A 144179-nucleotide genomic window follows, 5' to 3' on the forward strand; every position below is an offset into this window, starting at 1 on the left:
CATCAAATGATTCCAATAGTATAAGTAATTGATTAAGAACTCCCAAACTTGAGAAGCATGGCTTGATCATTCGTCTCTTTGAAGCATTAGCTTGTTTAATGGCACCATTAGTGTACCTAATGATAATTAGACAAGGATAATGGCAAGTTGCACCATCCATGATCAAGAAGAAGGGCAAGATTGCCATAAAATCTTGTTAGCTTGTAGTTTAGATTAGTATAAGTTAATTATGATTAGCAATTTACATTGGCCTATAGACACGAGTATGGACATGAAAAACAGAATCTTCAATCCTCAAAAATATTATTGCTGAACTATATGCACAAGATTTTGATAATATGCATGATTTTTTGATGCATTTATATATAAATAAATCTCTAGAAAGCATATTTGCAAGGAAAAATATGCTAAGGAAAGAGAAAAGAAATAGGTATAAATCGAGTAATGTGGTGAAAGGGATGGATACATGCAAAGGCTTAGTAGGTATATCAAGTAATGCCATGAAAAACAATCCAAAAAAGGACAATGATTCAATCCCCACATCTTTTCATCAAAGTGAAGCTTTTTTTTAAAATCTTGAACCTCCATGAAAAGCAATCCAAAGGTGAATGATTAAGTAATGCCACGAAAAGCAACATATCACAATAAATCTATACATGTAATCTCAAAAAGACATGAATCTATACATGTAATCTTAATCGATCAATCACCAATAACAAACAACCAAAAGGAAGACCATAGCCATAATAAAAGTACAATGAAAGAACTAGAGTTCAACCTCATCTTCAATGAGGTCAACCCTTGCTAAAGTATCTATCTCAATGTCCATGCCTATATCCAAATCTAAAAAGAGATCCATCTCACTACTAGAATCATTACTATGAGAGGCAATATCATCATCTCCAATAGCACGATCATCATCTCCAATGGCACTATCATCATCAATGTTTCCAAGCTATCTCCCTCCATAGTTGAGTTTACATGCTCCTCCATATGCTCAATGTGGGTGAATGTACTATAAATGGCTCTTGGACGTGGTGAGATTGGGATTATATGCCACCATCTCTTATGGTCAATTATTGGTTGATACACAATCTATTCAAGCACAAAGGTACATCATACAAAAAAATTGCATCTCTACTATCTGTAAATGCATATATTGTAATTACCAATAATTATATGTACCTATTCACAATGTTGTGGTAGCACTAGGGTCCCATCCTTTCCTTGCCAAAACTTTGTAGAGTCAATGGTCACAAAGCCACTTGCATGATGCTTGATTGTTGCATTAGGACCTCTTTCCACCACATCCTTAAACCACTTGACATCCAAAATATATATAAAGAAGCTTCGAAAGTCAAGCTTAATGATATTTTGGATCAATCCACAATAATCATCCATGGCTCCATTGGCTCCCTTTAAAGCTTGCAATTACCCCACATTCTTGGGTGTTCCTCTTCTCATCAATCCTTTGTGTGTGAAAATTTTTACCCTCTGACCACAAAAGCATTAAACATTGTGCACTATACCAAGACAAAAAAATTTATAAATACCTCAAAATAAATTTTCGCAAGTTTAACATACTAAAATGTGATTGAGAACAGGCACTTATGGAATGCTGACCTTTCACTTTGTCTTCTTGCCTTTTCATCCTCATACTTCACTATTAAGCACACAAAAGGTATTAAGCTTACTATGCATCTTTGTATCCATGACTTTGGTCTTTCCCTTTCCTTGAGGAACATGAGAGGTCATCCTCAAAGTCTTCTTCATTGCTCCATAGGCGAGGGAGAGAGGGATGCACTTCGATAAGGTATTCTGAGATATAAACAAGTGATTCTTGTACCAACCAACCCTTAGCCATACTACCTTCTAGCTTTGCATTTTTCCTTACAAAATCCTTCAAGGTCTTCATGAAACGCTTAAGAAAGAACATCCATCGAGCATGCACAATGCCACATATGGCAATCTAATCAATTAAATGAACCATAAGATGTAGTTGGCTTGTGAGAATTGACCGTGGGAATGTCTCCTCCACCAAACAAACCATCTTCACTGCCGCCATGACCCTTGCATAGTCATGGATCGATTTCCTTTGAGCTCACATATCTACAATGCAAAACAATAAACAAATCATTTTGAGGAAAACCCGTGTAGAAAATTGTGGCTATGAGGGTTTGGGGTACAAACCTCACAAGCTCCCCCATCTTATAAATCGTCTCTCGCACTTCATGGGATGCACAATTGGAAATGCTTGTAGGAAGAATAAACTATAAACATTTATACACCATGATTAGGTACATCATGATTGAACAAGGAAAATATGTACAACTTCAATGTTTCACTTACTGAAGCATCTTGTGTGCCAATCGTGGAACTTCAAGCCATATAATTGCTCAACACCTCTCTTCTTTATCTTTGTGAAGGCACCTTTTAAACACCTCATGCACCCCGTTGGAGTACATAATGTAGTAATGGCATCTTTCACCAACTTCTCCTCCTTCTTTGTCAATATCCAAGGTGCTCGAGGTAGAATTGTCTTCCCATTTGGTCCCTCTAGTGGCCAAGCTCTTTGCATCCTCTCTCTGCTTCGTAGATCCTCTCTTATAAGCAAGGAGTCCCGTGTTCCTCTCAAGTGCTCCCAAATGTTAGAGGCAACATTCTTGAAGATGTGCATTGGATCAAGAAGATGCTTGATTTTGAGGCTCGTCCAATATGGTAGGTGAAAGAAGATAGAGTACCTTATCAAATAACAACAAATATTAAGAGGATTATCTTTTCAAATCAAAGCTTGTATTGAAATTCTATGTTGTCAAAGATGTATTACCTATTCATGCCCGGGGGGAGGAGGACTTTCCACTCCATTCCATAATGCCTTCCAATCTCCCATGCTTAGTGAATGTGGAGGCACTCCCATCCAAGAACGAATAAATTTGGGATGATAATGAGGGAGAAATCGTCGATGATGATTCTCATATATCACTTTCTTCTAGGTCTTTGGCCTAGATGCCACCAATGATGGACCACAAATAGGACATGCATGGTATCCAAATGTGGAGAGACCTAAACAACATACACATTCAAGCATGTCAAAAAATAATACAATGACAATAAAGAATCATCATGAATAGAAACCCATTTGACTCACCTGAATGCTCGCATAACCAGGAAAGTCGTGCATCGTCCACATCAAGATGTCCTTCAAGAGAAAGTCTCGTGAAGATGGAGACCGACATATGTCATGCACATGGATACCTCTCCAAAGTATCTCAAGCTCATCAATCAAGGGCTCAATATATATATCCATATTCTTTACCTTATGTTTCCCAGGAATGAGAAGGGATAACATGACATGTCCTTTCTTTATTGCCATGGATGGAGGAATGTTGTAATTCACCCACTACCACTGGCCATACACTATATGAGGTGCTCTTGATTCCAAAAAGGATTAACACCATCCATACCCAATCCAAGTCTCAAATGTCTAGGCTCTTCCTTGAAGCTTGGCCATATTTACTTGATGTGCTTCCATGCAGGAGTGTCTGTGGGAATTCTCATCTTTCCATCATTGGATCGATGAGAGGAGGAATGCCATGACATGAGCTCTGCAATAGATTTGCACTTAAACATGTGTTAGATGCAAGGAATGATGGAAAAATGTTGCAACATCCTATTGGCTCACCACAAATAGGACACTCTTGAGCCGCTGCATGTATCCCACGGAAAAGAACACAATCATTGATACATGCATGGATGCGAGTATAATCCAAGCCTCCAAGAGATTTCACAAAGCGCCTTGCTTGGTCTCTTGAGGTTGGCAATTTATTCTCTTTGGAAGCATCTTCGACAAAAGCCTATCGACAAAACAATCAAATACATTAATATAAAAAATAATTTCTTCTTATATATCTATAATGGAAGTAGACAATTTATGAAAGTAGAAAACTCACTTGAGAAGTGCATTCAAACTTGCATTGCTCCATCCATAGATTGTTTGCAAGTTGAGCAACTCGAGAGCAGTGCATCGAATGGAATATGTGCATCCCTCAAAAAGTGGGGTCGAAGCCGCATTATAAAGGTGATCATTTTCCATGGCTTTTTCATTTTCACTATGCTCATTGGCAAATAGAGCACATACCATAACCTCTTCCTCCACCATCTCATGAGGAAAGGGTGGTGGGCTTGTATCTCCATCATTCCAATCCTCCACCACTTCTACATTTTGTGAAGCCTCTGCCATTTTTCTATGACGCTTGGCCTCTTGACGCCGCCTATGAGTTAACATAGAAGGGTGCGGCGCATTATCCTACACATGAGTATTTCAATGTGAGTCTCCATTGAATACTAATTCTTAATTAAATTCTTACAATATAAGCAAAGTATACTTACCATTGACCCCGTCGGTTCCCATTTTTCATACATTGAAATGTGATTCATCGTAATGCTACGTTGTCTTGCTCTTGCTCTTGCTCTTGCTCTTGAACCCTATTTTTCTTTTGTAAAATACAATCAAGTGTTTATATAGCTCACTTTTTTTTTTGCTATTTTACACATTTTTACCTCAAAAATCACAAATAACCAAGGTAGGCCTCTTGGTTTGTTTATTATATTTTCTTAATATTTGATTACTAATCTTTTGTATATATGCATTACTAATCTTCTTAATATTTTCTTGGTTTGTATGTATACATTACTAATCTTTTGCTCACCCTTTTGTTGGTTTTATAGGTCCTCTAATCCTCTCTTTCAATATCACAAAAAAGAGGTAAGTGCTTTCATATCTTTCCTCTCTTTCCTCTATTATTATTACACCCTTGGGTGCTGGGGATTTGTTTTGTAAGTTTGGCACACATAAGCCTTATATATGCATAAGGCCTCATGCATAAGCTTTATGCTTAAGGCCTCATGCATAGCTTTATGTATAAGCTTTAAACATAAGCTTTATGCTTTATGCTTTATGCTTTATGCTTAAGGCCTTATGCTTTATGCATAAGCCTTATGCTTTAAGCTTTATGCATAAGCTTTATGCTTTATGCTTAAGGCCTTATGCTTAAGCTTTATGCTTTATGCTTAAGGCCTCATGCTTAAGCTTTATGCTTTATGCATAAGCCTTATGCATAAGCTTTACTAATCTTTTATTCACCCTTTTGTTGGTTTTGTAGGTCCTCTAATCTTCTCTTTCAACATCAAGAAAAAGAGGTAAGTGCTTTCATATCTTTCCTCTCTTTCCTCTATTATTATTGCACCCTTGGGTGCTGGGGATTTGTTTTATAGGTTTGCGCATAAGCTTTATGCATAAGACTTATATATGCATAAGGTCTCATGCATAAGCTTTATACATAAGCTGTCATGCATAAGGCCTCATGCATAGTTTTATGCTTAAGGCCTCATGCATAGCTTTATGCATAAGGCCTCATACATAGCTTTAAACATAAGCTTTATGCAATATGCATAAGCTTTATGTTTTATGCTTAAGGCCTTATGCTTAAGCTTTATGCCAAGCTTTACTAATCTTTTGCTCACCCTTTTGTTGGCTTTTTAGGTCCTTTAATCCTCTCTTTCAACATCACGAAAAAGAGGTAAGTGCTTTCATATCTTTTCTCTCTTTTCTCTACTATTATTGCACCCTTGGGTGTTGGGGATTTGTTTTGTAGGTTTGCACATAAGCTTTATGCATAATGCTTATGCATACTTAAGGTCTTATGCATAGTGCTTTATGCATAAGGCCTCATGCATACTTAAGGTCTTATGCATAGTGCTTTATGCATAAGGCCTCATGCATAAAACTATGCATAGGGCCTCATGCTTAAGGCCTTATACATAGTGCTTTATGGTTGGATAAGCCTCATGCATAGTTTTATGCTTAAAGCCTCATGCTTAAGGCCTCATGCATAAGCTTTATGCATAAGTTCTCATGCATAGTTTTATGCTTAAGGCCTCATGCTTTAGGCCTTATGCATAGTGCTTTATGCATAAGCCTCCTACATGCATAAGCTTTATGCATAAGGCCTCGTGCATAGTTTTATGCATAAGCCTCATGCTTAAGGCCTCATGCATAGCTTTATGCATTGTAGTTTTTCTTCATGTATAGTTTTGGTTTATACAACTATGTTTCTTTTTCAAGCCTCATGTGGCTACCATCATATATGGATAATTTGTTGGATATAAGATGAAATTTTTCATCTTCTTTATGTAATAATGTTTTTATTCAAGCCTTATGTGGCTAAGATCGTGTATGGAGAAATTTTTGGATATAAAATGAATATTCGAAGTGTGTTCACAAATCTTTTTGTGCATATCTATCTTTAATTTAAGTGTTTATATTGATATCTTTGCTGATCTTGATTTGTCTATGTACAAGTAAGCAAAACCTTAAACCAGAGAGCTGCCTATGCAGAAAATGTAGCTGCATGTGTAGAAAATGTAGCTATACATTTGTACAAGCAGCTCTCTAGAAATTTTTTTAATTCTAGAGCGCGTCTATAACAAAGGATATAAAGGCGTCTATTTACGTGTCTATAAGCGCATTTATATCAGTATAGACGCGTGTCTGTAGATGTAATTCTAGAGCGCGTCTATAACAAAGGCTATAAAGGCGTCTATTTACGCGTCTATAAGCGCATTTATATCAGTATAGATGCGTGTCTGTAGATGTAATTTTAGACGCGATTGTAAACGTGCCCGTAACATTTTAAAGCACATTGTCAAAACACGTCTATAGACGCACCTATGGTTGCTTTTCCTTATAGTTTCTCAAACTCTTGCAAAGCTATGACTATGTGCTAAATAGCAACAATGATGTTGGTTTTGTTACAGTCATCCATCTGAAAGGCCCTTGTTGCACTCTCACACAGTGGGCCAATTGCCTTAGTGTGCGACACCTTTAAAGATGTAGAGACTTAGATTCCCTAAGCTTGATGATAGGCTTCTTTGCTCTTTACAAATAGTATTGTTTTATGCTTAAAGGCTCAAATTAATCCCTAATCAAAGCATCAAGATCTAAGCCAAGAGCTAATCCATAAAATGGTCGAAACTCCTAAAGTTGGCAAGGAAATACAAGAAAACATAGAATTTAGGGTTTTTAAAATTTTAGGGTTTCACTAATTTGAGATTAGGAAAACCCAAACTAAGATCAAAGATCAGGCTCTGATACCAATGCAATGAAGAGGGCCTAGGGGTTGCACTCATTAGCATGGAGTACGCACATGTCCCACTCATCATAGGGAATAGCACCTAAACATGGAAGTACTGCCATTAATCAGCCATGAAAGCTTTCTCTAAGCAAGAAGATAACCAAAATGGTAATATGTTAAAAATGCACACAATATCCTAAAGCTAGTGCCTTAAATATAAGTATGGTTTCTTATAGCCCATGTCACTCCCATACTATGAAGTCTCTAATGGCCACAACCTACTATAGATGTGATTACAATTTGCAAGGTAAAACTTGCAAATGATATGCAAGCTTCAATGAAAAAAAACAGAGGCTCAAAACTTAGTTGTTTTATTCCCTTTGGTTGTTTTGTTCAATTATTTATAGCTTGTAAAGAATTGAAGAGAACAAAGATTACATATAGTTTCAAGCGTCTAACTGAAGACTGGCTCTTGGGTGAGTAATGGAATACAAAGACAACCTATCATGAGGACACAGTTTATTGCCGAGTTTCAAAATCTTATGTTACATTCTGGTAATAACTTGGTTAGTGTGGTTGTAACCTCTATTTTTTTGTAAGTATAGGAGAAATATAGTAAGTACAATTTTTAAACTTTTTTATTCTGTGATGAATAGGTACTTTATCACTCGACAAAAATTATGTATGCATTTTACCTACACAAGGTGAAGATTTGTGAAAGGAGAATGGCTCAGCATGGACCAAGATATACGTGGTGATTTTGTAATAGTGGAACTGAACATTCTTTGGTGGGGAGAGCATGAAATATTTACACTAACTATGGAAGACCACTAGCCATTAGCCTTCTTTAGACAAGATATTTTCTGCATGTTAAGTGACCCTCTTACTAATTTTTATTTTAACTTGGATGGTAAGAAGTTGAGGAGCAGATTTGAGAACTCCACCTACACAAAGTGTATTATCTCTCACATCTTAGAGATTGTGCATTGATCTAATTGATAATTTACTAATGCTATTTATTTTTTTCTTTCTCAAAATTTTTATTTTCTTTACTTTGTAATAAAAAAAGTCATTAAACCATGTGATCTATAATAAACTGTCATATATTACAATATTGGAGAATTTGAAAAATCCAAAGACTTTTCTTTTCAATCTACTTTTTGGTTTGTCTTAAGCATACAAACTCGAAAGTTTTCGGGAAATGTGCATTTAGAACCTACTCTTTAAGCTCTTTCCAATGATATGTCACATGAGGGGGTTTTAACAAAAACTTAAAAAGGTTCACTATGGTCTCTTTTTAACAATCTTGCAAAATAGGAATTAGGATTTTTCCAAATTCTCTAATATGGTGTTAAATGCAATAAAGCTTTGTAATACAACTATTACATCTAATTTTCAAATGCCCTAAGAAAAATTTTAAAAATGCATAGGTCATGAAATCTAAAACATTAAAATACAAAGTCAAAAAAGAATATTTTTTATTGGGAAAGCAAAAAAATTTATGGATAGAATGAATGTTTGTATTAGCAATGCAAAAAGTAGCTCTGGTGCTAGCAAAAAGAAAAGTATATAAAAGATATAGCACAAAAAATTTACATGGGGAAAGTAAAAAGTTAGCATGGGAAAAGTGAGAACTCTCATTGCTTGAGCTATAAATAGTGTATAATTGGTTTAATCAGACTACTTTCTTCCTACACCACTTGCATTGTGTAACATGGCAAGTAACATTACTGATCATGAGCTTTTAGTAGACACCTCTTAGATCTACAACTCCCTGAATTGACTATAGAAGAGGTGCATAGATTAATAGCTATAGAGGAGCAATCAAGCGAAAGATTGGAGTAACAATATGAGATGATGAAGTCTATCAGGGGGTGGATTCTAACATGTAAACCCTTATCTTAGTTAGATATGCAAACCCTTTTCTTGGTTAGTACTCTAATGAATTAAGATGATAGCGTGCTAATTGTTGGAAAACTCTTATACAATTTTGAGGAACGAATAGAGAGAACTTTTGACACTCCTTAGGAGAACTAGTTGATCCAGAGGAAAGGAGAAGAGAAAAGTGTTATGCAAAAAACATCAGAACTTAGATATGTGCATGAAGTGTTATGTAATAACATACTCTCACTAGAAATAAAAGCATATGTCTCAATTATTCCAACCATAATATGCTTTGTGGATATGTATTGTATAAATTAAAAAATGAGAAAACATTAGTCATATATAGAGAGACATCAAGATGCCCATGGTGCAATAGAAGGGGGTGCACTTGTTGTAGGGTTTCCATTATCGCACGGTGAGGTATCTTGAAATAAATACTTATAGTTTTACATCTCCATGAATATTAAGAATGGAGTTCATGAAATATGCTGCTTTTGATTCAATATTAATTACGATTAAGCTCTAGTGGCTCCTAAAAGAAAAGATATTGAAGGGGCGTTTTCATTGGTAAATACTTTCTCTTTTAGAGAAATAGAGAGAGGGAGCATCTCTCTTATCATGATAAGATATTGAAGCGGCATTTTCATTCGTAAATACATTCTCTTAGAGAAATAGAGAGAGGGAGCATCTCTCATGATAAGGAAACAAAAAAACTTTGACAGTATCAAAGGAGACAACCAATGAACCAATGTCTCAATTGATCTTTTATTTTGTTTGAATATTTGATATAAGCTGAGAACATAGGATCCACTATCTAAACTTGTCTTTAGATGTCATCTTTAATGCTACCATCAAGACACTACAATAGAAAAAAAAGTTAGTTTTCATAGAGCATTCATTTTGAATACTATCCTGGACTATCATGAAGGCCCTAGTGTATATGTTAAAGACATAAGAATGATTACATCATTGATATCCCTTCTCCTCTCTCTTAGAATTGGCATGTCTTTAGTTGTGGTGGAAATCAAAATTGTGTCTCCATAGGTAGAAATGACATGTACATTGAACCCTTGAGACATGCTCGAGACTAATTGTTCATTGTGTGCATCCAATGTGTGCATCCAATGTGATAACTCTCTATTGCTTTTCTTGAGCTCTCAGTTTTGTAAGTTTTTTGAACTCTTCCAATTTAAAATTAGCTAACTTTTTCGTATTTATATCATGAGTTACTTCTTCAATCTTTATCTTGCCACCACATGGTATCTTGATTGGAGTGATATTTAGTATTTGAAAGGTTTTTTAATCTATCCATGGGTCGGGCTATATTTATTTATCAAATCTATATCGTGCTCTCCTTAAAGAGTGCATATCTTTATCCATGAGCATAACCCTATGAGTATGTGCTACTAATATGTAACTGTCTTACAGCAACTTGATCCAAAACTCTTCTAAAACCTCTTGTAAACAATCAAGGGCTTGACTTTGCCACTTGAAAGCTTGTAAGATCTAATGTTTTTCACATATGCTCTTACATAATCTCTAGAAAGGAAGCTTTAACATAATATTCATAGTGCCTTTTGTACTTTTTTGTGATATCTCTAAGCACTGACATTTTTTGTGAGAACCATTTTGGCCCTTCCATGCTTCCTCAAAAGACCTATTAATTTCCCCTTCATAGCTACATGCTCTTCCGTTATAGTTGCTTCCTTAATAAAGAAATACCTATCGATTTTCCCTTTGTAGCTACATGCTCTTCCTTTACAATTGTTGCCTTAACAACAAGACCTATTCCTACACCCACCTTCCTTTATGTCTTCTTTGTTCTTACCATCTGAGAAACAAAACAAAGAATATAAGTAAAGAGCAATGTGGGTACCCTACCATGTGATGAGGATACATTCGGGGCCCTTGTAGCCCCTCCTATCGCACCTTAAGCGATTTGTGGAAATTTAAGGCTTGCAATGCACTAAAACCCAAAGAAATGCAAGATTTATGATGTAGATGTGGAAAAATGAAAAAAATACTTGATGGAACATTGTTTCTCTTAGATGTTACTGATGATGGCAGAGATGATGTGTTTGTTGCCGATGTTTCCTATGGAGCCCCTCTATTATCGATGGTGCCATTGTTGGGAATGTAGAGAATGAAAAAAAATATATAAAGCCAAATTAAGTGGGGTTTAAATAGGTTGGATAATCCAACAGTAAGAGATAAGAGATAAGTAGCCTTGATGTTCAAAAAAATAGCCTCGTTGTCCAAAAAATGAGCCATTTGTAAATGGAAATTGGGAAAGTTTAATGCTAATGAATGTCCTTTTGGGAAGTGAGCCCTCATGCTTTCTGGGAACACGATAGTTACTTTGAAAAAAGACACTTACTTTGCAAAAAGAGCCCACGTGTTTTTAAGAAAGAGCTCCAATTCTTGAAAAATAAAAATCTATTTGGAAAAAGAAAATTAATCACAGAAAAGAAAGAGAGCTTCGTTGCTATTTTAATTAAAATATGAATTTTTAGAAAATGAGCCACGAAACCATTTTATAATAATGTCACTTTAAAAAAATCATTGTTTTTTGAGTCGAGGTTAGCACAAAATGTGTAATGTTTTTTGTTCGTGTGAGTTTTTTAAACATTACAAAAGTGTAAATATATATAACACGATTGTGAGAATAATGATTTTATTTATAGTACATGCTTTAGTGTTTCAAGAGTCATGGTCTTTGACTAAATTTCGCTTCACAAAAAGCTTAGACTACGAACATATGGACTCTCTACTATGGGAGGTAAAATTTTCTCCACAAAAGCTTAGACTATGAACATATAGACTCTCTATGGGAGGTAAAACCACAAATATTCATTCCTCCTTGTTGGATAAGGTTTTTCCTTTTTTAATTCTAAAGTATTTAATGCTTGCAGTTGATTCACTTACCTCGTGGGTACGTTATCCTGCGAAGAGAATACCAAAGAGAACTCGGGTACCCTATTATATGAAGAGAATGCCAAAAAGAGAACCTTGGAGACATTCTCTTCTTCGCACTGTGGGTCATCTAGTCTTAAGGATATCATGGGTACTCTATTGTGTGTGATGAAGAGAAGCCTACAAAGTGAGGTTAATGGGTTCTTTGGAATTCTTCTTTTCAGAGGATGAGAAACCTCCTTCAAAAATAGAGAGATATTAAAAATATATAACATTTGTTTAAACATAGGTTTACAGTGTTGCTTCACACATGATGTAGTCAAAGAATATTAAAGAGTTAATTGAGAAGAGAGTCATGGGGAGAAGAAATACTGATAGAGTTATACTTGTGGAGAGATTTGAAGCTATTAGGATTTTAGGGTTTGGGCTATGAGATCGTCTTATTTTTTAAATTACACCACACATGCTTTAGTAGCTAATAAGATGAATCCAAATCTCTTATAGTAGGATATACAAAATAAAAGGTTTTGAGATTTAGACGTGAGATTGATTCTATAAAGTTTACATCTATTGAAGATCCGTCAACATCCTCAAGCAAGCTCAAAGGAAAAAGAAGCTACCAAAAAAGGAAATCATCTTCTTACCAATTTTTATGATGCTACTTGAGCTCCAAATTTTCCACTTGATTTATAAATGGTGATATTAACAACATAACTTGGATTTGCATGTGATTCATTTAGGAGTAGAGTTTAATACCTTTTGCTCATACCTAATTTCTATTCTTATGTAACACCACTGAACAAGTTGCCTCATTGGATTAACATCATGTTTTCGACCTCCATCTAATATTCCCTTCTAAAAACCATATTGAGGTTGCTAATGAGATTGTTCCATGCCTTGAGTAGACCATATGGTTAAGCTTCCCTCTTTGGTAAAGTAAGGTCCATATCATGGGTACTTTAAAACTTTAAAAAAAACACTTTTAGATATAGCTTTATACAAATTTGGAAAAACTCTTACCATGTAGTGGGTGATACTACTATAACCCCAAGCTTGTACCATTGATTTGTAACAATATTCTTCAAATTTAGTGCATCACCCCATTGTAAATGTCATCTTTTGTAACTGGTTAAGTGCAACCCATATGTTTGCCTTTGCCAATCGAGTCTTTCCTCCATTTCTCCTATTAGGAATAACCATATCGAAACTTTTTCCATGCATTTTGTATTTTTCTGGTTGCTTCACCCTATTAAATATCCCTTTGGATAAAGAAATTTTCTCACCTTTTTCCCACCAAAGCATGGCTTGCAAGGTAAGTTTCCCCTTGCCTCTAACACCTTTTTATCTGATTGACCTCTGTGTAACCCAATGTTTGACAAAACCTCTGCTACTTTTTTGCACATCTCTTAAGCATCACTTTATGGTTGTATCCTATAGGCGAAACACATGTACTTGTATATACCAATAGCATCCTTACCATGGCATGTAAAGTGCAAAAGTGAACCCTTATTAAGGGTATCTTTAGACTAGGATCCCACTTTGGATCCAAGTAGGCCATTTTTCCCTCGCGTATTATAAGTTAGTCATGAGTTGGGGCACCCTCCTTTCGTCTTTGTAATCTAATTTTTCTTTCCATCCTTTGACCTTTTTCAAGATTTCATGCAATACATGCATGGAAATTCTGCATTGGATCTACATGACACACCATGCACTTTAGAGTTTTCAAATCTCTTGTTGTTGTTGTGAGATGCCATTGTACACTGTATTCACCAAAATCATCTATTTTTAGGACTTCTCCACTTGTCTGATGATGTTTGAAACCACATTTGGTATACTTGTTAAGTTAAAGAAAACCTTCAATATTTCATGGTCTTCATTTGGAACTTCAAAAGCAACAAGCCACCATAATTTGAATGTTCTTTTGTGATGTCCGGACTAAAGGCTCTATTCATTAGGGTCAATCTTACCCTCTCTAACTTTTATCCTTTGACAATCTCACATTTGTCAAGTTTTAATAAAAACTTTAGTGTATCACCACATTCCATCTGATGTAAAGACTAATCCTTTGTTGTGCAGCCATAGTAATGACAACTCTCACGAGTGCCATTCTTGCAACCATGCTTAATGTCTCCTCATAGTCAATGCCATAGGTCTACACATAGCCCTTGGTAACCAATCTCACATTTTACCTACTCATTGAACCATCTGCATTATGCTTAACCTTATACACCCACTTATATCTAATTGCCTTCTTTGCCCCTTAGGTAAAGGCACTATCTCCCATGTTGCATTTGCATCCAATATATCCTCATATCTTATCTTGTCAATAGGGTACCTAACCCTCGTAGACCTCCATACACCTGGATCACTGCCAGGTGTCCTCAAAGCTGTCCTAGTTCTCCTTACACCAAGAGTAACCCACAGACGGAATTCCAAGCTCCTCATCAAGGCTGTGCTCAGAGCCACTAGAGTTACCATCCACATATAAGTGACCTACTGACAATTCAGGCACAAAAGGTTGATCTACCTTTTCCTTCCCTTTGTGTGATACATGTGTACCTACATCTGTCCTCAACCTACTTAACCATGGACTAAAATTGGATTCACTACTAGAGGAATCTCTAGGTCCATTAAGCACCTATAATTGCTGATCTACATGTGGTGCAACATCAGTACTTCTTATATATGCACCTTCTGTTGCGTTCAATATGCTGGTGCATACGAGCTACTCATCTCATCAAAGATAGAATCGCTGCTTACTCGCATGTCACAAGTGGTAGGGTCATAACATCTATAACCTTTCTACTCCAAAGCATAACCAATGAAGATGCATTTCTCTACCATTGGATCCAACTTTGTTCTCACTTCATCGAGAACATACACATATGCAATACACCTAAACACTTTCAAGTGGGACATATCCGATTTTATGCCTGTAAACTTCTGCTCAAGTGTCATACCATGAACAATTGTAGTGGGGATCCTGTTCATAACGTATATAACAATTGCTACTGCTTCTGCCCAAAAATAATGTATATAATAGTTGCTACTGCTTCTTCCGAAAAATAATGTGGTATATTATTTTCAAACATCAAGGTACGTGCCACTTCTGCAATGTGTCTGATTTTTCTTTTTGCAACACCATTCTATTGACGGAGCGTACCTGCATGTAAACTATACTCTTGATTCTGTGCTTTCTCAAGAAATCATTAAACTCATTTGAGAAATACTCTCCCCCACCATCTAATCTCAGGCATTTTATTTATATGCCTTTTTCCTTCTCGACCAAGACTTTAAATCTCTGAAAGTGAGTAAATACCTCACTTTTCTCCTTCATGAAATAAACCTAGGTCCCACACTTTCCTAGTGTGATTATCAATAAATGTAACATAATACTTGCAACCTACAATTGTTGGAGTATTGGTCGGTCCCCATACATCTGAATGTATAACATCTAATGGCCTTGCACTGACATGCTTGTCACGTGGGAAAGCATGTTTAGTCTACTTACCAAGCTAGCATGCTTCACATACTTTATGCATACCATCAACCTTAAACTTTGGCAAACCTAAACACTATTTTGGGCCTATATAGACTTCATCCATTTTGGATTAACATTGTTCATTCAGTAGATTTAATTGAGATAGTTCAGCACCCACGACATTGGTGTGCCGATGTATATTCACATGACCAATGCACATGTGCCATATGTCAATATCTATGATAACACATGTTCCACGTGCCAGGCCACGCGCAAACATGGTTACCTTTACCTCAAGCATGTTCACATCCAAAGTAAACATCCTACCATTTTTGTTACCTTTACAACACCAAGTGACACTGATTTTTTAAGTCTTCTACAAAACATCCTTTGTGGATTAAATCTCACTTGCAGACCCTGCTCAACCATCTATCCAAATTGTGATATTTGAAACATGAAGTACATCTTCCAAGTACTTCATTTTGCCATCTTGCATGGACAATGACACTTTACCAACATGCGCAATGGGATGCACAATATCATCACCTGTTTCTTTACATAACCTGGTTTTTGAAATTTTTGCATGTCTCTAAACCATTCACCATGATTGGTCAATATGGTTAGACACACCAGAATCCACATACCATATATCTTTAGATCCTGACACATCTTCTATTATGGAACTGTGCTGCATGACAAACATCTATTCACTTCTATATCACCACCTTGTTTACTAGATGATGCATACTTGCCTCGCTACAACTTTCCACTTTTAATGTCATTCAGCTTTTTAAAGCAATCCTTTGCCATGTGTCCTAGTTTACCATAATGATAGCACTCTATGCTATTTGCACTCTGATTTCTTTGCCAACCACCATGGTCCCACTTTTAATGTCATTCTGCTTTTTAAAACAGTCCTTTGCCTTATGCCCCGGTTTACCACAATAATAGCACTCTATGCTATTTACATTGTGATTTCTAGCTCCCCCTGACTCTAGAGTGGCCTCTTCCACCTATCTACTATGATTATTGTTGTTACTGAATCATTAAGTCCCAAAAGTTGGGAACATTCTCCCTGACTGATGGAGGTCTTGAATTGCTTGTACTCTTTGCCAAGCCCATTTAGACATGCGCTCCATTAAATCATATCATCTTCCACCGATACATTAATAGAGCCAAGGGATTCAACAATGTCCTTAATCTTTAAAGCATACTCATTAATAGACATGCTTTTCTTCTCCACAATATGGAGCTCTTATTTTAGTCGTAGTTTCCTTGCCTTTGTGTTGGTGTGGAACATTTGTACCACGTTTTGCCATGTAAATCCAGAAGTGTTGGAATCATGTATGTGTCCTATCATTGTGTTTGTGACACTTATTAAAAGCCAATACATGACTTTCTAGGAAACCTCGCACGTGGAAAGATTTCGGATTTTCTCTAGGCAGCCCTCATTGGTGAGAGCTAGGAAAAATCACGGATATCCATTTTCTAGGGTTTGGCGACTCTTAGGTGGAGTTCAACTCAACTTCAATAATGGCAGATTAGGTGTTGCAAAAAATTCCCATCGCAAATAAGCATCACTTTTTGCTTGATGTCACTAGGCGTCAACCCAACATCCAAACCCCTTGCAACTGTTACCAACTTCCTAATTATGGTATGCCTTCCTTGGCTTGATAAAGGAGCATCATTGTCTCCTCCACTCAACTGGACAAATGTTTGGGTAGTTTGGAGTCCCCCAAGATTGTCGCCTCCTTAGTGGAAGTTAGGACATCAAGGTTTCTAGCCATTAGAGTTTACTCATGCCACTACGTTTGTCGGATTCCCCCTGACCCTCCCTTAGGCTCCCCAAGGTTCCCTGAAAACAAGAGCTCAGCATCACCCCTCTCTTGGTCAACTAGACCGACTTCAAGACACAAGGAGAAGTTAGTGACCAACGGTAGCCGGCATGCCGCTGGCCCTGCAGACACCTTTGCTAGCCCTAGCAAGAGTTCTACCAGCTTGAACCTTTGGCAGGTAGGTCCCCGAGGTAAACGATTCCTACTCATAAACCATTTATGAGCATGTATCCCTAGATCAGGAGGTGAGTGATGCCCTTAGAGGATCTTGTTTATAGATTTCTTCCCAAGGTTCCGTTGCATGTGGCCCCCTTTCCCCTTCTCCTCCTCCACCTCTGAGTCCCCCTTCCCCCCATTTCTTTTGTTGTGATTCCTCCTCCCTCGCTTTTTACCCCCTCCCTCGCCCCACCTCTCTCCCTTGCCCTACCCCCCTCCGTGCTTTTTTGCCTTCTCCTCCCCTTGACAACTCATCCTCTCCCCCCTCCCCCCCCACTTGGCCCCTCTATTCCCACCGCCCCTTTGGTCACTCGTGATCCCTTGCGTGACACCAATAGTCGAGCTTAACTCGTCGTTTGATTCACTAGTTCTCTGATTATATGGAGATAATGAGCATCCCATGTGGCCTCCATTCCTCTAAAATCCCATGGCAGGCCCCTTGATCCTGGGAGCCCCAGTGGAGCCTCCTTTAGATGCCTCCTAGTGGAGGTAACTGAGTTCTTTTAGAGACAGTGGCTCCCCTTTGATTCTGTGTGATTTTTCATCACTCTCGAGCAGCCACTTCCAAACACTGGCACAATGATCTTTTTATTCCACCTCTAGCATTACCCTAGGTAGTGTGTGGGGCTATGAGATAGCATCCTCCACCATCCACTCTCTAGAAGTTGCCCTCTCTCAACATTTTGGAGATGAGGATGACAACTAGTTGATATTATCACACATTTTTGGGCCTTAGCCCAAATGGAGCTACGGAGCTCATGCCTTTGGAAGCAAGGATAGAGATATGGACTCTTAAGTAGATCACGGTGTCAACATTGCATGCTATAATGGTGTTACGTAAAGTTCCGTAAGTAATATGTTTGAGCCACATGACTTCTTTGCACTAGACCCACATCCGAGTTAGGTGTGTGGGACCAAGCCAATGATGCCCATTAAGAGAGTCACCAAGTAACCCATGAGTAGGCTCCTCCCACCCTCCACAGATCCGTCACCCACCCCTACACCATTTCAACCTCTAGTACTTCCGCTTCAATCGGCCTTTCACCTTTGGGACCATCCCATACCCATCTCTGCCTAGATTGGTCTTTCATGGACTATCTCATCCCACACGACCAAGACCAGGACTTTTTAGCTCATGGACTTTCATGGACTATCTCATCCCACACGACCAAGACCAAGACTTTTTAGCTCCCCCAAGCACTTTAAAAAATGACACTCACCGGTAGGAAAAGCTTATCGACCATGTGTTTGAGACTTCAAGTGCCACATCCTTTGTTAACAACGTGAGCTCAAGTGCATGGGTGAGTCTATCCATGAAGAGTGTTGAAAGCTTAACCACTCCTAATTGCTTCAAGCCACACATGAGAAGTATGCCAAAACTAGAAGCTAAGCTCAAGAGAGAAAATTGTAAAATCCATAGGCTTTAGAATAAGCTTGTGAGCTACCGAAAGCCACCCAAGAGGAGCTAGCCTAACATTCACAAGCAGGACATGGATAGCCTCCTTTGTCATCAACATTAAGCACTAGAGACCACTAAGATTTCAATAGCATAGGCACAGGAAGCCCAAAGAGACCAACTCTTAGATGAGCTCAAGCAAGCTAAGTCAAAGAAGCCCAAGTTGTTAGTGCAGCTAGCCAATTTGCAAAGACATATGATGTTACCCTCGTTCGCAGAATCCTGTTGAGATATTGAGCTCAACTAGTGCTCCGAACATTGATGGTCTATCTAGGTTATAGCTTTCGCACTTATGCCACTAGCATGGTTAGTGAGATTATGGTTGATATACCGCTAGTGGAGAATGAGAGGCTATGTGACAGTCACTTTGGAGTACTAGAGTTATGGGATAGTTTTAACACCAGATCATATAGTCGAGTTCACACTATGGATCAACCATTGTATGTTATTTGTAAGAGAGTATTTTCCTTTATAGTATGTACTCTTATCTTTTCAGTTATATGGTTATAGAGAAGAGAAGAAGATAGAAGAAAAATCAGCCATCCATCTCTCTCTTGTGTCTTGCTCTCTCTTGTGTGTGTGTTTTCTAGCAAGGTTTGGTTGGGGATGACGAAGCTACTGCCATGGAGTCCTCCTATAATGGTAAGGACCAGAGAAGCCAACTGGTGTCGAAAAAAATACTATTAATTTATTAAAGGATTACGCTTCTTGTGTTAATTGCCGTACCCTATTTCAACAACTAAAAATATTAATTAAAATAAAATTCTATATTGTTTGGAATATATAAATACATTCATTGTTGTCTTGTGTCATCCAAGGAATAATATGGGATTGTTTTGCCAACCGTTATCAACAAGGAATATATTAATATGTTTCTTGTTGTCTTGTGTCATTCAAGGAATAATATTGGATTGTTTCGCCTGATTAAGGTAGTAAGTTTTGTTTCCTGCCTACAATAACTAGGCTGTATGGTATTATTTCTTTGGGAAAGGTGTGTTGTTATGAAAGGTGGTGGGAAGTGAGATTGGAAGATTAAGCTCATGACTCTTAGCTTGGAAAAAGTGCATATTACTATATAGGTATTCAAAAACCTAGGAATTACCTTCATTGAACATAAATATTATTGCCTTGATGAATGATCTCTCCAAAACAATATTTTTGCAAGGCTTTGCGCTACAATGTCAAAGTGAAAATTAATTAAAAGATGACATGAGAAATTTAAACTTCCTCCACCACAACAATGAATTAATTGATTTAGAATAATCATGTACAAAGCTGTGACAACTTGAGTAGAAGGAGGTTGTGTGTAAGGAAGGCATGTTTATAGATGAGGACCTTGTGACAAGTTTACAAATGGCAAGTAAGGTTGGCACACAATGTGCCAACCAACTAATGGGCATGATGGCCATTGGCACACAATTGTAATGGAAAGGACTATGAGGGATTGTTCATAGTTGTTGAGGCAACAAGCTAAAAACCAAATGATAATTTGATTGATGGAAATAGTACTAGATGTTTGACAAACATCTCAAAACTGGCAGGGGTTGTGAGAAGGTTTGGCGTATGTGTGGAGCAATAGAAGATAAAGCCATGAATTAAAGATGCGAGGTGCATATGAAAGTGGATTTTTCATCACACCTTCTTGCAAACACATGATCTCCACCATTTACTGACCATTTACATATGCTAGAAAGGAGTCTTTCCTAGTATAAATGAATCCTAGTGAGTACTAATCCCATCGATTGAAAAGCCTCCTTTTTAGAAGTGGTGCTTACAAGTGTATAATTATCCTCCCTAACCTAAACAAAAAGACAACACAAAACCTATGTGCCTAACCTTTTTATTATGGTGCTTACACTTTCAATGTATAATTGCTTACACTTTCAATGTATAATTATCCTCAAACAAAAAGTCAACACAAAACCCGTGTGCCTAACCTTTTTATTTATATATACAAACGTGCCTAGCCATCAGGAGCTAAATGCCCCCCATTTAGGAGAGTTAATAAAAAGCACATTATACCGTCGTCTTTGGAAGATGGCAAAAAGCAAGTATTGATGTTGCTTCACACTCCATCGCTCTCCTGCAGCCATGGCATTCCTTTTCCGTCGTGCCCAAGCACAGCACCCCCCTCCTCCTCCTCCTCCTTACCCACCTCCAGGCCCATCTCTCCCATTAGATAGCCTCATTCAAACTGCCCTTGCCGCCTACATTTCTGGTAATTTTAATTTAATTTTAGAGTTAATTAATGATAATGCTGAGGATGATAATGATGAGCTGATGGTGTGGACGTGATGATGATGGTGATGGTGATGGTGATGGTGATGGTGATGGTGGTGGATGTGATGATGGTGCATCAGTTTGATTTTGTAATGCTTGTGGGGAGAAGTAATGTTTCAGGATCTTTATGAGTCTTTGATGGGAATACAAAAGAGCAGAAGTCACTGGGTCTTTGTTGTGTATACGATACTTGTTGTGACAGATGTTGTAGCTCTTGCATGTTTCGAAGTCATTAATTAGTGTTTTCAATGATGGGTATTTGTTGTGATTGGCAGGAAACAACACATCAAACGATGCCGCATCACAGAGTGGTCGAGTGGTGCAAAAGGGGACACTTGCTGCAGTAGCAAACAGCATCAGACGTTGCGTGTCTGGAATGAGTCCTTGGGATATCTCTGATTTGACCCTAGGTCTTTACAAAATAGCGACACGACATGCACTTGAAGGCACCTCGGACACAATTGATGGATCTGCTGTGTCAGACAAGTGAGTGCCACATACTTATATTATACACGCATAAGTCATTTGTGATAGAAATTCATATGTATGCATGCACCTTGTGCCAAATAATGTGTCTATATTCTTGACTTGAAGAGGGAGGCGGGGAGAGGGGAGGGTGCGGGGGGGCGGGGGGTGGGGGGGGGACGACGGTGTGTGCTACCCAATGTTATGGAAGAATGATGTCAGCAGAATTGGGCCCTGGTTTCCTTGTCTTCTCTAGCCTCTCATGAGTCTATTGTATTTCATGGAATGCCACACATCTTTGGTCCTTGTATTCTATGACCCCTTGGAGAGGGGATGGAACCCCTCTCTTAAAAGGTTTTGTTAAGAGAGAGAGAGAGAGAGAGAGAGAGAGAGAGAGAGAGATTGAGCGTCTACTAAAGACCCAATGGGCTTATGAGACCAAAGTGATACAATAATGTCGATGGCATATCCAAAACTGTCCATGGAAACTCATCATGGAATATCAGGAACATGGAACACGAGAGGGCTATCCACTCTCCAAAATATCAAGCATGGGAATAATGAGTATGGCCGAGAGGTCTCCCTCAACTACGTCATGTGGAAAGGTAGCTCGATGGCGGTGGAGCATGTCCTCGATCTGGAGTTGATGAGGAGATAGTGGCCGACATCCGAGGGACCGCGGGCGGTGGGCATGGTGGAATGTGCAGGCCCAGTCTAAGGTAACTCCTCTCGGGCGACGTGGGTCTAGAGCAGCCCGAGGTGGGTCCACAAGATCCACTACATGGGTGTCCACCTCCTGGGTCCAGAAGAAACTGGTGATGGTTGGCCGGCGAGGGAGGGGTCGGGATGGTTGGGGCCAAAGCTCTCTCATGAAAGTGTCCTTGTGTCTGTAGAGCTCAAGCAGGAAGAGCCCTAGGCAACGCTGCCTTGGGAAGTCAATGATCCTGGAGAGTGGATCAGATCCCTCACGAAATAGACAATGAAACCTCCCGCGGATCTCATATATACTGGGCAGCGACATATGTAATGCTTCTCTGTCTTAAACCTTTGTGTGGCATAATTGGTAGATCCTCTTCTCTCTGGGTCTCCGTATGAGCTCCATGGCTCTGGAGACGTGCTTAGCTCTACTTGTCACCACTTTGAGGCAGTGGGATGAAACCCAAATCTTGCCAATCGCAATTTGCATGGCATGGGACATGTGAACACTCAGGTAGCTCGGCCGCTGGATGAATCCATCCGTAGTGAGCGTGAGGAAGTGATCTCTGTAGAATTGCATCTTGGTTGGGAGCTCCGAAGGTGTGATCCATGTGCAATGGGTGTAGAGGCTGAGAAGATCTAACTAGACAACCCCGGTTTGTGTCCTCATGAGAGAGCCGGAGAAAAGGGGAATCCAAACTGTATTTTAGGGGTGGTAGGTGGTCCATGTAGAGCCCATATACTGAGAACCAAGTGGAAACTAAGGCATACCATACTCTAGAGTGGCCCTCAAGTGCTAGCTATCTCAAGGACTCTAGGGCAAGACTGATGCGATGGAGGTATGTGACTGTTTGGAAGAGTGCATCCACTACCATCGGGGCTGCAACAAACTTTGCCTGGATAATCTGGTGTGGGACTGATGGTTTGTTGCGGATCATACGGGAGAACATCATGACCTAGGGCCTATCAACTCGTTGCCAATCCTCATCGGGTAAATCTGGCCCTAGAAGGGTGCTCCATACATCAAGGCTGGTGTGATGAGGGTGTCAAAAAGCCAACCCTTTGTCCTAGGCTCCTGGAAATGTGCCTGGAGGCAATGCTGCTCAAGTAAGCTCATGTCATGTGCAAGTGTAAACGGAATGGCAACTTTACATGGAAAATCTAATCAATCATGAAATCTGAAAATACACATAAGCATGCCAGATAAAACAAGATGACAAATTGGCACAGTACACCACACTAGGGGCCAGAAGATGGGCTGGATGACCCCCCCCCCCCCCCTTTGTGGTTAGATTACCAAAAAGGAGTCTGCATCCAATACAACTTTGCGGGTGCCTAGGGTTCACCACTGGCTGCACCTGTTTCTGCCAATACAATATGAAAACAAGAAAACATAACATAAATTGAATTTGCTGACAATTCTCAGCACAAGTGAGCATTCTCGGCATAAAGCTTATGTAGGACAACCATGGACAGCCCATAGCACTCCCACATCAGCCCGGGATAGCTCTGCATCTTCATCTTCCTCCTATCTGGCTCATAGAACTAGTCGACCAGCCTTATAGGGCTGTTAGCAACAGTCGACCAGCTCTTAGAAACCACAGAAGGGGTCGATTGGCTGCAACACACATTCTAGGAAGGCTCCGATTAGTAAAAGATGACTCTCCCTCAAATCGGCCAGCTTTCTCCCCTCTTTTGTACCCTAACCAGTAGCTTTTTTTTAAAAAGAGCTGTAAACAGGCGGCCAGCAGCAAGAAAGGCTCCCAGGAGTAGTCGACCAACTTCTACCATACACCGGGATGGTTTTTGTCGCGATGGATGGTGAGAAAAGGTTGCCCACAGCTGCAGAAATTGGTCGACCAGCTCCCATGCACCTAGAAAAAGCAGGCGCCTCACATAAAACTGGAGTCTTACTCAAGATTAGAGCTCCTCCGCCAATTTTAGCTCCCACGTGTGCTTTTTAGGTCTAGAAGGGGGGCCTACTTGAAGGAGGCCCAAATAATGTCCAGTGCCTAGCTTTTGGCTGCCATGTGTATTAAATAAGTCCTGCTCAATGTGTACTCACTTATAAGTGACCAAACAACTTATAAGTGAGTGTGAACCTGCAGCAATAATTATTAGCATGTGAACTCATAAAGCTGTAAATTGAGTTTTTGGGAATACTTACCACCTGCAAAACACATGTAGACCACCTGTCAGTCCCAAACAGGTGTGCACACACACGTCCATAGGGTGCCCAGGCATCCCCGGCCCCATGGACAACGTAGGCAAAAATCTCAGGCATTGTCCAGGCAAACAAGACAAGACATCCAAAGATAAAATCAAAGTCATGCACACACGAGTGTAGATAGATTGGAAGAAACACCCATCTGCGCAGTTGTATTTGATAAAATGTCCAGGGCTCATGATCCTTCCAGAACCTTCCCAGAACATAAATACAAAAGATCTCCAAGATAGCTAGTCCCAGAGAATTTCATCATGTCAGGCTCCATGGGCCATACATGTACACCATGTTAGGCCCCTTAAGCCACACATGTACTATCATGTCAGGCTACACCAGCCATACATGTATGTCATGTCAGGCGCCACATGCCACACATGAATAGTAGAAAAATAAAAGCTGTAAGGAATTTTGTGACATTTCCCCCGGCTTTTAAGCAGTTGACCGCAACTGAAAAGCTTCCAAGTAGGCCTTCAGAAGTTCCAGATAATCTGCAAAATAATCCTCGTCCATCCATTTTGCATCCATAGCCGAATAGTTTTTAAACTTCACAAGATACCTGCACACTAGCTTGCCACCTGCATGCTTGCGCTCTTTATGAAAAACTATCTGCTCAGGTTGCAATACCTCCTCAAGTTCATCCGGTTCTGGTGGATCTTCCAAAACTGGTTCCATAAGAGGTGGTCCCACATGAGGCCTCAGCAAACTGACATGAAAGGCATTGTGTATTTTCCAGTGATCGGGCAATACCAATCTATATGCCACTTCATTTATTTTTTGCAAAATTTGGAATGGCCTGTAATACTTGTTTGAAAGCTTAGGAAACCGGCCTTCCTTACTTGGCCGCTTCCGAAGACTTGCTTTCTCAAACTTAAGTAATACCCAATCACCTTCCTTGAAAACCACGTCTCGCCTGTGTTTGTCAGCTGCCTTTTTTTGCTTAGCTTGAGATCTTTCTATGGCGGTCTGAACCTGTGCAAACGCAGTATCCAAATCACGGACATACTCATCTGCTGCAAAGATTTCTATGGCGGTCTGAACCTGTAATACTTGTTTGAAAGCTTAGGAAACCGGCCTTCCTTACTTGGCCGCTTCCGAAGACTTGCTTTCTCAAACTTAAGTAATACCCAATCACCTTCCTTGAAAACCACGTCTCGCCTGTGTTTGTCAGCTGCCTTTTTTTTGCTTAGCTTGAGATCTTTCTATGGCGGTCTGAACCTGTGCAAACGCAGTATCCAAATCACGGACATACTCATCTGCTGCAAAGATTTCATCTTTTGTTCGTAAGATGGTGGAAGCACCATCTTGCCATAGACTATCTCAAATGGAGCCTTATTAGTTGAAGAATGCCATGTGTTATTGTTTGCAGATTCAACCAATGGCAAATACTTTTCCCAATCTGACATCTACTCAGATACATAACACTTGAGCAAGTCAAGTATAGCTGAATTTGCAATTTCACTCTGACCATCCGTCTGAGGATGATAGGCTGATGAAAAACTCAACTTTGTGCCCATATTATCAAACAATGCCCGCCAAAATAAATTGGTAGTCCGAGGATCTCTATCCCCCACAATAGACTTGGGCATGCCATGATGTTTGAAAATTTGAGCTAAGAACAACTTTGCCATGTGCTTTGGCTTGATTGTTTTCCTCACAGGAATAAAGTGTGCCTGTTTGCTAAAACGATCTATAATAGTCCATATAGCATCATTTCTATGTGCCAATTTCGGCAAATCCATAATGAAATCCATAGCAATGTTTTCCCATGGTTCTTGTGGAATGGGTAAGGGCTGAAGCAAAAGCAAACGAGGTGTCTTTGTGTCTGTTAAACTTGACTTTCTGACACAATATGCACTCTTGCACATAAGCTTCAATATCCCTGCGTAGAGCTGGCCAAAAGAAATATCTTTCCAAAGCCTGTGTAGTAGCCATAATACCACGATGACTAGCGTATGGTGGAGCATGACACTCTTCCATAACCTTTTGGCGTAACTCACGCACTACACAAATACGATTCTGCATCATCAGAAACCCATCTCTAATCGAATAAGATGGGATAGCAATACCATGACCCAAATAAGCTGAAAATCTGTGGCCAAAGCATACATATCTCGCATCCTTGATAAGTCCTGATGGTAGGCAGTAGTTATGGCATGCACTTGTGGCTTGCGTGACAAGGCATCCGCCACCAAATTCTTCTCGCCCGGGGTATGCAAAATCTGAAAATGGAACATGGACAAGAAGTTTGCTCACCTTAGATGCTTTTTGAGAGTTTAGGTTGTGAAAGAAAGTGCCGCAAACTCTGGTGATTTGTTCTTACCATAAATTCAGTCCCCAAAAGATAATGCTTCCATGTTTAAAGGGCATGAATAACGGCCAACAACTCTTTCTCATAAACCTGCAAATACAATTCCGCATGTTGTAGGCGGCCACTGCATGTCCCTCTTGGTTCAAAACAGTCCCCAAACAATCTCCACATGCATCACACTCGACCACAAAAGGTCTATGCAAATCTGGAATAATAAGAACTGGCCCTGATATGATGGCATCCTTCAACTTCTAAAAAGCCATCTTTTCGGGTTCCGACCAACGGAATGCTACTTTCTCTTTCGTTAGATCATGTAATGATGAAGCTAAGAAAGCAAAGTGTCGAATAAATCGATGATAATAAGAGCATAAACCAATAACGCTCCTAACTTGATGCACATTCTGCAGTTTTGACCAATCCTTGATGGCTTGAATCTTTGTGGGATCCATGCGTACTGCATCCTTGGAAACAATATGCCCTAAATAGTGAATTTCTGACAAGAAGAATTCACTCTTCTTGCCATTGATGAAAAGCTTATGTTTCCTTAGCTCTTCAAAAACAATGGCAAGATGCTCTTTATGTTCAGCCTCACTCTTTGAAAAAAAGATAATATCATCAAAGAAAGTTCCTATGAACTTACGGTGAGGTCTAAAAATTCTGTCCATCATTCTATTGAAAGTGTCGGGAGCATTTGTAAGTCCAAATGGCACAACCAAATACTTACATAATCCAAATGATGTTCGAAAAGCCGTTTTGTGCACATCTTGAGGTACCCATCGAATCTGATGGTAGCCACTCTTAAGATCAATGCGACTGAAGCAAGCAGCTTCCTCAAGTTTATCAAGAATATCATTGATTCGAGGAATCGGGAACCTGTTCTTGATAGTAATCTTGTTAAGGGCCCTATAATCAACACACATTCTGTACGTCCCATCCTTTTTCTGCACAAGTGAAACTGGAGAACAATATGATGGGAGAGAATTAGGGTTTCATGTGGGAGACATACACAGAGAAGAAGAAAGAGAGAGAGAGAGAGAGAGAGAGATATGTGGGGATAAGTCAACTCAATGTATGAGTGTGTGACTCCCCTATCACACATGTATATTTGCTCAAGTACACATAGTGTACTTAGTACATTAAAAGTACTAAGTGTACTATGTACTATAAACTTATGGGCTTGTACACACTACAAGGGTGGGCATAATGCCTTTATCCCAACAACCTCCCACTTAAAGGCAAAGTGCCCTTAAATGAAGGAAAAGAAAAATCAGCATGTACATGATAATATACAAGGCTGAAACTGGCCTCATCCAATGTCCATCAAGTGTCTGCAATGAGCAAATCGCTCTGGAGGCAAACTCTTTGTCAACAGATCAGCCGGGTTGTCATCCGTATGAATCTTGATAAGTTGAATTTGCTTGTTCTCTATCACCTCTCTGATGAAGTGATACTTCACATCCACATGCTTCGTCTTTGCATGAAAGACAGGGTTCTTTGCCAACTGGATGGCACTCTGACTGTCACAATGCAACAATGGAATATCCCTTGTATAACCCAAATCAACCACTAACCGAGATAGCCATAATGCCTCCTTGCAAGCCTCTGTGGCTGCAATATACTCGGCCTCTGTAGTAGATAAGGCAGTGCACTTCTGCATCGTGGATATCCATGACACAGCACCTCCTGTGAATGTAAACACATAACCGGTAGTAGACTTCCGGTTATCTGGATGACCGGCATAATCCGAATCCGTGTAACCATGCACTAATGCATCCTGTTTGCCAAAGCAAATGCACATATCCTGTGTGCTCTTCAGGTATCTCATGACACCTTTCACTGCTTCCCAATGCTTCTTGCCAGGGTTGGCCATGTATCTAGAAACCACTCCCACTGCAAATGCAATGTCCGGCCTGGTAGCAACCATGGCATACATGAGACTGCCACAAGCTGAAGCATACGGAATCTTGGCCATATCAGCCCTGTCACTATCCGACTGTGGGCTGTCCATAGCACTGAGTTTCACATATGGAGGCAAAGGAGTACTAGTCTTCTTCCCCCCGTCCATATTGAACCTCTGCAAAACTTTGCCAATGTATTCCTTCTTAGACAAATACAACACATGCTGATTTCTGTCCCGAAGTATCCGCATACCCAAAATGTGATTTGCATCACCCAAATCCTTCATATCAAAGGTCTGATGCAGCCTCTTCTTCAAGGCATCCATCTCTTTACGAGATTTCCCGGCAATCAACATATCATCAACATACTAGATGAGGATCAATAGACTGCCATCCAAAGCTTTCTTGATGTATAAGCAGTGATCTATGTCACTTCTCCTGAAATCCTGGGATTTCATGAATGTATCAAATTTATGATACCATTCCCTTGGTGCCTGTTTGAGCCCATAAAGACTCTTTTTCAGCTTGCATACAAGCTTCTCCTTTCCATTCACTGCATAACCCTCTGGCTGTTGCATATATATCTCCTCATGGAGATCACCGTGAAGAAAAGCAGTCTTCACATCCATCTGAATCAAATCCAGATCATCATGAGCAACCAAAGCTAATACAGCTCTAAGCGTGGTCATCTTGACTACTGGAGAGAAGATCTCATCAAAGTCCACATCATATTCCTGCTTGAAGCCCTTAGCCACTAACCTGGCTTTGTATCTTGGCTTTGCATCTGGTGCAACTTTGAGCCTGTAAACCCACTTGCATGGCAAAACCTTCTTGCCTGTAGGCAAATGCACCAACTTCCATGTTCCATTTTTGTGCAGAGAATCCATCTCTGACTTCATAGCACGCTCCCAAAGAGCCTTGTTTGCCCTCTGTAAAGCCTCCTTATAACATGAGGGCTCCCCACAGTCAGTGAGCATCAAGTAGTCAACCCCTGGAACAAACCTATCAGGGGCTCTGGAGGGTCTTGTGGACCTCCGTACCCAATGACCATCATTTGCAGGTTGCTGTCCAGCCTGCATATCACCGATTGGTGGCTCCTGTTCCATGCCATAAGGTTGAAAGATCATGCCCGGTATCTCCTCTAACTGTGGGATATCCATAGGGATATCTTTTGCCAGCTCTGGCTGTCCATTTGGACCATTTTTAGCACCATTTAAGGGCTGGTTTTGATGCTGTAATGGCTGATTTACAGCCCTTGGTTGTTGTCCATGATGTCCATCATCATCAAAGATGACTCTGCCAGGCTCCTGTTGCCTTGCAGGCTCCTTATACATGCATGTTTCATAAAAAATGACATCATTGCTGCGTATAATCTTTCTATTCACTGGATCCCAAAGTCTATACCCCATTTCACCTCTGTCACCATATCCTAGGAATATGCATTTGTGAGACTTAGGATCAAGTTTGGTGCGTATTTCCCTGCGTATGTGCACGTACGCAATGCAACCAAACACTCTCAAGTGCTTGTAGGACGGAGGCTTTCCTGTCCATACTTCCTTTGGCACTTTCCCACCAAGCCTCGTGTTAGGTGACCTGTTTATAAGATGAACAGCTGTCATAACAGCTTCAGCCCAAAAAACATGAGGTAACGCAGCATGTGACAACATAGAACGGACCTTCTCCTGAATGGTCCTGTTCATCCTCTCTGCTGTCCCGTTTTGTGGAGGATCATAAGGAGTAGAGAGCTCCCTCTTGATGCCTTTAGCATCACAAAAGTCCTGAAACTGTTTGGACATATACTCTCCACCATTGTCGGAACGCAAAGCCTTCAGTGTTTTGCCAGTTTGATTTTCAACATGAGCAACAAACTTCTGAAACACTGAGAAAGTATCACTCCTCAAATGAAGAGGATAAACCCACACCTTGCGTGTGGCATCATCAATAAAGGACACAAAATATTTTGCCCCTCCCAAAGAAAGCTGAGGCATCTCACATACATCTGTATGCACAAGCTCTAACTGAGCATCTTTCTGTCCAAGAGCTTTCTTGTGGGGGCACTGGAGTTGCCTGCCATATATACATGCTCACAAAACTGAAAACTTGAGAACTTTAGAGAAGGCAAGCAACCAAAACGAGACAATTGCTCCATTCCTTTGACACTCATGTGTCCCAACCGGCTATGCCACATAGAGATTTCCGGCAGCTCGGTTGCATTTACATTAACATGGTGACAAACACCAGCATGCATGAAGTAAAGAGTGTCCACCTTAGAGCCTCTGGCAACAACCAGTGAGCCCTTACTAATCTTCCACTTTCCACGACCAAATGTGGTAACATAATCAGCATCATCAAGCTGTCCAGTAGAAAGCAGGTTCTTGATCTCAGGCACATGCCTGACATCATGGAGCATAAGCTGTGAGCCATCTGAAAACACAAGCCTCACATCACCTCTGCCAAGAATCTTGCATGCATGGTTGTCACCCAAATAAACTACTCCTTCATTGCCAGCAGTATACCTGACAAACAAGTCTCTGCAACCTGTGACATGAAAGGAGGCACCTGAATCAATGATCCATGAGTGCATACCATGACCATCTCCTGCAAGAAGTGAATGGGCATCAAGTGAAGACGTGAATAGGACTTCATCCTCACTGTCACCTGCATGTGACACATTGACTTCTTCAATCTTGACTCCACTTTTGCCCTTTGGCTTTGCATCTTTGGCTTCATCTTTGTCTTTGTCTTTTCCTTTGCCCTTTTCCTTTTGATCATTCTTCCATTTGTAGCATTGCTTTTTGATATGTCCCTTCTTGCCACAATAATGGCATTCCAAGTCCTTTTTGGAGCGGGACTTGCTCCTTCCCCGTTCTTGGCTTTTACCCCTTTGCTGGGATCTCCCACGTGCATTCATTGCATTGGACTTTCCAACAGAGTTGTTCTTCCTGTTCATCTCCTCTTGAAGAAGAGCACCCTCCACATCTGCATATGACAGCATAGCATTTGAATTGCTAGTGGCTGTCCTGAATGTGTCCCAACTCTCTGGCAAAGTGCATAAGAGAAAGGTGGCTTTGAACTCATCGTCCATTGCCAACTTTTGATTGATTACCTGGTTGACAACACCATTAAACTCATTTAGATGGGCTGTCATAGACGCCCCTTCCTTCATTTGAAGACCTATGAGTTTCTTCAACCAATACACTTTGCTTGAGGCACTTTGCTGGGCATACAAGTCCTGCAATCTTTGCCACATTCCCCAAGCTGTCTTCTCTTCACGTATGCTGAAAAGTAAAGTGTGCGACACAGACAACATGATAGTGGATCTTGCTAGCTCATCCATATCTTCCCATTCTTCAGCGGTAAGAGAAGCGGGCATTACACCCCTTTCTTTGATGGGCTTGTGCTGCTTCTTCTGGAGCAACACATTATAGCACTGGGTTTGCCAAATGTCATAATTATGTGAGCCTTCAAGCTTCTTGATGTGAAGCAATGAAGAGCTCTCACCTGTGGTTGCCATACCAATATGCAACCTTTGTCAATGCCTGACTCCCTGCAAGATGTGCAAACACTGCACCACAGCACACAAAGTGCTCACAGTTGTTCTCCCAAAGTTGCAAGTGGATTTCTGAGGGTTCAAGGCATAAAAGTCTTCCCTGCTGCTTTGATAAGCTCAACAAGCATAAAATCTTGAAAAGCCCCTTGATTCAAGATCAATTTCTGATCATACATGGTACATTAACGCACATGAAGGCATCCAGAGTCTTCACAATGCTTCCCCCTGGCCACATATACATCGAATACATAAAAGCCCCTTGATTTACAGGCACATTGAGTGCTTGACAGGCATCAACACATTGCCCAAAGCATCAAATGCCAGTGCCTACATGCAAATCAACCCAATCGGCACAAAAGCGCTTTGATCTGCACTCCAATTTCCTGCAATTTTGTCCCAAATGTGAGATTGCTCACATCATACAGCATGTATGAATGCCCAATGGCACAATTACATCAAAAGCCCCAAATTTTGACATCCAATTTCCTGCAAATTGATCGTGAATGTGACCAATGTCACCCAATGTTGCCAATTTTGCTCAAAAATTGAGCAATTTGGACCTGTACCTGCTCAATTGATGATTGTACCTGCTCAATTACAAATCCCAAAAAAAAATTTGAAGCAAATACCTCTGAAAATCTCTGTTGTTGCAGGAAAGGGGGGAGTCGTGCTGATGCTGCTGCAGAAAAATTGTGTAGATGAAGGACTCCTCAGGCGTGAGTATCCTCAAGCGTGCTGCAGAAGACTGAGCTAATGGAGGGCTCCTTAGGCAGAAGTATGGTTGAAGGTGGTACGTCGACGGAGGGAACTGCAAGCTGGAGGCGTTTCGCTATAGGTGCCTCACCTGCTGCGAGCGCTGCCCCAGCGAGTCGAGAAGAAGGCGACGGGCAAGCGAACTAGTCGACATGCGCCACAAGGGGCTTTTGCTTGTTGACGCCGCCTCGACTAGTGGCCAGCGCTACACGCGACGGGGCCTGTTTGTTGACGCCACCTCTGCCTAGTGGCTAGCGCTACACGCGACGAGGCCTGTTTGTTGACGCCGCCTCCGCCTAGTGGTTTTACGCCTTGTGGCCAGGCGTCTAACGCCCAACGCTTGCTGCAACAGTTCTGCACACGCAGCATTGCTGCCGTGTGTCTGGATGGCGACCAGCTCTGATATCGCTGTTGGTCACACGAGTTGAGTCCAGAAACGGGACGCCATAGCTGCACTGGCTTCTAAATGGTTGTCCGCAACTGAAAAGCATCCAAATATGTCTGAAGCACATGCGGGCAATCTTTGAAGAACTCTTCATCTACCCATTTAGCATCAATGGAAAGGTAGTTCTTAAACTTCAAGGTAACGCCTCACAACTTTGCCTGCAGAAGCAAGCTTGCGTTCCTTGTGATACACAATATGCTCTGGCTGCAAGATCTCCTCAAGCTCATCCACTTTTGGTGGATCCTCAATGACCGTTTCGCTGGGCTCCGGCCCTACATACTTGCGAAGGAGACTCACATGAAAAGCATTGTGTATGTGCCAATGACTAGGTAATGCCAATCTGAATGCTACTTCGTTGATCTTCTCGATCACTCGAAAAGGCCCATAGTATCTGGTTGCAAGCTTAGGATATGCACCTTCTTTGCTAGGCCTCTTTGTAAGTCTTGCTTTCTCAAATTTCAGTAATACCCAATCATTCTCTTTAACATCCAATTGCCTTCTATGCTTGTCTCGGTAGCCTTTTTATGCTTGTTTTGTGACCTTGCAATGGCTGTCCGCACTTGAGCAAAAGCAATATCCAAGTCTCCTACATACTCATCAGCTGCAAATATCTCATCCTTTGTGCGAAGGATGGGTGGCAAAACCACCTTACCATAAACAATCTTTATAAAAAAAACGTTTATAAGAAACATTTTTTTTTTCAAGATTTATAAACAAATTCGTTTATGCAGAAGCGTTGAATAAAAAACTTGTGAAACATTTATGAAGAAATGTTTGATTAAAAACATGCGTATTTTTTTTTAAAAGAACTTTTTGATTACGTGTCTGTTTCTAGCCGTTTCAGCCCGTTCGTAGGACTTGAAAACGCGTTTCCACGTTTCCACCATTTCGTGTGACTATGTACCAATGTGACATGTGTAGCGGAAGCATGTTCTGGATTAATGCTAAGCAAAGAAGATTAACGCCAATCCTGTGTTTAGCAAAGACAAGGGTTGCAAAATCCGCTCTAAATCTGCCCATATAATGCACCTCAAAAGGCATGGAAACTTAGGGATAAAGAGCCTTTGGCATCATAGCCGTGGGTCTCTGTGATAATTTTATTCACCATCTTGGTGATCTCACGACTTCCAAAGAAGCCTATGAAAAGCTGGACAAGCTTTTTGGGACTGTGGCAAGGAACTCAAAGGCGTCCCTGCAAATAGAGTTCTATGATCTAGTAATGCAACCACATGAGAGCTTTGATGTTCATGTGAATAGGATGAAGTCTTTGATGAACCAACTTGCAGATCTTAAAGTGAATGTGGAAGAAGATGTGGCTCTAGCAGTGCTCATAAAGTCAATGCTTGAAGAACTTTACAGAACCTCATCACCACATTGAGAACTTGCCGAATCTTACCTTGGAAGGAGTCATAGCCTCCTTCAAGGAAGAAGAAAGAAGATGAAGAACAAAGAAGCAGGAGATAGCTCCTTCTTCACAAAGAAGAACTTCAACACTAAGAATTGTTCCTTATGTGGCAGGAACAACTGTGTTGAGAAAGGTTGGTATAGAAAGAACCCTTGTAAGCATTGTGGCAAAAATAACCAAAATGAGAAAGGTTGCTTTCATAAGAAAGCACAAGTCAATATCACAAGGTTGCTTTCATAAGAAAACACAAGTCAACATCACACTGGAAGAAGAAGAACCCTTTAAAGAAGATGCAATCTTTGTAGAGTATGAAGACTTATGAGCCTTTTAAAGGTCTACTACAAAGATGGCTTGACTACCATCTCCAAGGATAGAATTGGACACAACTTCCAAGTGAAACTATGTCATAGGCATAGATTTATCCAAATGAAGTGTGTTCTAGGATAACACTTGAGGAGGAGTGTTGGAGAACAAAGCTTATCCAAGTAGAAAAGCATAAAGGCATGTGCACACACTCTTGTAGAAAGAGAAGCAGATAAAACCATAAAGTAACCACAAGGAAAAGCTTATCCAAGTAGAAAAGCATAAAGGCATGTGCACACACTCTTGTAGAAAGAGAAGCAGATAAAACCATAAAGTAACCACAAGGAAAAGTCAAAGGAGCATCTACCTCAACATAAATCAAGGAGCTGATTTAGGGGAAAAGGTGGAGAGATTCATGGAGGAATCTACTCACACCTAATCAACATCACACGAGTTGTATTAGCATCTTGTTCTTGCCTACTTAATGGCACACTTCTCAATGATAATCAAGCAAGCATGTTTTCTCATCTTTTGTCTCACATTGATAGTTGTGTTTTTATTCATCTTCTCTTTCTTTGTTTATTGTTAAACACCAAAGCCATGTTTGCATTCAAGCCTCCATAGCTGAACCATAGTCGTGTTTTTTGTCTCACATTGATAGTCATGTTTTTATTCATCTTCTGTCTCACATTGATAGTCGTGTTTTTATTCATCTTCTGTCTCACATTGATAGTCGTGTTTTTTTGTCTCACATTGATAGTCATCTTCTCTTTGTCTGTTTATTGTTAAACACCAAAGCCATGTTTGCATTCAAGCATCCATGGCTGAACCATAGTTCTAATAGAGGCTATTGATCATTTCCACTAGACTGTCGCTAGGATGACCTCAACCCTCCAGAGTCCATAGAGACAAGTGTTCAGTCTACTCCTCAAAGAGACGAAACATTTTTTGTGACTGTGTGTGCTAGTATGCTACCACCTAACTCTTCAGAATCCAGTGTCACAGCAAGTGGTTAGTCTATCCACGATTGCCCACATATGGATAAGGACCTCATCTCAACAAGCACATAGGTCCACGATACATTTACGGGGATACACTTTGAGACTTTACTCACTTTGCTCTTCAAAGTTGGTAATGGTGTTTACTTTTGTTTTGGTTCTTATTGCAGACAGGAGCTTGAAGAGATGCTGCATTGGCTGGACTGGGCATGGGCCTCTTACCTTGTTGATGAGAAGTCCATTATTGAATTTTTGAAGGTATCCTGGTTGCCTTTGGGTGTCTACTCCTTGCTTAAAAGGGCTCTTTGCTGATAATGGGTTGGCTTTCTGATTATCTGCAGATCAAGGAACAACAGTTAAAGAAACATGTGAATACATCTGCTATATTGAAACCAGCCTACTGTATTGCAATTGATGATGCCAAAAAATGTGTGGTGATGAGCATCCGTGGCACATATGCCGCCACTGATGTTTTGACTGATCTGCAGCCACATAGTGAGAATTTTGAAGGAGGGTAATTTCCAGTCTCATGTCACTTTTTTAAATTTGTGTATAGGTGTTTGAGTGGGGTCTAAAAAGAAATTTCATGTTTTCTTTGAGCTTTCGTGAATTTTAGCTTTAGTAAAATTTTTCTGATTTTTCAGTTACCTTAGCCATGTCTATTTCTAAGAGATTGCTTTTACATAAGAATCTTTCAGTGGAAATTCTCTTGTTTGCCTGAATAGACCTCTAGGTTTTTTCTATGGATTTTTTAATGGAATCTTAGACAGTGCAAATTTTCTTTTTATCCTAATATATTGGTTATTTTCAGTTTTGCTTTTGAGTCGAGCCTATTTTCTAGAGATGAGTCTTTCACAGTCTTTGTTAGAGAGCTTCAATAGGCCATGAAATCTTAAAGGGGATTTTTTTTATTTTTTATTTTTTATTTTTGGGGGGGGGGGTGGGGTGCGATGTCACATCAATTTCACTAAAACGAAAGTGAAATTGCAAAAATCCCGAAATCCATTCTAGTTTTTTTTTTGGTTTTTTGGGGGGGGGGGGGGGGGGGGGGGGGGGGGGGGGGGGCAATCTCACTTCAATTTCACCTATTTGAAGTGAACAGGAAAAAACCCCCAAATTATATTTGAGAAATTTTTGCAATTTCACTTCAATTCAATGAAATTGAACCCAAATTCAACTTGGGAAATTTTGCAATTTTGCTTCAAAATTGAAGTAGATCCTCTGACTGAAAGTGGAGAAGAGGACCATGGGAAGAGGAGAGGAAGGGCGAGAGAGGGGATTGGCCAAGGTAAAACATGCTGAAACGACTTTGATTTGTACGATGACTCACTAAGCTACCGTGCTGCGGGCTGCTCTCCCATCGCTGCGGGCGCACAAGAAGTTCCAAATGAGCTGCTGGATTTGTCCAGTGCAGGACTGCACGAGAAAGCCCAACATGATACGATACACAACATGGTGGCAAGAACCTTGGGCAGTCGTCGATAGAAAGCTTCCTCCGAATACTCAGGAGGGTGCTGCTCCGAAGAAATGTGGGTCTCTCTCCGAACCAGAGGGAAACCTACAACGCTTTGGTGACGCCATCGAGGAGTTTTGCCCTAGCCTCCAGGGCGCCCATTGGTTGGCACAAGTCATGTAGGCTCTGGGTTGGCACGTCACCCTCCCTGACTTGGTGCCCAGTTGAGACCTTTCAAGGGGCACCACGGTTTGCTATCTCGGCTGGCCATCGGTAAACTCCGCATCTAGGAGCAGGGTGTGAATGGGAAGTGCCCTGTAATTGAGTGTCTTCTGCTTAGAGGAATTGCTTTCGCTACGAAAAGAAAAACGAAGGGGGCTACGGGGTGTTGGATATTTGGAGTTGTGTGTGTGTGAACACACCTTATGTGTGTTAGTTCATGTATGTGTGTGAACCACCTCTTATAGGTGGATAAGTGTGCATTTAAGACAAATCTTTTGAGATGGGTACAACGCTAAGGCTATACAAGCATTGTACTTGGTGTATCAAATATCACATCAATAAACATCACTGAGTCGTGCAAATCTCTCTCTCTACAAGCATTGTTCTCTCTCTCTCTCTCTCTCTCTCTCTCTCTCTCTCTCTCTAGCCATGGCCTTTACCTATCACCCTCCATAACCCTCTAGGCCAACCAACAAATGGTATCAGAGTGCCTGATGCCCCGCCTCCACTCTGACAAGCTGCTTGCAGCTCCAACCCGCCACTGTTACGCTGCGCCCACTGGCAGCCCCCCCATGATAGGGTGCTGGCTGAGCGGGGCAGCCCCTGGCTGAGCCACCAGTGGAGGCACACGCGGGGGCGGCGGAGCCCTGCCCACTTGGCTTACCTGCGAGGCCCTCTTTTCTTGGCCCTGGCTCACTCGCATTATCCCCCAGAAACAGGGGGAGATCTACATCTAGAGGACATATAGGTGGACGTGGTTGGATGGATAGACCACCCAGATTTTCAAGATTATCCCATACCTCCTTAGCAGTTTTATTGAAGTCAACATGATGGATAAGATTGTCGGCAAGTACTAGACCAATGTGTGCAAAGGCTTGGTCATTTCTGTCGCTCCATGTTTGCACATCTAGTGATGTAGCAGCTCCCTCTGGCTTTTCATCTGTGGCATGTGCCTTTGACAATATTCCAGAGTCCGTCTTGCATGAGCAAGAGCCTGACCTTTGTCTGCCAAGCCAGGAAGTTTGCGCCCAAGAACTGCTCAAAAGAAAAGGTGCCTCTGTAAGGGTCCATTAGTATGCTGGTGATGCTCTGTATCCGCCTGCAGCACTCTTTGAGTGTAGGAGCATAAGTTATGCAATACAATGATGGTCGCCGGTGCTGAGTTGGCATATTAGTGTGCATGGTGGGAGGAAAGCAAAGCAACAGTAAGAAGAGGGGACTGTAGGCAGATGCTGTGAAGAAGATTACAGAAGGCAGAGGGCGAACAGCAGCTGCAGATGAGTACAATAGCTAGCGTTCGTGGGAGCGGGGCTGCCAAATGTGCAGAGAAGGCAGAGAGCGGGACGGTGCTCGTCAGCAGCAGAGGATGGGTGGGAGTGAAGGGAAGCGGCACAGCATGGTTGTTCCTGTTTTTGGTTTTAAAAAAGAGGCAAATGTAGGCTTTCTTAAGCCTTTGTCCCTGTTTTTGGTTTTAAAAAATCACCTTTCATGCTTTTCTTAAAAATACACTGCGTGCTTTTTTTCCCCCTTGGTGCACCCTCTCGTCGCGTCACCACCCGGATCGTCATCTCTCTCTCTCTCTCTCTCTCTCTCTCTCTCTCTGTAGGTTTACTCTGCAGGCCAATCCACACGAACATATGCCCAATGTCTGCGCAAACTAGGCTGTGGCTAATGGCCTTTGTGCCTAGTGCTTGAGTGCTCATGGCCTCGTGTGTGTCTAGCACAGGCTTGCCTATGGCCGCCTCCTATACGTCTAGCATGGACTGGCCCATGGCCGCCTCTTGTGTGGCTGAATGCATACATGGCTTAGCAAGCCTGGCTGTATGACCTTGTGGGCTTGGCTGTTGGCATCCACAAGATCACACATGGAGCTATGGAGGATGAATATCATCATCATAGTGGAGTGTGTAAAATAGAGAGAGAGAGCCCAAGTGTGAGAGAGAGATTGCACAACTTGAATGGTACTCGTATGAAAGAATGAAGGACCCAAGTACATGCTTTTATAGGCACCAAGTCCTTCATTTTTTGACCCTAAATAAGAGGGTGTTCACACCACAAAAGACACTAGACTCTAGACTAACTCCGAAATATCCAACAAACACCCCTTCGGAGTGATGGTGGAGTTGCATGCATTACCTTCAATAGTCCCGTACACCAACACAAGCAAAGACACATGACGTGTTCCCCGCTTCAGAACTAGAAGCCAGTAAGCATGTCTCAGAGGCGAGTGAGCATGGCACAAAAGGCTCAGAGGCTCAACAAGCATGGCTCAAAGGCTTAACAAGCATGGTCTTGGCGAAAGACTCAGAGGTGAGGTCCTGCCTCGGGTGATAAAGACAGCCTACATCTAAAAACCTCGCCTAAAGCAGGGGCAAAAAGGGTATGATGGAGAGGAGCCTTTTATAGAAATAAGGCGTTACAAAATCCAAAACGATCCAAAATAAATAAATTAGATTTTGGGGGACTACCCGGGCAGAGAACCCTTGACTCCTACAAAATAGGAAATTGAAAAGTAGAGGAAGAAACCCCCCTCGATACCAGCGTAGATCCGTTTGCGTCTTCGTTGCCATGCGATGGATACTTGAGTTTGGAGCTCAAGCATGAATGTTGAAGATGTTGAAGTAGATCCCATGGCAGAAAAGATGGGTGTTGTGGAGGCATGGATCTCATATGTGGTGTAGAAGGGCTCAAAAGCCAGGCACATGAAGGTGTCCATGTGAACATCAGCTTACAAGCTTTGATTGAAACACCTCCTAATAGCATGAATAAATGAAAATATCTTCTCCAATTTTAAAAAATGTTGAAGCTGCATTATTTCTTTTTTTCTCTTTTGTTTTGCTGATGAAGAGCACCTTCTGATCCCGTGGTGGCGTTTTGCTGAAGGCTCTCCAGGGGGCTAAGGCCGGTGCAGTTGGCGGGCCCAGCCGGGAGCCCAGTGCAGGTGGGCAAATAGGAGACGCAGGCCGTGGCGGTGGTGTAGTTGGGACCCAGCCCTAGCCAATGGGCGGAGGAGGCTAGACAGGGGCGGTGCGGTGGCGGAGCCCTTGACAGTAGTGCCGCCCAGTTGCAGCAGTTGCGCAGGCGGCGGACCTCGGCTCTGGGGGGCTGAGCACGGCAGCGGCGGGCTCTAGGGCGGCTGAGCATGGCGGCGACAGGCTCAGGGCGGCGGAGCTCATAGAGGTAAAAACGCAAGGGTGCAGGCTGCCGGTTGAGACGTTAGAGCCACCGTGATGAAACCAAAGACGACGTTGCTGATGGTTGTACCATTAAAACACAAGGCTTCATGTGTAGAACACACACTATGATGATGGCGATGGCGACCCAAGCTCTGATACCATGTGGGCATCCACAAGATCACACATGGAGCTATGGAGGATGAAGTATCATCATCATAGTGGAGTGTGTAAAAGAGAGAGAGAGAGAGAGAGATTGCACAACTTGAATGGTACTCATATGAAAGAACGAAGGACCCAAGTACATGCTTTTTTTTTTTTTTTTTTTGGAAAAACGATCCTTCTATTAGTTAATGAGAAAACGCCATATGGCTACAAAGCTCACCTCGCAAGGAGGGATAAGAAACACAATGAACACCTGAGCTCCCCCCCGTGGCTGGCCGCTCTCTGGGGGGGGCTACCTAGTAATACATGATGGAGGTGAGAAAAGCCAAACTGGCGGTCTATAGTGCCAAGTGACATCCTCGTCCCTCGCGGCGGTGAGGAAAGGACCAGGCTGCCAAGTGCGGAGGAAAGCCTTGCGGCGCCCTCTCATGCGATCCGAGTCGCCCTGGAGTTTCCCCCAGTGTCCTCTCAAGGTGTGAATGATGTCCACCCAGAGGGCCTGTATGACCTCCGCCGGTGGGGTCGCCTGGTGGTCAATGGCCTCCCTGCATCGGGCTCTCCATATGTGCCAAGCCGTCATGCTGCTGATCATCTCCCATCTCTGCCCGACCCCCTCCTGAGAGGCTGCCGAAGAGAAGTCTGGTGTCGGAACCACCGCCATCGCCCTGTCAGAGACCTGGATGGTCACACTGCCAGGGACGTCCTCATATCCAAGTGCAGGGCCGCTGTCCGTGGCCCAAGCCACCGCACCCCACGTCACCAACATCTCACCTGGTGAGCCTGCAAAAACCATCCTGAGAGCGCGCTGCCAGACCTGCTGTGCCTGTGGGCAATCCCATAAGCAGTGCCGCTGTGACTCCTGTGCATGGCCGCACCGAGGGCAGGACGCTGGGTGTCTGCCAAAAGCTAGCGAAGCCCCCACAGCCAATCCTCTATGCGCTGTGAGCCAGAGAAAAAGCGTCACCTTCCGGGGCTGGAAACTGGCCCAAAGGCGCTGCCAGAAGTCCCTAAGAAAGGCAGGAGAGAGCCCCTGTCGCCGCCAATGCTCGGCCGCTGCCGGGGTGCTCGCTATCCTGTGTCTCTGAATCCGCCGCCCCAGCCTCGCTGTGTACTGAAAGAAGGGGATGGCAGGGCTGGTAGGGGCCGAGTAGGGATCTCGCCAAAACCACTCACCTGGATCCCACTTGAGGCGAATAAGAGGCCTGTTGTCCCACGCCCATAATCTCCAAGAGCAGTCCTCCCCTATCGAGGCCGGTGAGGGTCTACATACCACTGCCTCTGATGAAAGTCGACCACCCGTACCCTCTGAAGAATACAACCCTGGAGCCCATCCAAATCCAGTCGTGTCCTCTGGAGCTGGCCACCCTCTCCCACCTCGAAAGTGAGTGGGGAGACGCTCTCCGCTGTGCCGCAGACCGCTAGAAGGATCTCATGCCGAGTAAAGACACCCATCCACTGTCGAGGTGGAGGGTCCTGTACTGGGGTCCGCCACTCCCGGGGGATGGCCGCCTCAATGTCCTGTCTCATCAACTCTCTGCCCCTCATCCCACTGAGCCTCCTCTCCTGAACCTCTGGAGGCAACTGCTGAAAACATATCCAGTCGTCTAGGGACTGGGCCGGGCCGGAGCTCAACGGGCCCCACGACACGTGAGACCGCGAGCCAACCATATGGCCACTGGGAAGTCGAATCAAGGGGTTCCAGATCAATGGCTGCCGCAAGCGTTCCTCATCGGTGCCCGGGGGAGTCTGGAAAAGGGACGGCCTCAGATGCGCCCAGGCCCTCAGAAGGCTGGCTGCAAAACGCTCCTCGAAGCCAAGGCCCACTCCTCTGGATCGCTGCTCCGTAAAGATCCACCTGATGCTGGGGGTCCAGGGGCCGCTAAGAGAAGGAGTGCGGCTGAGCATCCTGGAAACAAGAAACTCCTTCCACGGCTCAGCGCCTGGCAGGAGACCACGAACTACCAACTTGCCAAGCAAAGCACGACTTTGGCAAATAGGATCTACAATGCCCAGGCCGCCTCTCTCCCTCGGCTGAGTGATCACAGCCCATGCCACCTTGGCCCTGGCGGGTCGCCCGTCGCCTCCGGACCAAAGAAAGTTCCTGATGAGCCTCTGCACCTGGCCAATGCACGCCCGAGAGAAGGCCCAGCAAGAAGTGATGTACCACATGGTAGCGAGCAGAACCTGGTTGGCCACAACTACTCGGCCAGCCAGAGATAAACGAGCGGTACTCCAATACAGAAGCTTCTTCCGAATACTCAGAAGAAGGGGGGCTATCTGCTGCTCCGGAGATATATCAATGCCCACATAGCATCCCAAATAACGCACTGTAGTGCCGGGGGCAGCCACTGAAAACCATCAACTGGCCTCCAAGTCGGGGGGGGCATAGAACTGACCCACAGCCCACACGACTTGTGCCAGTTGATCAAAGCGCCCGAAGCTCTGCAAAACCTGTCCATGGCTGAGGCGAAGCGGCGGAGGTTCTCCTCACCTCCCTGAAGATAGACAGCAGTGTCGTCCGCAAACTCCGAGTCTAGGAGCTCCTCCGAGGTGCGGATGGGAAGCTGGAGGCCCCTCAAACCTGTGTCCTGTGCCGTCAAGAAGGTGCTCATGGCCTCCGCCACAAAAAGAAAAAGAAAGGGCGCCAAGGGGCACCCCTGCCGCACCGAGCGCGAGAGCTGGAACCTCTCTCCGCACACGCCCTGTATCAGCACCTGGCTATGAGCCGAAGTGTAGAGTGCAGAGACCCCAGGAATCCACTGAGGGGGGAAGCCCATCCTCTCCATAGTGCCTTCCAGAAAGGCCCAGTCCACCCGATCATATGCCTTCTCAAAGTCGAGGAGGAGCACCGCGAGATCCTCCTGTCGAAATCTAGCCAAAGCCGTAGCCTCCCAGAAAGAGAAAATGTTATCCAGAATGCTCCTGTCATGTGCATCAGCAATGCCATGGACCCTCTCAAGACTAAATCCAGAAGGGGCAAGCAGATAAAGATCATGAACCAGTAGAAGATAGGTAGAACTAGGATGCTAGAGCACAGAACATGGATGGCAGTGTAGACTGAAGCAAGGCTTGGAGAAGAACCTAAAGAGGCTGTCGGCTGCCAGAAAGGCCTGTCGGCTGCATGAAGGAGGATACAGTGATAGAGGTGTGCTGGCTGCAAGCGCTACAGGATGCGTGGACATGAGACCAGAGTCGGGCAGCAGCATGCGCATCAATATCCAAGAGGAGGACCAAGTCGGCAAGTTAAATATCATTTTATGAATTCAGAACTGGCCGACCAGCAGTCGGCCAGCTCCTACATTGTCCAAGGCCCATATAAAAAGGCTCTAGTACTCATCATTGTAAGCATTCCACCCACTAGGGGTGTGGGTCACTTAGAGGTCCCATAGGGGACAGAATTTAGGGTTAGGAACCTTTTTATGAAGGCAGCCCATGGCTGCAAAGATCTGTACCTTTTTTGTACATAGTATATACTGAAATTCCAGCACTTCTCACTCTCTCTCTCTACTCTCTCTCTACCTGCGTTTTTGCATCATGGTGCGTTTTCGCATCAGAAGGTCTTCAAGAGTGTTTAGGGCTGAAAGAAGACTACCCCAATGTAACACGCGGAAGCTCTGGGTAGTCTTCTTTCAGCCCTAAACACTCTTGAAGACCTTCTGATGCGAAAACGCACCATGATGCAAAAACGCAGGTAGAGAGAGAGTAGAGAGAGAGAGTGAGAAGTGCTGGAATTTCAGTATATACTATGTACAAAAAAGGTACAGATCTTTGCAGCCATGGGCTGCCTTCATAAAAAGGTTCCTAACCCTAAATTCTGTCCCCTATGGGACCTCTAAGTGACCCACACCCCTAGTGGGTGGAATGCTTACAATGATGAGTACTAGAGCCTTTTTATATGGGCCTTGGACAATGTAGGAGCTGGCCGACTGCTGGTCGGCCAGTTCTGAATTCATAAAATGATATTTAACTTGCCGACTTGGTCCTCCTCTTGGATATTGATGCGCATGCTGCTGCCCGACTCTGGTCTCATGTCCACGCATCCTGTAGCGCTTGCAGCCAGCACACCTCTATCACTGTATCCTCCTTCATGCAGCCGACAGGCCTTTCTGGCAGCCGACAGCCTCTTTAGGTTCTTCTCCAAGCCTTGCTTCAGTCTACACTGCCATCCATGTTCTGTGCTCTAGCATCCTAGTGCTACCTATCTTCTACTGGTTCATGATCTTTATCTGCTTGCCCCTTCTGGATTTAGTCTTGAGAGGGTCCATGGCATTGCTGATGCACATGACAGCTCCTATCCTGGATGAAGCCTGTCTGCGTGGAGTGGATGATGTCCGGAAGGTGAGGCTGAAGCCGCCTGCTGATCGCCTTAGCTAGGACCTTGTAGGCCGTGCCTAGCAGGGTGATCGGTCTCCACTGTCTAATCTCCAGTCTGTCTCCTCCCTCTTTGGGGATCAAGTGGATCAACCCCTCTGCCATGGTGTCCGGCATGACTCCCGTCTCCATAATCTCCTGGAGTGCCAATCTGAAGCCCCTATGAAGGAGGCCCTAGTATCTCTGGAAGAAAGCCACTGAGAGACCGTCCTCTCCTGGGCATTTGCCCCGAGGTAATGCCTGCAGAGCCTCCTCCAGTTCCGTATCCGAGAAAGGGGAGAGAAGGGAGTGCTGCAAATGGACCGGCACAACCGGTCTCGTGAAGCTCCAGACCGCCTCCCTAGCCTCTCTCACCCTGTCGTCTGCTGGCTCAGCAGAGAGAAGATCCCTGTAAAAATCTGTGGCTATCGCCCGAACCCTGGGGGGATCCACTACAACCTGGCCATCAGCCTGGCGAAGCCGCCTGAGACCCTCTCGTCTGAATCGAGGCCCATTCGCCTCAAAGAAATCCCGAGTCACTCTGTCTCCAGCCTGAGTCCAAAAAGAAGCCCGAGCATGGAATCGAAACTCCACCCGCCTCTCCTCGATGGATCTGATCTCAGTGCGGGCTGTCTCCATCTGCTCTGAGATCCAGGGGCTCAGAGGATCTCTCTCCTGGAGTCTCTGAAGGGACGCTAGACTCCTCCGTAGGCTCCTCTCCTGCTCTCTGAAGGCCTCCAGACGGTCCAAGGCAGCCAGTCTGAGCATCCGACTGATCTCCTGCAAGCCACTGGCAAGATCACTGGCTGCCGATCCTCTCCTGAACTGCAGCTCCTGCCAGACCTGCTCAACTCTGATCGCGATCTCAGGCTCCTCTATGAGGCAATCTGGAATCCGGACGCTCTGGCCCCGCTCTCCTCTCGTAGGGTCCTCAATCTGGAGAAGCACTGGGAAGTGGTCTGAAAGCGAGGAGCCTGCAAGTATGCCCACGGTGCCACCTCTATCACCAGCCCACTCATCAATGTAGAACCTATCGATGCGAGAGAGGTTAACTCCTGTGGCCCGTCTATCCGAGCGCGAGAAAGAGAGACTCCCCTGCAACCTGCCAAACTCCGGGAGAGTCCACGGATCTTGGCCTCTCACCTGTAGCACAAGCTCCTCCCAGGCAGCGAGCTCTGGCCCATGAATGGTCTCCTGGCTGCCCCCCAGCCTGTCCTCTGCATCCTCCAGCATGTTGCAATCCCCTCCTAGGCACCAGTGGTCTGCCAAGGGGAGGGACTGCCTAATGGTGCTCCAGAACTCAGCTCTCCCGGATGCCCCGTTAGGGGCGTAGAAGTTGAGGAAGCCAATGCGATCTTCCCCAACCCGAAGGATGATCCACTGCGCGCGACCCTGAACCAGGGTGCCAGAGTCCACAACCTCGGAAAGAAGCTGCTCGCTGACTGAAATGCATACTCCGCCCTGATTCCCCTGGGGGCCATATGCCGGGGACCAAAAAGTGTGACTCCTGCCTGGCAAGATCTTCCCGCAGGTGCGGGTACGCCCGGCAGAAAGGTGGTGCTCCTGGATGAAGAGGATATCTATGGGTCCTCCAACGAGAGCCCTCTGATCTCCTGGCAAAGTCTGCCCCGCCCAATGTAGCAGCGACGTCCACCGAGACCCTGGATGTTCCATGAGAGGATCCTCATGGATGAGCTGTGGCAAGTGAAGCAGCCACCACTGGCTCACCCCTCTCAGCTGGTCCGGATGATCTGCCCTCCACTCTGTGAGTCTTGGGCGCCGGCTTGGAAGGAGAGTAGTCACTGTCTGTCCGGGTGCGGAGTCTCTCCAGAAAGAGGGTGACCTGAGTCTGTGTCCAGCTCCACTCCGCCTTCGCCCTGTCCAGAGCATAGGCGTGAGACCACTCCTCTGCATATAAATATCGAAAGGTAGGCTGCACCCTCGGGGCGGCATGGAGGAGAATCAATAGCACCGCCTCAACTGATGTGTGGACCGGATCCACCGCCAATCTCCTATACCAAACAGGCTCATGCGGGCTGAGTGTAGTCGGGTCTGCAATAAGTCCGTGAGCCCCAAGTCACTGAAGTGGTGAGAAAACTCCAGTATCTGGTCACGAAGAACTTCCTCTACAGAGTTGCAGTCCCATGCTGTGTCTGGGGCAACGCTGAGAGGAAAGGAGAAGGCCACCATGGTGCTCACCACTGAAGGAGAACGAGAGGGATGGCACACCACACAAACTCGCAAGGGCGCGACCAGTGTCTCGAATGGGCCAGCATCCAGCTGGAGGCACCTGAAAAAACTGTAATCCACTGGAAGCCCCATCACTCGTGGGGGCCCCCCCCGGGGAGGCTAGAGAGAACTCTGTGGTGGCGGGCGAAGCTAGGATCGCCATCTCCACCGGCCCGGAGAGGCGGTGAAATAGCCGCTGGACTGAACTCTGGCCTACCCCGCTACGCTGCCCCGGGGCAGCAGGTGGTCTGGCGAAATATCCTGGAGAGGCCGAAGGGGGGATGGGGGCTCGCGGCGAGGAGGGGGGGGAGCGAGTGGAGGATGGAAAGGCATCTGCCAGAGGATAGGAGTCAGGGGGGGCCGCAGGGGGAGGAGGGAGGGGGGGGGGCGGGGGGGGGGGAGAGGGGGGGGAGGAAAGAGTGCTCTCCGGGTGGGGGGGAGGGGAACCGGGGGTCGCAGAGAGCGGCCGGGGATCCTCAGGAAACTGCTCCAAGGAGGGGGCGGGGCCCCCCGGGGGGGGAGGCGGGAGTGGTGTCTCCACGTGAGAGGCTCCACCATCGGCCTCAACAACGGGCACTGAGTCTGAATCCTCGTCCATCGGGGTGGGACCTGCAGGCCGCCTATCCCTGACTGGAGCATAAATGCGGGTAGGTGCCTGTACGCCAGCCGGAGTCGCCTGTCCACCAGCCTGTCCGCCAGCCTGTGCTGCCTGCTAGCGTCTGCGACGGTCCCTGCGGGCCGGGCGTTTCCGCCGGCGAACCTCCTGCCAGCCGCCAGTCTCCTGGGTCTGCGCGGCGTTCTCCGCTGGAGCCTGCTCGTCCGATGGTGGTGCCTGCTGTGGCGAGCCAGGGATGTCCGGTCTCGGAGGTGGATGGCCACCTCTCGGGTCTCCTGCAGTGGGTCCAGAGGCCGCATAGCGTGAAGGATGAACCCCCTTGCGGGGGCATGCGCGTGCGAGATGGCCCATCTCCCGACATATGAAACACTGGCCGGGGAGGCCCGAATACTCCACGCGCTGTATCAGATGTCCTCCAGAAAGACAAGGGAGGAGGATCATCTTCGGGAGGGACTCTGGTGACGGAACCACAACACGAATGGCCGGGAGTCCTGCTGCCCGAGCAACCACTGAGGCCGCGGTCTGTGGCACCTCCACCACTTGCCTGAAAGCCCTGCCTATGGACGGCAAGAGGGGCAAGTACTCCCTTCGGAGACCTGGAAAGCAGACGGTGATGGGGAATCCAGTCGCGCCTGCCAGTGGATCAGACGATGGGTCGAAACCGTGGGTCCACCGTGCAAAGAACGCCTGAGAGGAGCGTAGGGCAATGGGGCTCCGAGCCAGCACCCTCTGAGCTGCTGGAGGGGACTCGAACTCCACCTGGTAGTAGCCGCGGCCTAAAAAATCCACGCTGACGATTCTTGCAGTCTCGCCAATGAGGCTACCCTGCAGTAGGTCGCGTAGCTCTCTCCGCATTGGGCGGCTACCCACCACCTTGCAAACCAAGGAAGAGGCCTCCAAGGAAGAAACGGAGGACGCGAGAAGCTGCTGCTCTGCATCTGAGAAGTCTAATCGAAGACCTGTATCGGTCAGGGCTGACGGAGAGGCTGCCATGGAGTCCTCCTAAGGGAAAAGACCAGGTACTGGCTGAATCGAAGAGACGAACCCAAGAAAAACCTCTCCACTACGCGGAAATCGCCGAAAAAAAGGGGAACGGGGGGCTGAGGCAGGGAGAAGGGGAGAAGCAGGGACGGGGGGCAGAGAGGCCGACGACGCGAGGAGGGGGGGAAGAAAGGAAGGAGGCGGAAAACAGGGGGGGGGGGAGGCGGAGGCAGGAGGGCGAGGGGGGGCTGCGCAGGGAAGGCGAAGGGGGGGGAAGAAGAGGGCGGCGCGGAAGAGGGAGGAGGGGGGCTGAGAAGGCTGGCAGCGCAGGCGGGGGGCTGAGGGGGGCAGGCGGGAAGAAAGCGGGGGAGGGGAGGGGCTGCGGGGACAGGCGGGGGGCTGGGAAGGCTGGCGGCGACAGCGATGGGGGAGGCGCAGGGGGCAGCAGGCTACGCGCTCGTCATCCACGATCCCCATGATCCCAAGTACATGCTTTTATAGGCACCAAGGTCTTTTAACTCTAAATAAGAGGGTGTTCACACCTAGTGTGTTCACACCACAAAAGACACTAGACTCCAGACTAACTCTGAAATATCCAACATTGGCTTGGGTGGGCCTAGCCGCCTTGGCTGGCCGCCCCTAAAGCCCTCGTTTGCTAGCACACCCACCTTGCATACCAAGGGTGTAAGACATCGCCCACCTCGGTATCTGGACCTACTGCTCCTGAGCAAAGTATTCATGGTAGCGATGCTTTTTCCTTTCTTCTTCTTGCCATGATACAACAATACCTATAACCTTCCACACCCAAGTTTCGAGAACAACTCTGATACCATTGTAAAGTCTCACGTGACCTTGCTGAGGAAATTGTGTGATCCACCACACATGAGCGAGGCCTAAGGCTCACTTCCCAGCCATAGAGTCACTCCGGACTCACCCCGAGCTAGAGGCCATACCTACATCTTGGGCAAAGCTCCCCCGTAGTAAGACTTGGCGGCCATACGCCCATAGTAAGACATGGAGGCCCATACCACGAGGCCACACCTTAAAGGTGTTGCTGCGGTGAGTCACCCTGACGGGCCATGACTTGAAATTCATGTCTAGAAAGGATTAGGGTGTTTAGGATCAACATCTTGACATAGTAGAGATGCAAGAAAGAGATTGAGTGAAACTCGCGGCGCTCGGGGGACTAGGGCCTTTGGCACACTTGTTGATACCATCAATGCATATTAAAACATGGCCATAGCCTTAACACATATCCATCATCACTTTGCATAAAACATAAAGCTGGACAAAACATCCACAAATGCTGAAAATGGAGCTTGCACATGTGACACCGCATAGAGGCCGGAATGGGCCGACCCCCCCCCCCCCCCCCCCCCTTTGGAGTAATTTATTACCCAAGGAGAATAATATCGTGTACAAGCTTTGAGGGCCTTACTCTCCCCACGGGAGATGCCGGATTATCCATATACAAACGCCATAGCACAGCTCAACACGAGGCTACCAAGCCGGAACTTAGGCTGTAGAAATGCCGAGCCAACAATATAATCCATATACCTCCGTGTGGGTACTGATTCTTCCCCAAAATCCATGGGTCTTCATGCAATAGAGCTGGTACAACAGGTTCAGCTCTCCATTCAGCCGGTACAATAGGTACAGTGGCTGGTACAATAAGTACAATGGCTGGTACAGCTGGTACAAGGGTTGGGACAGCCAGAACAGTGGTTGGTACAGTAGGTACAATGGCTAGTACAGCTGGTATAGCAAGTATAGCAAGTACAAGGGCTGGTACAACCAATACAGTGGTTGGTACAGTAGGTACAAGGGCTTGTACAGCCAGTAGAGTGGCTGGTACAACAAGTACAAGGGTTAGTACAACAAGTACAATGGCTAGAAATCATAATAAATGATTAGATACCCTTCAGTATTTCTTCGCGATGGAAGCCTCCAAAACAGTCCCCAACAGCCGGTATTCTTCATGGGCAGCCTTCAAGAGAGAGAGAAAGAGAATAGCCATCATTAGGGCAGCCTGTAACAGTGGTAGAGGCTAGTGTGCAGCAAGAGAGCCTCTATTAATGAAGAGAAAGAAAGAAAGATATATTAAGCTTCTACTAAAGACCCAATGGGCCTATGAGACCAAAGCGGTACAATAATGTCCATGGCATATCTCATCATGGAATGGAAAATAGAAACAGAAAGAAAACATAAACATAGCTATCTCACTGGGGTGATACAAAACTGTCCATGGAAACTCATCATGGAATACTAAGAACATAAATACATGGGAGCAACATCGCTCCGAGTAGATGGTATACCACTCTCCAAAATGTCAAGCATGGGGCTGATGAGTATGGCCGAGAGGTCTCCCTCAGCTATGTCACGTGGAAAGGTAGCTCGATAGCGGTGGAGCATGTCCTAGATCTGGAGGTGATGAGGTGATCGTGGCCGACGGGGGGCTCGAGGGCGTCGGGCATGCTAGAGTGCAGAGGCTTGGTCCGAGGTAACTCCTCTCGGGCAAGGTAGGTCCAATTTATAGATTTGGGGCTCCCATGAGTGAAAATGGAAAGAGAAGGCTATGATGACAAGTGGAGAGCCACACAATAGCTGGAGTGACAAGTGTGAGGCCACTTGTCTCACTTTGATCCACTTTCTGACAAGTGTGAGGCCACTTGTCTCACTTTGATCCACTTTCTTGCCACATGTCTTAATCTAAGAGATGGGTTCTCCCATAATCTTTACCCCTAAAAATATCCCAACTAGTAGACATTCTGTCACTTTGCGAACTCTTGGTATTTGCTCAATTCCAGATGTAATGACATGAACAAAATTTCCATCAGAGTCGGGCCAAAAATAGCAACTCTCCTAAATTTTAGGAGTGTGGTCCTTTGTATTCTAGGATAATCCCCCATTCCCAAAGCTTGTACTCTCCAAATATTTAGACATTCTGGAGTCCACCAGACTCCTTTCATACTGGGAAATGTCCAGGCTAGTGACATCCTCCCCAGCTTCTTAAAAGTTGTCCGCAACTTTAAGCTTCAAGCCATATATTCAAGATATAATCATGTCCCATTAAGTGGGTGAGACAAGACAGTCTCAAAAATCCAATATAACTGAAGAATCCGTGTCCCAAAGAAATGGGTGAGACTAAATAAGTCTCCATAATACCAAATATCATAATCATGTCCCAAAATAAATGGGCGAGAATTCCATGGAAGATATGCTAGACACAGGCACAAGAGCCAATTGTGTCTCAATCACCAATATCAATGAGATAATCATATGCCAATGAAAATCACCAACCAAGTACTAAGACACTTAAATAAGTGCCATGCACAAGAAACTAGTGCCTCGCACAGAAACATGTGCTATGCACATAAACTAGTGCCATTCAAGAGCACAAACCATGGTGATAGAAAAGCTGGTTGTCCATAGTTATGGCAATCCTTTCTCCCAATCCCAACAGTTCCCATGTTCTCCCATACAATCCCAACTCTGATCAACAAGCATGGTGTGGAAACAATGAAATACTCACTCCACAATCGCAACACGAATCCACGTGTATGGTGGAGTGTTCATTGAATTGCCCTCTCACAATCCCAACATGAATCCACATGGATGGTGAGATGGACAATGAACCTCTTGGCCTCTGTATGGGGGGATAGTGATTCTAATATGGCTGAAAAAAAAAAAAAATCCATGTCCCAAATAAATGGGCTAGACAAAATAGTCCCATAAGTCCAGATATCATAATCATTTCCCAAGTAAATGGGCAAGACAAATCAGTCCCATAAGTCCATATATCATAATCCATGTCCCAAGTAAATGGGCGAGGCAAATTAGTCCTATAAGTCCATATATCATAATCCATGTCCCAAGTAAATGGGCGAGACAAAATAAGTCTCCTGCCAACAAGGTATCTATCCGGCATAGACATAAGTCCCGTGCCAACCAGTCCCAACTGAGTTAGTGTAGTGGTCAAAGCTTGTGACTTGTAATCTCTAGGTTATGAGTTCAAGTCCCACTAGGCTCTCTCATGTTATAAAGGGACACCTATGCTCGCTTGATGTGTTTGGTTGCTCGGGCTCTTGCCCCTTGAACACTCGAGTGACTCCTCCTCCTCGGGTGGTGGATCACCCGAGATAGGAGGATCCATACGAGACCCCTTCGCTGTTCCAGCGCTCGATTCATCGCGGTGGTCATGGGGGATGCCTAATTCCTGGCTCTTGCCCGATGGTACGTGGCCCTTGCCCAACCATGATAATTGGCTAATTGTTGGAAGGGGAATTCGGCTCCACCCACTTGAGTGGGCCCTGGGTGTGTACGAAAAAAAAGTCCCGTGCCAACCAGGTGTCATGTCCACTTTACCACTTGCACTCCGTGTGTCGGTACTCTGACCACACACCTTGGATGAGAGGTGGGCTCAAGTAACAAGATAAAACAATCACTCGCAGGCATAGATAGCCTGGTGTTCCATAAGCATTTTTGCTACACATAGTTTATAGGCATTTTGGCCACCAATAGTTTGTAGGCATTTCGGCCACCAACTCACACTACCCTCTCAAGTGCCCATGTTCCCTTCCATCTGCTCTCTATTGTTCCACCCATACATGGTAGAAACAATCTTCAAGAGAGCACGTCGGACAAGAGAACACTACATAGGGTATGTTGTGCTTGACACTACCCTCTGAAGTGCCCATGTTTCCTTCCATCTGCTCTCTATTGTTCCACCCACACATGGTAGAAACAATCTTCGAGAGAGCACGTAGGACAAGAGAACACTACACAGGGTATGTGAACCATGAGTTTCATAAGTCCAATGCATCCCAAATAAAGGGAGTCAAAAAGAATAATCCATAAACCTAAGGATAGATCCAAATCCCTAGAAAAGAAGTCTAGGAATCCATAGACTTGTATACCATAACTCTTACCACATACTCCGTGCTAACCACACACCTTGGAGTAGAGATGGTCTTTTATCCATAAAAGCATCATATCCATGGGATATCCAAATATTTCTTCTCTATAAACTGGGACAGATTCGTCCATAGAAATTGCTTGTGAAGCCCAATATCTATATAAATCTCGTCCAAGAAAGAAATCTCCATAGATATAATCCATCCCAATAAAGGAAGCCATAAACAATGTTTTCCTGAAACCATCTCAAGGCAAACACCACCACCTTTCTCCTTGCATGGCAACCATCTCAAGGCAAACACTACCACCTTTCTCCTTGCATGGCTATACAAGGATTAGTGAACATCAAAAACACTTCATAGTAAATAGCAAAAGCACCAACTTTGCAAACTCAAAGTATACTTAGCTTTTCTTTGCCAGGTTGGTCATGAAGCCAAAAGAGATATCTCGTCACCATATCCTTAAGATATCCCGAGATATATCTTCATATAGCTTGCTTGTAAGCTTGATAATATAATCCACAATATCCATATGGAAAGAGTGCTAAACATGTGCCCATAAAGCCAACTCCATACTTCCAAGATAAATTTTTTGAATTCATAAATCCTTAGACCAAGATGTCTATTGCTCATGCTCTTGCTTCATAGGCTATGAAGTGGCTGGCCATGCTTAACAGCAATGATGATAAGTGTGGTCCCCACTTGAGATCTTTTCTCTTCCTTATTGATAGAAGGGGAAGCCTCCGCTTCCAAGAAAGCCTATGCTCTGATACCAATGTAACTCGCAAAGGGTGCCCGGGGGACTAGGGCCTTTGGCACACTTGTTGATACCATCAATGCATATTAAAACATTTAAACATGGCCACAGCCTTAACACATATCCATCATCACTTTGCATAAAACATAAAGCTGGACAAAACATCCACAAATGTTGAAAATGGAGCTTGCACATGTGACACCGCATAGAGGCCGGAATGGGCCGACCCCCCCCCCCCCCTCCCCCCCTGGGAGTAATTTATTACCTAAGGAGAATAATATCATGTACAAGCTTTGAGGGCCTTACTCTCCCCACGGGAGATGCCGGATTATCCATATACAAATGTCATAACACAGTCCAACACGAGGCTACCAAGCTGGAACTCAGGCTGCAGAAATGCCGAGCCAACAATATAATCCATATACCTCTGTGTGGGTATTGATTCTTTCCCAAAATCCACTGCAATAGAGCTACTACAACAGGTTCAGCTCTCCATTCAGCTAGTACAATAGGTACAGTGGCTGGTACAATAGGTATGGTGGTTGGTACAGTTGGTACAGTGGTTGCAACAGTAGGTACAAGGGCTTGTACAACCAGTACAAGGGTGGTACAGCAAGTACAAGGGCTGGTACAACAAGTACAATGGCTAGAAATCATAATAAATGATTAAATACCCTTGCCTTCAGTATTTCTTTGCGATGGAAGCCTCCAAAACAGTCCCCAACAGCCGGTATTCTTCATGGGCAACATTCAAGAGAGAGAGAAAGAGAATAGCCATCATTAGGGCAGCCTGTAACGGTGGTAGAGGCCTAGTGTGCAGCAGAGAGCCTCTATTAATGAAGAGAGAGGGCTCCAATTTATAGATTTGGGACTCCCATGAGTGAAAATGGAAAGAGAAGGCTATGATGACAAGTGGAGAGCCACACAAGAGTTGGATGACAAGTATGAGGCCACTTGTCTCACTTTGATCCACTTTCTTGCCACGTCCCAATCTAAGAGATGGGTTCTCCCATAATCTTTACCTCTAAAAATATCCCAACTAGTAGACATTCTGTCATAGGCACTTTGCCAACTCTTGGTATCTGCTCAATTCCAGATGTAATGACGCGAACAAAATTTCCATTGGAGTCGGGCCAAAAATAGCAACTCTCCTAAATTTTAGGAGTGTGGTCCTTTGTATTCTAGGATAATCTCCTATTCCCAAAGCTTGTACTTTCCAAATATTTAGAGATTCTGGAGTCCACTACCATCTCCCTTGAATTGGGCATCCACTTGGTCTCTTTCCTACCTTCTTCTAGGCACCTACATTTGGCCTGCACATGGTTGGACATTCCACACTTTCCTTCATATTTGGACTCCCTCTGAGCCTTTGAACCATATTCCATGACTTATGCAACTCATATAAATGGTTGAGGGTCAAATGCAACTCCCCCTTGCTCCTCACATTTATCCAACACCACTTGCTATTTCAACACTCCCCCTCAAGTGATAAATTGCTACCACCATATATACAATGGATCTACACTATTAGTCATTTGTTAGAGTGGTCTATCTCAGGTGCCTCATAGGCTTTAATGTTGGCTTAGGGCCTGAAGTTTTACAGAAGGGTAGAAATAAATTGAGTCTGTTAAAACACAAGGTGAGAGAGGTGTCCTCTTCCATTAACTAGAAGAGATGTTCTGATGATTGGCCTCCTTGGAAAACCCTTCATTTGGCTCTTCTTTGATCATTATGTTTGTTTGAGTGTTGTTTGGAGTCTTTTTCTAGCTCCAACAATCTATTTCTATGTGGTCTGTGGCTTGCCACAAAAGTTGCACTTCACTTTGGCTCTTGGTCCTTCGGTGAAGAATGCTTTTGATGGTCTAGTAGCCTAGGGTTAGGATTCCCAGGAGTGCAAGCAGCTATGGTGGCTCGACGCCATGGTGGAGAGGTAAGAGAGAAAGAGAGAGAGAGAAAGAAAGATATATTAACGTCTCCTAAAGGTCGAAATGGCCCATGAGACCAAAACAAGGTACAATTGATGATGATGATGATGTCTCATCATAACAAATCTGAAAGAAAGAATGAAAATAGTAACATCCTAAGAGAGCTAAGAGCTGAAAGCTGAACCGCTGAATCGTTGCGGTAAACTCCTCCGGTGGCAGGCAATGATGGCTTGAATCTGCTGATGGTGAGGGAGTCGTGGACGCAATCCTCGTGGTCGTGGGCGTCTCGTTCTAGAGAGGAAAGTATTGCACGACTCAAATAATATCTTGAGTATATTAATGTTATGATTGAGATACACCAAGTACAATGGTTTTATAACCTTTAAAGGTTCTTCTGCATGACATAAGCAATGATGTCAGGCAGGTATATATCTAGATATTATGTGAACCACTATAAGAGTGGGTTCACACCAAAACACACACATAACACATAAGTGAGTGTTCACACCCTTTTTGGGGATGTACACACACACACACACAAACATGGTTACACACACATGACGGGACACATGATGGACTCGTACACATACGACTCCAAATCCCAACAAACTCCCCTTCAAAAGCGAAGGTGGAGTGACCTAAGATAACTGTCATGATGGCCTTCGGACTGTACCATGTCTCCTACTAGACGTGTTTCCGATGGCAATTCAGAGGCTAAGTGTGAGCATGGTTCAGAGATTGAACTGAGCACACTCACAACTTTGCATTCAAACATGACCAGAGGCTCCAAGTCTAAGCACGGATGCATGGCAACTCAGAGGTCTAGGGGACCAAGGCACCTACATCCTGGAACTTCCCTTCCAAGCGTGATTTGTGGGAGCTCCACCCATTGCAGCTACAGAATTCAGTCTACTAATGAGAAACCCCTTTACTCATGAAACTTCCCTTCCAAGTGTGATTTGTGGTGTGGGTAAACATTGGAGATGGAGCCTTTTATACAACAAGGCGATACAAACATTTGTATGTGAAAACACGCGGGAAAACGAAACACACAATTATTTTTCAGATTTTGGGAGACATCCCAGGCAGAGAACCCTGACTCACACATAACATGGAAATTATAAATTTCGGGGAAATCAGGGTGAAATTCCTGGTCGATGTCTGTGGTGTTGCCTTTTTCGGCATCTTTTCCATGCTACCACCTTGTCCATGGTCTCATGGAGACTTCAATGTGGTGCAGGAGGCTCCAATTTTGCCAATTTTGGCCCAATTTGGAAAACCGCCAAATTTACATGTACATGAGCTTTATCTTGAATGTAATGACTCAATTTTGCAAAAGCCCCAAATAAATTGAAAACAGGAGAGTATAATTAGAGGATTATCACCTTGATTTGAAAAAGGCCCAAATTTTGAAAACCCTAATTTTTCTTTGAAATTGCTGGTTTACTGATGATTATGCCTATTGTGTCCCCTAATTTGCTAAGGTGGCACTAAGTGCTGAAGTTGCGGCACTGCACATATGGCAGATGTCAGTTTGCGTGGAGGCTACAAACTACAGGAGGAAGCACCCAGTCGTGGAGGAAAGATGGGCGCTGGCGAAGCAGGTCGACGTAGATGTGCAAGAGAAGGTTGACAATGGACATGATGACCGTTTTGGGAGGGTAAATTGGAGTACTAGACCAAGGGACAAAGTGATTTTGATGATGTACAAGAGTATAGTAACACCCCAATGGTAAAGTAGAACTTTTAATGGCTCAAAAAACTCCTGTTAATAGAGGTAATTTTTTGCTAACAGAGCATAGAATGATTTCAGAATTAAAGCTCAAATGTTTGTTGTTCGTGCTCAACAAACTAATATGTACACTCTCTACACTATATATGATGAATCCATGAGTCAAAATTTGGCAAAGATGATGAGAAATTTGAGCATTTTATCCTCTTCTTGCTGGATTTCGTCGTTGTCTGCTGGACCCTTTTTGATGCTTTGATTTACTTACACTTGTCCCCTTTGATGTCTTGCAGCTTTTTGAGTTGAGGTAGATGCTCCAAATAGTGCCATTTTGCAGTAGATGAGCCAAGAACTCTTGATTCTGGATGATTTTGGAGCTTGGGAAAAGAGGGAAAAAATAGCTCAGTGGCTAATCAGTGAAACTAATGATTTTGCTAACTAGGTTATCCTAGGGTGCATAGATACTCAAGGGATGATGGGTGGCTCTGATACCAACTTGAGATTCATGTCTAGAAAGGATTAGGATGTGTAGAAATGGTTTAGGATCAACATCTTGACATAGTAGAGATGCAAGAAAGAGATTAAGACTAATGACAAAGTTAAGGACAAAAATAGAGCATAAAGACAAGGCAAGAGGTTTAACAAAAAGCTCATATGATAATCCATTCAATAGAGGGCCTTTTTATAGCTTGAGTACATTTCCATTAGCCACTAATGTTAGTCCATAAGCTTGATTAAGCTGTCCCTAATATTTCCTATATTTGAGCACCATCTCCCTTAAAGTGAGCACCCACTTGGCCTCTTTCCCACCTCCTTCTAGGCGTCTACTTTTTGCCTCCACATGGGCTGGACATTCCACACTTTCCTTTTTGGGCTTCCTTTGAGCCTTTGAACCATAGTCCATGACTTATGCAACTCATACAAATGATTGAGGGTCACATACCACTCCCCCTTGCTCCTAACATTTACCCAACAGCACTTGCTATTTTGACACAATACGCTATTAGTCAAACTCGATGATTGTAATAACAATTGAGCGTGGGTTATACTTATAGAGGCCACTGGGCTCTATAACTGGCCCTCATGCTATTATTAGCGAATAACCCTATAATCTTTAATAACTATGCCTCCACTTATAAGCCTTCGCCCGTGTGGGTTGAACTAGGTGCTTACAACACTTGGCCTCAAGCCTTGGCGCCTAGTATGGACTTGTCTTGGATATGACCCCTCCCCCCCCCCCCCTCCCCCCCCCCCCCCAAACCCCACACACACACACACACACACACACACACACACACACAGAGCAAAAGAGTAGATCCTCTTTTAGTCACAATTGTGACCGGCCTGTGTTAGACATCATCCCCTTCTTGGTGGCTTCCTGTTTGGTGTCCTATTTTAGCCTCTAGGGTTGACCATGCTAGCTAGAGGGGCTGGTCACCCCTCACATATGTTTTCCCATATTATTCCCCATTTTATGTAGTCTTGGGTATTTTTCCCAGTCATGGAGGATTTATTCCCTAGTCAGCTACCTTCATATGGGCATATATATAGCTGGCTTGCCTCCCTCATTCTTCACTGCTTGCTTAGCATTGTTTGCTGTAGTCCCACACATACGAGGTTTTCTGCCCTCTTGCTCGGGACATGTATTCCTTTGGATGATGATATTGAGAGCAGGTTCTCACCTGCGTTTCCTCTCCATCTCTCTCTCTCACTCTCTCTCCTGTGTTTCCACTTTCCCTTCTTCCGCTGCACATTCTATCATGGTATCAGAGCGCCGGTGATCTTCAGTGTTGGATGCTCCCTCCTCTACCTCCTGTGTTTCTACGTTTTTTTGTAGATGGGCAGATCTGCGTTTTTTTTTTTCAGAAGTTGCTGTTGGTCTCCTGCCTCTGCCAGGCGTTTCTTCTCAGCAGCCCCTGGTCTTTCTTCATCAGTTTGACCTCTGAGAACACCTGTTTTCTACACTGTTTTCAGGGCAGCAGCACATAGTTTTCTGCGTTTTTCTACAGGTGGCTGTCTACAGCAGTTTGCAGCAATTCTCAGTATTCATACCCCCCCTTAGTGCTGGTCGCCTGTTTTGTACAGGCCAGCAGCAGCATGTTTGCTGCGTTTTTTCTTCTACAGGTTTCTGATGCTGTTTGCTGATCTGAGGACTCGATGGTACCATATTTCTACTGTTTTTCCAGATTCAACCCGTTCTACAGTCCTGAATACCTCTGTGTTTTCAGATTTGCAGCCATTTTGCTGCGTTTTTCTGAATAGATCTTGCTGGTAGCTCTACCTTCATTTGGGCTTCATCTGTTGGACCCGAAGGTTCTCTTCAGCGTTTTTCCTCATAGGAGGTGTAGACACTGGTTGGCCTGAATTTTCAGGTTTGTAGTCCTTGTTTGGCTGTGTTTTCTTCTCCAGTGGACACAGATCACTTGCAGAGGGGGTTTCTTGTTTGGATTGTGGCTTTGGAGGCAGTTTGGTACTTGAGGAGGATTCTGAATTTCTGATTTTAGTCAGTGTTTTGCTGATTTTGGAGCATCTACACCTTTGTTTTGTTCTTGGCCTACACGGTTTCTTGGTTTCTTCATGTTCCTTGCCTTCTGTTGGCGGTGGAGTGCTATTTTTTTGTTAGATAGCAGTGTTTTGGCTGCATTTTTGCTTCCCACATGAGTTTTCTACACTCAAAGGGGACCCATCTCCAGCTACTTCACTTGAGGATCAGTTTCGAGAGCTGTTTTGTTTTTGTGGAGACTTTCTTCTGTGATAGGAGTTTACAAGTTTTGGAGGAGAGCAGTGATCTTTTTAGAGATCCTGAGCAGAGTTTATTTTTGTCCAAGTCTGTGTTCTTTGCAGTGTTTGCAGAACACAGAGGGTGTTTTGCCCTTGAGGTGTGATCCTTTCACATGGATCATTTATTTGTTGCTGATTCTTGGGATCTCATTTTACTTATGGAACGGTCTTCTGCTATCAGTGATGCTTTTGAGGACTTTGTTACCACTGCAGTTTATATTCCTGCTTCTCTTCCTCATTGTGAGGAGTCTACCTCTGTCTCTCTTTGTGATGCTTCTGAGGATGCCCCACCCCCTCCCAGTTCTGCAGGTTTGTTGTTTTGTTGGACCCAGTGGGAAGCTTTGGATCTGCGGTTGCTAACTGTGCCTGGGACACAGTGGTACTTCCAGAGTTTTTTGGATTTGAATCAGAATCAGGTTGGGATTGTACCAGTCCAATGACATCTTTTTTCAGAGGGGGATGTGGAGTCCTTTCATCTTGCGATGCCCACCTCAGTGGCGTGTACTTATGTACAGCATTGGGCAACTCATGGTACGGAGTTTGAGCTGATGGACCCCATCTTTTCTACAGAGTCTTTACATCTTGCGATGCCTATCTTTTCAGAGGATGCTTTTGTACAGCATTTGGCTACTCTTGTTATAGAGTTGGAGCAGTTTGACTCTATTTGTTTTGAGGGTTCCAGTGAGGAGCAGCTTGCTTCTCCCAGGATTTTTTATATACAGGATCTGATCTTGGTTGGTTATGAGGTTTTTCATACCTTCTCCAGGTTGGATACACGACATTCGACTTCGGGGAGTGTTCTTACACTTGGGTTTGGAACCATTATTTGGAGCAGCACGTTGTAGCCTACATGGTTGTTTTCTTCCAGAGGAACGGTGTACCTGGTAGCTTGTTCTGTTGCTTTTGTAGCTGAGTTGCTAAGGAGATTGCTTGTGGAGCTTTCTTGGTACGTGTTTCTGCAGTCTTTCATCTTTGATCGAGAACAGCTTCTCTGGCTTCTTGGAGTTCACTCAACATCCGGTGCTGAGAGGGGGTGTTAGACATCATCCCCTTCTTACTGGCCTCTTGTTTGGTGTCCTATTTTAGCCTCTAGGGCTGACCATGTTAGCTAGAGGGGCTGGTCACCCCTCACATATGTTTTCCCATATTATTCCCCATTTTATGGAGTCTCGGGTATTTTTCCCAGTCGTGGAGGATTTATTCCCTAGTCGGCTGCCTTCATATGGGCATATATATAGCTGGCTTGCCTCCCTCTTTCTTCACTGCTTGCTTAGCATTGTTTGCTGCAGTCCCTCACATACGAGGTTTTCTCCCCTCTTGCCCGGGACATGTATTCCTTTGGATGATGATATTGAGAGCAGGTTCTCACCTGCGTTTCCTCTCCATCTCTCTCTCTCACTCTCTCTCCTGTGTTTCCACTTTCCCTTCTTCGGCTGTACATTCTATCAGCCTGGAGAGGCTTGGTCTTCTTGCCCAGAGGCGCCAGGATTTGAACTAAGAACCTCCTCTCCCCAAGTCACAAGCCCTCATCGCTAGGCTAGGTGCCCATTGGCAATCCTAATGATGTTGCATTGCAAGAAAGTGCAAATATAGAAGCTTTTCGCGAGGATTCACCAAGGCTACCTGAAGGAATTGAGTGAAGAAAGTATAAGATAGCGTATGGTCATCTACTCTATTGACGGAGGATCATGACATTAGGCACCGAATTCTTTATCAATGCCATAGTAGTCTAACATTGGACACCCAAGAACATATAAGACTTAGGCTGTTACGTACTAGAAATGTCAAGTGGCGAAGTGTCGCTTGTACACATGCTGTAGTAGGGTCCCCGTCGACATTCTGCATAATCAGTACACTGAGGACACCTTTTGGGATGGGCATTCATTGTGTATGTTGTGAGCCCGTGTCCAGGGATGTGTCAGCAGGTCCCATCTAGGTTTAGGGTCAAGTCAATGTCAAGTTGTACGTGCAATGTCCTCCCTTTTATTGAGACCACAGAATCCCCTCGTGATCACATGTCAAAAAAATAATGTTTTGGTTCCTTCGGTGATTAATATGGCTGCAAAGTGCAGCTACGTACAAACATGTGTAAGCCCTACATTTTACACACCTGTGGCTTTACGCACATTGACATGTGTGCTCATGCTAGTAAACATACAAGGTGCCTCTTCAACTTGGATTTAGAAAATAGCTGATTGACATGTGTCATGCATTGTAGACCATTTCTCACTTTTGCCTCGTCAAGTTCTTTATGTTTTACTCAATGAATGATCTAACTGTATCGTTTGTGTAAGTACATTTGTTGTTGCGCAAATACTATTTCATGTTCATGCCATGTCCTTCACCAGGTTTGCACATTCGGGGATATTGTCTGCAGCTCGTTGGATTCTGGACAATGAGACTGAGAACCTTCAAATTCTTTTGAGTGAGAATCCGGTAATGTGTTTTGAAACTGTAGTACAATCTGGTTGGTGGTCTCCCTGGCTTGCAATAGCTTGAGCCTTAGCTACCTCTTCTTAAAGAGGAAGACACTTAGACATCTTTCGTCAGGGCATTCATGATGGCCCAAATCTATTTTTGAATAAGCAATGATATGGGCCTCTAATTTTGCAATAGGCTTCTCTGTCTCTACCTGTCTGATGTCGCAAGCTGAAAACTCTCCCCCCGTAGGCATGTCTCATTTAGCTTGGGACTCTAAACACTCTTCTGCCTGCATAGTCTGAGCTACTTGTCTTATTTGTTGGTGTTGATTCTTTAAACAGGGCTATAAGTTGGTTCTCACGGGCCATTCCCTTGGAGCTGGTGCTGCATCTTTGCTCTCTTTTCTTCTATGTGAATCTGCAGGTTCCAGAAACCAAAGTGTCTCGCTAAGACTAGGGATTCCAATCTCTATGATTGAGTGTTGGGGCTTTGGTTGTCCACCCTGCGTTGACAGACATCTTTGTGAACGTGCAACTTTCATAAAGAACGTGGTTCTTCAGGTTTGTATGATTTCTTAGGAAATCATGGTCAATCATATAACTCCCCTATCTTTCTTAAGCTCAATTTTTAAATCTAGTCCTTCCAATTTGGGTGCACAGTGTGTATGTGTGCATATATATATATATATATATATATATACATTATGTGCAAGCATGGAGGCATGCATGTGTGTGAGGCGTGCTTGCTGGAATGTGTGCCTAAAGATATGCATATACATAAATCCCACACAAATTTATGCATGTTGGTACACCTGAATGTGTGCTCGACTTTGATTAGGTCCAGATAACTTTGTGCAGTTTGGGTTGTTTTGAATTCGATTTTGTTGCAGTATTTCTAGGATGTCTTTTTAAAGCTCTTTAACAACTGAAAATATGGCACCTTTTTTAGTGCTCTGAAGCTATGCTTTATCAACACAGAAACATGTGAGGTCAAAAATTACATGGGAAGGGGGAAGAGCCATTGTATTTTTTCCCCCTAATTCTCTTTATGTTGCTATTGTCAGGATGATATTGTTGCTCGTGCAAGTATAGCAGCTTTGGAAGATCTGCGTTCAGAGATCTTGCAGACGGACTGGTATGCAGCTATGATTGCTTGACAATTTCTCCAAGATACACAAGACCTCTAAATACCTTCTGTGGTTTAAATTAACAATTTGAACAAAGAAAGCTCCTTGTTTTTGCAGTCTACATGCCACTACTGAAAAAGACTTATGTATTGAATAATATCAGGGAGACAGTATAAGTAACAGCAACCTTTCCTGGGGAAAAAAGCTCCTCTTAAATTTGACATTGATACAACAAGGGTTTTACAAGACAAGCAATTTGGTCAAATGACGTCTTGACTCTGACATCGTGAAGGAAATGTGTTCATTCAAAGCTTGCTACATTGAGTTACCTCACATTACCATACTAACTGTGTGGCCTCTTTGAGGTGATGTTTTTTTTGTCCCAGGAAAAAGATCCTTCTATTAGTTAATGAAAAACAGCCACAAGGGGCTAAATACAACCACGAAGGGCTAGATACAAACTCGCCTCATGTACAAGGTGGGGATCAAATAATCAAAAGGAAAAAGATGCACTTCCCCTCCGGCGGGCCACTCTATGAGGAGAAGGCTATCTCATATAGGGGGAGGGGGGGGGGAATAACCACACAGGTGGTCTATCGTGCCTAGTGGGATCACCACCTCTATCGATGAGAAAAGGGCCAGGTTGCCAGAGCCTCAAGAAAGCTTCCTGCCGCTTCCGCACGCGGTCAGAGCCTCCTTGCAACTTCCCCCACTGACCGCAGAGGGTATGGATGATGTCGAGCCAAATGCTCTTGATGGACTCTGCAAGCAGAGTGTGGGTACCCTCCATGGCTTTGCTGCATCTAGCTCGCCATATGTGCAAGGCTATGATGCTACTACAAATCTCCCATCTATGACATGAGCTCGGTCGCCAGTGGTCCGTAGATGGGGCTATGATTGGTACTGCCAAAATGTGGAGGTGAGAGACCTGAAGGGCTACTAGCCCCCCGCCATCCTCCTCGTAATCCCTGACCACCTCCGCCTCTGTGGCCCAAGCGACAGTGCCCCATCTAATGATCCAGGTTGGGGCCCTGTCCATCGTGAAAATGCGGAGAATCCGCAACCAAACCTGCTGAGCCCTCGGGCAATCCCAAAGACAATGTCACTACGACTCCTGAGGGTGGCTGCACCTTGGGCAAGCTGTTGGCCGACCTCCAATTGCCAACCATGTGCCAACCGCCAAGCTCTTGTGTACCATTAGCCAAAGAAAGAGGGTGATCTTTCGAGGCTGAAAACTATATCAGAGCCTCTTCCAAAAATCTGAGAGGAAACACGGAGAGGTCCTGTGACTGCCAATGTGCTGCTGCTGCTGGGGTGCCATCGATTGCTAGCATCTGGATCCTGCGACCTAGCCGCGCTATATATGCAAAAAAGGGGGGCATCTATAGTCTCCTCCCGATCAATGGGATCATGCCAGTCCACTCTCCTGGGTCCCATTGGAGGCGCATGAGCGGTCGGCTCTCCCATATCCATAGCCGCCATAATCTCTCCCTAGCCACCTTGGCCGGCGGGGGGGACTATGTGCCACTCACGTGACTGAAATCCAATCATCCTCACCCTCTGTAAGTTGCATCCACTAAAATCCTCCAAGGGAGGTTCGGATCTCTCTAATCTGCCATGGGGACCAATAGAAAAAGTGAGCAAACCACTGTCCTCATGTGCCTCGTGGACTACCATAAGAATATCATGCCGAGTAAACACTCCTAGCCACTGTGGGGGGGTCGGGTTTGGGATAGATGTCAGCCACTCCTGAGGAATAGCAGAGTTGATATCGATGCTGAGCTTGTCTCTACCCCGGATCCTTGCTAGACCTCTCTCCTGAACCTCCGGGGGTGAGGTGACGTTTTTCGTCAACGGGGTCAAGGTACTTTCCTTAAGCCTTGGGGCTGATTGTACACTTTGCCAAAGCAGTGCCTGCATGTAGGACATTAGAAAATAGGCAGCTTCTATGAAAGATTTAAAACTCTGGTGGAGGGGGGTTGCTAAGGTCATAAGCTACATGACTATTGGACTCTAGGCTCCTCCGTGGCTTGATTTATAGACATCACTTTGCAGTTGCTAGTGCAACAGCACCTTGGCTTTGTGTTGTCCTTTATCAGAAATTTTCAGGAAAAAGCTTTGATGATGTTGAAACACAATCCTTACATTAGCAACTACTCTAATCAGTATCAATGGAAATAAGTAAGATAATTTCCAAAAGGTGCTCACTCGCAGAAGTAACCCAAGCTGATGGGAAATCCATTCCTTCACCGAATGCTGGCTAATCTGCTTTCAATCCTGCCTTTACACATGCTAGGCACTCTCAAGGTAGCCAATTGACTGCTGATCCAAATGGGGAGGGAAGCATCCTATTTATAGGCTGAATTCTCCTAGTTGTGTGCTGGTTGGCCTTCTCCAGGTTGGATTGTGGGCCTGCAATTTGCTTCAAAATTCCTTGATTTAACCTTAACATGAAGATCTGCTTTTCTAATTAAATGTCAAGCTGCTGGCTGACCCAAATTGGCCCGCCCACCAACATCTGTCTGCTGTTTAGACCTGCTGTCCACCTGCCCAGCCTCCACCCATCCAGCCTGCTGCCCACGGCCAGCACGCAGCACTGCTGTCCAGTGCCCTTGCCATGCTGTAGGGCTAGGCTGCAGGTGCGTCACCATTTAATGTGTGATCAATCTGTCAACCTCATTTGAGCAGATATGTTTTTTTGATACGAGGCATTTGTTTCAAAAAAAAAAATCTACTGATTTCTAAATGTTCTCTGCACAGGGCTCATGTTCTGGAGGATGGCGGTATTGCCAAGAAAATGCTTGGTCTGGTCAATGACACAAACTCTGCACTAGGGAATGTTGAGCAAGCATTGGGTTATGAACGTGGCACCTTCTATCAGCAGGCAAAGAGCTTAACCTATGCTGCCATGGTCGAATCTTTTAGGGCAAGTATGGTCAGATCTCAACATGGCTCATATGGTCCATCAGTGTCTTATGGTATGCATGGTCCATCAGGTTATTATGGTATGCATGGTCCATCAGGGTACCATGGTCCACCTGGACAATATTGTATGAATGGACCCCCACCTCCCCATGGTATGCAGGGTCCCCGACCTCAAAACCTGGCAGGATGGTTGTCATTAGGAGCATCTGCAATCAGCTCTTACATGAACACACCAGGTAATTCCAGCGCATGCCTTTTCTTGTGAGATTGGAAGTTTTGTACTTCAGTTACTGTGAGACCTAAGGTACTGATAAATGACATAACTAAGGATTGTAACCTGAACTTGCAAACCCTCTCCCTCCCTTCTTCGATTCCCTTTCCCCATTCTTTTAGTGTATTTGCTTTATTAAGCAAAAGCTATAATGCAAGGCTGCCATCTACTATAACCTATCTTGGTCATTTAGCCAGCTTGCTCTCTGTCAGCTTCGTGAGTAGAACATTGGGGCTATTTAGCCTCTTTATGCCCTTTGTGATTGCTAAGTTTGGCTGAGACTGTCAAATTCATCAGCTCCAACACTCAATGCATGTGTCATGCTAGGGCTACTAGTCAGGTTTAAGGTCTATACCGTAGGAATCAGCCCATGTTGTAAGCCCTAACTTACAGAGGGTCAAAAGATGCTGCCTACCAAACTAACAAAGGGACAAAAGATACTGCCTACCAAACTAACTCTAGAACACAATTAATGCAAGTGGGCCTAATTTTTGAGGTCAAAGAATGTTGTCCAATGTGAGGCTCAACGGGAGGAAAATCATTCCTAGTGTGATAATCTTTAGGAGAGCTTGGAGAGTATATGCAACACTCAATGCATGTGTCATGCTAGGGCTACTAGTCAGGTTTAAGGTCTATAGCGTAGGAATCAGCCCATGGTGTAAGCCCTAACTGACAGAGGGTCAAAAGATGCTGCCTACCAAACTAACAAAGGGTCAAAAGATACTGCCTACCAAACTAACTCTAGAACACAATTAACGCAAGTGGGCCTAATTTTTGAGGTCAAAGAATGTTGTCCAATGTGAGGCTCAATGGGAGGAAAATCATTCCTAGTGTGATAATCTTTAGGAGAGCTTGGAGAGTATATGCAAGGAAGCACCATCACCATAAGAGGGAGAGAAGGGGAAAGAGATATCAACAAACTTGAAAAATGCAGAAACAGATTAGGTCGAACCATGTCACCACAAGGCTATCGTGGAGCCATGTGTGTGTGTGTGTGTATATATATATATATGTATTGATAGATAGATACACATGCAAGTGTGACCCCCACTGACAATGTGCCTGTCATACATCTCCAAAGAAAAAGTCTTTGTTTCAATGGCATTTTACACTTCCATAACATCCCGAGATTCTTCCGCCACCATGAGAGGGGCTTCCTTATATGCCACAGAGAATTAGCATGTCGCTGAATCCATGGAGCAGGCTGAAGAAGCTTGTAAGCTTTGATGGAGGTTAAGGCGGGAAGAGGAATAGGATGAGTGCATGTAGCAGAGGGTTGCAATTGCCAATCCGTAAGCCTGTCTATGTCAGCCACAGGAGGAACAGGTAGAAAAGAATGTAATAAATCAGCAATTTTAATTCCATATAGACCTATGATGCATTCCCAATGCATAGGAAGCAGTGGCCTGAGGAAAAGATAAGACATAGCCTTGATCATCTACCACATCATGTGTGTATCTAATTCCCAATTTCATGAGATTGTATGCCCGAACAGGTTCCTGTAAAGCGAGTGGAATGTCAAAGATGGCACTCCAATGAATACTTTCTTTCCTCATTGAGTTTGTCCCCGAGCAATTATCAGGAGTCCATTTGACCTTAGAAAGTACTTGTTTCCAGTCAAGTATCAGAGCAGTAGAGAAAGGACAGCCAGGTATCTTCCCTACAAATCTCCCAATGACAACCTCCCAATGATCAGTAATCCAATGACCATAAGCACAAGTCCTCATGTTGACACACATGGATGCTAGCGTACAAGTCCATGGCTGTTGTTGGCGGAAAAAAGTATGCAGCATAGTCGCCTTCCTTGCAAGTACATGATATCTTATATTGAGGACATTAAGTCCACCATGCATCCTAGGAGAGCACACCATTTCCATCTTCATCAGTCTCAATGCTTTCACAGCAGTTTTTGTCCTCCATTACATCTCCATAGCTTGAGACATAAAGGTTGAAATATCCCTGGAGGACCAATGCAGCAAAGGCAAATAGAACTGGACATAGGACATTACAATGGACTGTACTATTCTGAGCCTGACATGAAGAGGCCAAGTAGAAATCTTCCAGTATTCTAGTTTATGTTGAAGTCTTTGGAAGATCCATTTTAGCTGCTGCTTCCTGGTGATATGCCATCCTATGGGATATCCCAAATGCCTGACTACATCTTTGGAATGCACCACCTGACCCGGCCAAAGAATAGAATGCCAGTCACATTGTTTCAGGGGAAGTAATTTAGATTTGTCAAAATTGACATGCAATCCCGCTGCCAAGCTATACAATGAAAGAGTGGTCATAAGCATTTGAACTTCCTGGGAAGAATTCTGTGGCATAAAGAAGGAATCATCAGCATATGCTTGTGCCAAAAAAGATGCAGCTCCAGGGATTTTAAGACCAGTCATCTGTCCTGTGTTTGTAAGATGATCAAGATACATTAAAAGGGGATGGGTCGCAATGGCATATAAGAGAGCACTAAGAGGACAGCCCTGTCTAACTGATCGACCCAATGTCCATGACCGAGATAGATGACCCCCAAGAATGCACTGAGAAGTAGAGCCAGAATAAAGCCAGTAAACTGCATTTGCCATCTTGGGACCAAAGCCCAACTTGGTCATGGTTTGAGAGATAAAATCCCATTGAACAGTGTCAAATGCCTTAGCAATATCCACGTGCAATATAAGCACATCTTGATGCGAATACTTAGCATATTCAATTGCAGTCAAGGCATTGAATATATTGTCATGGATTTGTCTTCGCGGCACAAACCCATACTGATGAGGATGAAGTCCCGCATCCAGTATCCTGTGAAGCCTATGCACAATCCTTTTGGTAATGAGTTTGTAAACTACAGGCATCAAAGTAATAGGCCTCCAATCTGACATATGGTCACATAGATGTTTTTTGGGCACAAGTTTGACTATGCCATGCTTCCAAGAGTGCGGCAACTGATTTTCTTGCCAGGCAACATTGATCATTTGCAAGAGGACTTCTTTCAAATCATCCCAAAAAGAAATATAAAATTCCACCGTAAGGCCATCCCAGCCAGGGGACTTGTATTTGCTGAGGTGGAACAATGCATTATCAAGTTCTGTGTCAGTAAAAGGTCTCTTCAAGGTAAGAGCTTCATCCATTTCCACTATTCCAGAAACATATTGGAGAAATTCAGTCCTAGCCCCAGTCATTTGATTTGATGGGGAACTAGGAGCGGAGAATAATTTCTGGAAATAATTCTGGCATTCATCTTGGAGATCAGAGAAAGAGTACGTCCAAGAGCCATCTAGCTTCCTTACCCTTAGGCATGAGTTTTTCTTTCGAATAGCATGCAAGCCTTGAAAAAAGGCTTTTGATGAGCAGCCCTTATCCATGAGGGGCTTCATTCTTGCCCTAATCTGCCATTTGTGCAATTTCCTCTGATCATTAACAGTCAATTTAAACTGAGCATGTGAAAGGGAATCCTTTTCTGAATCAGAGAGAGGCCTTAACTGAGAAAATTCAGTCAATTGTTGTGGTGTCCTTTTTGCCCATTTAACCTCATTCCTCCATTCAGTCATATGCCAGTTGCCATACTCCCTAATGACATTTTGCATACGAGAGACAAAGCTGTCCCAAGCATAATTCATGTCCTCCTGGGCATGCAAAGGCAAGGGATGAATTGCAAGTCTGATCATTTGCTGGAAATAGTGATGTCGGAAATAAGCTTGATTAACATGCAATAATCTAATGGAGAGGGGTGGCAAATCATCCAGAGGCATGCCAAGCTGCAAATTCATCCACAATGGGGCATGATCTGACAAGCCCAATGAGAAATCTATAAGGAGATGAGGGCTAAAATCTGCAAATTGTTGAGGGTAAAACAAATACCATCTGTCAAGCCTTGCCCAGTATGTAGTAAGTGCATTATGATGAAAAGTATATCCAGGCACTGACCCTTGGAGAAGCACCCATAAATCTTCAGCCTGCACAGAAAGAAGCATGCTGTCCCATTTCTACCTTTCCAATGATTACATATGAGATCTTGAAGTGGTGTTATCTCTTGGCAGAGGGGAATTATTAAAATCTCCACAGATGAATGCATTGGATCTCCATGGATATCTACATAAAGAATCCCATAATGAAGCCCTCATGGCAGAGGTCTGGGAAGCATAGACTGATGCAAACTCAAGAATATCACCATTGACATTACATTGTATGACCATCCATCTGCCACTGCTGTCATTGAAGGCTAACTGAGGCTCCACATGTCTAACCAGTATGCATACACGTGAGTAGGTAGTGGTACCAGCATAATATATATCATAACCGCCAAAATAAACATGGACCAACCATGGAGTGTTGATTATGCTCTTGCAAACAAACAATATCTGGTTGCATTTTATGTACATAATTCCATAAAAGCCTCCACTTTGAGATATTGCAGAGGCTCTTTACATTGTAGGTAAAGCACTTAAGTGTTTGAGGCATGAAAGAGGTATATACAGCAAAGTATCAGATATAAAAACAAGACATCAGAGAGGCAAAGCCTCTGCCTGCATGGGCTGCATTCCATCATGACCCATGAAAGACATAGCATTATCCCCTTCTTCTGAATCACATATGGGGATGTCCTTCTTCAAAAACCCCTTCTTAGGTTGTTGAAAACCATCCTGATGAATCCTCGCAGATTCCTTCATCTTCTCTTTTCCTTTATCTTTTCCTTTTCCAGCAAGTGACTGCACCTGATTGATTGGTTTGGCATTCTTTGCTCCATTTCTATTTGCTGTCTTAGCTTGCAAATTCTCATTCTTTTCCTGTGTCTGGGGTGGCAAGGCATTGGGAGGGGGCTGATGCAGAACCATTGGGCATTCAGAGGCTAGATGCCCAAACTTGTGGCAGGCAAAACAAGCTCCTGCAAACACACCCCACTTCAATTCAAAATACTTTTTCCCCAATTGCACTCCCTCAACTTCCAGTGCAATAGAAGGAGGGGTAGGTGTATCAGTGTCCCAAAGAATGCAGAACCTGTTACAGTTTCCCATGGGGCGTGGAGGACAAATGACCTGTCCCAAAGAAGCAGCCAGGCCAGGCACTCTTCACGCATATAGTCTGGGAAGTTAACAACCTCAACCCATACAGGACAATGATGTCGTGTAAGACTTTGATAATCCTTGTTTGGGGACCAGGGCATAGCATGTACCATCTCTTCCCGTAAAACAGGGGAGAGAATTCAAGAAGCCTCTGCTTGCACGAAGCATCTGATAAATGCACCTCATAAAAGCCTCTGGAAGCAAAATACACTCCCTCTACAAAGCATCCTCCAAGGATGGACTTAATCCACTGCGCGACATCACTGGCCGCTGGGATTCTTCCTGGAAAGAAAATTATAAGTGCAGTTTGAGACAACTTCCTGAGAGGATTCACGAGGGACGGCAATTTCAATTTGTACGTGACCTCTGGAACCGGTTTGCCCCATTCCTGTCGTGACTGCTGAAAGTCATCCTTAAGGGTGTCAAAGACGTACTGAGCTTCCATAGTAAGTTCATCATCTTGTGATGCAGGCTCTGATAGGCGGCGCTTAGCATCTACAGGTCTTTCTTTTTGAGCGTATGTACAAAAATCCAAACCTGAAGCCATGATTGAAATACGACTCTCTCTCTCTCTCTCTCTCTCTCACACACACACACACACACACACACACACACACACACACACACGCAGAAGAGAGGGAAAAGGCAAAAAGAAACGATGGGCTGGATCTGCAGTTCACACAGTCAAATCAGGACACACACACAAGAAGCTTACGCAGGCAAGCAGTACGCAGTTGAGAAGCGGGCAGGTGAGAAGTGAGCAGGTCGCAAGACAGAAGCGAACAGGTTGCAAGACAGAAGCAAGCAGGTCGCAGGTCTCTCCGCTACGTTCACACGCGCGCACTTAACACACACACACACACCCCACACACTTTTTTGTGAAAACCCAACACACACACACACACACACACACACACATGCACGCACGCACGCACTCATGCACGTGTATATATACATATGTATATATATGTACATATAAATATACATACATACATACATGTACACACTTTTTTTGGGGTAAAAAATATGTATGCATACACACTTTTTTTTTTAGTGAATCATAAGTATATTAGATTTACAAGATGACTATCCGAAGTAGATAGTCCCAAAGTACATCAACTGAAGATGTCAATATAAGACATATATACATCATGATCTATTTGGTCAACCTGCATGCAATCAAAGAAAGATTGATGCAGGGAGTACCGAAAAAAAGAAAAAGCAGAAAAAACCGCATCACCGAAAACTGCATGGTTGCGAACTTTCCATAGTGTCCATAAAGCCCAGTAGCGCACCCATGAGAAGAAAAGAGAGAACTCTGGTCTGGGCAAATGAAGACCAAATAGCCAGAAAAACTTTCCAAATATCATATTTGGAAATCTAGCCCGCAGAAGCTGGATGAGAGGAAGAAAAAACTGACGAGAAGAAGGACAGCTCCAAAAAATATGAATGACTGTCTCCCTGGAAGCAGAGCATCTATGGCAAGTGGATGAGGATATATGTCTGCGTGCCAGAAACTGTCCTGAGGGAATAACGGCCAAAAGAACGCGCCATAAAAAGAGCTGTTGAATAGATCGCAATCGTCTTTTCCACCACCAAGATGACCGATGCATATGCCAGAAGAGATTTGCCCGTTCAGAAACCCAAGGCAATGGCAACAAATGTTTATACAGACCAGCAAACTGTAATATCAGATAGCCTCAAGGGATGGCATGAAGAATCAAAAGAGGAGATAGTCCAATCCTGCAGGCGATCTCGAATTTCCAACAGTGGAATCGGCAAAAAAGGCTGAAGCATCTGAATTATATCACGCCAAAGACGACGATAATGAGGTCCCAAGCCATAATGTGCGGCAGCCTGTGGAAAAGAAAGAGGGGAGCCATCAGGATGGATGACATCTCCCACAGAGGTAACACCCTTTGAGTGGAGAAAATATGAACGCCGGGGTTCTTGCACCGCCAGGGGAACTGAAAATGCTTTGGACCAGTGGATGCTCTCAGCGCGGAGAGAGTTGCCTTGTAAGGAGCCGCGACCATTCCATTTTAAATTTGAAAGGACAAGCTTCCAATCAGCAAGTAAGCCAGAAATGAGAGGACAGCCCTTAATTTTGCCAGTAATGTAACCAAGAATAAAATCCCAATGAGTAGGTTGCCAATGGCCAAAAGCCGAAGTCGTCAGATGAAGTAACAAATGACGGATCATTGCTGTCCAAGGCTGAGTGCCTTCCAGAAATTGAAGCATCAGTTTACCTCTGTGGGCAAGAATATGCACTTGTAAATTAAGGATATTTAAGCCTCCATGCATTTTAGGGGTGCACAAACGATTTGCCGAAAGCAAAAGTACACTCTTTTTCCCCTGCTTCGACCTCCAGAATATCTCAAAGATGGTGGACATAAATAATTTCAGCTCCCCCTTAGAAAACCTGATGAGAGGAAGGTAGAACTGAATATAGGCAACCAAGATGGATTGGAGAATCCGCAAATGAACATGCAATGGCCATGTTGCAAGTTTCCAGTATTCCAACTTTTTCTTGAGCTTTGCCAAGACCCAATCTGTTTGTTGACGGCGAGTGACTGACCATCCCAAAGCATATCCCAAATGCCGAATCAAATGAGTGGAGTGAACTATTTCTCCTGGCCATAGCAAATTATGCCACTGTTTTGAATGCAGAGGCAACAATTTAGATTTCTGAAAATTGATTTCTAGGCCAGCCGCAAGGGCAAACAAAGAAAGAGCCTGCATCAAAGTGGAGAGATCCTGATGCGTGTTGTGAGGAAGAAAAAAAGAATCGTCAGCATATGCCTGAGCAACCAACTGACGTCTATTCTGAATGTCCAATCCATGAAGACTGCCAGTATCAACCAGATGATCTATATAAAGAAGCATGGGATGCGTCGCTATAGCATACAAAAGAGCACTTAAAGGGCATCCCTGCCTAACTGAATGATGCAAAGTCCATGATTCTGAGAGATCTCCTGACAATATACAAGCCGCCTGGCTATCAGCATAAAGCCAGTAAATGATATTCTGCATTTTTTCTCCAAATCCCAGAGCACGCATGGTTTCTTGAATGAAATCCCATTTAATAGTATCAAAAGCCTCAGCAATATCCACTTGCAATAATAAGACATCCTGCTACGTGTATTTGGCATATTCAATGCCAATATAAGCATTTGCAATGTTATCTGTAATGTGCCTGCGAGGAATAAATCCAGACTGTGCAGAATGGAGTCCATCATTCAAGCAACCCTTAATGCGATTGACAACCATTTTACTGATAATCTTGTATATCACCGGCATAAGGGTAATTGGTCTCCAATCTGCCAAAGACTGACATAAGTGTTTTTTAGGCAACAGCTTCACTAATCCTTTTTTCCAGGAAGCTGGCATTTGCCTTGTCTCCCAGGCAATGTTTACCATACGCAGCAAAGGTAATTTGAGGGTGTCCCAATATGCAAGAAAAAATTCAACTGTAAGGCCATCCCGTCCTGGAGCTTTCCATCGGCCACAAGACCTGATTGCATCAGACAGTTCTTGTTCAGAGAATTTTATTTCTAGTTGTTGCGCCTGAGTAGCAGAAAGGATGGGAGATACATGTTGTAATAACCGATGACGTGCATCACACACTTCCATGGCGTGAGAATCGTCTTCACCAAATTGAGAGGAGAAATAGGTAACACAATTCGCAGCCAATTGTGCTCGGGTGGAGGTCCACGTGTCATCTGAAATTAAAGTGCGACATATAGATGCAGCTTGTTTTCTGGAATGTAAACTCTTGAATTTTTTTTTGGAAGAGCAGTCTTTGTCCAAAAGCGCCTGTTGTCGTGCCCGTATCTCCCATTTGACAAGCTTTCGGTGATCATTTACCTGAATACAGTGACGAGCTTGACATAAAGAAGTGGCTTCAGCCAAAGTTAGGGAGCGAAGATGACTAAGCTCGATTAACGATTGGCATGTTTGCTTAGCATAAGCAACAGTCTGTCTCCAACCTTCCAAATACTGTTTACCATAATCACGGATGACTGATTACATGCGAGCAATAAAAGCTGTCCATGCATAATCCAAGTCAATGAAAGATTGAGGAAAGAGTGGCTGACAGGCCTCAAGTATCAGTGCTTTGAATGCATCATGCTCCAAGTAACTATTATTGATGATAAGCAACCTTCGAAGTGGCAATCTGTCACCAGGCATGTCGTGCAGATGAACTTTGAGCCATAAGGGTACATGATCTGAATATGTAAATGTATAATCCACCCACAATTTGGTCGTGAGAGTATCATAATGAAACGGATCAAGCTGATACCATCGATCCAGGCGAGCTTTGTAAGTGGATTGTGCATTATGTTGGAAGGTATAGCCAGGCATCAAGGGCTGAGATTCTTTCCAAAGATCAATCAGATTAAGCGTTGCTACAAAATCTGTCCACGAAGACGTCTCAGTAGCAAGCATATGTGTACGACCGGATGTATTATCACCAGGTTGAGGGGCATTATTGAAATCTCCACATATGAAGGCTTTCTGTCTCCAAGGGTACAATTTCATTTGTTGCCATATCTGTCCTCTAGCCTGAGAGGATTGAGGTGCATATATTGATGCAAATTCAAAGATTTCACCCTGAATAAAGCACTGCATAACCATCCATCTGCCTTGGAGGTCATTAAATGCCATGACTGGCTGTAAATGATGTTTCACAAGAAAAAGTACACCCGAAAAGGCATGGTGGCCTGCATAAAAAATTATCATAACCAGCATAATGGCCTTGCTGTCCAGCGTAGTGATGTTGATTGTGTTCCTGAAGAGCAACGATATCTGGCTGCATACGCTTCAAATATGCCCAAACCATCTTCCACTTTTTAGGGTCACACAAACCCTGTACATTGAGAGTCAAAACTATGATATATGACACCATATTTATAGTGTATGTACAGTATGAACAAAAAAGTAGCTCAAGCTTGCATTTCCTCCACAGGGTCTGCACCCCGATTAGGAGGAGGAATATCTATGAGACAGGTGGCTAGCAAGCTAGCAGCCTCTTCTTCGGGAAACAGAGTACGACCTGCAGTTACAGTAGCCCAGGTGATGCCAATTCCAGAATTTTCTTCTGGGGTATGCCCACTAGAGGAGGCTCCATTCCAAGTTCTAGAAGGCAAAGGACGCCTGGGGATAATTGTCTTGCGCGGTGGCTGAGATGTTTCTTGAAGTGTCTTTTCTTTTCCTTTTGGTGAAGAAGTAGAGGGATTAGCCACAGCTACATTCATATTAGAAGAGACTGGCATTTTGCCTTTTTCTTGAGGCATAACAGGAGTCTTTAGACTTTTGTTTTTAACCCCTGAAGGACCAGGAGTGTCCTTATTCTGCATTGGGATGGGCAAGGCATCAGGCGGCATCTTATGGAGGACCAAAGGACATTGAGATGCCGTATGTCCAAACTTTTTGCACTCAAAGCATGCGCCTGCAAAAAGACCCCATTTGAGTCTGAAAAAAGCACTCCCCATGGAAACGTTATTTATGGTAACAACATAAGATTCTAGAGTGGGCTGATCCGTGTCCCATAAAATACAGAATCGATTTGAGTTGCCATTTGGTCTAGGAGGGCATACAACCTTTCCTAGAGATGCTGCAATTTTAGGTAACAAGGAGGCCAAACATTGGGGGAAGTCCACCACTTCTACCCAAACAGGACAGCGATGTTTAATCAAAGCCTGATAGTAGACCATGGCAATACATGAACCATCTGTTGTCCATAGAAGAGAGGGGAGTGCTCTAAAAGCGTTTGCTTATGGTGCTCATCCACCATAATGACCTCAAAGAAACCTCTTGCCACATAGTGGACTTTGCGAACAAAACAACCACCCAATGTCCGTGTCAACCAATTCCCGACATCAGCAGCAACAACAGGCATCCTGCCTGGAAAAAAAATAACCACAGCATGCTTCGCATATTCTCGAATGGGATCTATGATTTCATCCACATCCACTGCAAGTCCCACCATAGGAACAGGATCTTTCCAATTCTTGCGTGTATCCTGAAATCCTTCATGCATTACCTCATAGATCAGCCCAGCCTCAGGCGTTTCATGCACAGGGTCATCTTGACCTACAGCATGGTTTTGTTTTTTATGAGCATAATATTTTGTAGGAGAAGCCATGATGAGATAATAGGCACTAGGTAAAGTCGGTGAGGAAGGCGATATCAGGACAGCTGGACAGAGAATCGAGGGCGCTGCAGAGGCACCAGCGAACAGTCGCAGTGGACCCATGAGCAGGGACGGGCAGTCTAGAAGCAGAATCCGGCGACCAAAATGCAGAACTGGGCGATTGGGATAATGGCGAGGCAGTCTGCTGAGCAATTTCGGCGACGGATTGAAGCTGCAAGGGAACCAGGTGCTCACAGGAGCAGCAAATGATGGAGTCGAGTCGAGGCTGATGGACCACGCAGGGTCTCTCTCTCACAGTATACACACTCCCACGCGCGCGCGCGCGCGCACACACACACATGCACACACACACACACACACACGAGCGCACAAAGGAAAAAGGCAAGCTATACACCAAGTCGTGAACCCTAGAACAAGCTCTGCAGAGCGTCTCCAAGCCTGCGCGCACCCACACACACACACACACACCCCTTCAGTGACACATACACACACATACATGTATGCATACACACACACACACATACACACATACATGGAAAGAAGACCAAGAAGCCTATAGCAACAGCATTCCGAAAGAACATCAGATTCAAACCTCAGAAGGAGCCTGAACAACAAAAAATTTATGCAGATCAGTCCCGGGCTTCATGCCAAATCTCATCAGTTATTTTTGGGGGAGGACTAAAGATGGTTTCTTAGCAGTTTAATAGTCGCAGAATTTCTTTGAGTGTGTAAGCTTACTACATTTCAGCATTATACAGTAGATTAGGTTTAGAGAATCATCATGTCTTCTTCTGTCATTTCTTCTTCTTCTGTGTATCCTTAGTTTTTTTTTTCCTGGGAAAAAGATCCTTCAATTAGTTAAAGAAAAAACAGCCACAAAGGGCTAGATACAACCACACAGGGCTACATACAAACTCGCCTCATCTAAGGGCGGGAATCAAATGATCCTGTAACTTCTCCCACTAACCGTGGAGGGTGTGAATGATATCAAGCCATATACTCCTGATGGTCTCCACCAGCGGAGTGTGGGTACCCTCGATGGCCTCACTGCATCTACTAGCACACCAAATGTGCCAGGCTGCTATGCTACTACAAATCTCCCATCTCTGGCATGAGCCTGGACGCCAATTGCCTATAGGTGGGGTTGTGACTGGCACTGCTTTGCTGCAATATGATGGTGAGAGATCTAAAGGCCTAGCCCTCCCCCATCCTCCTCATAAGCCCTGACCACTCCACCCTCTGTGGCCCAAGCGATAGTGCCCCATGTGATGATCTGGGTCGATGCCCTGTCCATAGCAAAGATGTAGAGAATCCTCTGCCAAATTTGCTGAGCCTTCGGGCAATCCCAAAGGCGATGGCCGCACCGCGGGCAAGGCGCTGGTTGACCACCAACTGCCAGCCAAGTACCAACAGTCGCTAAACTCCTATGTGCCATCAACCAAAGAAAGAGGGTGATCTTTCTTGCCCGAAAGCTATCCTGTCTCTTCCAGAAATCTGAAAGGAAACACTGTGAGAGGCCTCGAGACTGCCAATGTGCTGCTGCTGCCAGCTTTGCGGCCGGTATAGTCGGTGTCAAGACTGGGGAAGGAGGGGGTGGGGGGGGCGGGGGGAAGTGGGGGAGGCGGCAAGAGAGGGCGGAGGGGCGTAGAGGCCGAGGAGGGGTGCTGCTGTGAGGGATTCATTGGAGAGGAAAGCTAAGGGGAGGGACCCGCCGGGGCTCAAAGAGGTTGGCCGGCCTCTCTGAACACTGGGGGTCCAGAGGGGAATCTCGACGAGGGATTGGCCACCATATTGGTGGGGCCGGAGGGGCCCGCTCCAAGATTGGAGAGGGCACGTCACCCATGGGAAAATGCTGAGATAAATGCTCATAACGGTTCTCTAACATAATCGAATCCTCCCGAGATTTGCTAGCTTGGCGTGGACAGCGGCGGCACTCGACTGTGGTGGTGGTCGTCTAGCAGCCCGTCTGCCACTTGTCCGCTCGGTCACCCGAAGTTGGGGCTTGGTGCTCTGCTGCTTGAGGGCTTGCCTCTCTCTCTACCCCCTGGTGAGGGTCAACACGAGAATCAGGGGAGGAACCACTGGAGGCGGTCTCCTGGACCACCGCTGAGGGCAAGCTCTAGCTAAATGACCCATCTATCTGCAAATGAAGCATCGGCATGGAAGGCCAGAATACTCCACGCACTATTGTATGGGGTCCCCTCGGAGGCTAGGAATAGATATACAATGCGGTACAGACTCCGGCGAGGTTACACAGATGCGGAGGGATGGAATCCCCGCTGCCCTTGCGAGGGCCGAGGCAGTGGCCTGGGGGGGGGGGGGGGGGGGGGCGGACTCCACTCTCCTGATGTCACCATCAATCACCGAGAGAAGAGGAAGGTTCTCCTTCCTAAGGCCTGGGAAGCAAAGTGCCACTGGGAAGCCCAAAACGCCAGCCAATGGGTCAGACACTGGATCGAAGCCGTGCTGACACCGTGCAAAGAAGGCATGCGCCGAACACAGTGCAAGGGGACTGAGCTGCATGACTCTGTCTGACGTCGATGGCGAGTCGAACTCCACCTGGTAGTATCCGTGCCCAAGAGGGTGAATATTGGTGATCTTTGCAGGTTCGCCCCGATGATGAAAGCAAAGGGGGGGGGGGGTGGTGGGGGCGTCCCCAAAAAAGAAGAGGGGGGAGCGCGGGGTGGGCAGCGAAGGAGGGGGGGGGGGGTGAGTGCGGGGCACACAGTGGGTTTGGGGATGGAGGGCGGGGTGCACAGCGGGTGAGGGGGGGGAGGGCGCAGGTGACACAGGCAAGAGGTGGGGAGCTTACGCACGATTTCTCAACCTAGGGAAACACACCTGTATATCCTTAGTTTTATGCTTCAAATCACTTAAACCTTGTATTTCTTCATGTACACCTATCCTCACTTCACTCATGGCCCTTGCTCACAATGGCATGTACTTTCTGCTGACACCTGATTACAAGTGGCAGGCCTCCTTTGTGAGTGCTTTAGTGAGGGGGAGAGGGCGGGTGCACAGTGGGTGAGAGTGGGGAGGGCGCAGGTGACGCAGGCGAGAGGTGGGGGAGCCTGCGCACGATTTCTCAACCTTGAGAAACACACCTGTGTATCCTTAGTTTTATGCTTCAAAGCACTTAAACCTTGTATTTCTTCATGTATACCTATCCTCACTTCACTCGTGGCCCTCGCTCACAATGGCATGTACTTTCTGCTGACACCTGATTACAAGTGGCAGGCCTCCTTTGTGAGTGCTTCAGTGAACCTCCCAGCATATCCCTTCACAACCATTGCAAGTTGTGTGAGAATCGAGGGCATCTTTCCTTGCAGATCCTTTTCTCATGAGTAGTTTTGACTGCCATCTAGAGTTTAAGCATTATGACCGTGACCATGTGGACTGTGTAGGTGGATTGAGGAGTCCGATGACATTTTCAGCCACTCCCTCTCTGTAGTAATACTGTTGTGCTTATTGTGGAGAATTTTTGGTGGTCATGTGGTTCACTTCTCACTCCTTTCAAAGGAGCATCTCTCCTTTTATAGTGGAGATAATTTCTAGTGCTAGAGCCTAGAGGTGGGGTTTGCATCTCTCTTTCAGCTTATTTTCTTGCCTCTGGTTGGTTTTGATGTCGTTGTTTGAGCTAGAGCTCTAGGATTAGCATGCCTCTATGTGCTTAACTTGCGAAAGATAGGATTCCTCTTTTGGCATCAGGTCCTCTAACATTTATCATTGGTTGATCATGGCTCCACAATGCAACTTCATATGGTTGAGCAATGAAGGTGGTGTGTCAGCATGGAACTCTTTATGCTTTCAGTAAGACTAAGGGATGGTTTATATGAGGACATGAGGACAAGGGTGACTCCAGATGCCCTCTTTGCATTTGTAGAGATGCACTTCAGGCCTTGCCCTAACCCTTTTGAGATGCTCGAGACTCACTCAAACCTTCAAGAGATGTAGGATAGAGGATGTATGCCTCTTCCATTAGCAGATTGTGTCTTTTATCTCATTCCTAAGGGTGTGGATAGGACTATGAACATCAAATTAGAAGCCCTTACAGGAATACGTTGTGAACATCGAGATGCAGGAACAAGCCTTTACAAATGGGAGCTGGATTTAAGTAACAGGATGTGATGAAGGTCTTTGCCCATATACTGTGGCCTTTGATTGTGTATCATCATCTCTAGTGCAAATGCACTGATTGTATTGTAACCTGATTCAAGTATGTTCTGGCTTGAATCTTGATATATGTAGCCTAGTTATTGACAGTTTTCTATTTTGTGCTTTCAGAAAACGCAAATCAAACACTAGGGCAGGCAAATCAAACACAAGGAAGGGATCCTCTTACAAGTAAAGAGTTCATGGAGGGGGGGCGCCTTTTTGTACCAGGTGTTCTTTATCATATAAAGCGCAGTCGTTTGGAAGCAAACAGCACTCCAACTTCTGTTACGAGTGATTGTTTGTCTAAGCTTGTGGCAAAGACAGACAGGTTGAGTCTTTCAGAGAATATAGACACAGAAGTTGCCAGAAGAAGAATTACTGAACAGGACAGCAGCAGTAACGTAGAGGCAGGCATAGGTCCTGTTCCGATGAGACATAGTATTGTCAAGGGTTCTGACCCGAAATCAAGATTCATGAAAATCATTTTGTCGAAGTCTCTTCTATCAGACCACAGCCTAGTAGGATATAAAGATGGCATCAAAGATGCAATTCACTGGAATACAGAAGTGTGATGTCCTATGTCGGCTTCTAATGTCAACCATTGCTGGTCTCTTGTGAGCATTTTGACCTTTTGTGAAAGCTTTAGTCCACCAGAAGAACTTCACAGTTAAATGTTTTTTACAATAACGCGGGAATGCGTCATGGCATCATGTAGGTGCAAGAAATCATGTAATATAATATTATTGGGAGTGAGTTGGGGTCATAAAGGAAGAAATGGCTGAAGCACATAAAATCTACATTCAAAAATGTGTCATGGCATCATGTAAAGCATTGGGAGTGAGTTGTGGGCATAAAACAAAGAAATGGCTAAGCACACAAAATCTATATTCAGGAATGATGAAGTGCAGGGTACTTCTGCACTTAACTGGCAATTGCTTGTGTTAGCCACTTTTTCATTTTCTTGGAGAAAACTGAAAGAGTGGTGCAATGAGTTGTTAAGCGCACACAGCCTTGTCGAGGTAAAGCTAGTCATGGCCAACTTTGCTCAGTGTTGTAACCACCAAATCAATGCTTTGCTTATTTACTTGAAGCTCACACACACTATGCTGTACTTACCAATCACATGATTTCTGCTAGTTCAGCTTGACTGTGCCCAAAGGTGTTGGATTACCACAACTATTGTTAGGAATTATGTAGTAAAGTGTGGTGTAGGGGTCTTGGGAATCGATCATTAGCCAATTTGAAGGAATGGCAGAACACGTATTTGCAAAGGGAATTCACCACTTGTTTGAAAATGTGGAATTCGCAACTCATTTGCAAATGTGTAGAATTTGAAGCTCAACTTATCTCAACAGTAGCCAAACTTTAAACAATTTTGACAAAACTGGTAGAAGACTACTAATCAAAGTTTGAACCATTTCGACAAACCAACGTTAGACCACTAATTAGACAAGGATCCTCAATCTTAGCCTTGCAAAAGTTGTCTGAGGAACACAGTAAACCGAAAATCTTTATATGCTAAAGCCACCTCTCTAAATACCCAAGTGAAGAATCCTCCACTCACTTTTGAGGAGTTTAGTTCATTAGTTTAGGAGGAATTGTAGTTGATGACTTTGTTTACACCACTAACAGAATCAAGTAACCACTTAGATTCCATTAGGAAGAAGATCAATTACTTCTAATATAACAAGAAGGTCCATCTGAAGAGTACAAAAAGAAATAAGTAAATGTTAATAAATGGTACTCTTAAGACCAACGAAGAGCAAGAGAAACATTGTCAAGTTTGAAGTAAAGTTGTTTCTAGTCTTTAAACAATCTCAAAAGCTTTAAATGGAATTTTGTAGACATTAGAGAAGTTTTTACTTCAAACAGTTCATTCAACAAGGCATGGAGAATCTTGATCATTGATATTGGAGTTCCCTAAAATTTGGTACTTCCCCCTTAGTGGGAATAGTGGAAGATGATGCCAAAATTTTGAAAAATCTTCTTTTTGACCATTTAGACCACCATTGGTGACCTGTCCACACTTTCCAAATTCTTGTTTATACCTCCTTGGGTGACAACATGCCCTTGTTATTCCAAAGTTCCAATGCAAAAGCTTAGCTTCCCCCTCTCAAACGTCCCCTCTCAAATGTGAGGATGTTTGACGTGGCCCTTTCCATATGATCCTTCCCTTGGTGATACCCTCTTATACCTAAATTCAATTGTTCAACTCTCTGGATGATATCCTCAAATGACTATCCTTGTTTTAAGATGTTAGTGTCACGTTGCTTTAATATTTTATGCATTTAACACGATAGGTTGTATCATGGAATTTGAAATATGGGTTTACCATCATAGCACGCTATTTTATTGTTTAGCCTCTATTATTAGTCTTAAGTAACTATTACACTAAGTCCCTAGACTTTCCATATTTGACAGTAAGCGCATGGTAAGTCTACTTTATATGCTCCAGTGTTGTCTTGCAAAAGTTAAGCTAAGATGGCAAGGCACCTTATGGTAGGTTGGGCGATGAAACCATGTTAAGCAACGGAGTGGCTAACATACCCCTCTTTCTAATGGTGACCATGTCCTCACATTCCCTAAGTTGATGGTGCAACTTCTACCAGGAAGTGGATGGTATTAATGGTTCAAGATATGCCATGAAGTTGGCGCGCGGCCAAGAGTAAGTGGTTAGTTTGGGACCCATCCACAACCTTGATGGCAGACAGCTTGTCGAGGCGGCCTGGAAAGTAATAGGTGATGTAGAGGTTCTTCATGCCAGTGGAAGTGGTGTGGAACCTTCAACATGAGTAGAAGCGGCCCACACCTTGTGTGGGTAGCGGAACAAGTGCTAGGACTCATGCAATGATTGCATGGGTAGATGGAGGTCCATGATAGCTTGGCAGGACAGGGTATTATGGTCGGATCATATAGCACGATGCCTAGAGATTGGGCTATTGCTTGAGAAATACGTCGATCAAGGTGAGGTGTCATTGGTGTTGAATTGGAGTCAAAGAGCAGAGGATATAGGCACAGAAGCTCGTTGTTGGAGGTACTTGTCAGGTCGAGGGTTCTCCAAGCGATGGATCATACCATGGGCTAGGCTTGTACCTTGGTCCCCCATCCAGAGATATACCTAGAGGGTTGGTATTGATGAGGCTCGTTATAGGTGCATGTGTATGTGCATGCCATGTAAGATGCAAGAAGTGAAAAAAAATTATGATGCCCATAATGAAATATGCAAGTGACGTGCATGGGCAACGGGCGGAAGGTGTGCCCGTGTGTGTACATTTCTCTAGCACGAAGACGTTCGACTCAACTGCTTTCTTTGACTCTCTTGTTGCTTTCCTCGACATTTACTCAACATCCGTTTTCTAGGGGAGTCAATATAAGTACTTTATTTGAGGCATAGCAGTAGACTTTGCACAAGGTTTTGCCTATAGTTGCAATGGAGCTAGGGGTGGCCTCTATGGCTCAAAGGATTTAGAATTGTTAAGCACTTGGGATAGTGGTCAGGGTGGGTTGAATGGGTGGTGTGGTCGACGACGAGGCCATGGCAAGGTTATGTTGTTTTGAGGAAGGTCCAGGTGATGGGTCCATGGGCCAAGCTTGCGCCCACCACCAGGGTCCCCCCATCTAGAAATGTACTTGGACAGGTGTCGATGATGAGACTCAACACAAGATCATGAACAAACACTACCTATGTGTCCATGATATTTGGAGCACATGGATATATTACAAGTGGCATGCATGGGCATTGGGAAAAAGACGGGCCCATGTAGAAGCTTCTTCCAAGGAAAACTCCAATACTCTACTTTCTTTTACACTTTTCATGTGATTTCTTTGACTCTTACACATGGTTTGACGTAGGGAATTGGTTGTTGATGTGAAACGAGACTAATCGATAAGGTGACTATGACTTGTCCATGAGAATGAAAGAATTGAGGATGCCCTATCTGACAGGAACATTGGTAAGCCGAGAATGATGGCTCTAGACATGGCCAAAGGGATCTGGACACTTTTTGAGCCTCTTTTTGAAGTGTTAGTGGCTTTGCGGCTTGCCTACGTGAAGCATGGCGAAAATGATGGAAAGAAGTGAAACGTTATAGAGCTTATGATGAAAATGCAGGTTGTCAGGCAATATCGGCCTTGGGCATGCCGCATTACTTTGAATTTTTGGGTCATGCTGCATTGCTTTGACATTATAGATCTTGTGCATCTTCAAGATAAAAAGTCGGGTTGTCGAGAAATACCAACCTTGGGCATGGCACATTGTTTTGACTTTTTGGGTATCTCTACCTCACTTTATTAGCACAGATGTAGGAAAGTTTGGTGCCTTGGAGGGAGATATGAGCGTGCTTGATGGAATCACCACACTGAGTGTGAAGACCACTGTTTGGGTGAATCAATCTAGATGGCTCCATGGAGGACCGTGATTGAGAGAGGCCCATTTGATTAGTCGAGATGATGAAGGATCCTCTAGTGGGCATCTTTATGAAGTCCAAGCATTCCACATGCACGGATGGAAGGCTAGTAGCCCTTGTGAGTGAGAATGCCAAAATTGTGAGTTAGGGATGGGAAGAGGGCTGGACAACAAGAACAAGACTCAATGAGGAAGATGAGACAAGATAACAAGATCAAGAGCAACCATGAAAAGTGTTAGCATGGGGCATGGATGATACGTGCAAGAATGGGATCCAATGTTGTTAGAGTGCCTTGATAAGGTGCGTTTAAGACCAACGGGTGTGATCAACAACAAGACATGCATGTGTGCCAGGATAGGTGCTAGATGGACCCCAAAATAGGAAGGAAAGTCCGAATCTATGCACCCAAGTGCCAATGGCAAAATAATGAGAGTGAAGGGGATTGATTGCACACCACCATAAACTTTTAAAAGTCAGGTTGTTTGTGAGTGGAAGTTGACTTGGGTTTAGTGTTAGTGGGATTTTCTTTTAGGTTTGCACACCAGGTGGTTTGTCAATTGGTTGGACTATTTGACGATGTACCTGCAAGCAATCCCATCCATACCAAATCTACCCCCTCCGTGTGGTGGTGGGGGAGCGCTCTACCCACTTAGTGGTGCGGATCCAAAAGAAGTAAAAGGAGGGTGAAGTGGTTACGTGCACTTATCGGTTTGTCGAGAAGATGTGGATGTTGACGTTGCATTGATTGTCACTTATTGCCGAAATGCTGATAGTGACCGGATGTGGTCTTCTTCTTCATGCATGTAGCTTCATGCCGGTGGAAATGTTGCCTTGTTTGCTGGCATTGAGGTTGGAAGTCTTCCATCAATACCTCCCAAACATTTGACTTTTGAGTTCAATGGGGTTCGTCTAATGGCCCACATTGTGCGTCCAACGGCCTCTTCCTTTACATGCATTTGTCCTCCGCTCATTGTGCCATAATGTTGTTTAGGCTCTTCATGTCCGACATCTTTGTTTCCTCCAATCATTGGACTTTTTGGTCCTCCCCTTGAAGCGTGACTTGCTGCACTGTTTGTTCTAGATCTATCTCCAAAACTTACTCTTCTTGCTGTTCCCCAGTTTTGACGATATCTGCTCTGCATGACATAACCTGGACGATGTGAGCATTGGTCTACTTCCATTGTCCTCACCCTCTTCCGTTGAATAGTCTCCTTATCTCCATGTAGAGGCCTTGATTCCTCATACATAGGAGTATTAGCTACTGTTTCATGGACCATGCAAGCCACTTGTGGTGGTGTCGGTCTTGACCTTGCTGCCACCCTATCCAGCAACTTGCTCAAGCTTGGTCCCTCACCTTTGTGCTTCCCCATCTGATATGCCTATTGCTTTGCACTTTGTAGTAAAGCGTTTGCCATATCTGAAATGCACGCATCATACAAGCTAACCTTTTCCTTGTATCCTTCACCAGCAAGCCAACTCCCATGTACACTTTCAGATAAGTTTGTTCGAGGGGTTTGTGCTAGATCCACCGAGCTTAAGACAACCTGCACACAAGAGGTTTCATACATGAATTCACAAAATTGACTCCAATGCAAATACATCCATACAACATATCATTTCTCCATAAAATTTCTCACCCTTGACATGAGGTTGCCCCAATGTGCTATTCGTACTTCCCACCAACTCATCCACGTATCACTGATAGTTTTCCCTCATGAACATGTCCATTTCTCCACCACTCATGAATCTCTTTACTTTTTAAGAAAGCTGACTCCTTATTAGTTGCCAATCTCCATTCTTCACACAAGTCAATATGGTGTTGTCGACTTTCTGCCTTCACGCATTGTTTAGCATGCTTCATCAAACTTTGTTTCCAATGGAATAAGCACGTTCGCTCCTTGTCCTCCATAATGTTGTGCGGACCCCCATTGAAAACTGTCCTAACTGCACACCAATTGGACCCTGCTTCATCAGCCCCATAAACCCATAGAAGTGTGCAGGTGCATAACTGCATTGCTCCATTGTGCTATTCAGCATTTCCCAAAATAGTACCTGGCTTTTTGTATCCTCCTCCTTCATTTCGCATGTGGCAATTGTCAACAGCTCTTGAACACTATAGGATTTTGGAGAGAAATTTTTTCAATCAGCTATCATTCAAGGTAAATCAAGGTAAATGAAAGAAAGGAAAAAATTGAAGTACATAGTCTCACCTTGGGTCGTAAACATGACAAGCCATTGTTGACCAACCAAAGCTCGATGAGTGTGATCAAACAAAACCCAAGACTTTGACAAGTCACCTCCACTATCACACCGCATGCGATTCACCAAGTCCACGCGTGATGCTGGTCCTCACAAAGACATCTTAAAGACATAACATTTGTCACCTTGTCCTGGGAAACAGCTACCTTGTATAAATGAAAATGAATAGCGAAATCTTCTCTGTATAAGAAGGATGCTATCAAAGCCCTCTCCTGTCTCGTCGGCATCAATTTTCTTTTCTCCTGGGATACAATGCGTCTAAACCTAAAAAACATAATTTCACAATAAAGAGAGGATCGAATGTAGAAAAATACATCCAAATATAATTAAGTTACAGAATGAATACTCTCCTCTGGTTTTCCACAAGAGGACTCAACTCCTCCAAAAAATTACAGAGCTCATGATCCCCAATACTTGTAGTAAGGTAGCTCATCATTTTGATTCATCATGGAGGAAAACAGCATATCCTTCACAATATCCATTTGTATTTTTTGAGGACCTGCACTTCTCTGGGCTTTCAACACTTGAGAAACAAACATTTTCACGCGCTCCAACATTGACCTTGAAGTTCCTGGCTGAACTGGATGTTCATGCAGCCCAGTGTGGAGCATCATTCTTGTAATAGTTGTGTCACGAGGCATTACGTAATACACAATACATCTACACACTTGCACACAGTGTGCAGTTTTGCAACAAAAGTGACAAACTATTTTAGTTTTCTCATCCTCTGTCCATCGGTCCTAGTAGCTTTCACTCCAGAAAGGGCATGTGATGAAGGCAGAAACCCTTGTAGATATCCATGACTGACAAGCGTGGTCTGGTGGAGAAGTATTAAAGTTTGAGATTTTTTGCTGCAGCAGCCATCAAGCTCCCACTCAAAGGTGACAGTGTGCTCCATAGGGAAGGTAATACGAAGATGCAGAAAGGACAGGAGAGACGAAAATGTGAAATGAAAATATAAAAACGAAGGAATAGGTGGAGCAATCATGATTGAGAATGAAGGCGGTTGAAATGATAAAACAAGGTGGAGCAATCATGATTGAGAATGTAGGCGGTTGAAATGATAAAACAAGGTGGAGCAATCACGATTGAGAATGGTCACGATAAATTTTTTTATTATAAAAAATATACAAATATATATGTATCTATAAATATATAAAAAAATACACAAATATATACATTTATTGGTTCTAAGTATTATTTTTATAAAAGGCTTGTCTCTTTGTAAATACACACACACACACACACACATGTCTATATTTATATATTATATTGTATATATTTTAGGCTAAGAATCTATTAGGATATATGTATTTTAGTGTGTGTGTGTGTGTGTGTATTTACAAAGAGACTAGCTTTTATCTATTTTAGGATCTATAGATATATTAGACTATATATCTATTAGGCTACACACACACACACCACACACATTTATTAAAATACATATAGCTTAATGTGTGTGTGTGTGTGTGTGTGTGTGTGTGTGTGTGTAACGTAATAAATACCTAGACTAATATATATATATATATATATATATATATATACATCAATATATATATATATATATATATGTACATATATACATAGCCTAAACTATATTCTCTCTCTCTTTTGAGCCTAAATGTTTAAAAAAGTTTTAAAAGAGCATGAGTTTTATCTTTCTTGTAAATCACATATTCTCTCTCTCTCTCTCTCTCTCTCTCTCTCTCTCTCTCTCTCTCTCTCACACACACACACACACATTTTTCAATGGTTCAATATGTGTGGCACACTTTTTTAAAACGTTTCTATTATTTAAGTTATTGAAATTGTTTTTCAATGGTTCAATATATGTGGCATACTTTTTTTAAACTTTTCTATTATTTATGTTATTGAAATTATGTGTGTGTGTGTGTGTGTGTGTGTAATAAAATACATATAGCTTAATTCATTTTTAGCCATATATATGTGTGTGTATATATCTATCTTTAGGCTATATATATTTTAGGCCACACACACATATGTGGTACACATATTTTAAGGTACTTGAAGGAAAAGATGTTGTGGATACTCTCAACTCAGCAACAAGCAGGCGAACGCATGCAGGAGGAAAAGAGGTATTTTTCTTTTTCATTTCTTTTCTCTGTGCAGTTCTTTTTTGTTAGAGCCAGCGACGGCGGACTGGTTTGGGTGTCGACAGAGGTGGAGGAGATGGAGGCACAGCCAGTGGAGGAGATGGAGGAGGTGGAGGCGGAGGCGGTGGAGGAGGTGGAGGCGGAGTAGTTGATGCGCATGCAGTGGAGAAGATGGAGGAGGTGGAGGTGGAGGTGGAGCCGATGAAGGAGGTGGAGGCGGAGCATGCATCGCACCCCTTGCTCCAACCTCTCCAGTCCCCCGACAGAGCCGGGGGGAGGAGGTGGAGGCGGAGTAGTTGATGCGCATGCAGTGGAGAAGATGGAGGAGCTGGAGGTGGAGAAGATGGAGGAGGTGGAGGTGGAGCCGATGAAGGAGGTGGAGGCGGAGCATGCATCGCACCCCTTGCTCCAGCCTCTCCAGTCCCCCGACAGAGCCGGGGGACTGGAGAGGCTGGAGCAAGGGGTGCGATGAAGGCCCAATTTAAAACAGAAGCGCATAATTCTCTTGTTCATGTGAGGAAGAAGTGCTTGTGTTAGAGAACGAAATGAGCTCACCTCCTCCAACTCACACGGAGATTCCTGAATCTAGTACTGGTCAAGGGGAGACCCATAGAAGGCTTCTTGGAAAATCTATTGAATTGGGATTGATTGGTGATGTATTCACTAAGTTTTTTGTGTAACGCAATTCCTCTACCCCATTGGTCCTTTTATGCAGGCTGATTCCAAATGAACCATCCGTACAGTTTCTAGCCAACTTGACGTGTTTCGTGATTCCTTTGACTGCCATGGTTATGTCGAAGCATCTCCTCCTTTTTTAGTTTCACTTACACGTCCTGGAAGCTCTATGTATTTCGCGGTCACACAAATAGACTTGCAAGAATGGGGACCAACTGAAATTTATATTGTTGATCTTTCAAAGCTTGTTATTTATATGTAAGTAAGTTCTTGGTCCTTTACAAAGCTCATAGTAAGTTCATGGTCCTTTGCAAAGCTGGGACTCCTTGTTCATTGCTCCAAAAAGCTCAGCAAAAAAAGCTCGCAAAAAAAATCCCCCTGCATGACCTACATATAAGGCTATATGCATATAACCTATGCATAGTCTATATATAAAGCTATATGCATATAACCTATGCATAGCCTATATACATAAGATTTATGCATAAGCTTAGCATAAGACCTTTATTTATTTATGTCCCTCTAGAAAAAAAATCTTGATACAAATGGTACTACTTATCCACTCCGTGGTGCCATCTTTCTCGGTCTCTTGCTAGTCTCCCCCACACAACCTCCTTCCCACAACCCAATGTAATCGATGAAGGTGATGTGTCCAAGGGTGGCTCATGGATGGTAATTGGAACCTATCTCTATTGGTGATTGGTCCTTGTCACAAAGACTCAATCAAATCTTGAATCTGTTCTCCGGTGGCATTGGCCATAAAGGCCATAAAATCCTCCAACATGTCCTATGAATCCTTTCTCTATCATAATCTACCGAAGCAAAACTAATAAAAATTGAGTGCTAGGATCCATGGAGCAATGCTAGTTTACAACAGAGAGAAGTAATGGAGAGAGAGAGAAAATGTGGGGGGTGTGTGTATGCAAGCTCAAGCAATAGAGAGAGAGTACATAAAAAATAGTAGGTGATATATGAAATAAGTGAATTTGAAGTAAATTCAAGGATATACATTGTCTTCTCATGTGATTTGTGTCACTAGGAATGTCGTTAAGGTGACACTTTTTAATGATACTTGTAGCAGTGACACTATTTATTTCATGCGACTCCTATTTGCCTTTTTTGAAAAAATCCCAAAAGTGTCACCTAGAGATGTCTCTTAGTGACACTTGTAAATTTTATCACTACATCCATGTTGCTACAACCCCCATAACCTTATAGTGTCTAATGGCAAAAGCATGCCAAAAGAAAGGAGACTAAGCCACAAGACATAACGGCTAAGGCAGTGAAGGAGCCAAGGATAATGATAAATATGAAAGGAGACTATAATGGCTAAGGTAGCCAAGGAACTAATGAAAAATATGTAATAATAGATGAAGGTAGTGATTCACCCAAGCTTTGATTATAACTTTATTGTTTAGTGTTCCATTTATAAAAACAAGAATTATATAAGAAATAAGTGTCCTAACTGTTGAAAAATAGGTAGAGGGAGAGGAGACACACACACAGGAGCAAACCCTAATGTATATTGCAAACCCTAACCATAGAGGGAAGCCATCTCCCTTCTCACACAATGCATAAAGCCATAATCCATAATACACACAACACACTATGAGTTGTGTCCACACACATCTAACCCTAGCTAATGTCCACACACTATGACCAGCTGGATGCGGTCATTTATGTCTCACACATGTTCCTACCTAACATGCCAGCACATAGCATAGCTGGCTCACACTGACATCGAGCTTGAATCTCAACAGCCCCTCTCAAGCTCATGATCTACTGCCATAGATGAAGATGTAGATGAGCTTGGGATATCAAGGCTCTCAACACTCCCCCTCAAGCTCATCCCATGTACTCCCAACATAGTACGGAAGTACTCAAACTTCTCCCTGCTAAGTGGCTTTGTAAAGATGTCTGCCACCTGCTCATCAATCTTCACATACTGTAGATCCACTGTACCATCTAGCACCTTCTCTCTGACAAAGTGATAATGGACCTCTATGTGTTTGGTCCGCGCGCATGAAATATTGGATTCTTGGCCAACTGTATACTGCTCATGTTGTCACAATGAATGACAACTTTGCCATCAATAGGCTCACCCAAATCTGCCAAGAGATTCTTTAACCATACTGCTTCACAAGTAGCAATGGCTGCACCCCTGTATTCAGCCTCTGTACTAGATAAAGCAACTGTAGGTTGCTTCTTGCTACTCCAACTCACCACCGCACTTCTAAGTGTAAAGGCATAACCACTAGTAGACCTCCTGTCATAAGAGCTACTTGCCCAATCAGCATCTGTGTAGCCATGTATATCCAAGCCTTTACCACTCTCATAAAGAAGACCATAATGTACAGTGGTCTTTACATATCGCATAATGCGTCTCACTGCATCCAAATGAGGTTTTCTGGGGCTCTGCATAAATTGGCTTACTAGCCCCATAGCATAACTCAAATCCGGGCGTGTGATAGTCATGTAAATGAGACTACCAACCATCTTTCTGTACATAGATGGATCATCCAACTCCTCACCAAAATCAGCCCGCAACTTCACATTCTGCTCCAAAGGTGTACTCATAGGCTTACACCTTGTCATGCCATATTTTGCCAACATATCCAATGCATATTGGCGTTGCACTAACCATGTACCTGCATGGTCTTTGATCACTTCGATTCCAAGAAAGTATCTCAACTCACCCAAATCTTTCATGTCAAATTGCCCACTCAATGCGTTCTTGACATGCATCACATCTGTACCATGATCACCTGCGATAATCAAGTCATCCACATAGATGACAAGTAAAACAATCCCATGATCTATTTTCTTCACATAGAGTGAAGAATCTGTTGTAGAAATCTGAAATCCAAGAGAGATAAGATAACTGCTCATCTTATCACTCCAAGCACGAGGTGCTTGCTTCAAACCATATAATGCCTTTTTCAATCTGCATACATGAGTGGGATACTTTGGGTGTACATAACCTTCTGGCTGTGCCATATACACTTCTTCTTGTAGATCACCATTTAGAAATGCATTTTTGACATCCATTTGATGCATTTCCCAACCATTAGCTGCAGCCATAGCAATGATTGCTCTCACTATTCCCATCTTTGCCACTGGACTAAATGTTTCATCATAGTCCAAACCTTGGGTTTGTGCATAACCCTTAGCTACCAATCTTGCTTTATGTCGCTCAATGGAACCATCAGACTTGCATTTCAGTTTGTAAACCCATTTACAACCAATAACATTTTTGTCCTGTGGTAATGCAACCAAATCCCATGTGTCATTATGAGCCAATGCGTCCATCTCAACATCCATTGCTTTCTCCCAGACATGCTCTCCAATAGCTTATGTATAGCATGTAGGTTCCACATGCTTCACCAAAGACGTCATATATGCATAATGCATAGCAAAATCACTGTATGTCAACCTATCAACTGGATATCTGACCCTTTGGGATCTCTGCAATGCATGCGGATCACTCTGAACACCTGTCACTCTAGTATGTGGTGGCACATATCTATCCTGCCTAGCACTAGGTGTGCGTAAAACAGGTATGCCAAGCTCCTCATCCAAACTCTCTGAACTGGACGACTCATAACCTGTAATTCCAATTCCTTCAACCTTCTTCTCTCCTTTATCCACAGCACTACTCCCAGTGCTCACACTCTCATGCCTCAAACGTCCTGACCATGGACGTACAATACTGCTCTCAGCTTCTGCTAGCCCAAACATAGAAGTAGAACTAGAACTTGCTTGTGGCAAGTTCACATGCACATCAGCATCAAGTGACTCAATGACACCCTCATCCTATTCTTTGTACCAACTAGCAAGCTCATCAAACACCACATCTCGTGAGATAACCACTTGCCTAGTTTGTGGATTGTAACATTTGTATGCCTTACGATCCTGTGCATATCCAACAAACACACACTTTTCTGCCTTAGGATCCAACTTCCTCCTTCTCTCATCAGGCACATGTACATAAGCTATGCATCCAAAAACTTTGAGGTGTCCAATGTCTGGCCTATAACCTGTAAGCCGCATCTTTGGCGTACTTCCATGTATGGCTGCTCTATAGGTGATTTATTGAGTATATACACCGTGGTAGCACAAGCTTCTCACACACATGGCATGTAGATCCAAACATAATATACAAGCCATCATATCCAGATATGTGGAAAGTGGATGTTGGGACCAACATAACCAGCCAAGAGGTAGAGAAATTAGTAAAGGCAGGGTTCAAGTTAGATGTTACTCATGAAGAACCTTTTGTGTCAGGGGTGGGAGAAACGTCCACACAAGCAGCGGGCAACAAAGAAAGTGACAAGAGGCCACATGATGCTACACAGAATACAAAGAGATCAACCAAGTGGAGACATTGGATTTCCAAAGAAGCAGAAAAGACGATTGGTAGTGCCGAGGCCATGACAACGACAGTCCTTAATGAGAGTGCAATGCAGCCGTCCCCCAACTCTATTTTTCATTTGGCATGTGAGAGTGGAGAGGACTATTTTATACATATCAAGGTACAACCTTGGTGTACATGTCTTGATTTCATGCAAAGAGAATCTAGAGGAAAGTCTTACGTTGCATGTAAGCATATCTATTTTGTCTTCTTGCGAGTTTTGGGATTACATAAGAATGAGGATATGGTAATGCATCAACTGACACTATCACCAGAGGAAGTGGACAATATACTATCACGTCCTCAAAGCAAGGATGTTTGTGCCTATACTTAAGCTTTAATCAAGCCTCTCATGTTTGTGCCTACTTAAGCTTGTAAGGAAATGTGAAGTCAATCTTTTTGTAAGAAAATTTGAACCAATATTATTTTTGTCTTGCTTTGGGATGGAGTATACTGTCACGTACTCTAAAGTCTTATTGTAGGTAGCTTGTGACGCTATGGTAAAGGAGTTGTACCAACCATATATCTTCTTGTAAGGAAATGTGAACTCAATCTTTTTGTAAGAAAATATGAGCCAGGTATACTTGTTTTTACTTGTGTTGAAATAAACATTGGAAGAAAGGTACATAGATAGGTATGTTTGTGCCTATATTTAAGTTTCTTAGACATAAAATGTGTGTTTATATGTAGGAAGGTAGGTAGGTAGGTATGTAGGTATGCATAGACATAAAATGTGTGTTTATATGTAGGTAGGTAGGTAGGTATGTAGGTATGTAGGTATGCATACCTACATACCTATGTAGGTAGGTAGGTATGTAGGTATGTAGGTATGCATGCATGTATATGTTTGGGAGTACGCATGCATGTATGTATGTATGTATTGTACAAATGTGTGTATATATGTATGTATGTATATATGTATGTATATATGTAGGAAGGTAGGTAGGTAGGTAGGTAGGTAGGTAGGTAGGTGTGTTTAAGAATATACATGTATATATGTATGTATGTCTGTATGTGAATGTATTTATTTCTCTTTCATAAATACTTACTATATAAAAGCTCACCAAAATATATCATTTTTCTTACATGCTCGCATAAAACTATCTTATCTCCAAAAAGGTAGGTAGGTAGGTAGGTGTGTTTGAGAATATACATGTATATATGTATGTATGTATGTGAATGTATTTATTTCTCTTTCATAAATACTTACTATATAAAAGCTCACCAAAAAGGTAGGTAGGTAGGTAGGTGTGTTTGAGAATATACATGTATATATGTATGTATGTATGTGAATGTATTTATTTCTCTTTCATAAATACTTACTATATAAAAGCTCACCAAAATGTATCATTTTTCTTACATGCTCGTATAAAACTATCTTATCTCCAAAAAGCTCGCCAAATAAAGCTCGCAAAAAAATCAAACCCGGTCATGCATAGGTTATATGCATATAGCTTTATATATAGGCTATGCATAGGTTATATGCATATAGTTTTATGTATACCCTATGTATAAATCTCATGTATATAAGCTATGCATAGGTTATATGTAAATAGCTTTATGTATAGGTTATATACATAGGAAAAGTCAATGGAACAACACTCTATGCATATAAGATATGTGTAAAGGTTATGTATAGACTGTATGCATAGGCTATATGCATATAGACTATGCATATAAGCTATGCGCAAATGTTATATAAATATAAGCTATACACATAGCTTATATGCATATAGGCTATATGCATATAAGCTATGTGTAAAGGTTATACATAGGCTATATGCGTAAAGGTTATGCATAAGGCTTATGCATAGACTATAGGCAATACAGTAAAGGCTATATGCGTAAAGGTTATGCATAAGGCTTATCCATAGACTATAGGCAATACAGTAAAGGCTATGCATAAGTTCATAGGTAAAACTCTATATGCCTATAGGCTATAGGCTATGCATAGGCTTATGCATAAAAGCTATGCATAATCCTATATGCCTATAGGCTATAGGCTATGCATAGGCATAGGCTTATGCGTATGCATATGCATAGGCATAGGTAAAACACTATATGCCTATAGGCTATAGGCTATGCATAGGCATAGGCATAAGTAAAATACTATATGCATAAGCCTAAATGCTATTCATAGGTTTATACATAAACCTATGCATAAGCCTAAGGCTATAGGCTATGCATAGGTTTATAGGTAAAACACTATATATGCTATAGGCTATGTATAGGCATAGGCTTATGCATAAAGACTTTACATAATGCCTTATGCATAAGTCTATATGAAAATCGTTATGTGCATGCTATAGGCTATATGAATATTTAAGGGCATGCATAGGCTACATGCATAATGCTTATACATAGGCTATAAACAATATGCTAAAAGGCTATGCATAAGTCTATAGGAAAAATTCTAAATGCCTATATATAGGCTCTAGGCTATATGCATAAAGTTATACATAGCCTAAATGCATATAGCCTATATGCATAAATGTTATACATAGCCTAAATGCATATAGCCTATATGCATAAAGGTTATACAAGCCTAAATACCTATATATAGGCTCGGCTATATGCATATAGGCTATAAATAAAGGTTATACATAGCCTAAATGCATATAGCCTATAGCCTGTATATAGGCATATAATGTTTTGCCTATAGACTTATGCATAGCCTTTAACGTATTTCCTATAGCCTATGCATAAAGGATATGCATAGCCTATAGCCTATATATAGGCATATAGCATTTTGCCTATAGACTTGTGCATAGCCTTTAGCATATTACCTATAGCCTATGCATAAGCCTTGTGCATAAAGAATATGCATAGCCTTTAACATATTACCTATAGCCTATGCATAAAGGCTATACATAATTCTATACGCAAAATGCTATGTGCCTATAGGCTATATGCATATAGGCTATGCATAAATGTTGTTATGCATAGGCTATGCATAGGCATGGCCTTATGCATGAAGGTTATGCATAGGCTATATGCATAAATGCTAACCTTATGCATAAAGGTTATGGATAGGCTATATGCATAAAAAGGCTAACCTTATGCATAAAGGTTATGGATAGGCTATATGCATAAAAAGTGGTAATACCATAGTTATAGGCAATGCCATTGTAGAGGTTATGCATAGGCTATATGCATAAAGGCTAACCTTATGCATAAAGGTTATGGATAGGTTATGGATAGGCTATATGCATAAAAAGTGGTAATACCATAGTTATAGGCAATGCCATTGTAGAGGGCCAAAAATGTGGAAACAATGTTGCAGGGTTTGAGAAATGGTGGTGAAACGCTTAGAAACATCAAAAAATATTCCATGTCAACATGATGTCATCTGTGTGGCAAGGCAACATTATAGAAACATAAGACAAGGAGCATATAACGGCTGTCATAGTTGTTGAGATATCGAGCTCATCTAGTGAGACAGTGGACACTGATGATAGGCCCCACACTTACACCATTGGCATGGTTGGTGAGATCATGGGTGATATGCGGCCAGTGGGATGACAGGCTATGTGACAGCCATTCTAGAGACTGGTATAATTATAGCGCCAGCTCATTTAGTTGGGTTCACACTATAGAGAACCCTAGTATGTATTTGGTTAAGTACCTTTTCATATTGTGTGTACTCTTATCTTTGTATATGGTGTTTTGAGTGTTGTGTGAAGGAGAAGAAGATTTTCAGCCTCTCACCTTGTGTGTTCTCCTTTAGGGTTTTATGAGTATGTGTGTGCTTGCAAGAGCTCAAGCTCTCTTCTCCCCTACATCTTTTCATGGTATTAGAGCCTGGTTCATACTAAGGGCTGAGCTGCAAGCAAGAGAAGCACAGGAAGTGGTACGAGGGTAAGAGCTTCAACTACTCTTCCCTATTTGTGTTGGTGACTACACCCTTGTCGAGAGCTCTACGGGAAGCACCGGCAAACGATCTCTGACTAAGGAGCTTTCTTCGTGGGAGTAAAGCTATAGGGAAACTATATTGTCCTATTGGACTAGATTTTTTGTGCCGAAAATGCGTTTCGGGCGCGTTAGGACCTCCGTTTTTCAAAAACCAGGCGATTTCGAGCACTGCAGGTAAGTCATCGATTCTATGCAAAACTCTGTTTTAAGAACTGCAAGAAGACAGATTGGTTGTGCAGACATTGTGTGTGCTGCAAGGAGGTCAACATTTGCCATTGGGTGTATGTATGCACATTGAGGTCACTGGTTGTGACATTTGAGTGTAGTATAATACTTCTGCAAAAAATACAGCAGTTTGTGCAGGACAAACCAGAGTGCTGTTTCTGGCAAATTTGTGTGTCTGGCAAGATGTCAAATGATGGCATAAACTAGATTGTTGCTAAGAAGCTTGATAAGAACAACTTCCATGCTTGGAGGTTCAGGTTGACAAATTTCCTGATGGTGGGAAAGGGTTACTGGGACTACATAGAAGGTGAGCATAAAGAGGCACTAGAGATACCGGAGATCAATCCGACTGCTGCAGATGTGAAAGAGTTCAAGGATTGGAACCAAGGAGTCAGAAAAGTTATGTATTGGCTCTCTATCAGTATACAGGACACCATGATTGGTGGGCACATGCAGGATGCCAAGTCCCCCAAGGAGGCATGGGACACCTTGGTAAAACTCTATGAAATGAATACCAAGGCACGAAAGATACAGTTGAAGAATGAACTTCATACTATGGAGAAAAAGAGTATGTCTGTGACTATGCAGCATTGAAGATCAAGGGTATTGTGGAATCCCTTGCATCTATTGGCATTTCACTAGATGATGATGATAAGGTGGAAGTCTGTCTACGTGGTCTCGGGCCACAACACAAAGCGTTCAAGACGTCTATTTTTCAGACTCGGGAAAACGTTTCCAATTTCACAGATTTGGTGTCTATGTTGATTATAGAAGAGAAGAGCTTGGGTGAAGACCAACAGTCTTCACAAAACAAAAATAGTTCAGAGGAACAGGCCTTCTACACAAGTTCAGGAAGAGGATGAGGTAGAGGAGGCCGTGGACGTGGCCAAGGAGGTGGCCAAATAGGTAATCAGAATTATGGCGAGCAGAGCAACAACAACAGTCCCAAAATTCACAACAACAACAACACGCAAGTGGAAGAGGCCAATTCAAAGGCAGGGGGAGTCAAAGAGGTCGTGGAAATTGGCAAAGGCAGTCTAATGATACACGTGGATGCTTTTATTGTGGTAACCCTGGACATGTGCAGGTAGATTGTTATAAGAAGTGGGCTGACATGCAAAACGGGAAATTGCAGCAAAACAACTATGCATCCTCGAGCAAAAACAATGAGGATAATGAAAGGTTGTTTGTTATGCAGCATGTTAATGCCATCATGTCTAAAAATGTTGAAGCAGCACATAAAGATGATGTATGGTACGTTGATTCAGGTGCTTCGAACCACATGACAAGTCATGGTTGGGGAGTGGCTCAAGGGAAAATGAAAAGATAAAAAAAATCAGAATGTGAAAGGTCAAAAGTTTTCGGAATACGGAAGGTCAAAAGTTTTTCCCGAATTCGAAAAGCCAAAAGGTTTCGGGAAAACGAAAAGCCAAAAGTTTTCCGGAAGATGAAAAGCCAAAAAGTTTTAAGAAGAAATTTTCAGAGAATTTTATCTCAAATCCCATAATTTCTTACTATTTTTCAGGCTTTTTTCAAGCTTTTTTTTTTTGAAATATTATCAAAAGCTTTTTTTAAATAATAAAAACTTATTATTATTATTATTATTTAAAAATAATAAAAAAAGCTTTAATAAGCTTTGGATTTTGATTTTTTAAAGGCGGGGCAATTTTTTCGCCGGCTGGCTGTAGTGCAGCCCCCCCTCCTCCGCGCCGGGGTCTGTGCGCGGCGCAGATATGAGAGAGGGAGAGTAAGAAATTTCCTCTCTCCTCCCTTCTTTCCTCTCCATCTTCTCCCTTCCATTTCTCTCTCTCCTTTCCTCGCTGTTCCCAAGGGGTTAACTTTAATCATTTGATTAAAGTTTTTAATTAAACATTTCTTAATCAGAATTAATATTAATTATGATTAATGTTTTTTTTAAAATCCCTTTTAAGAGAAATTTTCACGGAAAAAAGAAGAAAAAATCAAGATTGAGAGGCGGAGAGGATCCCACGCACATGGGAGAGCATTTCATGCATCAACATGCTATCCCCTACTGCATTTTAGCAGAAAATCGACAGAAATTTGATCGCAAACCCGCGAAAAAACCCGCAAAAACGTATAAAAAATATATTTTAATCATAAAAATGCTCAAAAAATTCCTAAAAATTTAGAAAAAAATTCCTAAAAATTGCAAGAAATTAGGGAATCCATTCTACCAAAAATATCCACCATAAAATATGTGGTATTTTTGTAAAAATTTCCATTAATGCTTATTTTAAACCATAAAAAATAAGAAAAAATAGCATTAAACTCACGGAATTCCTCCGCAACGTCAATTCGTCCATTGAATTGAAGTAACACGCATTCCAATCGCTATATCGATGATCCACGTGAAATTCATCAACACAAATCAATAAAATAACTTTTTTATTAGTAAATATTAAAATTTACTTAAAAAAATTAACAACAATTAAATAGAGATTGCTCTGATACCACTGTTAAAACCCTAAGATCTCTCTAGATAATTGTTATGCATAAACATGCATAAATCAGGCATAAACTCAACCACCCAACCACCCCCGAGCCCAAGGGATGCACACATGAATCATAAATGAAATACATCATACCTCTACCTTGATGTCCCATACCATCAAGAGGTATAACACAATCCAATAGCATGTAGCTATAGTGTGAAATGGTAGGTGAGTAGATATGGACCTCTACACAAGAGACCATAGCATAAGCCTCCAAGCCCCCAAGCCTCCCTTGAGTGTGCCCCATGTCCCTATTATATAGGAGGGCCCTCAAGTGACTCTTGACTTTCCATTTTCCATGTGTGACCCTTGGATGCCTGACCCTAACCTTAACCCTTAAGGTTAGTCCTAACCCATGCTCCACTAGAGCTTGTTCCCATGCTCCCATGCTCACAAGCCTAATGTGGGTTAGCCTCCTAGTATATGCACACATAATGTGTATATAACAGAGATGGCCCAGCCAACAAATCACGGAGTTGCGCATGCCCGCCCTCCACCTTTTGGTGATGGAAAGTTGGATGGGGTGAATTACACTCTCTAGAAGTTCAAGATTAGGTCCATTATTGATTCATATAAGTTGTGGGGAACCTCAAGAGGGTTTGATGCAAAGCCAGATACCGTGGATCCAACAGATCCACTAGAGACTGTACTGCCAGATCCTACTCTCGCTTTGACATGGAGGCAAAGGAATGTAGATATGCTATGTGCCATCATCACCAACATCATTGATTCAGTGATAACCCTAATTGAGCATACTACCACAACTTCTGAAGGATGGCAAGTTCAAAAGAACTAGTATGAGACCAGGAATCAGACTAGGATTCAAAACCTTGAGAATCAGCTTACAATACAAAGGCATTCTGATGAGGAAGCAACCAATCAGTTCATATTCATGGATAAAGAATCAATAAGATTAGATGGTGGTGGTGGGGATCACTAAGACCAGTGAAGAATTGGCATGAAGATGCATAAGAGCATTTCTCCTGAAGTATAATAGTTTGGTGACCTCACTGAAACGTGGGTGCAGAACCTATCTCTTACTTTTGAGGAGTTCGATGCAATGTTGGTGGAGGAGGAGACACATTTCAAAGACAGGGATGGAGTGACACGACATTCTCAAATGCAAAGAAAGGCAAGAGGAAGGGCTGCGATAATCCGAATGCTTATGAAAAGAAGAAAAAATCTAAGGCAAAGTGGTTCTACTACAATAAGCCCGATCACATGGTCAAAGTATGTAGATTGAAGAAAGCAGATGAGACGAATGAAATTATGAAGCCTTGGCAGAAAGAGTCCGAGAATAGTGCCATAGCCAAATTGCAGCTATTGTGGCAATACAAGAAACATATGTAAACACAGAACATTCCTCAGCATGCATGGTTCATGGATAATCAACAGTGGAGAATCTTGACATATGACCAGTTAAAAGGGCTGGTATACCTCCCTTAAGCTAGTGGGAGAGTCTATCCTAGTAGCGGTTAGGAACGACACTAAATGCCCAATCATGGGTTTAGGTGGCATTTCTTTTATTTCTAGTAATGATGATACTAAGAAGTTACCTGATGTCCTTTATGTTCTAGACATTAAGAGGAATCTAGTGTCTTTTATGGCCATAGCTACCTATGAATTGAATGTTCTCTTTGATAAGGTTGGTGTAGTCATCACATATGCCAGCACAGCAATGTCATTGGGAAAGGAATCCGGCACAACAACTTGTATAAGCTATCATCTTTTATAAGCCGAGCCAATGTCGAGACAAGCAAGCTATGGCATGAGAGATTTGGGCACCTAAGCTTTGTAGGCTTAAAAGAGATGCAAAGGTCTAGGATTATTGTACATCTACCACCATTTTCTTAGATGTCAGATGTATGTGAAGCTTGTGTGATGGGAAAGCAACATCGGCATGCATTTCCACAAGAAAGCAAGAATCATGCAAAGGCTCCTCTAGAGGTTGTACACATATATATCTATGGTAAAATGCTAACCATTGTGTTGGGTGGTTCTTCCTACTTCTTGTTAGTGATCAATGCCTTTAGTAGGAAGATGTGGGTGTATTTTCTTCGGGATAAGGTTGAAGGTTTTGAAAAGTTTAAAATATGGCATAACTTGGTATAGAATGGGACAAGCAAGAGGCTAAAGAAGTTTCAAACAGATCGAGGAGAAGAATTCACATCAAATGAGTTTAATACCCTATAAGGAGCATAGGATCAAGAGAGATTTGACAGTTTCTCATACTCCGTCATAAAAGGGGGTTGCATAGTGGTGAGATGGTGCAGAGTATGCTCAAAGGCAAAGGATTACAGAACTCTTTTTGGGCCGAGATAGTTAACACTTCAGTGCATATCCTTAATAGGAGTTACACAAAGGCAATGAAGGGCATGACACCTCAAGAAGTTTTTTCAGATAAGAAACCCTTAGTTGTATATTTCAAGATATTTGGTTGTGACTATTTTTTGCATGCTCCAAAATCATCTAGAACCAAGTGGGATTTTAAGAGCAGAAAGTGTATCTTCTTGGGGTATAATATTGAGTCAAAGGGTTATAGACTATATGATCCTTTGAAGAAGATAATTGTTAGCCATGCTGTGATGTAGTGTTTGAGGAATAATCACATCAAGTGGAGGAGAGGGCTCCATCCACACTATCCTTTAACGAAGAAGTAGCCTAGTAGACATAGACACCAGTGGTAGTACCAACTCCATAAGATGTGGATTCATTAGTAGATGAAGAAGAAGAGAATCCTGCAACACCTCGTAAGGGGCCATATCCTAAATGGAGGATGCAGCTCTTAGATGAGAAAGCTTAAGTGACAATCACAATAGAGCCAATAGAGCTATTCGAAGATCCAAGAGAATAGAGGACTAGAAGAGGGCATCCACTCACATTTTCAATATAGCCTTGATGTGGCTAAGATAATGAAAGTATAAGAGCTACCCAGAAACTTTTGACTTTCCGCATTCCGGGAAAACCGTTGGAATTCCGAAATTTTTTGACCGTTCGTATTCTAAATGCATTCGGGGTAATTTAAAATTTTTAAAAAATTCTTGAAAATTAGTGAAAAATTAGACAAAGGTTATTTTAAAGTTCGAAAAAATGTGGGGTTGGTGTTTGGCATGTGGTGTGTCCATTCGGGTGCTCGTGACCATTCAAATTCCTTTAAAAATATATTTTTTGACCCAAAAATTTAGAAAATCTATTAAAATTAAAAATTTTCATTGGATTTGAGAATTATCAGGCGGAATTGGAAATTTCATGAATGATGGGATTCTGAGAAAAAAATAGGAATTTTCTAGAAATTATTTTTAGAGATCCTAAAAATTGGTATTTTTAAAAATATCAATGGTATTTTGTCAAATTAAATTGCTAAACATTTTTTGGAAAAATATAATTTGGAATGCCATAAGATAGGTTTGGTGGAATTCAAAATTATTATATTTTGAGGCCCTAGAAAATTAGAAAAAATTAGAAAAAAAAATATGATAATTCTTTTTCTCGAGAATTTAATATTTTCGAGGGTCATTTAATGTTGAAGTACGTTTTCTCGTGCTGCTGACATTAGATAGATGCGGGTTATTCGCATATTATTGATACGATTGTACCTCGTATTAGTAGTTATATCTATTTGGATTAATTCTAAACGATGTTTTCATGATTTTTGGCCTTTGTTTAGCCATTCTTTTTGGACATGTTCATTAATTTCTTCAATGATGGCTAGAATTTGAGTTCAAAGTGTGTCTCACCTTTGACACTTGTACATGATAATTTATTTTGCGCTTATTTAAGTGTGGTCTATGCTTAATTTCCTAAGCCTAAGATAAATTCTATCATGGGTCAGTTGATCGGTTTGTTTTGGTGGATTTTATTGGATGTTTTTCAAGTTTTATATGGACTCATCAGGTTCTACCTAGATCACTTGTGTCTAGGGGTTTTTTTTTAATTGAGTGTTACACACATGTGTTTCACTTTCTTACTTTGGAGTTTTATTTGAACAACACAACGTTCATATACTCCGGATTGATGAGTTGGCCACCAATTTTAATGCTTCTTTTGGTATGATTAATGTTCATTAGATGGTATGCATTGATTTTTATGATCAACTATGGTTTTCATGGATTTAAGGAGCTTCTATGCTTTTATCCATGGTTTTATAAGGATCTTTTGATCTTTTGAATAATTACATGTGCTTTGAAGGTAGCATTTACCTTCATTTTTTGTACGTAATTTTGGAGTATATTTCGTGTACTCTTGTACATATTCCAACTCGGATACCTAGTTGCTTATATATCTAGGTGAGTTTTTTTTCTACCCTAACTTTATTGTGTTTTGGGTAGTTATCATTAGAAAGGCGCCAATAATTCAATTTCTTTTCTAATGATGTACTCAGAAGGAGTTATTCCTTGATGTAGTCTCAAGTATATAGAGACAGGTTTAGTATGTGAAAGTCTGGATAAGGCCATCTTATTCCTTTTATACAAGATTTTATTCATATTTCCTAGATGGCATACTAGGGAGTTTCAAATTGTTAAGATATATATGGATGGTATCATGGTGGTATGGGACGCTAGTGATCCCTCACATATATTATCTTATGGGATAATTTGGGCTGAAGATTGTTGCTTTGCTTACATCACTTAGCATGTTATCCTCAACATTCAAAGACAATCTCATTTTCTAAATTTACTAGAAGTTATAGTGTGGGCATTCTCTAGATAAACTTCTTTTATCTATAGCCTGCATGTTTTGATGAGGGTAATCTCATCGGCATTTTCACTTGTTGAAATCTCTTTCTTTAGAGTTCAAACAAGTTTATCTTGTTGTGTTCAGATAAGGAAATTTGAATTCTTCCTTTGTTGGCATTTCTTTCTCTAGTTCTGTACTTTAGGTGATTTATATAGTCAACCTGATTGTTTACAGATGGACATATGTGACTCATCGAGATGCTGATGACTCTCTATGTTGATATGGGTAACTTGGGACATCGATTATTCCATATGCAGATGTGGGTATGTCGAGGTGCCGATGAATCCCTGGTTTCTGCTGTTATAATGCTATGTTTTTCTACTTTATTCTGAATGGTTTACAACAACGAGAAAGTTACTTGGAATGTGAATTGCTCTGATCATCCGCAGTCTGATGGGCAAACAGAGCGTATGAATCAGATTATAGTGTATATGCTTCGTGCATATGTCTCTAGAAAATCATCATATTGAAAAAAATATCTTCCAATGATGGAATTCGCCTATAACAGTTTTAAATTTACGGCTATTGGTTTTTAGTCCGTGCATACTTATGTATGGGTATCAACCCAGGGCACCTATTGATGTCAGTCTTAAGGACATCCAGCTTGATGCATCGAGGGATTTCTTGCGTAATATGCAGGAAATGCTGACCAAAGCTCGGGATTCTATCAGGAGTGCTCAAGATAGGGCACGGTTTTATGCTGATAGGGGATGCTCATCTCGGTCTTTTAAACCAGGAGCGTTGGTTTATTTTAATGTTCCTAAAGATTTTCAGACTTTGTCAATGGGAAAATGCTCGAGTTTATCTCCTAGATATTGTGGTCCATTTTCGAGTTATACATCGGATTGGCACGGTTGCGTTTGAACTTAAAACTACTTCCACATGTTAGAGTTCATCCAGTCTTTCATATCAATAGATTGAAAGGGAAACTGGAAGGTGAGGATAACACAGTTACTCCTCAAGAACTCGTTGAAGTCGAAGATTTATCCTATGTTCCACATGAACCTGATAAGGTTCTTGAATTCAGGGAAAGAAAACTTTGTAGTTGACTAATCTCTGAGGTTAAAATTAGGTGGAAAGATAGGGAATTCAACTTGGGAGTCGGTTGAGATTGTTCAGCGCAGTTCTCCTTCTTTTCATTACAAGAGTGCAATGTTTTGAGAGAGGGGAAGTATGTTATATGCACATTATGTGTGCATATACTAGGAGGCTAACCCACATTAGGCTTGTGAACATGGGAGCATGGAAACAAGCTCTAGTGGAGCATGGGTTAGGACTAACCTTAAGGGTTAAGATTAGGGTCAAGCATCCAAGGGTCACACATAGGGAATGGAAAGTCAAGAGTCACTTGAGGACCCTCAAGGGTTAAGATTAGGGTCAAGCATCCAAGGGTCAAGCATCCAAGGGTCACACATGGGGAATGGAAAGTCAAGAGTCACTTGAGGACCCTCCTATATAATAGGGGCATGGGGCACACTCAAGGGAGGCTTGGGGGCTTGGAGGCTTATACTATGGTCTTTTGTATAGAGGTCCATATCTACTCACCTACCATTTCACACTATAGCTACATGCTATTGGATTGTGTTATACCTCTTGATGGTATGGGACATCAAGGTAGAGGTATGATGTATTTCATTTATGATTCATGTGTACATCCCTTGGGCTTGGGGTTGGTTGGGTGGTTGAGTTTATGCCTGATTTATGCATGTTTATGCATAACAATTATCTAGAGAGATCTTAGGGTTTTAACAATCTCTCTAAATCTGCCTTCAAATAGAAAACTGCCAAAATTAAGCTTTGTCTAGAGCCTATGCTTTGATACCATATAAGGGCCAACCCACGACTAGAAACAAACAACCAAGTGGACCCTTATCTAATCCTCGTGGTCGTACTAAGTTGGAATTATGTAAATCATGTAGTAGTTTAATTGCATCAAAGTTATGTCATACATGATGCATCCATAAAACTTAAAGAAAATAAAGAAAATGCACATGTGAGTTTCACACAAGTAAATGTATCCAGATATAAAGAAGAGTTTGGGTGCCATATTGGCCACCACAATAGCCAATTCTCCCTCAAAACAAGGTAAAATCTTTGTTAATTCTAACCATGGCATGATTGACCACAACCTCCAGAGATGCAAATCCCCAAGTTTCCCCGCCTTAACTTGCTTGTCCTACTTATATGAGCTTAGAGAGTAAGAGGGTTGCTAGTTGTCAAGTGCCTTAAGTGTGGCCTCAGCTAGGAAACAACTATGCTATGTGGCGCTCAAGCCACGAGGCATAACATGACACACACATGTTTTAGGTGCAACTAGAGAGAGAGAGAGAGAGAGAGAGAGAGTATGAGAGAGGAAATTCGTACCTATAGGTTAGTTACAATGGAAGAAAGAAGCGAGAAGGCTATGTGATTCTTTCTTTGAGTGCTGTAGAACTTGGAAGATAGGCCATCGTGGATAATAATAATAAGATTAGTGTGGATAATATATATATATATATATATAATTAATTAAAAACTTAAAAAAACACTTTTCAAATTATAACAGGTGTTAAAAAAACCATCCTTTAGTGTAATTTTCACAGAAGGATTATAATTTTGCGTAGCTTTAAAAGACCATAATTTTCACAGGTCAAAAAACTGAGAAAAACGGGTTATAATTTTGCCTAGCTTGAAAAAAAAACGATTAAGCTTGATGGTTAGAAAAAATATTTATTTTTTGGATATTTGACACGTAAAATTTTCGCAAGATAAAAGACATCAAAATAAAAGATACATAAACATCAAAAATAACAGAAACGATTTACTCGGGCAATAACGTGTTATTAATTTTGCAATAGTCATTTACGGGCATTTGCCGGTGCCCTTGGAGTTCTTGAGGTTGGCGTAGCAGGGGCACTCCTCACGGTTACCGGCTGTGCCTGAGGGCACGCAGTTGCAAGTCTTGCAGCAGGCGTTGCAATCGAACGAGCAGATCTTCGCCCTGCTGGCCTTACTGCACCTCGTTGCGCACAGCCCGGGGCAATCTGCACACACACACACCTCTCTTCAATTATTAGCATTCGACGTGTGGATCTCTCTCTCTCTCACACACACACACAGCATTCGACGTGTGGATCTCTCTCTCTCACACACACACACACAGCATTCGACGTATGGATCACACACACATATATCCCTTCAATCAGCATTCGACGTGTGTATCTCTCGCACACACACATCCCTTCAATCAGCATTCGACGTGTGGATCTCTCTCTCACACACACATATCCCTTCAATCAGCATTCGACGTGTGTATCTCTCAAACACGCACATCCCTTCAATCAGCATTCGACGTGTGTATCTCTCAAACACACACATCCCTTCAATCAGCATTCGACGTGTGGATCTCTCTCTCACACACACATATCCCTTCAATCAGCATTTGTATCTCACACGCACATCCCTTCAATCAGAATTCGACGTGCCTTCAATCAGCATTCGACGTGTGTATCTCACACGCACATCCCTTCAATCAGCATTCGACGTGTGGATCACACACACACACACACACACTCGCAACTAAGTGTACGAACCAGCTAGTGATCACACACACACATCCCTTCAATCAGCGTATCTCACACGCCTATCCCTTCAATCAGCATTCGACGTGTGGATCTCGCGCACACACAAACACATGCAACTGATCGTACGAACCAGCTAGTGATCACACACACACATCCCTTCACTCATCCCTACAATCAGCATTCGACGTGTGGATCGCACACACACACACATGCAACTAATCGTATGAACCAGCTAGTGATCACACACACACATCCCTTCAATCTGAACTCACACACACACACACATGCAACTGATCGTACGATAGTGATCACACACACATCCCTTCAATCAGCATTCGACGTGTGGATCTCACACGCACATCCCGTCAATCAGCATTCGACGTGTGGATCTCGCGCGCACACACACACACATGCAACTAATCGTACACAATGCTAGAACCAGCTGGTGACTACTTGCGCACATAATGATCCGTCTAGTTTAGGCATTAATTAATTCGTGCTTAACGATCCGCCTAGTTTACGCATTAACCAACTCTTGTTACAAAACACTAATTTTGAGATCCGGCACCAGCTTACCTACAGACAATAAGTGCCTTGCTTGTTGACAGAGCTGCAGATCACCGCCTGCATCCGCATATTGCGAAATCGGTAGCTGAAAAAGCAAGTGCGTGAGACCTTATAATTAGTGCTAATTACCCCCCACTGTGGAAAAGCTATATTAAACAGCTCTACAATACTACAGGAGATGGAGAAAACGTGCCTGATTAAGCAAACAAATTAGCAGCATAAAAGCAACAAGATACATGGTTGAACTGGCCATAATCCGCGTTTAGAAGACTACAACCAGCTTCAAAATACAATGTTGTAAAGAATACATGATATAATGTATATATATATATACATGTGCGTTCAATTGCACGAGATTAATCATCATCTATTATTCTATTATAGTATATTAACTGGATAAATTGCATAGGCACACAGATTTTCACCTATGATAGTATAATAATTGAAGAGATTTCATACATTATGGATACATTGCAGATTTTCACCTATGGTAGTGTAATAATTGAAGAGATTTCATAGCTTACGATACCAACCGCCTAGTACAAATTGGCAGTTATTTTTTCATGGGGAAGGATTTCTAGTACTACTTGGCAGTTAGGTGGCCAACTTTCTTTTCTTGATTTCAAGTAGAGCAACCGAAATCAATAAAAAGTTGGTTAGCAATTTTGGGTGATGCATCCTCTTTTGTTCACATGTGGTTGAGTTATGGCAAAGTCTCTCCAAAGCCGAGTAGGTACATAAACTAGAATGCTTGGATAGCCTTATCCACTTGTACAAGTGTGCTCTAGCAAACATGAAGCTGAATACATATTAACACAAAACATTCAAAGATAAAAGGGTTGTTCAAAATTAATAAATCTTCTCAAATTCAAAGATGGAAAGATAACATGTAAAGCAGAAGATGTAAACGGAGTTTTCAATTGTTGTTAATGTTACAAAGACAAACGTATGCATTAATTGTTTAAGCAAGATATGAGACGTACAGAAAAAAATTTGAATTCTATATTTTTCTTTGATGCTTCAAATAATAGTATTTGGTACAATGTTTCGGATATCCTTTCAAGTTGTTATACCCTTTATCAGATGTTGTTTCTTCTAATGCTATCTATTGTTGCTCTAATGCTTAGCTATAACTATGCTTATAGTTAAATGCAAAATGGAGAATGTGAAATTCTTCTGGAAGGGTTTCTAGGCTTCAATATTTTTCTTCATTCTACTTGGTGATTTTCTAGCATGCATTGCTTTTCTTTTTTTATAGTCTTTTGTAACTCCTACATATTTTTTTCCATTTCTAGAACACGTGATGGAGTAGACTACGTCTTTGTCTGTCGTCGTTTTTTTGTTGGTTGGTCATCCTCTGTCTCCGTCTGCTTGATCTAGATTACCTGCACTGGAATTGTTTTTTTATTAGTACATTTTGTAATATATTTTTTCGTATTGCATTTTATGACATTAGTCATTTAGTTACATGTATTGTCAATCTTCTTGTATGGTTCTATATTTTCACCGAACTGTTGGGTTGAAGAGTTTTTTACCGAAGTGCTAAGTTATTTTCTCATCATTTATTTACGATCGGATATTTTTAGTCAGCTGGTCGTATTCTTTCATCATTTGGAAAAACAATATATAGCTTGCAATTTTTTTGTCAACATCAAAGAGTTGGTTGATGTCGATGTTGTATCCGTAACGTAGCATTTCTATTGTGTACGTGGTTATCCCTTTGCTTTTATTATCTAGAAGTTTTTGGGCTTCTATTTCTAGCAATCATCCAATTGTCTTATCTATTTTAATGCTGATCTCTACAAGTATCTCCTTCTGTAGTCCTATAGAATGTTGATACTATCAGAATTCTTTTGGTTACAGTTATAGAGTTATTAGGTAAGGGGAGGGGGAGGGGGAAGTTTGTGTTTATGTACATAGCGGCTCACCTGTTTGTCTTCAAGTTTTTTTGCGCGTCATCACTTAGTTATGTGCTGTAGTTGTTCATGTAGTATGAGCACAGCTCGGTGTAGTTTGGAAATCCATTGATATATGTTATTGGTGAATCTCCAATCAAGTTTGTCACTCGCATTTGGTTTGTTGTTGTTAGGTAGCGTGATGGGCCTGACAGTTTGGGTTGATGCGTGGTTGTTGCATTTTTCTTAAATAATTCAAATAGCTGCATGTTAAAAATATTTTGATGTTGTTGTTGTTGTTCGAAACAACATAGGACATTGTTAGGTAGCGTGATGGGCCTGACAGTTTTGGTTGATGCGTGGTTGTTGCATTTTTCTTAAATAATTCAAATAGCTGCATGTTAAAAATATTTTGATGTTGTTGTTCGAAACAACATAGGACATTGTTATATTAATGATTGCAGAAATGAATGTGTTTGAAACATATCTTGTTGCCATCCATATCTACTGATGACTTCGTTGTATGGACCTAGTTGATGTACACTACAAGAGAATGAGAACATAGCTGCGCAAACTAGAGAGAGATGGAAGTGAAAGAGGGGCCATGGACGAATTTGCGATCTGGCGGGGTTTACGTTGTCGTACCATGGCACGTCTATGGTGTGAAACTATGCATGTGAGGCCATTAAATGCAAATCGAGATGCATGGGATTAAGTGCCATAGTGTACATGATGTGTATATGCCTTTACGCATTCCGAGGGCTAGCGGAAGTCCCTATGCCTGTGTACATATGGTGTGCATGGTTTACGAATAAACTTTGCCATGAATGCCCTGGCAAATGTACAGAGTGGGTGGTTTTATAGTTTTTTTTTACGAGCTGATGGTGATGCTTGCACGTGAAAGTGTTACGGGAACTCCGAATGTGATGATGGTTGGTCAATCTGGGGCTGGCTCTGGATGCAAGGATGGCACTCCATTTTTAGCAAGCATGTGGCGATGGCCGGCAATGCAGGGCACCGACTGGGAAATTGATGGGTTTGGTAAGTTGATGCTGCTGATAACGAAGCTGTGGGCAGCTCTTGTACTGGAAAGTGTGGGCGCCGTATCTTCTGGAAAAGTATAGGGAAAGGAGGAGCCATTGAGTGTGTGGCCATCATCTTGAAACTTAAAAATAAATAAAAAGATATGATACAAGTGGCCAGCTTGTTTTTAGCCACATGGAGGCTTTCTTTGCTGCCAACAAGTGCCGCCTCTAGAAGGTTGACGGGCTGGCGAGTTGAGGCCTTGGATGAGTTAGCATGGAGACGGGGGCAGAGAGAGGAGAAGTGGTCACCTCAACAGTGAAGTTTGAGAGAGGAAGGGACAGAAGAAGGTTGCCTCGTAGGTGAGAAGCCTGGCAGGCGCTGCAGATAACCAGAGGTGAAGAAGGGTTTCAAAGGGAAGGTGGCAAGCCTAGAGAAGAGGGGGAATTCTGCAGACCACGGCGTGAAGAAGCGATGAAGTGGCCGCTTGGTACGTGAAGTCACCGGGGGGGTTGGGAGTTTTGTTACAGTGCAGAGGCGAAGAAGGAAGGGAATCGCCTGGTAAGAAAGTCGGCAGCAGCACAGCTGGAAGTCAAGGTAAAGTGCGGGGAGAAGTGTGAAGAAAGAGGAGGGTGATTAGCATGCAAGGGAGGAAAGATCTGAAGCCATGAGGCAAGAAAAGCTTGGAACAGTAGTGTGGAAGGCCGCTAATACCTACTGAGTTTGGGCACGTCAAAGAGCAGTGAGAGCTGAATGGTGCTGCGGTCTGACGAAGGGAGTTGTAGCACGGGGTCTGAAGGGAGGAGAAATTGATGCTGTGACATGTTGGTCGCTTATCGCCATAAAGACCTTAACACTCTCGTCATGAGCTTGCCGGCAGATAGATCAAAAGCTGGCCGTGCTACATGTGTTGGTGGTGGCTTTCGTATGGTCTTGGGTCTCTATTAATTGTACAAGGGCTTGCATAGTGGCATAGCTTGCATAAGCTTTTGTATGTATGCATTACTAATCTTTTCCTCACCCTTTTGTTGGTTTTGTAGGTCCTCTAATCCTCTCTTTCAACATCAGGAAAAAGGGGTAAGTGCTTTCATATCTTTCCTCTCTTTCTTATTATTACACCCTTGGGTGCTGGGGATTTGTTTTTTAGGTTAGCGCATAAGCTTTATGCATAATGCTTTATGAATGATTCTCATGCATGCTTTATGCGTAAGGCCTCTTTTCTTTGTATTCTCTCTGTTTAAGTTGTGTTATAATGTTTGTCTTGTGATGTAGCGTGACATTGTGGATAGAGATCCTACCCTAGCAGAGACTCGCTACCATCATCGTCCCACAGTAGAGGAGATACATGGGATTAGCTTCACGATGAAGGGATCATCTCCGACGAACAATACAATCGAGCAAGGAGAACACAAATGCAGGTAATACTTTTTATTTTTATTTACAAAACATGTTTCGATCTTTATAATACTTTCTATTTTTATTTATATATATCTTCACTTTGTGTAGGCACAAGGTGGACAAGAAGGAGGACAAGATGACTCGGAGAGTGATGACTCCTCCGAGTAGTCGCCCGCTAGTTTTTCTTCATGTATAGTTTTGGTTTATGCAACTATGTTTCTTTTTCAAGCCTCATGTGGCTACCATCATGTATGGATAACTTCTTGGATATAAGATGAAATTTTTTATCTTCTTTATGTATCTATGTTTTTATTCAAGCCTTATGTGGCTACGATCATGTATGGATAAATTTTTGGATATAAAATATAATTTATCATCTTCTTTAATCAATATTCGAAGTGTGTTCACAAATCTTTTTGTGCATATCTATCTTTAATTTAAGTTTTTATGTTGATATCTTGCTGATCTTGATTTGTCTATGTACAAGTAAGCAAAACCTTAAACTAGATAGCTGCTTGTGCAGAAAATGCAACTATACATCTACACAAGCAGCTCTCTGGAAAAAATTTTAAATTCCAGAGCGCATCGATAATGGAGGCTATAAGCACGTCTATAATGGCATCTATAAGCGTGTCTATACGCGCATCTATAAGCGTGTCTATACGCGCATCTATAAGCACGTCTATACTGATATAGATGCGCTTATAGATGGCTGCTGTCGGTAGATGCATTTATAAATGCACTCATAACATTTTAAACCATGTTGTCAAAACACGTCTATAAATGCATCTACGGTCGCTTTTCCTTGTAGTGGTATAGGAACGTAAGTTAATTGATAATAAATAAACAAAAAGTAATGGGATGCAATTCATTATTACATTGCATAAACAAAAAGTAATGGGATGCAATTCATTATTACATTGCATAATCGAATTATGGGCATGTGGTATAGTAAGTGTTGTGTTTGTATTTGTTTTTTTGCATGTATTCGATATCAAACAAAGAAAAAGGATATATGATGCTTGCATTGTACTTGAATTTAGAGTCATTTGAGTGTCGCAGTGGAGAAAGGATCTAGCATATGGATGAACATTTCGGGTGTGGACACAACTGTTGTAGGATCTTCAAATGCCGACGTTATGTGATACATCATGTACGCTAGTCCAGGTGTGAAAGCTTCTTTTATCACGACGAGGAGTGTTGCATGACGAATGAAGATCAATACAAGGATGCAACAAAAAAGACACTTAGGGCTCTTGAAAAGAGTTCAAAGTTGTAGATGAATGTGGGAGAGGGCTTGACAATAATCCCACATGGGAACTTTTGGGAGTTCTAGAATTTTTGTATAAAAGGTGGCCCATTTGAGAGCTAGGGAGGACTCTTTGGTCATTTGGTTGAGAGGCTCATAGAGAGAGCTTGCTCCATAGCTCCTTCTCAAGTGCTCTCCCAAGGCTCTCCATCTCCATTCATGCTTCAATCTTGTACTCTCTATTCTTTACATTTTCAATGATATGAGGTTTTGGTCTACACTCTTGCTAATCTAGATTTCTTAATGATGTTTTGATTTGTGAGTTGTAGAGTGCTTGTAATGAAGCTTGTGCTTGAAATAATGTGTAGTTGAGGCTTGTGTGATAGCTCTTTGCATATTAGGTTCCTTGCATAAGTTGCATTTGTGTGCTTAAGTGTAGCCTAACATTGATGCTTTGATTATGTAAGATTGATTGCTTGAGTGTTGAGAAGGATTGAGTAGGACTAGGAGTCATTAGTGTGTGGTTAACTCTTCTTCTCCCATTCGAGATAGCCTCTATGCGCTAACCGGGTTGCATTCACGGATTGACAAGTGTGTGGGTTGGAGTGTAGCCTCCATATGCTATGATGTCCCAAACAATGGCGCCGCTGCCGAGGAACGCACACCTAAGTTAGTGAAGGGTGTTAACCATTACTTCTTACTAAGTGCTCCATTGATTGCAAAATCGTGGATTAGGGTAGATTAGAGTAGAGTTTGCAAGGGCATTGAGTGTGTGATCTCAAGGGCGCCTTGTGTGTTTTCGGTTTTTTGATTAGAAGCAAAAAAAAAAACAAAATTAATTAAAACCCCAATGCGGTTGAGAAATCCCGCCATTAATCAGATTTATGCACTTTCTGTTTTTGCATCTTTGACGGGGTTGGCGAGTGTTAGATAGGAAGTGTTGACGGTGGCTTTTCCTTTATGGTTTTGTTGTTTTGTTGGGAGACATCTCCATCATTAGAAGCAAAGACAAATAGATATATATATATATATATATAGCTATATATATATATATGTATATATATATATGTGCAGGGAGGCGGCCAGCTTAAAAAAAAAGGTGACCTTTATAAAAAAATTATAAATTTAAATATATATATATATATATATATATATATTTGCAGCGTTGAGCGCTGCATCAAAAGCTGCAACGTGGAAAGGCTGCTGAAAGAAGACGAGAGGCGGCGCGACAGCAGAGCGGAGGCGATGAAGACGGAAGGCGTGAGAAGCAGAGGCAGAGAAGTAGGCTAACCCGGCCTCTAAAGCGTCCCGCCTGCTCTCGGATGCTGCAAGAAGGTGACACAGCTCAATGCACTCCTGGTGTGACTCCATGAGAGAGGCCTGGGCCTGCTGTGAAGATGGTGTTTGAGAGGTGCGACGACATTGGAGCGAGCCTGAGTGAGGGCGGCCTGTGCTTGGCGAAGGTCACTAAGAAGGTGCTTGGAATCAAGAAGTCGGCTGCAGCAGACGGGCAGCAGAGTGAAGGCAGGAGCGGAGGCGAGTGGAAGGAGGTAACGTGGAGGCTGACCGTGTGAAGCATTGAGGAAGGTTTGCGCAACATCAGCAAAAGAAGCTGTGAAGGCGACAGCTGGTCGCGCCTGGTGCGAAGTGACTGGCCGAATGCGAAGAAGGCGGCACTGCAGTGGGAAGAGAAGGTGCAGGACGTGCCGGCTGTAGGCGTTGAAGGCTACCCACGCGCGCCCCAGCGATGAATTCGGAGCCTGCCAAGCGGTGGCGGATAAGGTAAGTGCACCTTTCAAATTTTTTTTTATTTTTCTTTTATTTAATATTTCATGTTTTTTTGTATTTTTATATAAAAAAATAATAATAATAAATATAAAAAACAAAAAATATATATATATATTTTTTAAAAAAAACAAAAAGAGAAAAAGAGATTTTTTTTTTTTAAAGGGAATAGAAAAAAAATAAAAAAAATAAAAAAAAGAATAGTAAAAAAAAAATTTAAAAAAGAGAGGAAAAATAATTAAATTTAAAAAAACAATTTTTATTTTTTGAATCCATTGTTCCTTGTTTAAATTTTTGCATAATTAAAGTAGTTTGTATTTTAGAATTTTTGTAATTATTGCATAATTAGTAAATTCATATTTTTATATTTGGCACGAAATTTATTAGTTTTTAAAAAAACAAACAAACAAACAAACAAACCAAAAAAAAACAACAAAAGGAGAAAAAAAAATTGATAAATTGAGTGTTTTTTAGGAGTCATTAGTGTGTGGTTAACTCTTCTTCTCCCATTCGGGATAGCCTCTATGCGCTAACCGGGTTGCATTCACATTAAGGTTCTATCCCAAAGAGACCCAAGCAATGGCCAAGAGACCTCCGCCAAGAGAATCTAAAGACCGCTAAGTATCTCAAGGGCGACAGACCCTTTTTCTTTCTTTTTATGACATAAGGAATACCCCATGAAGATGAGGGCATCGGTCTCGAGGGCCCATAGTGTACCCCAGAGTCCTACCAACATCTATCAAGGCGATAGATTCCTCAAAGGTCTTTTTCTGAGGCTTTTAGACGTCAGTGTTCACCCCATGGAAACCAAGGCATCGGCCCCAAGGTGCTAAGACAACCCCAGGTCCTACCAAGCATTTCTCATGGCCGTAGACACGTCATGTCTCAATTTACTTTGGATATATATTTTTTTAGGGTATAATTTTTTTATAAATTTTTATTACTCCTAGCACCTAGCTCATATCTAAGAGGTAGCCACCACTAGGAATAACTAATATACTTGTAGGACATTGAGACTGCGGTCATAACCGGCGGTGTACAAAGCACACTTGCCTTTGCATAGCACTATCTACCACTTAAGTCTCACTTTGACTAGTCTTTATTCACCTATTTTAGTACTCATTAAAACTTTAATCAGCCTTGCACTTGTATGCTCACGTGTGAAATTATCATTGCTGGTTTTTCTTTTCTTTTCTTTTCTTCAATAAAAGACTTTACTTGTATTCATTGTTTTTTTGTTGCAGCTCTTGCTACTACCGCGCTCGAGGACGTGCGCAAAATAGGAAGGGGGGAGTGTTGCATGACGAATGAAGATCAATACAAGGATGCAACAAAAAAGACACTTAGGGCTCTTGAAAAGAGTTCAAAGTTGTAGATGAATGTGGGAGAGGGCTTGACAATAATCCCACATGGAAACTTTTGGGAGTTCTAGAATTTTTGTATAAAAGGTGGCCCATTTGAGAGCTAGGGAGGACTCTTTGGTCATTTGGTTGAGAGGCTCATAGAGAGAGCTTGCTCCATAGCTCCTTCTCAAGTGCTCTCCCAAGGCTCTCCATCTCCATTCATGCTTCAATCTTGTACTCTCTATTCTTTACATTTTCAATGATATGAGGTTTTGGTCTACACTCTTGCTAATCTAGATTTCTTAATGATGTTTTGATTTGTGAGTTGTAGAGTGCTTGTAATGAAGCTTGTGCTTGAAATAATGTGTAGTTGAGGCTTGTGTGATAGCTCTTTGCATATTACGTTCCTTGCATAAGTTGCATTTGTGTGCTTAAGTGTAGCCTAACATTGATGCTTTGATTATGTAAGATTGATTGCTTGAGTGTTGAGAAGGATTGAGTAGGACTAGGAGTCATTAGTGTGTGGTTAACTCTTCTTCTCCCATTCGGGATAGCCTCTATGCGCTAACCGGGTTGCATTCACGGATTGACAAGTGTGTGGGTTGGAGTGTAGCCTCCGCTATGCTATGATGTCCCAAACAAGGAGGACTTTTGTTAAAAGTGTTTCTCCTTGTGCCTTGTCTCATGTTAAGGTGCTAATGTTATTGGGAATGTGGACTTGTGGTACCATATACCATTGATGGCCCTTCTTACATGCTTCATATGACATAATGTTATTGTGCTTTTTGTTACATCAATTTTTACGTGTATTGCTAGAACTATTATGTTAGGATATTCAAGTATTTCCTCTACATTGCATGATGCCCCATTTGCTGCTTCGATTGTCAACTCAATGTTCTCGCTTATCATACACTTGACACCTACTGCAACTTTATGTATTTTGCTAAAGTTGATATCATCAATCCAATGCTATACAGGCAAGGTTCATTGAGGCGATTGGTTTTCAAGCTGACAGTAACTTTATCTTTTTTTAGTATAAATTTATGAGCATTACATTGTTGTATGGAACGAATGTCTTCCTTGTGAGTGCAAATGATAGTAGTCTGATTGTCAATGCATTATTCTATACCATCCTCTTGCACTGTGCACTCGGAAAGAGTTTTTTGAATCTCCAATTCTGTTGGTTGTCTATGGTGTATTGCTTGTAGGAATTCAAGAAAGGTGATATCCCTGGCATGGCATACAGAGAATGTCATGTTGTGCATTGCTGCATGTGCAATTGGGTAATCTAGCATGCCATGCATAGGTCAGTAGAATGCCTACATATTGGTGGGAGCTATGCCAAATCCCTAAAGAGGAGAAGCAACTTATCCTTGAGAGGGCTCAAAAGTGTATCGTCTATGATGTTGACAATTTGACGAACAACCAAGTCAAATGCCATTTTAGAGCTAGCATCGAGATCTCGTCGATGATGATTACGTCGTCTTCTTTGATCTCTATGAACCTTTCATCCATTTGGTGTATAGATAGTGGGTATTCTTGATGTCTTGTTGGGATTTTGAATTGGTTAATGGATGGTTGCACCAATACTAGTAAGACGTGTAGCTCTAGCTCTAGTAGATGCTATTAATATAGCACCTTTATTCTCTTTTATGAGTTGATATGTCAAATATTTTATGAGAAACCTCTTTTCACTGTGCTCGGTGTTCCTATGATGATGTGTAGCCCATTGCGTAGTTACCTCACTAGTTACCTGTAGATTGTTGCTTGCTTTGATATGAGTGCTGCATTTTGAACTTCACACAAAACTCAAGGAGCATGAGCAACATTTTAGTATAACTGTGTTCCTCATTGTTCATGGGCTTGACATTTTGTCGTCACGTCGTCAGAGATTTTTCACGATTCAATGCTACTTTTTGGAATCAAATTAGGCATGTGGCCCATTTTGTCAGAAAGTAGCATATTCCATTGCATGTAGTCTTTCTCAACGACAAGATTATAGCCCTGCAAATGAGCTTCAACTTCACTTTGTTGAGGCCTTGTAGTCCAAGCCTTGTAGCATCCTTTTCTAAAATATTCAATGTTCCTAGTGACTCAACTTTCATTGCATACTTCAACAAATAGTGGGAGATAGAAGAGTTTATCACTCTTTGTATATTCATGTGTACACCCCATAGCAATAATGTTGTTGGGTGATATGGCACCACATTACGGTGTTCATGGGCTCAGGTGGAAATACAAACACTTCAAAGTCTTTGGGTGCAATGTAGGCTCCATTTGTGAATGTGTTTCATATGGGAAACCATATTTGCATGAAGAATCGTGACCTCTTTTCCTGCAAGATTCTCTACAAATGTGGATTGGTTTGGAGAGAATCAGTTGGCGCAAAGACATTGTGAAGGTGTCGGATGCACCATCTGTTGTAGATCTGTTGTAGATCTGTTGCTACAGGAATATATGCGGCTATCTCATTTGAGACTCATGGCACATCGTTTTTATGCACCTAGAGAATGATATGTGCACGTAGAGAAACCCTATTTTGTATCTCGCACATGATCAAGTGATGTTCTACATGGACAAAAAGTTCATTCCTTCAAGTATGTTTGCATTGAAGAATTTGTGAAGCCGTTGTGTGTGAAATAGCAAAGTGCACTCAACCGGGAAGTCTTTCTATGTGCAAACTGGGTTGAATTCACGAACTTGTTCCCGATTGATGTTATCTCTTGCCACTTCGTTTCAGACACCTCGTTTGCTGTGAACATCACAAACAAGTTTGGAAGACCCCACATGTCTACCATGGCAATCAAGTCTTTTAAGTTTTTTCGCTACCAAAAGATGGTGTGCCTAGCACAAATGTTGGTAAGTTTAGCCGCACAATGTTCCTCATAGTGTCCTGATCACTTGTTGTAGTTTTCAATATCTTGTATGTATCGATGTCACGCTATAATAGCGTGTTGTTTGAACTGTTTGCAATCTATATTGCTTGCTTTAATTGTTGGTACATCATTAGAGCAGGTATGGCTTGTGTAATGTGAATTTTGAGAATAATGTTCCAATCCTCATTCTAATATATGTCACTAAAACACACATCTCCTTGGTATTTCCCATGTTCGAAGCTGAGAAGAAAAGGGAAAACAATAATTTCAATAGTGATATCAAAAAATTCAAATCGGCTAAAAGTCAGGACATTATATTTAAATGTTGCAGTGTGCTCTGCTAGTGCTGTAGCATCACATAACTATATCGAAGCAAACTCGTGTTTGTTGGATGTATAGAACGATCTTCATTTTAAAGGCTAAAGTTTTCACAGTGATAGTTCAATATGTGTCTCTACTTCTATCACTAGAGCTGAAATGGGTCATCTTGTACATGGTTTGTGATGATGTGATTATAGCGTCTGCAAAAGTACACATAGGCCGAGCCTTATATGAGGACGTTTTGCAAGTGTCTTGTACTTATTTATAATTGGATTGTTCACTATATTGTATGCAAGTAGCTTGCACAATTGGTCTAGAGGCTAGATCTTTTGATATGTGAACCCCATCGAAATCAATCAACCAAGCGATTATGGGGTTGTCTAGTATAGATCTCCTCTCTAGAATGCCTTTTGCAATGGCATTCATTGTAGAAGTGATGCTCATTGACACATCTATGATACTAAGAAGTTGGGTATGTAGCTGGTTATTAGTAGCCGATGAATATAATGTGGAAGCAGGGACACTATACTTGCTTGCCTAGTCATATTCTTTTTGTAGTTGTAAGCAAGCACACCAGTGTACTTTAATACCATATTTGTCTACAGTAGTATCCAATAATAGTGCACTTGCTAGCTTCACATAAGTCGCGTAGCTTTCACTTTTATTACGATGCCGCCTTGTCAGAAATGAACACACGCTGCATCCAAGACATAGTGCAATGTTGCCAACAACAATATCACACTCAGAATTCCATTGTTCATTTAACATCTCCATGTCATACCACGTGGAAACGTTTGACATCAGCAATTGTTTTCTTTTCCTCAAAGTCCTAATTTTGCCAGCACATCTTCTTTGTAGGCGTGTCTTTCCCAAGTTTCGGTTTGCTATGTTACCTATAGCAAATTTTTTTCTAGGTTTTTTTAATATATCTCGAAGGCAAAGCTCAAAATTAAGAAACATACAACCATGCATTTTTACTTATAAATATCTTGAATTGATCGAGCAAAAATGAGTCTGTAAACATACTTGAAAAGGGTACCAGAGGCACGTCCGCTATCGATGAACCGCACAACTATGCTTATGATCAATGGAGATCTTGAAGCACCTCGCAAAAAGAATAATTACAAATTGTTTAGCACATCTAAATCCGTGTTGCACGTCGTTGTTCAAATCATACAAATTTTGTGCTTGATTGTGCGAGACATAAAGTATGGCTGCCAAGGTTGGCACACTCCTTCCCAAAATTTTATAAACATAAGGGAACATGCCCTTCCACCATTTCCCAAATAACACTCTCGATATTGAAAGTGGTCCAAAGATACACCTTCATTGTTGAAAGTGGCCCATTAGTTTGTTTGAATATAAAAGAGAGAAAAAAAGGAATACCTCTGATGACAGCCTACGATACTGAAGTCGATAATATGACGAGTGGTCTAAAGATACACCTTCATTGTTGAAAGTGGCCCATTAGTTTGTTTGAATATAAAAGAGAGAGAGAAAAAGGAATACCTCTGACAGCCTACGATACTGAAGTCGATAATGTGATGAGTCTCGTGTGATATTGTTTCAAGATCGTTGATTAACATAGAGCTATATTAATTGCTGTCAGTGCACACGAGTCTTCTTCGACCTCGTAACCAAAGCCACAATCTGCCAAAAAAAAACATCCAAATCAGGAACAAAATTAAGATGCATACATGGTATGGAAATATACATCGTCTTCCTCTTTGCACTGGCAGTGTGTTGGAAGCAACAACAAAGCCTACCTACCCTAACTTTCAGCATTTTCAAAATACTATAGAAAGAACAAAGGGAGTCACTAAAACACCATGGAAAGAACAAATCAAGTCACTAAAACACGTCAAGGTGTTGTGCTGCATCATTGTTTTCTGGTTTGCTATATATATATATATATATATAGAGAGAGAGAGAGAGAGAGAGAGAGAGAGAAGTTTGTGAGTAAAACCCATGCAATGCTTTTTGGAAGGTGCTTACCCTTATGCTTTTTGGAAGGTGCTTACCCTTATGCTTTCAAAAGGTTCTCAGCCTCACTTTGATTATTTTTTTTTGGAAATCAATTTGAGTTAGGATCATGTGCAAATTAATTTGATGTAGGCTACTAAGGCTGCTCGAAGGGAAAGGAGGCATGAGCTCCTATGCAAGGAAGACCGAAACTATAAAGGTGCTCTTCCGTGCACCACAGCCATGGTAATAGATGGTCTCAGCGGGAGTATGCAAGCCCAGTTAATGATGAATCAAAGCAGAAGATTAAGAAACTGTGTCTAGCATACAGCGGCCGGCGTGCTAAGCTTTTGCGCTTTTTTTAGCGCTAGAAAAAGTGCTTTAGCATGGATTAGCGCTTTTCGCTTTTTTTTTTTTTTAGTGCTTCACTTTTTAATGGCATATTTACAACGGTTCAATGATTTCTAGCACTAGAAATAATGAAATAAAGCGTGTTATTTCGTTATTTCTAGCACTAGAAATAATGAAATAATGCGTACTATTTCGTTTTTTTTTCCCACTTTAGCATGGATTGGCGCTTTTCGCGTATTTTTTTAATGCTTCACTTTTTCATGGGAAATTTCTAGCAGTTCTATATTTGCTGGTGTTTTTGGGAAATTTCCAACTAATTTTTTGTGTTTTTGGGCTATTTCTAAAAGTTATCAAATAGCGTGCTTACGTGGCCTCACACCCTCGCTTGCTTTTGTGCAAGGGTGTTAGGCTACCCAAGGTAACAAGAGATAAATTTATCTATTTGAGAGAGAGACGGAGACAGAGTCTCTTTTAATGTCGACTTTATTGATCTAGAGAGACCAATCGACGGAGAGACTTGAACACAAGTGGGTTCATGTCATCCCAAGGGCAATTCCACTAGCTATTTCTATTTACTAAAATCAAAAAAATCTCATATATAAATTTCTTTTTCTATATATGGTTATTAATTTACCTAGTTAATTATATCATTCTTTGTAGTTTGTTTATTATAATTACATGGATGGTGAAATCTTTATTTAGTATATCTATATCTAACATAATACCTAATAAATAAAATTATTATTATTTATGCTAAAATAATTTGATGTTTTAATACTAAAATATAGATACATTATATTCACTATATTCATTTTTCCAAATTAGACATTCGACATTTTGCATTTCTTTTGAGCGATAAATATTTGAAGAGACCCTTACAACAGGAGTATACTTGAGATTAGTGATGAGATTAGTGATCTACGAAAAGAAAAGGGTATATACAAAAAGAAAAGAGTATATGTACTCATGGAGTATACTTGAGATTAGTGATCTATGAAAAGAAAAGAGTATATTTCTAGATATACCACCATAATTTCTTAAAGATCAAACATAATCCATATTAAACATGTCTTAATTAGTGAGAATATTTTCTTGCAAATGCCAGCACTATTACATGTGAGTTGATTTTTGACGTTTTTTTCGATGGATTTGAACATGTAAAAAATCCCCGAAAGCGTCGATATGCATGTCGAAAAAAGCATCGATATAGAATCGTCGATATGCGCATTGAAATACACAGCGTTAAAATCGTCGAAAGTAACATTTATTTTTTGACCCCGATTTCGACGCTTATAGTAGGGACGCTAGTTTTGACGCTGACAATGACACTTATTGCAATTGGCATTTCGACAACATTAACAAAACGACCCTTTTTGCAACTACTATTTTGACATTTATATTGACGGATGTAGGTTTTTTTTTAATAATGGTACACCCAAGTGCAGTCTTGCAGCTAGGTGTACCAGTATACCAGTTTTACAAATTACATCCCTGTTCTCTACTAAAAGGTCATGAAATGGCAATTAAGGTGGATGAACAGCCACCATATCTACCATCGGATGTACGATCATAAGAACCTGAACAATCTATCTTATGAGGATGCGGTGGAGATTGCCAAATCAAAGGATTGGAAGTTGCAACAGATCAAATGGGGATGGTTCCAGTGGTAGTGATGCCTGAAATTAGAAGGGTAGAAGCGGTACCGATGAGAACCATGCTGGAAAGAGTACAACCGACAGAAGCTCAAATGAATAATGCCACACCACAGGGGACAGAGGTAGCACCCACAGTTGTTACAGCTTCTAATGAAGGGCTTCAACAGGACATGAGGCAAATAGTGGATTGTATGAAGAATCTGAGTTTGGGAACACAGGTGGTGGTGGACGTGGCCGAGGCAGAGGTTATAATCAGGAAGGGGTTGAAGGTCAGACAGGCTATGGAAGTGGCCGTGGTTTTGGCAGGGGTAGACGGTTTATTCCTACATGTTGGACCCTCAGCAGGAGTTGCTTCACCGGTCATCGCAGCTCACGTACATGATTGCTGCAATAGTGGTGGACCAGGTCAAGAGTGATAGTGGAGGTTTCCGAGATTGTTCAGGTTCTTATGATCGTACATCTAGTGGTAGATATGGTGGCTGTTCATCCACAGGGTGATCATGGTTGGGTTTTGGTAGGCTGCTGCAGCTAGTGGGGTTGGCGATGATAGAGGCGGGTTCTTGTTGTTTTGTTGCCGCCAATTCTCTGAGACTAGTGACGCCAGAGAGAGGGTTTTATGTGTGTACATTGATGAGGTTGCTGCTAGTAGCGTAGCAGTGGTGTGTTGCTTTGTCAAGCCGCAGAGCTGGCAGAGGCGTATTTTCTTTTGTTTTTTTCTGTGCCATGAGTGGCTAGTCGCTCCAGGGGTGTGTGTGTGTGTTATTTGTATTGGATGGCGATGCTATAGAAGAGAGTTTTTCATTGAGGTTTCTGCCTCTAGTAAGTGGGGAGGTTTTTAGGTGTTGCTTGTAAGGCTTTGTCTCGCCGAAGCGGCTAGTGTCTGAGGGCAGCTGGAGGGCTGAGGTGATGATGTTTTGAGAGGAGGTGAGAAAGGGATCAGTTGTAATGTTGGGGTACAGCTCGTAGTAGCGAGCAGAGATGTGTTTTTTTGGAAGGAGTTATATATGTGAGATGGTGTGAAGCAAAAGCTTCTATTTGTCGAATGAAGCTTGTATGAAAGTGTTGATTGGGAATTCAAAGATGGATGATACTGGTGATGTATCTGGCTATGGTTGTGTGTTGGTATCTTGTGTGTGTTGATTTGCAGGAGAAGGCGTGATTGACGTGTTTGGTGGTGTAGTCCATGGGTTTACACTCTCACAGTGCACCTTGTGCCAGCCTTCAATTACCTCGTCATGCACACAGTGGAAGTGTATGTGTTTGCTGGGTGTTTACTTTGACTATGGTGCCCCTGTTTTGTACATGTGATCCCAAGGTTGGGGGAGTGGGAAGCTATAGAGGCCTGTTCCCTTGTTCTTTTTTCCACTCCATAGCAAGTACTGTATGAATAGCAGTCAATCTAGTTGTGGGCATGAATGTCTCTTGAAAGTCAAATCCTTCGACCCATGCTGCAAAACCCTTCGCCACACGAGCCTTGCCTTGTACTTATCCAATGTACCATAAGACTTGTACTTGGCCTTCCAAAGCCACTTGGTGCCAATAACCTTCTATTTTTCAAGACGATCAACAAGATCCTAAGTGTGGTTTTTGAGTCAAACTCTAACTCTATGGTCCCCCTCTAATTTGGATCTACTAATGCTTCCTCCAAGCTGGGTAGCTTTTATACTTTCATTATCTTAGCCACATCAAGGCTATATTGAAAATGTGAGTGGATGCCCTCTTCTAGTCCTCTATTCTCTTGGATCTTTGAATAGCTCTGTTGGCTCTATTGTGATTGTCAATTAAGCTTTCTCATCTGAGAGCTGCATCCTCCATTTAGGATATGGCCCCTTACTAGGTGTCGTAGGATTCTCTTCTTCTTCATCTGCTAATGAATCCACATCTTATGGAGTTGGTACTACCACTGGTGTCTATGTCTACTAGGCTACTTCTTTGTTAAAGCATAGTGTGACGGAGCCCTCTCCTCCACTTGATGTGATTGTTCCTCAAACACTACATCACGGCGTGGCTAACAATTATCTTCTTTGCCTCTGGGTCATATAGTCTATAACCCTTTGACTCCATATTATACCCCAAGAAGATACAATTTCTGCTCTTAAAATCCCGCTTGGTTCTAGATGATTTTGGAGCATGTAAAAAATAGTCACAACCAAATATCTTGAAATATACAACTAAGGGTTTCTTATCTGAAAAATCTTCTTAAGGTGTCATGCCCTTCATTGCCTTTGTGTAACTCCTATTAAGGATATGCACTGAAGTGTTAACTGCTGTCTCGGCCCAAAAAATAGTCACAACCAAATATCTTGAAATATACAACTAAGGGTTTCTTATCTGAAAAATCTTCTTAAGGTGTCATGCCCTTCATTGCCTTTGTGTAACTCCTATTAAGGATATGCACTGAAGTGTTAACAGCTGTCTCGGCCCAAAAAGAGTTATGTAATCCTTTGCCTTTGAGCATACTCTGCACCATCTCACCACTATGTAACCCCCTTTTATTACGGAGTATGAGAAACTGTCATATCTCTCTTAATCCTATGCTCCTTATAGGGTATTAAACTCACTTGATGTGAATTCTCCTCCTCTATCTGTTTGAAACTTCTTTAGCCTCTTTCTTGTCTCATTCTATACCAAGTTATGCCATATTTTAAACTTTTCAAAAGCTTCAGCCTTATCTCGAAGAAAATACACCCACGTCTTCCTACTAAAGGCAAGAAGTAGGAAGAACCACCCAACACAATGGTTAGCATTTTACCATAGAGATATATATGTACAACCTCTAGAGGAGCCTTTGCATAATTCTTGCTTTCTTGTTGAATGCCGATGTTGCTTTCCCATCATACAAGCTTCACATACATCTGACATCTATGAAAATGGTGGTAGATGTACCTTAATCCTAGACCTTTGCATCTCTTTTAAGCCTACAAAGCTTAGGTGCCCAAATCTCTCATGCTATAGCTTTCTTGTCTCGACATTGGCTTGGGTTATAAAAGATGATAGCTCATACATGTTGTTGTGCCAAATTCCTTTCCCAATGACATTGCCATGTTGGCATCTGTGATGACTACACCAACCTTATCAAAGAGAACATTCAATTCATAGGTAGCTATGGCCATAAACAAACACTAGATTCCTCTTAATGTCTAGAACATAAAGGACATTAGGTAACTTCTCAGTATCACCATTACTAGAAATAAAAGAAATGTCACCTGAACCCATGACTAGGCATTTACTGTCGTTCCTGAACCGCTACTAGGATAGACTCTCCCACAAGCTTAAGGGAGGTATACCAGCCCTTTTAACTGGTTATATGTCGAGATTCTCCACTGTCACGACGATGATCCATGAACCATGCATGCTGAGGAATGTTCTGCTTTTACACAGGTTTCTCTCCAAGAAAAACATCCACATCGGCTATGGACAACCCCAGCCCCACAGCAACTTCATCAACCACATAAACTAGCAAGTGTAATTGAATGGTTAAAGTACTTGTTGGAAAGTATTTCTCAGCCATTATAACAGCCTCGATGGAGTTTAACCGTGCTGCTTCCAATGTGTCTTTACTAATCTCTTTCCTTGATATTCCAACGCACCACTACACCAATTTTGTAAATTGTTGCTCTAATGTCATCATTGAGGCAATCCTTAATGGCTATAAGGAGCACGAATTGCAAGAATTTATGCCAATCATGACTCTTCAAGCCACTAAACTCATCGTCCTTTGTAAATGCTCCCTTCAAGCAATGCATGCATCCTGTAGGGGTATGAAACTCACTAATGCACTTCTTTACATGCCGTTGCTCTTCCTTTGTCATAACCCAAGGTGCTTTTGGTAGCTTCACCTTTCCATCTGCTCTATTTTGGGCCCATAAGTTGTGCATGCGTTGAACCTTTTGTAAATCATCTCATTGCACTGCCTTACTCTCCTTTGCTCCTGTGATGGTTTTCTAAAGCACCTCGGCTATATTCTTGAAAATGTGCATTGGGTCAAGAAGATGGTTCACTAGAAGGTCATTCCAGTATGGAAGTTGATGGAAAATGGATAGACGCTTCATTCCTGGAGGTGTACAGGTTGGATCCAGATCCCATAAGGTCCTCCAATCATTGCTCTTCCATATGCGAGGAGACCTCCCTAGAAATCCCTCACGCAAAGGATGGTCCACTGGGAGATACTTCTTTGTGGCCCTCGTATACTATCTTCTTCATAGACTTTGAGGTATCGAGCCTCAAGTTGCGGCCCACATAATGGACATCCATTATACCCTGACACTGAAATCCCTATAGAACATCAAAAAAGATTGTATAACAGGTAAGTTTGGATGACAATCGTGACTTAACATAATATGTTAACAAGCTACAGTATTACCTGAGCACTCTCCATAGCCAAGCCAATCATGCATAGTCCACATAGGTATTCCTCTCAATGTTAGCGCACATTGTCCAAACCTCTTGGAAATATCATGAACTTCAATGCCCTCTCATATAACACGAAGATCCTCAACTAAAGGGGCTAAATACACATCCATGTTCTTCACCTTGTTCCAGGAACTATCAAAGAAACATGGTGGATGTCATGAGGCCACTGTTTGAACTTATGTGAATTGTGTACCTACTTTGTAATGTCAAAAACGTTATGACACTCCAACTTTTTCAACAAATTCACTTCGTTCGTCACATCAGAGTACAGTTGCCTTTGGTACTCTATAAGTTTGGCATAATGGTGCATCCAGCTACAAGATTGCCAGCTGGATGCACCATTATGCCAAAAAAAAATTAATACCTACACGCATTGAAAAAAACGTCGAAAGTTTCCTACATCCATCGAAAAAAGCGTCCAAACTTTCCTGCATCCGTCAAAAAAAGCGTCCAAACTTTCCTACATCCGTCGAAAAAGTCATCAAAAAAGCGTGGAAAACATTATTATTTCGATGATTATTTCGACGCATATATAGGCGCTTATTTTGACATTTCCATTTTGATGCGTATTTTGATGTTTCAGGGATTTTAAGCTTAGTTCTAAAGCGTCGAAAAAAGCATGGATAATGGCCCTGCCTCTTGGATGCGCTCTCTTAAAAAAAAATTTGAATAATCCCGGGTCGACGCTGCAACTATTTTTGCTTCCCCTCTGCTCCCTTTGTTGTACATAACCCTAAGTTTTTGCAACCCTCTCTTCCTCATGATGGCTGCACCTCACCCTGTATAAGGAGGTTTAAGTATAAGCCTCTTAGGCTTATGCATAAGAAAGAGAGAGAGAGAGAGAGAGAGAGAGAGAGAGAGAGAGAGAGAAGAGAATACCATTCAAAAATTTTAAACATAAGAAGCTTATGCATGAGAGAGAGAGAGAGAGAGAGAGAGAAAGAGAGAGTGAAAAGAATACCAATCAATAACCCTAATTCTAAACATACCATTCAAAAACCATGAATATATGAAGAGGTGGGAGATACAAGTGGGATAGAGATTACCTTGTGAGGAATCCTCCTTGGGAGGAGACTTGGGAGGAGTCTTGAGAGGGGACTTTGTGAGGAGTCTTGAGAGGAGACTTTGTGAGGAGAGGATAGCTTAAACCTCCTTGTGTATCCATGCTTCACCAAAAAGAGGCAAATGCTTTTCTCTCTTTCCTCTCTTTTCAATTTTGTATGTATGCATTAGGTTCTTAGAGCTTTTGTATGTATGCATTACTAATCCTTTCCTCACCCTTTTGTTGGTTTTGTAGGTCTTCTAATCTTCTCTTTCAACATCCCCAAAAAGAGGTAAGTGCTTTCCTATCTTTTTATCTACCAAAAAGAGGGGTTTTATTTTGTAGGTCCTCTATGCATAGAGCTTAATTTATGAATAATCATAGAGCTTAATCTATGCATTAAGCTCTATTCGTAGAGCTTAATGCATAGATTAAGCTCTATGCATAGAGCTTAATCTTTTCGATTTTGTATGTATGCATATTAGGTTCTTAGGGCTTTTGTATGTATGCAGCACTAATCCTTTCCTCACCCTTTTGTTGGTTTTGTAGGTCTTCTAATCTTCTCTTTCAACATCACCAAAAAGAGGTAAGTGCTTTCCTATCTTTCCTCTCTTTCCTATCTTTTTATCTTCTATTTTTATCTACCAAAAGAGGGATTTTGTTTTGTAGGTCCTCTATGCATAGAGCTTAATCTATGAATAGAGCTCTAATCATAGAGCTTAATCTATGCATTAAGCTCTATTCCTTGACACACACTCTCTCTCTCTGTCCAAGGCTACTACAAGTGCCCGTGACCTTGACTAAAGTGCTCACACATACATCTACCACATAGCCTACATCATCGGTGGCTCAGAGGTAGTTTTACTTTGTTGGAGCAGGTTACATTGGGTTGTGGGGTTTCTCTCTCTCTCTCTCTCTCTCTCTCTCTCTCTCTCTCTCTCTCTCTCTCTCTCTCTCTCTCTCTCTTAGAAAAGATGATCTGACTCCATTTCGTTAGGAGCCTCCATGAAGTTTGCTAATGTCGTTCCTTCTCCACTGGATTTACTGTAGCAGTCTCTTGCCATGTGTCTTGGCTTTCCACAGTTGTGGCAAGTCAAGGTCCTTCCTCCTACTCTACCTCTTCCTTGTCCTCGTCCTCGAGAGAATCCTCCTCAGGTGAAGAATGCTTTTTCTTCTCCTGCTGTTGAGTCTAGCCATTTCTTCTCTTTGCCTCTGGTCTCTTGCTCTAGTAGATCTCCTTCTATCTCGTGTAGCTTCAATTCAGGTATATTCTTTAGTGTTGCTACAATGTTTTCATATTCACCTTTGTCCACACTCTTCAGGAAGCACTGCTAGTGCCTCATCATCTTCTACCTTTTTGCCAATAGTAGCTGCCAGTTGTTGCTTAATGCTTTTATATATGTTCAAGTGTGTGATTAAAGGTTCATTTTCCTTCATATCCAATTTGTAGAATTGCGTAAACAGATTTATCTTTGAATTTTTAGCTTGTGTGCCAAATAATTTATTTTCATCCCATGCATCTTTTACCCATTGTATCCCTGTGATGTGATGAATGATTTCATCATTTAAAATGAGGGCGATAAGTCCCAATGCTTTTTCATTCCTGCTCTTCCACTCATTTTTCCCTCTCACCTCTGGGCATTCAACTCTTCCCTCAACTAGCCCCCACAGATTTTTCCTCATGAGCAGATACATGGTTTTTGTCTGCCATGTGTAAAACTGTTCTCCATTAAATTTGGCTATTTCTTGTGCTGTACTCATAATAATGTGAAGAGGGTCTTACCTCTTAATCCAATTTCAAGATTCAAGGGTAGTGTCTACCCTTTTACAACTCAATAAGGTGTTTAGGAGATGATTACAACAGATTTATAAGCATAAAATCACTAGAAATTACATTAAATCAAGGGTAACCAATTTGTACAGAATGGTTGGAGTATCAAACCATCTCCGAATTGCAATCTGAAGTTATAGGGATCTGTATCAAATACCTAATGGTTAATTTGAACCCTCAATTGCACCAAAATACAGTGGTTAGCAATTAGTCCTCTGTTTTGTGTACAGAAAACAGAGTATGCGGGGAGTCCAGATCTGAGCCCTTAGAGTTCAAATGAGCTCAAATCCTTTCAAGGCCATCAATAGCAATTAGTCTAGTAGATGATTAAGCCAAGAAACACAAGATTTGACCAAACATTGAATGCTTAATCTTTGTTTTACCAAAGTCACCTCCAGATTTGATAAAGAGCTTGGATCTCACTGTAGACTTGATCAAATCAAATTCTATCTTCACCAGCTTGTAGAGCACCCTTGAAAACTCCTAGGGCCAAGAGGAATTAGAGCCATTACATATGTGGAAGACAAGATCTCCATTTTCTTCAAAAAAAAGAGAGGCTGGAAAAATCGTGAATTTCTGCAGCTTCCCTTGGCGGTTTCATGATTCATCTTGACTGGCTTATGTGTGGGGAGTGTAGCTATGCTTGGCTAAAAGCTTTTGCCCTAATGTTTCTCTTGGAGGGAGATCGAGCCCCTCCACTGGTGGCTAGGGGTGCAGAGACCTAGTTACTTGAAAATAACTAAAAAAGTGATTATTTCTTAATCATCTACTACTAATCCTAATTAGTTAGATAATGGGCTCATAAACTTGATGGATTCTAGGCTAGGCTCTGATACCATATTAAATTTGCAGCAATGTGATGAGCTATGGTGGATCAAATGCTAGAATCAACATCATTAACAAAGAGATTAGATGATAATTAAGACGTGTAGGCATGGATAATCAAAAACCAGCGAATTCTCATTAGGCCAATGCCTCAATTTATAGGGTTTACATCCAAGCATCCAATCCCATTGATTTCTCCTTGTTTCACTCCACCTCTTTTGCTTGATTCTCTCCACCTCTCCCCACATATCTCCACACCTCCTAAATCTCCTCATGCTACCCTTTATTCTCTCCCAGTAGATTCTTCTCACCTTTTCACAGGTTCTCTCACATTTACAGATTCTCTTTGATAGCCTCTTAAGGGCTTGTTCCCCGCACACACCCTATTCACTTGTATATTTCAACATATTTGGTGTCACGTTGATCTTAGAGATGAATTTATGTATCTTTGACGCAAGTTTTTACATGATTGTTAAGGGAAGCTAATGATACATCATGAAGGAGGTCATCAACAATGAGGTAATGCATGGAAAATGGGGAATCGAGTGCAAAGTTGACTGAAATGGGATGAAGCACTTGCAACAATAGAGGAGAGAATAGTCATTGAGGCAAGCGACAATAGAGAAGAGATTAGTCAATGAGGCAAGAGGCAATAGAGAAGAAAGTAGTCAAATTAGGTGAAGGGCTCGATCACAAAAGAAGAGTGTAGCTATGGTTGAGTGGGTGATGGAGTCAAAGTAGGAGATGATGGATTGGAAGGTAGCAGTATCAATGAGGGGGAGGGCTTGGTCATAAAAGAAGAGTGTAGCTACAATGATGGAGTCAAAGCAAGAGATAATGGATTGGACGGTAGCAATATCAAAATTGTTGGAATTAGGGTTGCAGGAATGCACACACAACTTCAAGAAGATGAGGAAGCTTGAGCACAACACAGTAGTGTATTATGAGTGCCAAAAATGAAAGATCACAAGCCCTAGAAGATAATGGGCGTATATACAATGCACGGGGGAGAAAACCTCCTAGTGAGGGAAAAAGTGCCCCGGCGGTCCTAAGTGTGTTCACACACATCACTACTATAATATGGTAACAAATCCCCCCTGGAGTGATGCGGTGAACAAGAGCTAGCACTCATGTATAGGGAAGTGTCTAGCTATGTGGACGAATCCACAAAAGGGAGTAAGCCCAAAGCTTTGCGAAAAGCTTCGAACTTCTCACGAGGCAGAGCCTTTGTGAAAAGGTCTGCAAGGTTATCCTGTGTTGGCACATAAGCCAAACTGATCTCTCCTGCAGAGAGTCTCTCCCTGACATAATGGTAGTGCACCTCAATGTGCTTCGTACGAGCATGGAACACTGGGTTCCGCGCAACTGCCAATGCGCTCTGACTGTCAGTGAAGATGGTGGTGGCAGATGGCTGCCCAACACCCAAATCAGCCATAAGGCGTCTGAGCCACACACACTCAACCGTAGCTGTGAAAGCTGCCCTGTACTCAGCTTCACAACTAGAAGTGGCCACAGTAGGCTGCTTCTTGCTCAACCATGATATGCATGAGCTTCCAAGCATGAAGCAAAAACCACTCGTGGACACGCGTGTGTCATAACAACCAGCCCAGTCAGAATCTGAAAAAACATGTAAATCTGGCGGCAATGATCCCCCCTTGGGATAAAACAACCCAAGATGCCGAGTACCACTCAAATAGCGAAAGATACGCTTCACTGCCTGCCAATGCTTAATGCCTGGGCTATGCATAAATCTGCTCACCTGTGAGATTGCAAACTGAATGTCTGGCCTCGTAATGCATACATAAATGAGGCAACCAACAGCTGTCTGATAGAGTGTGACATCAAAGTGATCTCCAGCATCATGAAGACTCAACTTCAAACCTGTCTCCATTGGAGTAGCAATAGGCTTGCAGTCTTCAAGGCCAAATCTCCGCAACAATGTTTCAATATACTTTGTCTGACACAAAGCAATACCTCCATCACACTGCTTAAATTGTATCCCCAAATAATGATGCAAATGCCCCAAATCTGACATCTCAAAAGAGGCATTCAAATCAGCCTTAAAATCAGCAATATGACTCTCATTTGGTCCTGTGAGCAGCATGTCATCGACATAGAGAGCAATGATTAGATGTACACCATCCACACGTTTAACATACAAAGTGCTTTCTGTTGGACTATTCTGAAACCCATGTGCAGTCAAATATGCATGTATTTTTTCATACCAAGCTCGTGGAGCTTGCTTTAAACCATATAAAGCCTTTTTTAACCTGCACACTTTGTTTTCCTGCCCTCTTTGAACAAAACCACGAGGCTGCGATACATACACCTCCTCATGCAAATCTCCATTTAAGAACGCAGTCTTTATGTCCAGCTGATGTACATTCCAACCATTATGAGCTGCTAATGCACAGATGCTACGAACAGTGGTCATACGACATGTGGGAGCAAAAGTCTCATCAAAATCAATGCCCTTCTCTTGAGCATAACCTTTTGCAACAAGCCTAGCCTTATGGCGATCCACTGTGCCATCAGGCTTACGCTTCAATTTGTATACCCACTTAGTGCCAATGGCCTTCTTGCCAGGGGGCAAGTCACATAAAGACCATGTACTATTCTTCATAATAGCATCATATTCTGCTTGCATAGCAGCCATCCAATTTTCTGAACTTTGTGCCTCATCAAATGAAACAGGCTCACTTTCATCGCACATACTAGAAACAGCCAATGCATAACAATCTGACGCATAAGAGGCACCATGAGAGCCAGAACGAGTGCGACTAGACAAAGGGGCATCCAACTTGCTGTCACGCAAAGTCTGCACCAGCCATCTAGGCATGTTCCTAGAGCCCTCAATCTCTTGTCTCTCATCCTCAAGTGCATCATGCACATCTGCATCAGATATAGGCTGATCTGTGCCATCATTTAAAACCTGCATAGGCTGAAAAACTGCCTCATGAGGTATTGCACTTGACTGTGCACCACTGAAAAGAGGCAACAATGTATCATAGACATCACGTGAGCTGATATCTGTCTCCTTAGTACATGAAACCAAGGGCTGAACTGCATCTTCCACAAATACAACATCACGGCTAACCAAAATGCGCTTTGTCTGTGGATGATACAAACGATAGCCTTTGCTCTCAGCACTATATCCAACAAAAATACATTTGACAGCTTTGTCATCCAATTTTCTGCGATGTTGCACAGGCACTAATGCATATGCCAGGCAACCAAAAACACGTAAATGGCCAACAGATGGCTTGCGGCTATGCCAAGCCTCATATGGAGTGACAACCTGTAATGCTTTGGTGGGACACCTGTTTAGTACATAAGTGGCACACATGACAGCCTCAAGCCAAAAACCATGTGGTAGACTTTGACTCTTAACCATACATCTTGCCATTTCCATGAGAGACCTGTTTTTTCTCTCAGCCACACCATTTTGCTGTGGTGTATACGGCACTGTACATTGGTGTTTTATCCCACGCTCAGCCAGAAATGCATTAAATTCTGAAGACATATACTCCCCCCCTCGATCTGAACGGAGGGTGCCCATCTTACTTTCTGACACATTTTCAGCCATAACCAAAAACTGTTTGAAGCACAAAAACACTTCGGACTTTGCCTTCAAAGGATATACCCATGCATGCCTGGTAAAATCATCAATGAAAGTCACGAAGTAAAGGTAGTTTCCAAATGATGGAGTTTGCATGGGACCACAAACATCACTGTGAACAAGCTGCAATCTGCGTCGTTCAGCTCTCACTGATCCATCTTTGGGAAAGGAAGCACGCTGCATTTTACCCAATATGCAGCCCTCACAAACATGCTTGACAGGTGCCTCAAGCTTAGGCAAAGAAGACACCATTTCAGATTTCTGCAGCAGGCGCAGCAAACTTGCAAAATTCAGATGACCAAAACGTGCATGCCACAGTTTTGCATTTGAAATAGCCTGCATATCCATAATAGCACATGCTGAATCCTCTACACATTTGCCATCCATATTGAGCTTATACAGCCCTCGACATAGTGAACCAGATGCTACAATGATGTCACCACAAGAGAGATCATGAACAGTACATCTGTCATCCACAAATTTTACAACCAAACCTGTTTTGGCAAATGCGGAGACTGACAGCAGATTCTTTTTGATCCCTGGCACATACAATGCATCAAAAAGTGTAAAGGTGTTGCAATTTGCAACATTCAGCACAATCTGTCCAACTCCTTTAACGGGATAAGAGGAGTTATTGGCACAAGTGACAGTATTCCCTGTGGAAGCAGACTCAAGGAAAGTGAATAAACTGCGCTGCGAGGTGATATGCTTAGTGGCACCACTGTCAAAGTACCATACATCTGAATCTACTGCAGACATACATGTGTCATGCAAAGATGGGTCATAACTGCACTGCGCATTGAATGCCCATTCTGTATCTTGAACAACATTAGCAGATTCATTGTTAGAAGGAGAGGCATCTGCAACAGCCATACCAGCCTCTTTCTTTTTAGCCTCTTTCGCAGCCAGCTTAGGACACGCTTTGATGACATGATCATTTCCCTTACAGTACTTGCAAAATGTCTTCTGTTTGTCACCCTTCTTCTCATCTTTGTCTTCCTTCTTTGGTTGCGCAGCATTTGCAGATTTCTGCTTACTAGAAGAAAAGCCAGCTTTACCTTTCCCGCTTCTCTGACTAGCAACGAAAGCTTGATCTGCGACACGCATAATATTCCTGTTTTGCCTTGACTGGTCTTCTTGCAGCAAAACAGAAACTAACTCCTCAAATGATAAGGCATTGGGATTGCCTTTCATCATCAAGCGAAGAGTGGAAGCAAAACCCTGATAAGAATCTGGTAGACCATTCAAAACAGTCTGCACAAGTGAACTGTCTGACAGGATTTCATCTGCAGAAATGAGCTGCTCTTTGAAATCCTTGATCTTTGTCAAAAAGCTATCCATAGAATCACCTTCGTTCATATGCTCACTCTCCAACTGTTTTCGGAGGTAAGCAACACGAGCCTCATTTCTTGCCTGATACAATGTGGCAAGTACATCCCAAGCATCCTTAGAAGTCCTGCAGGAGCGAATATGTGGGATAATGGTACGTTTGACAGACAGCGCAATCAAGGCATGAGCCTGCGCATCTCTACCATCCCAACGAATCTGCTCTGCTGAAAGTGGTGGTTCTCGAACAGCTGCTACAGCACTTGTGCCTGCACCATCATCAACAGTACCTGTTTCTGATGTGTTTGCAGCATTCCCAGCCACAATAGGACGTGCATCAATACCCTGCACAATGTTCCATAACCCCTTTGCTACCAATACATGTCGCATCATATATGCCCACAATGGATAGTTGGTGCCATCCAACTTATCCTCAGCAGCAGCAGCCAACATGCGGAATACATCATTGTTGTCAGCCATGGCCAATGACTGTACTACTAGATGTAAATGCTGTCTGTAAGAGGTAAACCTGTATAAAATCGACCTGTGCTATGTAGCACAGCCCAAAACAGACGAATGGGCACCTGTCCTGCAGATTTTAATCTTGACAGAAAATCTGCACAGTAGTACGATTTTGCCTGCGCAGTACTTGGAATGCAAAAACGGAGGGCGAAATGACTTCAGATCAAAATTCTGAAACGAACTAGCCCTATGGGCTGTCCCACGGCATATACTAACCTGCAGACACTCGTGAAACCTCGTCGCAATCGGAGGAGATGAAGCGGCAGGTGCCGGTGATGCTGCCCGGGAGGAGGAAGCCTGCTCTGATACCAATTGTTGGAATTAGGGTTGCAGGAATGCACACACAACTTCAAGAAGATGAGGAAGCTTGAGCACAACACAGTAGTGTATTATGAGTGCCAAAAATGAAAGATCACAAGCCCTAGAAGATAATGGGCGTATATACAATGCACGGGGGAAAAAACCTCCTAGTGAGGGAAAAAGTGCCCCGGCGGTCCTAAGTGTGTTCACACACATCACTACTATAATATGGTAACAAAAATGAGGTTTGAGAGGAAGTTGTTGAATTGCAAGATATTTTTTGGAGGAGGTCAAGGGTTTCCACTTGTGAGTGGGACACAATGGCTAATAGGTCTAGGTTTACTTCTACCATTGTGATGATGAGTGTATTTGAGATCTTCTAAACCTTAGCTTCCTTGAGGTCATGGACTTCCTTATTGGTAGCCTCCAATAGTTATAATCCTTGTAACCCTCTTCCACTTATTCTGGTCCTCGTTGAATATATTCTTTAAGGACTCAAGTACAACGGTGGTCTTGATAACTGTAAACCTATGCATTTCTTTATTTTCTTATCTACAAACTTGTTAGCCACAATGGTATCTACTTCACAAGTGCTATAGCTTGAGCTTTGTCCACCTCTTTTTAAAGGGCCTCTAGCATGGCTCCTAGTTACTACTCCCTATGTGACATTACCACTGGCTCATTCTAAGCTTTTTGGTCTCAATTTTGGAAAGGAGTAGCCCTTCCTTTAACCTTTTTCATCTCTCCTAAGCTTCTTTAAGCGTTTCCTTGATCTTTGTTAGATCGACAAATCTTTATTCATCATTGTGCTCTTGTCTTGCCCATGTGGCTTACTAGGGCTAGACAACTCCTAATGTTGGAATGTCATCACTCTCTTAGATATCTTGCTCATGCGGCTTACTAAGGCTAGCCACTTATTCTCATATGCCTCTAAGACATTTGGGTGGTCATTCTATTACCAAGAAAAGGCATCTTGTGAATACAAAGAGGGTATATAAATGACTAATGCAAATAGTATTTTGAAATAGTCATGGGAGAGCTCTAAGAGAGACTAGGGTTTCTAAAATAGAGGCCATAGCTTGTGGGATTGACTGCTCTTGCATGACCTACTAGTGTTTTATGCTTACAGCGGTGGGGCCACAGATGGCACTAGCTCTTGCTTTTCAAATACATTATTTGCATTTGTTATCTGCACCCAAATATTCTCTTCTTGTATTGGCTATAAAAATGGAGGTTTCTATGCTTATTGAGCAAGGAGCGCATGCTATTGTTATTCCTGAGAAGAAGGGGGTTGCACTATTGTTGGGTGGGTGTTTGAGAAGAAGGAGCATGATAAACCCACAACATCCTTCTTGGTCTCCTTTCTTGAGGTCCCAAACTCAAGCTTATTGAACAACTGTAAGTCCTCTAAC

General features: G+C 42.6%; 2 protein-coding genes across 4 annotated transcripts; one reads left to right on the forward strand and one right to left on the reverse strand.

Moving 5' to 3' along the window:
- Positions 1-20899: 20899 nt before the first annotated feature.
- Positions 20900-84402, forward strand: LOC147638099 (uncharacterized). Of its 3 annotated transcripts, none has more exons than XR_015265805.1 (10): positions 20900-21136; positions 21474-21684; positions 36414-36501; positions 36585-36757; positions 63886-63973; positions 64300-64518; positions 65022-65092; positions 67845-67968; positions 68081-68245; positions 83779-84402. XR_015265805.1 is itself a non-coding variant. In XM_086797997.1 (10 exons), the coding sequence occupies exons 1-10, from the start codon at positions 21010-21012 to the stop codon at positions 84219-84221; spliced, it is 1620 nt and encodes a 539-aa protein (XP_086654123.1). In that variant the 5' UTR covers positions 20902-21009; the 3' UTR covers positions 84222-84402. The 3 variants fall into 3 exon arrangements, 2 of the variants coding, with proteins under 2 accessions (XP_086654123.1, XP_086654122.1); XM_086797997.1 differs by having other exon boundaries at positions 20902-21136; positions 68170-68245; XM_086797996.1 differs by having other exon boundaries at positions 20904-21136; positions 67845-68245.
- A 27335-nt stretch (positions 84403-111737) lies between these two features.
- LOC147638100 (cypmaclein-like) lies at positions 111738-113336 on the reverse strand. The gene is made up of 3 exons (XM_086794894.1): positions 113225-113336; positions 113041-113116; positions 111738-111924 (listed from the first exon to the last, which is right to left on the reverse strand). Exons 1-3 carry the CDS (start codon positions 113282-113284, stop codon positions 111743-111745), a joined length of 318 nt encoding a protein of 105 aa, XP_086651020.1. The 5' UTR covers positions 113285-113336; the 3' UTR covers positions 111738-111742.
- Between the last annotated feature and the right edge of the window lie 30843 nt (positions 113337-144179).

This window comes from Cibotium barometz, chromosome 5 (genome assembly GCF_041138505.1).
Source record: "Cibotium barometz isolate CiBa-2024 chromosome 5, ASM4113850v1, whole genome shotgun sequence".
Classification (NCBI taxonomy): domain Eukaryota; kingdom Viridiplantae; phylum Streptophyta; class Polypodiopsida; order Cyatheales; family Cibotiaceae; genus Cibotium; species Cibotium barometz.

What these genes read in the sequence shown, in the direction of transcription:
- LOC147638100 (XM_086794894.1), bottom strand. Translation starts at nt 113,284, where the DNA reads ATGGCCAGTTCAACCATGTATCTTGTTGCTTTTATGCTGCTAATTTGT. An exon ending in TAATTTGTTTGCTTAATCAG is followed by an intron (nt 113,117 to 113,224) that starts GCACGTTTTCTC and finishes TTGCTTTTTCAG; the next exon opens with CTACCGATTTCGCAATATGC. An exon ending in AAGGCACTTATTGTCTGTAG is followed by an intron (nt 111,925 to 113,040) that starts GTAAGCTGGTGC and finishes GTGTGTGTGCAG; the next exon opens with ATTGCCCCGGGCTGTGCGCA.
- LOC147638099 (XM_086797996.1), top strand. Translation starts at nt 21,010, where the DNA reads ATGGCATTCCTTTTCCGTCGTGCCCAAGCACAGCACCCCCCTCCTCCT. An exon ending in TAAAGAACGTGGTTCTTCAG is followed by an intron (nt 64,519 to 65,021) that starts GTTTGTATGATT and finishes TGCTATTGTCAG; the next exon opens with GATGATATTGTTGCTCGTGC. An exon ending in GAGATCTTGCAGACGGACTG is followed by an intron (nt 65,093 to 67,844) that starts GTATGCAGCTAT and finishes TTCTCTGCACAG; the next exon opens with GGCTCATGTTCTGGAGGATG.